Below are 137289 nucleotides of genomic sequence, written 5' to 3' on the forward strand. Positions count from 1 at the left end.
AGGGGCCTGGGGAGCCTTTAGCTGGGACCCTCGGCCTGGGGACATCATCTCCTGCTTGGACAGAGCCCCAGAAGTTTGAGGTCATAGCTGGTGAGGATGGAGTCAGGTGAAAGAAGCAACTGCGTTTTCTCAGCCGCCTGCACAGAGCTGCGGACACTTTGGGCCAGTAGCTCTTTGCGATGGGGATCTGTCCCCGGCCCCCATGCCCTAGATGCCACCGGAGTCGTGGCCCTCCTCAGAAGTGGCCTCCGGACACTGCTGGAACACAGGGCGGTGTTGGGCACAGAGGTTTTGCTGCCGCCTGGGACGCTGGCATCCCATCTTCGAGTGCCAGGGTTTGAATCCCAGCTCCCGACTCCAGTGCCCTGCTGATGCGCACCCTGGGAGGCACCAGGAGATGGCAGGTGCACGGGGCTCCTAACACCTCTGGGGGAGACCTGGAGGGAGCTCCTGGCTCCTGGTTTTGGTCTGGTCCAGTGTTGGATGTTGTAGGCATTTGGGGAGGGAACCAGCGCATGGGAGATCTCTGTCTTTCAAATAAATAAAATCAATTATTAAGTTAAAAATATGCCTACCATAGGATTCATCAATCCTACAACAGGCACGCCCCTGTCACCCACGAGGGAGACTCGGATGGAGTTCCCAGCTCTTGGCTTCTGCCTGGCCCAGCCCTGGCTGCTGCAGGTATCTGGGAAGTGAATCAGCAGATGGAAGACCTCTGTAATAATAATTTTTTTTTTTTTGGCATTCCTCTCGGGGGTATGGTGACCCTCCCGTAGAGTTGAAGCCATCTCTAGCTGACTTACAAGACTTGATACAATGTAAGTGCTCTGTAGTTGTTACACTGTATTGTTACTAGAATACCCACAAGGAAGAATCCTCTATTTGTTCAATACAGATACAATCTTTCCCTCCAAACTTGCAGCTGGGCAGGAAGAGAAACGACCCTGCCACCAGGGTCATAGCCTCCCCTCTATGAGTTCCACTCGAGTTCTTGTCATTGTCCCCGCCTGGGCAGACCAGGCTTGTTTGCACGGTGGCATGAGCATTACCACATCGTATCCTTTATTTCCATTTATTTTTAAATTTGTACTTATTTGAAAGGCAGAGAGACAGAAACAGGGAAAGAGAGAGGGAGAGAGAGATCTTCCATTTGCTGGGTCACTCCCCAAATGCCTGCATGAGCCGGGGCTGAGCCAGTTCAGAGCCAGGAGTCGGGAACTCCATCTGGGGCTCCTGCGTGGGTGGCAGGGGGCCCAGGGACTCTGGCCATCACTGCCGCCTCCCAGGGCGTGCACCTGCAGGAAGCTGGAGTCAGGAGTGCATGCCTGATACAGGGTGCAGGCAGCCCATGTGGTGTCTGGATGCTGCGCCAAGTGCCCGCCCATCCACATTTTTATAAAAAATTGTGCAAAATGAGGAAATGCATGTGCTGAGAAGAGTGATAAGAAGGGAAGCCTGGGGCCGGCGCTGTGGCGTAGTGGGTAAAGTCGCCACTTGCGGTGCCGTCATCCCATATGGGCGCCGGTTCGAGACCTGGCTGCTCCACTTTCAATCCAGCTCTCTGCTGTGGCCTGGGAAAGCAATGTAAGATGGTCCAAGTCCTTGGGCCCCTGCACCCATGTGGGAGACCCGGAAGAAGCACCTGGCTCCTGGCTCCAGATTGGTGCAGCTCCGGCCGCTGCTGCCATTTGGGGAGTGAACCAGCGGATGGAAGACCTCTCTCTCTCTGCCTCTGCCTCTCTGTAACTCTGCCTTTCAAATAAATCTTAGAAGGAGAAGAAGAGAAGAAGAAAAAGGGAAGCCTGTGGCACGTTAGTATAATTGAGTCAAAGATGCAACTCATGAGAGCCATTCATTCATGAATTTGTCAGACAGGCCCCTAGTCCCTGCTGTACACCAGGCCTGGTGCTGGGTGCATCCCCACATTGGACACCATTTCTGCTCTTCTGCAGCTCATGGTCTTGATGGAAAAGAGAAACAGGAAGGTGATATCACAAATAATTTTTAAAAATAACTGAGAGATCCATGAGAAAGCAGCACACAGGGGGACGTGATCCTGGAAGGCTTCCTGAAGGAGGTGCCCTTGAGCTACAACTGTAACACCTGGAAGTGCTGCAGGTGCTTTAACTGTGTATCTCACTTAATCCTCACAGCCAGCCTCAGAAGCCGGAGGTAATATTGCCAATGGGAAAAGAGGTTTAAGAGCCCACTCCAAGTCACTGCAAAGGATAGAGAGAAGTAACCCAGGTGACAAAGGAAAAAGCCGTATGGCTGCAGGTCACGTTGTGTGTGGATCAGCCTGACGCAGCCCATCTTAAGTGGGACACTCCCACGTGGGACCCAAGCCCTCGAGCTGCCTCCCAGGACGTGTGTTAGCAGGAAGCTGGGATTGGGAGCGGAGCTGGGACTGAAACCCAGGCACTGTGATATGGGACGCCCTAAACTTATCTTTTAATTCCATGCTCTTCACGCACTTTGGGAGCCCATTTGTTGATGGAATTTATCCTGGTGCGTACATAGGAAGAAGTCTGCAGACACAGCCCAAATGCGTGCATTTCTGCAGGTGCCCCTCCTCAGCACCGTCATTTCCCATAGTTCACATTTCTGGAACAACTGAGTTGCTTTTGCAATAAGCATCTACCATTTTACAATCAGAAAACACAGACCCAAAGAGCTAAATGCAATTATTTAAAAAAAAATCACAGGTATAAAACCCTGGAAATAGATCTTTGACAACGGCACCTAGGAGGTGAGAATTAACACAGGGTTTGATGGGGTGGGTGGTGCCTATGGAATGGACGTTATAGCCCAGAAAATCTTTTGTGCAGGTTTGAGAAGTCAGCTCCCAGTGCAGGCTCGGGTTCTGCGCAAAAGTTGAGTAACCTGTTTGGGGGCTCTGCTCAAGTGAACTTGGCCAGTAAGGAATTTGCTGTCAGCTGAAATAAATACCAGGATGGTACAGGAGGTAGGTCGGTCACTCGCTGGGTGCCAGGTTCTCTGTGCGGTGTGCCCTGGTACCCTGGGCCTTAAGTGTCCTTTGTCCCTGTTGTGGCTGGAGCAGCTCAGTGTCTGGGTGTGAATAGCTTTGTCCCTGCCCCTTTTTAAAAGGTTTTATTTATTGGGGCCAGCACTGTGGTGTAGAAGGTTAAGCCTCTGCCTGCAGTGCCGGCATCCTATATGGGTGCTGGTTTGAGTCCTAGCTGTTCCACTTCCAATCCAGCTCCCTTGGAAAGCAGGAAAAAAAAAAAAAACCCTCAGGTCCTTGGGCCCCTGCATCCACCTGGGAGACCTGGAAGAAGCTCCTGGCTCCTGACTTCAGCCTGGCCCAGCTCTGGTCATTGCAGCCATTTGGAGAGTGAATGAGTAGATGGAAGATCTTGCTCTGTCTCTGTATCTCTGCCTTTCAAATTCAATAAATAAATAAATATTTGAGGTGGGGGTGGGAATCTTCCATTTGCTCCCCAAATGGCCACAACAGCTGAAACTGGGCTGGTCCAAAGCCAGGAGCTTCTTCCAGGTCTCCCACATGAGTGCAGGGGGCCAAGCACGTGGGCCATCTTCCAGTGCTTTCCCAGGTGCGTTAGCTGGGTGCTGGGTCAGAAGTGGAGCAGCTGGGACTCGAACTAGAGCCCCACCCCCACCCCCAGCAAGAGGTGACCTCTCAGCAGACCCCACACAGGGAAGGGTTCAGTCCAGGCAGATATGGGGGGAGGGTGCATTGGCAGAGGGACAGTGTGTGCAAAGGTCCTGAGGCAGCAATGCATTTGGTTGTTGTCAGGACACAGAGGTGGCCCGTGTGGTTGGGATACAGGAAGAGAGGAAGAAGAGATGCAAGCCAGGTTAGGGCAGCCTGGTGGGGGGAGGAGCCCCCTCACACTTGGAGCAGGAACAGACGTCTGGAGTTGGGTGTGAGATTCCATGTCCTTTATTTGGGGTTAAGCCCAGTGGCCCAGACCTCCTTGGAGACACATCACCGAGAGCGTCACCAAGGACAGCCGAGGCCTCTCGGTCTCAGGACTGGCAGCCGTGGGTGGTCAAATATTCGGAGAATTCCTCCAGCTCGTCCAGCAGTTTTCTCCTCCTCACGTCCCCGTCTGCCGGCCAAAGCATGAGGAATGTATCCTTGCCCAGGACGTAGGTGTAACTGAGCGTGGGAGAGAGGAAGAGTGAGGAGGGCCTGGTGGCCCTGGGAGCTTGGGGACCTCCCCGCCTTGCCCCTCTGCCCTCCTCGTCCTCCAGCCCCCATCCCGCACTACTGGGATGAAGCCCTGCCTCAGGCTCTTTACTCCTCTCTGCTGGAAAACTGAAATTCCCAGGAGGAGTCCCTGGAGTTGTGCCGTGCACAACCTGCACCTCCACACAGGGCAGCCCCGAAACTCCCTGCTGACAAGTCCAGCAGAGCTGCGGGCTGGGCTGGGGAAAGGGAGAACACCCAGGTCTGAGCCCAGGGCAGTCAGAGCCCTGCTACGCACTCGGATTTGACTTTCCATAAGTCTGACGTTTGGCCCATGACCAAGTACGACTCCTGTTCTTGCAAATCCAGGGAGTCGTGGCAGGTGGCGTGGGAGACAAATTTCTTCAGGGTATTGGGGATGACAGGGTCAGTGCCTGGAAGAGACCCCGGGGCAGGTGAGGGGGTGTGCACAGGCCCGAGACCCGCCAGGGTAGGATTCCACACTGCCCCCTGTCGCCCGGCACATACCACTCTTGATGACGGCTTGCAGCCGCATGTTGTAGTACACGTAGGGGGTGGTGGCCGAGGCCTCCACACCTTCCAGCTTTATCTTGTACACTGGGGAAGGCAGAGGGCAGGAGGGCGTGGGGTTGGCACCTGACCAGCAGGGAGGGCTCTTCTGGCTGTCGCGCCCACACTCACCGAAGTCCACGCCAGCCTCGCACGCCGCCTCCTGTAGCTCTTCCTTGCTCAGCCGGCTGCTGTCGGTCCTCAGGGCCGTGCACTGTCCTGGGGTGGAGGTCGGGGGGCAGGCCACTGCTCTGACTGCTCGTGGGGAAGGGGCAACTTTCCCTGCGCTCCCCGCCACCCCGCACCGGCAACCCTGGGTCTGAGTGTAGACCAGAAGGCGGCCAGAAGGTGGAGGGGGGCGCCTGGACCCCCGGCCACCCTCGGCCCGGACCTCACCCTCGGCACATCTGCAGACGTCTTTGTGGCAGATCTTCCGCAGGGACGAGCGCTCCGTGGGCAGGTTGTAGAAAGCGCTGCACCTGTGGGCTGCGGGGGGGCCAGGCTGGCCGGAAGTCTCCGCCCACTCCAGGTCCCGTCCCTGCCCTTGGCCCTGGAAACTCCGTCCCATTGGGCCGTCCCCTCCAGACCGGCTCCTCTTCCTGGCCCTGCCCCCTGCAAGCCTCACGCTGCCAATCTCTCGGAAAGCTCCGCCCCCTTGACACCATTCCCTTCTCGCTCTACCCCATTCCCCCACCCCCACCCTTTCGTTTCTGCCCAATCAGCGTCTTGACCACTCCCACTTGGCAGCAGGAAGACCACGCCCCTTATAACCACTCGTGGGCTGGCCTCTCTTGGCAACGCCCCAGTCCTCTTCCACGCCCCGCCCCCGCGCTGCTGCGCCCCGCCCTCGCTGGACACCAGTCTCCCCCAGCCCCCTGCTCACAGGGCTCGTAGTAGTCGTACACGGTGACCATGGCGGCCTGCAGGAAGTCGGCTTGCAGCATCTGGTGGATGCGGAAGCCCAGCACCGTGTTTTCCTGGTGGGAGAGCTGGGGGAGGGGATTTCTCTCTGAGCCGACCAGGGGGCACTGACCTCGTGGCACTGGCCACAGGGCCTTGGCCAAGACTACTGGTGGTGACCTCTGACCAGGCGAGATTGCCAACACACATCCAGATCAGAGGAGCCGACCTCAGAGGACGCGGTTCAAGTGCAAACAAGGCGCGGGGGCCGGGGGCCAGAAGTGGATCCTCCGCCCACTGGGCTGCCCACTGGCCTTCCGCGGAGGGCGCCAGGCCTCCCTCACCTTCTCCAGGTACAGGACAACGGAGCTGTCGCTGGAGCTTGTCTTGGTCTCGTATTGGAAGGCGTACGGCTCCACGTTGTTGGTCAGCTGGGGCACAGGGGGCGATTGGGGCTGGTGGAGACCCTCCAAGGCCCCCGGCCCCTCAGGGGCAGCATCTCCCACAGCTCCCAACCTCTGTCCGATCAGCCCCACTGAGCCTGCCTCAGACCGTGCAAGGCGTCCTCGGGAAGTGACCATGGCCATGGACCATGGGGCATTACCCCAAGGGGCTAGCGCTGGGTAGATGGCCCCTGCACCCACGCAGGGACGGGGAGACGCAGCCAGCAGCAGGCAGATGGGGTCTGTGTTACCTGTTTGAGGTCTTCCTGGTTAGGGTAGAAGCCGGTGAGCAGGGACACCTCCATGATGGTCATGGTGGCGTCTTGAGCGCCCAGGTACCTGGGGATTTCACAGCATCAGTCTCGCTCCCCACTGCCCCTCCCTTCCTCCACGCTCCCCTCTGCCGGCCTGTCTGGCCCTCTCCCAGACCTCCCGGCCTCCGCCCTGCCCCTGACCGTATGGGGCCTCTTCCACTTCACCCCCTCACACCCCGCCTCCATCTGATTGCTCTGAAGCCCCAGTCCCTCTCCTGCCACTGGACCTTTGCACAGGCTGTTTCCCAGCCAGGAGTCCTCGCTTCTCCCTTTCCGTCCTGCGATGCTCCTCATTTTTTTTTTTTAATTAAGACTTTAGGGGCCGGTACTGTGGCGTAGCTGGTAAAGCTGCCACCTGCAGTGCCAGCATCCCATGTGGGCACCAGTTCAAGTCCTGGCTGCTCTACTTCTGATCCAGCTCCTTGCTGATGACATGGGAAAACAGTAGAAGATGACCCGAGTGCTTGGGCCCTTGCACCTGCTTGGGAGGCCCAGAAGAAGCTCTTGGCTCTGGATCGGCTCAGCTCTGGCCTTTGCAGCCACTTGGGGAGTGAACCAGCAGATGGGAGACCACTCTCTCTCAGTCTCTCCCTCTCTCTATCTGTAACTCTACCTCTCAAATAAATATGTTTTTTTAAAGAAAGTTGCTATTTCATTTCATGTCTAGTGGTTCCTTGGCTACTGTCTGTCTCCCCTAGCAGACGGCAAGCTTCCCCAGGGCAGGGAGTCTGCCTTGCTTGTGGCTGTGCCTGGAGCATCCACAACAGAGCTGGGCACACAGCAGGTGCTCATTACAAGTTTATATCTGGGGCAGACCTGAACAAGGGAGGTTGGGGTCAGGGCAAGACTGAGGTGTGTGGAGGAGATGAGAACCAGGCGGTATATAGGGCGTACAACCAGCTCGGGACACCTGGGTCATGGCACAGGCAGGCTGGCCATGGTAGGCAGAGCCCAGATGCCACAGCAGGAGTTTGGACCCTGAAGTTTTATGTTGTTGGCACTGAGAGAGTGGCAACTCAACCCAGTTATGGTGTCTCAGCGTGGGGGCTTTGGGAAGTGAGGAGATGGGATCGGATCCTCGGCATGGAGTCCCCACGTTTGAATCCTGCTGGCTTCAAATGGAGACAGACAGGCAGGTGCACTTTCGTCTCTTGCCACATGATGTCCTGCAGCCTGGAACTCTGCCAGCCAGCAAAAAGGCCACAGCCAGAGGCCAAACCATGGAGGGTCCACCCGACCCCTCTGACTCTGAACCTCCAGACAAGCTGGTAACACCCTGGGGCCCGTGGAGAAGGCAGGATGGAGACAGAACGGAGGACAAGCAGGGGGAGGCAGGGTGGAGATGCTGGCCTGACGGGTTCCCATTCTCCGTGCAGCACACGGGAGGGCAGCTATGGAACAGGGGTCCAGGAGGTGGGGCTGCCCTCCCACCCAGCCCTCAGGACACCAGCCCTGACCTTGTTTCCATTCGGAGCCGGAAGGTCTCCTCTCCCTTTTTATTTGCTGTAGACAAAAAGTAGGAGGTTAGTGGCTGGGTAGCCTGGTGGTTACAATCATGGACTTAAAAATTATTCATTTACTTGAAAGGCAGAGAGATAAAGAGAGAGGGAGAGAGGGAGGGAGGGAGGAAGGGTGAGGGAGGGAGGAAGGGAAAGAGAGAGAGAGAGAGAGAGAGAGAGAGAGAGAGAGAGAGAGGTCTTCCATCTGCTGGTTCACTCCCCAGATGGCCACAATGGCTAGGGCTGGGCCACGCCAAATCCAGGAGACTGGAACTCCATCTGGGTCTCCCACATGGGTGTCAGGGACCCAAGTATTTGAGCCATCACCTGCTTCCTTGCCAGGGGCATTAACAAGAAACTGAATTGGAAGTGGAGCAGCTGGGACTTGAACCAGCACTTTGACACGGGATGCCAACATTGCATGAAGCGGCTTAACCCACTGCACCATGTCAGCCTCTTTAGTTCGATTTTCCACAAACTTTCTGAAGCACCTTCCTATATTGTTATTTGTATATCATTGACCCCTCCCCTCATGTCCAGGAGCAGCAGGGATAGTTTTTTTTTTTTAATTTATTTATTTATTTGAAAGACAGAGATGGGGGGGGAGGCAGAGAGAGAGAGAGAGAGAGAAAGAGACAGAGAGAGTCTTCCATCTGCTGGTTCACTCCCCAAATTGCTGCACTGGCCAGAGCTGGGCTGATCCAAAGCCAGGAACCAGGAGCCTCTTCTGGGTCTCCCACGCGGGTGCAGGGGCCCAAGCACTTGGGCCATCTTCTACTGCTCTCCCAGGCCACAGCAGAGAGCTGGATGGGAAAGTGGAGCAGCCAGGACTTGAACCGGTGCCCATATGGGATGCCGGCACTGCAGGGGGGTGGCTTTACCCGCTATTCCACAGCACTGGCCCCAGGATAGGTTTTTTTTTTTGTTCATGCCAGTGTTCCCAGGTCAAGAAATGGCCTTGCAGGCAGTAAATGTTTACTAAACATATGCTGATTGACCGAATAAAGCAATAAATGTGTTTAGTGAATGATTGTTTAAATGAAATAAAGAAACCCTCAGCTCAATAGGCTAATCCTCCGCCTGCAGTGCCGGCACCCCGGGTTCTAGTCCCAGTCAGGGCGCCAGATTCTGTCCTGGTTGCCCCTCTTCCAGTCCAGCTCTCTGCTGTGGCCTGGGAGTGCAGTGGAGGATGGCCCAAGTGCTTGGGCCCTGAACCCCATGGGAGACCAGGAGGAAGCACCTGGCTCCTGGCTTCAGATCAGTGCGGTGCGCCGGCCGCAGCGGCTATTGGGGGATGACCCAATGGAAAAGGAAGACCTTTCTCTCTGTCTCTCTCTCTCTCACTGTTCACTGCCTTTAAAAAAAAAAAAAGAAAAAAAAAAAAAAAAGAAACCCTCAATTCTGCTCCTGACTCCAGCTCCCTGCTAATGCAGACCCTGGGAGGCAGCAGGTGACAGCTCAGGTACTTGGGTCCCTGCCACCCATGTGGGAGACCTGGGTGGAGTTACTGGCTCCTGGCTTCAGTCTGGCCCCATCTTGGCTGTTGTAGGCACATGGGGGAGTGACCCAGAGGATGCAAGATCTCTGCCATTCAAATAAACAAGATAAGTGACAACATTAACCAAAAAATATGGAGACGGTGCACCGTGGGTCCAAGCTCACCTTCTGGGGTGCTGTGGAGAGTCACGTTCAGGTGGTACCTGGTGCAGGGGCTCTCCCAGGACTCTGGGGACTTGTAGTACGTGGTGAGGATCTAACAGGGCAAGAAAGCGCGGTGTCAGAGCCCATCCCCCCTCCTCCCTTTCCTCCGCCCAGATCTCTGGCCATGTGGGGGATCTACTGCCAAGCTGTGTTCTTGGTGCCTCAGGGGCGGGGGCAGCACCATCTCTAGGATCCAGCCGTGTGGGGCAGAACCTTCTGCAGTGATAGAAGTGAAAACTGGCCCTCAGCAGACGCCAAGCCTGTTGGTGCCTGGGTCGTGGACTCCCCCAGCCTCCAGAACTTTGTGAGAAATGCATGCGTGTTGGTTCTAAGTCCCCCAGCACGTGGTGTTTTGTTGTGGACGGAGAGAGTGAAGATTCCCGACCTACCGAGATGGTGCCTGTTCCGTGGCCGCTGGCTGTGATCACGAGGTCGTCCTGGCTGAAGAACTGGAGGGAAGGGAGAGAAGGGTCTGAGGGCGGAGGGAGCAGTTAGAGGTGGTCAGGTGCCACGTGGGCTGGGAGACAGGGACGCCCGAGTGCTGGGAGCCTGGTTCTTTCCCCAGCTTGGAGCTGGTGGGTCATTCATTCCCCAGGGGAATGATCCTGCTTTTCCTTCTTCGTTGAGTGTTGGTGGTGTCTACACTGGCACGGATCTGCCAGATCTGTGAGCTCAGTCTTAGCATCACATGCTTCTCTTGAATCTGCCCAACTTGTGGGCGGCCCCGTGGATGCCTCCCCTGGACTGTCTGCATCCACTCTTGCCTTACTCGTTATATGCTCCTTACATCGCTCAGAGTGAGAGTTTAAAAGTCACAGTCAGCCATATCACCCTTGCTTGAACCCCACTGTCTGTAGAATCAATTCCTGAAAGCTTGCCGTGGCCTCCAAGTGCTCACTGCTGAGCCGTGCCATCCCCTCGACTGGGCTCTATTCAGGCATCTTCCCTTCAAACCATGCCTGTGCCTGCCTCGGGGTCTCCGCTGTATCCTTTTTCCTACATAAGGAACACTCTTTCCCTACCTGTGCTCCCGGGATCTCAAAAACGCCCATTCTTCTCGATGGAACACATGTGTGATTTAGCCAAGTTATTTGACTTCTCCGTTTCTCCTTCCCCCATTTGTAAACCCAGGTCAATAACAGCACCCACTTCATAGCGTCGTTTTAAGGAATAGTTCAACATATATATGAATCATGCCTAGTGCCATATTGTAACTATTATGAATATATGAAATAAATGAATGCTTCCCTGTACCAGACCCTCCACTTGGGGTAAAAGCTACCATCCCCACCGAGCTTGACAAAACCTCGCCTTACATAGTTCCCCCATCATGTCCCTGCCCTCGCCTCCCTTCATCCCTTTCAGACTCCCTGGCCTCCTTGCCATGCTCCTGCCTCGAGGCCTTTGCCCCGATGGTTCCTCTGCCTAGATACCCACGAACCTGGCACCTTAAGGTCTTTGCTCAGCTGGTTCCTCCTCGGTGAGATCTTCCTAGCTTACTTTGTCTAAAATTGTAAGTCACCGATGCCCCCAATTCCTCTCGCACTCACTTTTCCACAGCACATGCCACAGTCGAACACACTAAATGGTCTCTTTCTCACATCTCTTCACTCTGTCTCCCCTACTAAAATATAAACTTTGAGAGGCAGGAATTGTGCTGAGTGGTAAAACTGCTGGTTGGGGTGCCTGCATCCCACATCAAGAAGCTGAGTTCAGTTCTTGGCTCTGGGTCTTGACTCCAGTTCCCCACTAATACAGACCCAGGAAGTAGCAGTGATGGCTCAAGTAATTGGGTTTCTGCCAATCACATGGAGGACCTGGACTGAGTTCCTGGCTCCTGGCTTTGCCCACCCCCCGTCCATAGCAGGCATTTGGGGGAGTGGATCAACAGTTTGGGATGTTTGCTGAAGTAAAATAACAAAATTTAAGAATTCCAGGAGCCAGTGCAGTGGCGTAGAGAGTAAACCCGCTGCTTGCAGTGCCAACATTCCCTATAGGCACTGGTTAGAGTCCCTGCTACTCCACTCCTGATCCAGCTCTCTGCTGTGGCCTGAGAAAGTAGCAGGTGATGGCGCAAGTCCTTGGGCCCCTGCACTCACTTGGGAGACCTGGAGGAAGCTCCTGGATCCTGGCTTTGGATCAGCACAACTCTGGCTATTGAGGCCATCTGGGGAGTGACCCAGCAGAGGAAAACACCTCTCTCTCTCTCTCTCTCTCTCTCTCTCTGTAACTCTGCCTTTCAAATACATAACTAAATCTTTTTTTAAAAAAGAATTCTATAGAGGCAGAATCTCTGTGGTAAATGATTAAAGCTTGATACCCCTTCCATACAGTTATGTCAGGAAGATTACTCCCCAAACCCAAGTAATTCTTCCCTTTCACATTTATTTATCTTTTCCTATGTTCAGAATGCTTTGAATAGATATATATATACATATGTATATATATGTATAATATATATACATATATATATATATAGTCACATATCTTTATTGTCCTGCTCAGGAACCCCTTACAAAGGGACCCATGGAGCAGAGGAGGTGGGCAGCACAGGGCCCTTTGACAACTTGAGAAAACAGACTCTCTTACTGATGTGCCACCCATATTTTGGGTCTAAGGGATGCCACCGCTGTATAGAATATATCTGGTATCTTAATTTCTTCCTAAGTTGTAGAGGTCTTTGATAGTGTACACCAAAGCTTAGGAGACAGATTGGCTCATAGTAGATGATTAGGAAATGCTTATGGAATAGATGAATGACTACATTGACAATATAGCCAGATCTCCAATGGTTATGAGATCAACTAAGGAGGAAGACTGGCAGGGGCATGGCCTCACTCCCACTGCCACCTCTGCACAGACTTCCTGTCTGCCCCGCAGCTGCCCCTACCTTTGCCGATCGCTGCTGGTAGGCATTGTTATGATTGATGAGCCAGTTGACATGCACAGCTCTCTTGGGGACACTGATCTGGACATCCAGATTCTGTTCTCCCTCGAAGGGCACGTTTTTGCGGAAGGAGGTCAAGGCTTCGATGGCCACCACCGTCGTCTGGGTGTTGGGATGTCGGTGCCACAGATCAGCACCACAGACAGCGCCCAGGCCCACAGTCAGCACCGCGGACAGCTCCTTCCGGTTCTCCCCTTGCACCGGCACCTCTGCAGTCGCCCCCAACCCCCACCTCCCAGGGGCCCCATCACCTGGGTGGACTTGAAGCCTCCTCCTAGCTCCCGCTTCTCCAGTAGCCAGTTGGCGATGGCGTGCGTCTCATTGAATCGACCCAACTGCAGCTTCTGCATCAGCGCGTAGGCTGTGGCCTCAATGGTATACAGGGAGTCCTCGTCCGGCTCACCCACGGGCCAGTAGGTTTTGTCTAGAAGTGGGATGCCCACTTGGTCACCCCAAGCCGGGCCCATCCACCTCACTTTGCCTTCTCTTTGCATCATCTGAACCCTCCTCTCTCCTCTGCTGCTCTGTTGAGTGCCTACTTTACAGGAAGTCCCTTGCCGAGGAAATGAATGGCTGTCAGGTTTTTAGAACCACCTAGGAGATGGGACTCTAACTTTTTTGATATGGGGAAACTGAGGTTCAAAGAAGGTCTTCCGAGGACTGGCACTGTGGCACAGGAGGTTAAGCAGCCACCTGCAAGGCCAGCATGTCATGTGAGCACCGGCTCGAGTCCTGGTGGCCCCACTTCTGATCCAGCTTTCTGCTAAGGCACCTGGGAAAGCAGCTGAGGATGGCTCAAGTGCTTAGGCTTCTGCCACCCATGTGGGAGACCTGGATGGAGTTGCCAGCTCCTGGCTTTCTCTGCCCAGCCCTGGCCGCTGCTGCCATTTGTGGAGCGAAACAGCAGATGGACAATCTCTCCCCGTCTCTCCCCTTCTTTAACTGCAATCAATCAAACAATAGATCTTTTAAAAAAACCAACTCCTCCAATCCATTTGCAGCAAGTTCTCTAACTTCACACCCCTTGACTTGGGAGCAGGCAGGATATAGACCTGTGGGGCTGACAGAGGATTTGCCACAGGAGGTAGGTCCCTCTCGGTAACCCATGGTTTGTGATCCCCAGGCATTCTTTTCCACTTGAAGGTGTTTGGTTGCATCATTCCCTTTGCCTGGAATGCTTTGGTCCTTCACACAGGTGTGTCTTTTCATCATCCACCCAGCCCTCCAACCTGGACTGTGTTCTTGCCATAACTCTGGCACCCCTAGTATGTTGTAACCCCAGCGCTTATCTCAATCACATATTGACCTGATTGTCTTCTACTGCCTGCCCTGGGGAATGGTGGACCCCTGAGGGCAGGGACCGCATCATTCTTGTTCACAATGACTTCTCAGGATCTGAGTTCGAGAATAGGTTCGCCCTTCGTGGGCACTCCGGAAATAAGCGATGAGTTGCAGATGGCTGGGTTTGAGGTCATTCCCTTACCTGCTGCCCCTTCCCCACAGTCTCCACAGTGACTGTAGTTGGCAAAGCTGTCCAGGCGGTCATTGGCTTTGGGGCTGTTGGCCAGGGCTAGTGCGTAGGAGACTATGGCTATGGCAAAGGTCGTCTGGATGGTGGGGAGCTTTGTCTCCAGGAAGTTACTGGCTCGCTTGATGCTGGCATCCAAATTCTGGAGGGTCAGAGGGAGGAGGCCAGAAGGAGATAATCAGAGGAACCAGCTCTGGACATTAGGAGGGAGGGCTTCAGAGGGAAAGGAGGGTGGGTGGGAGAGCTCCCTGGGGGCAGGGAGCCTCCTGCACATCCCATGCCCCCCGCCGGAGTCCTACCTGCATGGTTGGACTGCACAGTTCTTGGCCTGAGTGCAGGGCTATCAGGACGAGGGCTGTGAGGGATATGTCCGCCTCGGAACCTTTGTAGCCACCCTGTGGGTGACAGCAACACCTGCAATCCTCTGAGAATCTTGGAGAATGCCTTCCCCAACCTTTCTTGCCTGACTTTGCTTGTTTAAAAAAGATTTATTCACTTTGAAAGGTAGAGTGTCAGAGAGACAGGAAGACAGACAGATGATGATGATAGATAGATAGATAGATAGATAGACAGACAGATAGATAAAGTAGTGAAGGCCTGTCTGCTGGTTCTCTCTGCAAATGGCTTCAACAACTGGCACTGAGTTAGGCTGAAGCCAGGAGTCTGGAGCTCCATCCAGGTCTCCCACATGGGTGGCAGGGGCCCAGGCACTTCAGCAGGGAGCTAGGTCAGAAGTCAAACAGTCAAGACTTGAACTGGTGCTCCGATGTGAGTCGCTGGTGTAACACTGTGGACCACTGTGCCACATGGAGCATCTGCCCTACTAACTAAAGCAAACAGCCCCGACTCCAAGCTCCTTGTGCCATCTCAGAGCATGCTCGTGATGGCCCCATTCTACTGATAAGAAAACTGAGGGTCAGGGGAAATGTCACCCCATTGGCTAGTAAATGATCAATGGGGGCTTCAAACTTCTCCTTCACCTCCCAGCTTCCACCCTCACCCCCTGTACTGAGTTGAATAGTGTCCCCAAGTTCAAGTTCACATTCACCCTGAACATTTCCTTTTGAAGGTTTCCCAGAGCCAGGCATAGCCTCTGCCAACTACTCTCTTCTGGCGTTTCTCTCCCAGGGAGCTTAGAACGATTGTGACTTACACAATTCCTAGTGACAATCTGTCTCCCTTCACCCCTGCCAGCTTGTGAGTCCCACGGGACTGCCGCTCTTTTGTTGACCTTAGCATCTCCCTAAGTGTCCAGCACAAAGCATGGTACACAGGAGTCCCTGGATAAATGTTTGTTGAATGAATGAATGAATGAATGAGTCAAGAACATGACAGGTGCAATGATAGAGACAGGTGCAGGGCTGGTCTTCACGGGGGGAGACTTCCAGAAAGGAGCTGGCATCCGAGCTAAACCTCAAGAGAAAATGTGATTTGGCCAAGTGTGGGAAAAGGAAGAGCTGGAGGGAAGATCCTGTGTGCACTGAAGGAAGTGCAGGCATAAGCAGATACACGCAGGTGGATCTGAGGGACCAGTGAGCAGGTGAGTGTGAGGCTTGGGGTGGCACATAGACAAAGGCAAGAGTGAGCCATAGCAGGTGTTTGAGGAGGGGAATGACTTGCTGGGCTGCATTTGAGAAATGTTTCTGGAGGCTGGTGTGGAGGAAGGGTTGATGGCAAGGGATGAGGACAGGGAGGACCTGGGCCCAGAGGGAGGAGGGCCAGGGCTAGCTCCTGATGGATGTGGGGGTGAGGGAGAGACTGGACTCCAGAAGTACCAGCTGCATCCACATAGTGACAGAGCGCAAGTGGTCCAGGCCCAGGGTGTGGCACGTGAGCCGGAGCCTTAACTCTTTCCTGTTCTGAGTCTACCCGAGGGTTTCCTGTTCTGAGGGCGCAGCAGGCACCTGCATGGACTTCATGACCACCGGGCCATTCTCCAGGAAGTGCCCGTCCTCCGCCTGCCTCTGGGTGATGACCCACTTGGCCATGGCACAGAGTTCCGACAGCCTGGGCAGCTTGTCTGTCATGATGGGATAGGCCAGGGCGAAGATCCGGAACATGTAGCTCGTGAACCTACCGGCGGGGAGAGAGGAACGGGCGTCAATGAGAATGGCAGCCGAAGGGGGCTCTGCGACAGGGGCGTCTACGCTGCGTGGGAATCCACATCGAAGACCAGCCTGCTCCAGACCGATCCCTTCCACTCACCACTCCCCAGGTCCACCAGCATGGAAGCCCACCCTCGTGTCAGCGAAACGCCTTCCCACCCTGAGACCCTACAGTGTGGAAACTCTCGGGGGTCATCCCAGCCCCCTGGGGCTTCCAAAGAGGGTGATGGCAAAAGGGACAGGGTCACCCTCACCAGGTGCTTCCTGGAGAGTTCTGTATGAGACGGTAGATACCATCTGCACTCCGGTACCTTAGCATCTGCGTGTGACCTGGGGAGACACGGAACACAGCTTGTGGGGGAGACTGGGTGTTGGGTGACTTGGGCGTGTGTCACATAACTTGGAGGAGGCAACCGATCGTCCAGGTGTATTGAGGTGGGGGCTTTGGGACTCAGGTGGACTCAGCCTGGGTCCCCCACATGCGTGGCAAGAGCCCACTTACTCCAGCCATCACCGCTGCCTCCCACAGGGCACAGCAGCAAGGGGCTGGGGCCAGGAATCGAACCCAGGACTCCGATGCAGGACGTGGATGTATTAATCGCTAGGCTGAGTGCCCATTCTTGTGTTACTGTTACCCGTGTGGTGTGCTGGAGTCTGAGTGTAACCTGGGAGAGGGGTCAGCACCTGACCTGTTGGATGATGGCTCAGGTGTAGCTGCTGGGCACTGACGATGTGGTTCTACTGTCTAGGACTAAGCCGGGACCTGGCCACCTCGGAGGCCCCGGGCCAGGGTGTAACTTGGGAGCTGCTGCCTGGAGCAATCGTGGGAGGGGTTCTTATCCAGGTGCCACCTGGAAGAAGGGGGCAGCCTGTGGGGTCCTACCTGGGATTTTCCTTGGGGGTGTTAGTTAGATGTAAACCTAGGGAGCCAGCATGATCATGTCACACAGGGGCAGCCACGTGAGGATGTCATATCAGGTGGGGCTGGCCCCGTGGCACAGTGGGTAAAGCCGCCCTCTGCAATGCCGGCATCCCATAGGGGCACCGGTTCAAGTCCTGGCTGCTCCACTTCCAATCCAGTGGCCTGCTAATATGCCTGGGAAAGCAGCAGAGGATGGTCCAAGTCCTTGGGCCCCTGCACCTGCGTGGGAGAGCTGGGAAAAGCTCCTGGCTCCTGGCTTTGGATCGGCCCAGCTCTGGCCATTGTGGCCATCTGGGGAATGAACCAGCAGATGGAAGACCTCTCTCTCTCTCTCTCTCTCTCTCTCTGTAGCTCTGCCTTTCAAATAAATAAATAAATCTTAAATATATATATATATATATATATATATATATTGAAGTGGCCCCTCCTGGGTGCACAAAAGTTCCATTGGGAGTTTCTATGTGGGTGTGGTATTGGGGGTTGCAGTGTCTAGGTGTTCCTGGGTGGGGTTACTGTCTGCTAAAATTAACTTGAGAATAAGAGAGCTGAGAGAGTCACAGAAGTGAGGAGAGGGAGGGGAGGGAGGGGAACACACTCTCATCTGCTGGTTCACTCCCTCAAAGGCCCACAGCAGCTGGGGCGAAAGCTGAGAGCCAGGAACTCAACCACTCAAGCCAGCACCGCTGTGTCCCAGGGTCTGCATCAGCAGGAAGCTGGAGCCCCGAGCTGGAGCCGGGCATCGACCCCAGATGTGGGCCCCGGGCTTTGTAACCCCCAGGCTAAATGAGCACTCCTGGGATGCTACTGCAAAGAACCCGAGTGGTGTGTTGGCGGCTGAGTGGTCAGAGGCGGGTCTCTGAGTGTAGCCAGGGGCTTCCTTCTGGGGTTTGGTTGTGCCCTGGGGAGGTGTTAGTGTCCTGATGCAACAGGGAAGCCACTCCCGGGGTGATTCTGGCATTCACCTGGGGGTGGCCCTGAGGGGGTGTAACCTGGGATAGTGATTAGGGGGTTGCTGTCTGGGGGAAGCAGGGGGCAGAGTGAGTGACCGGAGGTCACTGTTGGGGAATTGGGAGTCACCTGGGGGCAGCGGCATCAGGTCGGGAATAATCAGAGCTGGGTGTTTTTCCTGGGTGTGTCCTATGGGGACCCTCCCCACCCCCAGGGTTATCCCAACCGCTCGCGAGAGGCCCCTGGAGCCCCGTCTCACCGATGACGAGGTTCTTCAGCACCTGCTCCCTGTGCTCAACCCCGACCTTGCTCCACTGGCCCGTGGAGTCCAGGTACTTGGTCAGGATGATCACGGGCGCCAGCTTGCTCAGCGTCTGCTCGGGGCAGCCGGTGGGGACCGTCAGCAGCTTCCGGGTTTCTTTGGGGGTCAGGCTCCCCACGATCGTCTCACCCAGGATGTCGCCTGTCAGGTGGGCAAGTCGGGTTACCTCCGAGGTGGTCTAAGCTCCCCGATCGCCTCCCGCAGAGCCCCCAGCCTTCGCTGCCCTCGTGTTCCGGTAGGCTCTGGAGGGGCCACAGCTGCAGAGCCCCACCCGCAGCACCTGTGCCCTCCAGCACCTTGGACGCTGACAAACACTTCTGCCTCCGTGTCGGGCACCTTGTTCAACAACTCCCGCCGCGGCACCAGCTCCGTCTGGGTCCGACCTGAGGAGGCACAGCTCTCGGTGACAAGCGGGCTCCTCTGAGCCCCCTCTCTCCTCCCCAGCACGGCCCCAGGACTCTGGATCCACGCTGTGGATACGACCAACCTTGCGGATTTAGGAGGAAGCTGTGCGATAATCTCTGTACTTGACCTCCTGCCTGGAGGATGAAACCAGGAACCAAGGTTAAAAACCCCAGTGATGGTAGTCACGGCAACGCTAGGGACAGTCGGAGGCAGTCTCGGCTGACTTAGAAGCACAGAATCCCAGCTCTTCCTAGCTGCGTGTCCTTGGGCAAAGTATTCACCCTCTCTGGGGCTCAGTTTTTTAGTCTGCGAAAAGCAGATCATCATAGTCCCTAGGGATGTGCTGTGGGCTCAGTGAGTTAACTTTTGTCTTTTTTTTTTTGTTTTTTTGACAGGCAGAGTGGACAGTGAGAGAGAGACAGAGAGAAAGGTCTTCCTTTGCCGTTGGTTCACCCTCCAATGGCCCCTGCGGCCGGTGCACCACGCTGATCCGATGGCAGGAGCCAGGTGCTTCTCCTGGTCTCCCATGCAGGTGCAGGGCCCAAGCACTTGGGCCATCCTCCACTGCACTCCCGGGCCACAGCAGAGAGCTGGCCTAGAAGAGGAGCAACCGGGACAGAATCTGGCATCCCGACCGGGACTAGAACCTGGTGTGCTGGCACTGCAAGGCGGAGGATTAGCCTATTGAGCCACGCGCCAGCCAACATTTTTAATTTTTAAAAGGTTTTATGTATTTGAAAGGCGGGGAGGGGAGGGGACAGGGAGAGAGACTGACTGATTGAATGAATCTTCCATCTGCTGGTTCACTCCCCAAATGACCACAGCAGTCAGGACTGAGCCCTGCCAACTCAGGGGCCTGGAGCTCCATCCGGCTCTCCCACATGGGCGGCAGGGGCCCAGACACTTGAGCCATCTTCCGCTGCTTTCCCAGGTGCATTAGCAAGGAGCTGGATCAGAAGCGGGGCAGATGGGACTCGAACAAGCATTCTGATCTGGGATGCCTGCCCCAATATTAAAACACTTAGATCGTAGGGGCTGACTTTGTGTTTGTTACATACAAAAAAAAATTCTTTAAAAAAATTCTAAAAAAAAAAATCCTTAATCATCTGGGAACATAATTTAGCTCGATGGGTCTTAAGCTAGTTGTGGGCAGTCCTCACAGCTCTCTGACTATTCCTGGGTATGATGATCGTCTGTGAGGTAGAGGAGGAATAGAAGACCAGACCAGTTCATAAGCTGCCTGAAGTCACACAGCAGAGACAAGAATGAGCCTAGGGCCGGTGCCGTGGCTCACTAGGTTAATCCTCTGCCTGTGGTGCCGGAACCCCATATGGCACTGGGTTCTAGTCCCGGTTGGGGTGCCAGATTCTGTCCCAGTTGCTCCTCTTCCAGTCCAGCTCTCTGCTGTGGCCTGGGAGTGCAGTGGAGGATGGCCCAGGTCCTTGGGCCCTGACCTGCATGGGAGACCAGGAGAAGCACCTGGCTCCTGGCTTCGGATCAGTGTAGCTCCGGCCATAGTGGCCATTTTGGGGGTGAACCAACAGAAGGAAGACCTTTCTGTCTCTCTGTCGCTCTGTCTCTCTCTCTCATTGTCTAACTCTATCTGTCAAATAAATTAAAAAAACATATGAGCCTATACCTGACTCCAAAACATTGGGGTTCCCCCAGGCCTGTCCATGGACTGTACCTTGAACCCCATTCTCTGGCCCCTCACTCCCATCCGGGAGGCCTGTTTGTCCACCCGGGGTTCACCTGCACCTCCCATGATCACCTGGCCTAGGACCCAGGGGCAAGGGGTTGAGGTTCCCATTACCCGGACCAACAGGGTCTTCTTCACGTGGTCCCGGGCCTCGGGGCCCACGGCCTTGACCTCCACCTCCACTTCGCCTAGCTCCAGAGGGAGAAGCACAAACGGTACTATCTTGGAGGAAGTGGGGGGCACAGTCACCACCTGGCGGGACGGGGCTCCCGGCTTCGAAGCACTGCAGAGCGGCTCCTTGTAGGGGAACTCCACACGGACCTAGGAGAGGACAGACTGGTAGGGGTTCCTGATGCGGGGGGTGACCCAGGACCCTCAGATCACAACCCCTCCCTCCACCCAGCCCTGGGCTGCCCGAGTGGGTGACAGCACAGGCCAGTGGATGAGAGCAAAGAGCCTGCTCAGGTCAGAAGTCCCTCTGCCACCAGGTAGTGTGTGACCTCAGATAACCCCCTTTAATCTCTCCAAGCCCTAGTGTCCTCCTTCCCTTTGTCGCCTTTTTATTGATTAATTTTTTATCAATTTGAAAGTCAGAGTGTGTGTGGAGGGGGAGGGAAGGATATCTTCCACCTGCTGGCTCATTCCTGACTGGGTCAGGCTGAAGCCAGGAGCTCCATCTGTGTCTCTCTTGTGGGTGGCAGGGACCCAAGACCTTGAGCCATCGCTGCCACCTCCCAGGGTGTGCATTAGCAGGGAGCTGGAGCCAGGAGCAGGGCAGGGACTTGAACCCAGGCACCCTGAGATGGAATGCTGGCCTCCCAAAGGGTGTCTTTTGCTTTTTTTTTTTTTTTTAAGATTTATTTGTTTACAGAGTTACAGAAAGAGAGAGAGAGAGAGGTCTTCTATCACTGGTTCACTCCCCAAATGGCAGCAACAGCTGAAGCTGGGCTGATCGGAAGCCAGGAGCCAGGAGATTATTCTGGGACTTGGGCCATCTTCCACTGCTTTCCCAGGCCATAGCAGAGAGCTGGGTTGGAAGTGGAGCAGCCTGGACTAGAACCGGCGCCCATATGGGATGCCGGCACTGTAGGCAGTGGCTTTACCTACTACACCACTGCTCCAGCCCCCTAAGTTTTGTCTGAATGGCGTTGCCAAACACCCACCCACCTCTCTTCATTTTCTTCATTTCTAAATTTTTTTTGACAGGCAGAATGGACAGTGAGAGAGAGAGACAGAGAGAAAGGTCTTCCTTTGCCGTTGGTTCACCCCCCAGTGGCCACTGTGGCTGGCGCACTGCGGCCGGTGCACTGCGCTGATCCAAAGTCAGGAGCCAGGTGCTTCTCCTGGTCTCCCATGGGGTGCAGGGCCCAAGCACTTGGGCCATCCTCCACTGCACTCCCGGGCCACAGCAGAGAGCTGGCCTGGAAGAGGAGCAACCGGGACAGAATCCGGTGCCCCGACCGGGACTAGAACCCAGTGTGCCGGTGCCGCAGGCGGAGTATTAGCCTATTGAGCCACGGCACTGGCCTACCTCTCTTCATTTCTAAACCAAGGATTATGACAATCCTCAGATGAGGGTTTCATGAGGCTTCGATGAGAAAATATTTCAGAAGATTTCCTAAAGGCTGCGACTGGGGCTGGCTTTGTGGTGCAGCAAACATCACATAATGGAGCCCTGGTTCAAGTCCCAGCTGCTCCACTCCTGAAGCAGCTTCCTGCCAATGAGCCTGGGAGAGGAGCAGGAGAGAAGCTCCAGTGCCTGGGTCACTGACACCCATGCGGGGAGACCAGGAAGCTCCTGGCTTCCAACTCAGCCTGGCCCAGTCGTGGCTGTTGCGGCCATTTGGGAAGTAAAGCAGCAGATGGAAGATCCCTCTCCCTCTCCCTCTCCCTTTCCCTCTCCTCCCCTCCTCCTCCCCCAGAACCACCCCCTCCCCTTCCCCCTGTAACCTCCCCCTCCCTGTAACTACTCCCTCCCCCTTTCCTCCCCCTTCCCCTCCCCCTCCCCCATAACCTGACACTCTGCCTTTCAAATACATACATACATAGATCTCCCCCCCTTTTATAAAACACACAGACAGGGCTCTGTTGGAGAGGGGCGGCTTCACCTTGACCTGCCGGCTCCTGAAATTGTACAGCACGGCCTGGATCTGGATCTGCTCATTCCTGACCACGGACGAGGGCAACTTCAGGTCCACAAAGAACGACTTCATCACAGTCAGCTCAAAGGGGTCCGAGACGCAGAGACCTGGGGCCAGGAGGGCGCGTTGGGTTGGGACAGAGGTCAGTCTCCTGGGGCAGGGCGGGGCTACCCTCCTCCCGTCTCCTTGACATGGGGATGGTTGCGCTTACCTCGTCCAGCCTTGAGGCTGACGGCCACGAATTCCCACGTGGTGATGGAATCTGGCATGCTCACCAAGGTGAGGAGGTGGGAGGTCCTGCCGGAAGTTGGGGGTGGGGGCATCCCTTTTCTGCTGCTTGGCCAGGCCTCTGGGTTGGGAAGTTAGGGGAGGGGGCAGGTCCCTGTCTGGGGCATATTATGGGATGCCACTAAGGACATCCTCACTGCAGGGGCACCAGTCTGCGGGATCCACTTTATCCCCACCCACGTGGATCCTATCTTGGGTCTGCCCTGAGGTTTCATGCCCTGCTGGTGTCCTTGGCTGCGGTGAGCAGATGTGCAAAGCTGGAAGGGCTGGGGGCCAGGCGCTGGCGTGTGGGGCTGCGGGGGCCCTACCCTGATGCACTCTCTGGCAGAGTAACCGATCTCCAGAGCCAGCTCTCCGGGAACAGGGTCCGGACGGGCAAATCATCCAGGAAGATGTCATCCAAGAACTCGTCATCGTCATCGGCTGCAGGGAGCGGATTGCAGTGGTCTCCCCCATTCGGACCCCTCCGGGAGGGCCCCCGCCCCACCCCACGTCTCCTGCCGTGACCCCCCTCCCTCACTTGTGCCCAGGAGCAGCCTCTCCTCCCTGGCCTCCCGAGTCAGGGTCTCAGACAGTTGGCAGCAGTCCAGGAAAGCGGCCATGCACGAGGGGCCGTGGAGGACGTGCCGTGTCCGCTCCTCACACGCCAGCCCCGCCGGGTTCTCCTTGAGCCCAGCCTCGCAGCACTTCCGCTCCAGCTCTGTCTTGAACTTGTTCACTGTGGACCGGAATCAGAGGGAGACAGGAGGGTTTGGGCGGGCCCGAGCAGGCAGGACTCCGGCCACCTTAAATGCCAGGCACACCTCGCCTCTTAGCCCTCACTCTGTGGCAGAGGCTGGTCCTCATGCCTGTAGCTTTTCTTTGCAACTTCACATTGAGCCCATGGGGCGAGTGGAGCTACAGAGAAGTGAATTCACTTGCCCAGGGTCACACAGCTACCAAGTGGCAGGAATGGGACTAGAATCCATGCTTCTAACACCACGCACTGCTGCCTCCCCTCTTCCATGGTCTCCACACTCAGGGCTTCCTCTTCCAGTCTGCACCCTGGCCTTGGGAATGGCACATGAGCTAGGCATCTCACACACTTGACTTTGGTCTGCAGTCCCTCTGGATGCAGATGCAAGGCATCTAAAAACTACATTTCCCAGAATCCTTTGCTGCTAGGGTTCTAGCTGAGATTGGATGCACTACGCTTCCCAGACTGCCTTGCTGCTAGGGGTCTAGCTGGGGTTGGATGCACTACGCTTCCCAGACTGCCTTGCTGCTAGGGGTCTAGCTGGGATTGGATGCACCACACTTCCCAGACTGCCTTGCCGCTAGGGTTCTAGCTGGGATTGGATGCACTACACTTCCCAGACTGCCTTGCCGCTAGGGTTCTAGCTGGGGTTGGATGCACTACATTTCCCAGACTGCCTTGCTGCTAGGGTTCTAGCTGGGGTTGGATGCACTACATTTCCCAGACTGCCTTGCTGCTAGGGTTCTAGCTGGGACTGGATGCATCACACTTCCCAGACTGCCTTGCTGCTAGGGTTCTAGCTGGGATGAGACGCTGTTGTGTAGGAGCCAGAAGGCAACGAGAAGCCAAACTCATTTGCCTGTATCCATGGTAGCTGATGAGTGGGCTCCAGCCTATGTGTCTTTTTGGAACAGGTGCAATTCTACCAGCCACGTGAGAGAACGGGCAGCAGCTGTCCTGAGATTTTAAGGTCTTGACCATAAGAGCTGAAGTGGGGTGCACCTTATACTCCTCCAACTGCCTGCCAGCTCCCACCCTCACAGCCCTTCCAACGAGTGTGTAAGTGCCAGTCTCCCGCTAGTAACCCTTCCTGCCTGAAACACCTACAGGGACTCGGCTTCCTGTTCTAAGGCCTGATGGGGGCAGTAGTCTGGGGAGCTGGGAGGGGCACGTCCAGTTTGGGTTCTGACCTGCATCCCTTTTTGCTTCCAGCCTCCTCAGGGAGCGGCGTCGGCGGCTGGGAGGGGGGCTCTGGGGGCACCGCCAGTCTGGGGATGAGAGGGAAGAATACGAGGATAATTGTCAAGATCATTGTCAACGCCTCTGATGGTATTTGTTGGGTGCTTGCTGTGTGCCCAGTGCTTTAGATGCATTACCTGTCAGCTCATAGCCTCATATACTCGAGATTCAACACTTAAAGCCTGGGTGACCTTCATCAAATCTCCTAACCTTTCTGGGTATTGATCTCCCTAGTGATGTAACTTGGACACGATCCTATTTCTATTAATGAGCTCATGCATATAAAACTACTTAGCACCAGGTCCAGCAAGTGGTAAACAGAAACAGCCATTAACATCACTGCTTACGGCAGAGAGAAGACACTTCTAGTATTCTCCAAAATCCATTCTCGCCTTGTCTGTGACAACTACATCTCCATCACTAAGAAGTCACTCAGAAGAGAGACTACATTTCCCGACCTTCCCTGCACTTAGATGGGGCCATCTGCCTGAGTTCTGGCCAATGAGATGCAAAAGAAATGTCCTCCCCTCTCCCTTCCTTCCACCCTACTGCCTGGCATGAGGTCATGGCGATTGAGATTTGAGAGAGAACAGACTGGCGCATGGTAGGATCTTAGCCTTTGCCTGTCTGACATCAAACTCCAGTGGCAGCCTTGCCCCATTCCCGCCCTGCTCCTCCTCCAGCACCTGAGCTTGCCAGGGTGTCCATTCCCGTGCTGATCTTCAAGTCCAGTCCAGCATCCTTGAACACAGCAAAATTATTTTTCCCGCTTCCTGCTGTGCAGCCAATGTCATGTTCTTCCACCACATCCCAGACCTGGAGGTCGAGAGAGGGACCTGGGTCTGGGACTTGTCTCATCCGTCCAGGGAGGCAGCCAATGGTGCAGCGGAAATTCAGGCTCAAACAATATAAAAATTCTCACACCCTCTTCTGTTTACTGAACCCTTACCACCTTTCCTGCATTATCTCCTCGAATCCCCTCACCCAGGGATGCTGCCCCTTATACAAGTAAAGAAGCTGAGGGGCCAGTTAGCACCCTGGACCGTGGCCCCTACGTTCTCACCTTCTTCTGAGTGAGCTTGTGTTTGCTGTTCAAGGCGTACACAGCTTTGTCCACAGCCAACAGCCACACCCTGGCCTCCGCATCACCTGTCACTTTCAGCTCCACTTGGCTCTGGGGCTCCAAGGGCTGGATGACCCCATCACGCTTTAAACCAACCTTAAGCTGAGTCAAAGAGAAGAAAGACGTCAGGAAAAGGGACTCGTGGGTGACCCAACCCTGCTTCCAGGTTTGTGGTCCCTCATTTCCTGGTGAACCCTCTGGGAACTCCACCAGGACAATCCCTAGTGCACGGGTTTATGGATTTGCCCTGTGTTGAGTTCCTAAGGCCACACCTCGTCCTCTCCCTCTCTCCTGCCCCCCCCCCCGAGAGGTAACTTCTGAACTTGTACAGACCCCCTCTGATGATGATGACGTACAACGACAAGGGGTTTGGCTCACCGTGCCCATGCACCTGTCATTCACGTCAATCCATATGGAATCAGCTACCAGTTCGGGGTTCTGGCTCATTCCTCTGGGCAGTAAGTAAAAGGCCACGATGCGGAAGGAGGGCAGCATCTCCGGGGTCACGTCGATGATAGCCGACGTGTAGACGCTCCCCGAGCTCTTTAGCTGCTGCCTGGCACTCACCACCCTGCCCTTGCTGAGGACCTGAGAGGGAGGTTGGAGATGAGAAGTCGGCCCACAAGGGGGCGCCATGAACACGGGCCGTTAGCCTCTGGGCGTGAGCCCGCCCGGTTCAGTTGCCACCTTCGCAGCTTTGTTCACAGTTGCCGCCACCCAGCAAGCCAGGCCCTGAGCCCCAGCCCCTCACCATGATGGTGAAGTGAGTGATCTCGTCCTTGGTCGCAGGATTCGCATGCCGTGTGTTGAGGCTTAGCTGGAGGCTGTTCCCGACGTCCGTACCCATCGTGTTCACCTCGACGTGCAGGAAGTTCCCCGAGTTTTCTTGCGTTGAGTAGGGCCAAGCCGTCATCCTGGCAGAAACCTGCTGCTCTGGGTGAGGAGACTCGGTTTCCACCTGGAGGAGGGGGCCGGTCAGGGAAGCCCCAGTCCCTCCCGCTCCTACACCCCCAGTCCCACCGTCCTTTCCCTGTCGAGTTGGTACCAGGACGGTGAGCTCGCTGGAAGCCGCGTCGGTGTTGATGGCCAGAGCGGCTATCCCGTTGTCCGAGGTGTACACTTTGTGGTTCTGGCAGCGGACAAGGACTCTGGCGGCTGGGGACCCATCAGGATTGGAGACGAAGACCTGGGGGTGGAACCTGGGCTGAGCCGAAGGGCAGGCCTGGGCGTGGCCTGGCGCGAGACGTGGGAACGGGGCAGGTGCCCTGGGTAGGACTGCACAGCTGCGTAAGGGGCACACCGAAAGGCCACAAGGGGGCGCTGTCTTGACCTCATGGGGGAGGGTGTGGGCTGTGCAATCTCACAGGAGTGAGTTCAGCCTGGGTTTTTAGTTCCCAGGGGGTCCGTTTTGGGGGCGGGGCTTTGAGTCCCTGTCTGGAGCAAGCTCAGGCCCTGACCCTAAAGTGGAAAGGCATCCCGGGCTTGAAATACTGCGGTGTCTTGGTGAACTTGATGTTGAAGGCCTTCCGGGTGATCTTCACCCCCGAGGTCTCCGCCTGGACCATCTCGCCTCCTGTGGAGACAGGCGGACCGTGGGGTGTGGGAGGGTGACGACAGCTGTATTGGCGTGGGGAAGGCAGAGAAAGCCTCTGGTGAGATTTCAGCTCCCTCCCACCCGCCATTCTAGGGTTTTCCTCGAAGACTGAGGCTAGGACGCGGCCCGGGATCACGCGCGCAGAGTCCCCGGGGGCTGGGATAAGGGACTGTGTCGGGACTTGAGCCAGCGGCCTGGGGGAGGGTGGCACCTGAGGAGAACACGGTGACGTTGACAAAGATGGAGGCCCCGCTGAAGTCCCCCTCAGGGTCTTGGAACGCAGCCAGCAGCGTGTCTTTTTGGAGGGACACGTGGCCCTGCCCTTCAGAGACCTGTTCTTAGACGGGGGATGGGGAAGATGGTTTCTTGGGGGACTAATCGGGGGAGGGGGCCCCGGGGTGGGGGAGGGGCTGGGAGTCAGTCACCTCCACCCTCTGCAGAGACCCTTGGATGGTGGTCCGGATGTTGTCCACCTTCAGCCCAAAGATGGCCAGAGCGTGTCCGTCCACCGGCTTGTTGAATATGTACCTGGGGGGTGCAGGGTCGTCTCGCTGGCTCCAGGGATGGCCTGGGCGAGCTCACGGGCTCCAGCAGTAGCTGAGCCACTTTGGGAGTTCCGGGGAAGGGGTGGTTTCTTTGTTGACCCACACAACCCTGGCAGGTGACAAGTTATGTCCCGTGCAACCTTGATGGCTGGCAGGTGTGGCTGTGCCACCTCAGAAGGTGGTAGAGAGAGCTTATGCAGGCCTGCAGAGCCACACAGGATCTGAGGCACCTACGAGCTGGCAGAGGTGGCCGGGACAACCTCGTGAGGGGGGCAAGGTGGCCCCTATCACCCGCTGGGCCCGCAGGAGCCATCCGTGCAGCACCCAGAAGTGGCAGGCAGCGCCCACGTGACCTCAGGTGGCCAGCACGGAGCTTGGAGGTGGTCATCAGCTCCCCAGGGGCAGCCCATGTGGCGTTCACCATCCCATGGGGTAACAGAGATGACCGGGACAACCTCCAAGGGCAGCGGTGGCCTGTGCCACCTCGGGGACTCTCGGAGATGGTTTGGACCACGTGGTGCCAGATGAGACGAGACGTGGTTCAACTCCGTTAGGGAAACAGGGCGGCCTGGGTAGCCTTGTCAACTTGAAGGGAGGGCCTTTACAACCTCAAGGGGGAAGGCGTGGTCTGTACAACCTCACGGGAGACCTGGGATGCCTCGTACATAGCAGAAAAGGGCTACAGAAGTGGCCTGCTCCTCTCCACCCATTCCAGTTCTCGGTGTCACTGGCCCTCCAGCAGGGCCTGGGTGGGAGGGGGAGAGGGTTAGGGACTCACCTTGCTTGGATGTCAACGCCCAGAGCCTCATCATTGAGGGTGAAAAAAGTCTTGTTGGGGGTGAGTTGGACTTCAAAAGACGGCAGCACTGGGAAGAGAGCAGGCGGCGGGCATCCTCAGCCTTCCACCCGTCCCCTTCTGCCCCTCCCTGTCCACAGCCTTCAGCTCCCACCCTGCTGCTCAGAGCCAGCCCCACAGCCCCGTGAGTGCCCACCACCCACACCCCTCCTCACCGTATTCCTTCACATCAAAGGTGGCCTTGAACTTCTGCTTGCCTGCACTTTGGTAACTGGCTTCGATGGTCCAGGTCCCCAGACTGAAACACCGCAAGTTAGGAGAGGTGGGGCTGCACGGGGCACAGCCCCCCCCCCCGGTTCCTCCTCCCGGGCTTGCGACGGGCACCTGACGAGCTCTGGGAGGTGGAAGGAGCTATCAAAAAGACCATTGATGACCTGCCGGCTGTGGCTGATCACGGTGACTCCATCTGGGTTCTGCAGGGACAGAGGGTGGGGCTGGTGGCTGCCCTGGGGGAGGGCTCTGGCCGTCCAGCCTCCCAGAAGCCACACTCCCTCCCCCTCCTCGGCAGTAGAGGCCACCTTGATGTCCAGGAGGATGGCTCTGTTCACAGGATCCATCTTGTGGTTGACAGCGAAGACTCGGTACTGAACTGCAGGAGACAGGTGGGCTCTGGGCATCGGACAGAGGCAGGGAGGGCGAGGGGGTCTGGAGAGAGGGTGGGGGCCTTTAGGGTTGTGGATGGTGGGGATATTTGGAAAGAGGGAGGCCTTGGAAGATTTTTAGCATGCTGGACCATGGCGGAGGCCCAGGACAAGTCAGCGTGTGCCACAGACCAGATACCCTGGGACCATACCCATGTGGTCGGGGGTGTAGATGGTCTTGTCCGTCTGGATAAAGATGTAGCCAGCATGGGGAGCCACCAGGACTATCTTCTCCATGAACGAGGAGACGGAGGTGGGCTTCCAGTCTGCCCGGATGATGACGTAGTGCTGGCCTGGCTTTTCGTGTCGGGGGAACAGCAGGCTCTCAGGAACCTGGGGGAGAGATGCCCACAGCCCTCAGGCTCATCTAGGGTCTCCCTCCTTGGGCCGGATCTTAGAAGAAGTAGCTGAGCATGGCCCCTCTGGGAGCAGCTGCGCAGGTAACTCACTGTACAATGGCACTCAGCCAAGACAAGGAGAAAAATCTAGTGCATGTGCAGTTCTGCAAGAGACCAGCAGAGGGCGCCCTATGTCATTTGCACAGAGGCATCAGATGGGCTAGTGGTGGGATCCTCTGGGGTCCCGGCTTCGGGAACACTGGATTTCCCAATGCACAGGACGGGAGAAGAGCTGGAAGTACAGCCAGGCCCTCTACCTGCTGAACGGTAGTTGCAGTACTTCCTGGGATCTCTCCCCAGGGTCAGCCTTTCTCCCTCCTGCTGACCCGCGGCCTCCCCTCGGGGTCGCCCATCCTGGCCTGCCACTCACCGTCACGGGTGTCTGCTCCATGAAGTCATTTGTTGCCGAGAGGACGACCCGGCTGCTGGCCAACAGCGTCTTCCTCAGGGGGAAGTCCCACACCGTCAAGTTCACCTCGAGGCTCCCCTGGAGGCGCTCCCTGGACTCAGAGTGCGCCTGGACATGGATGTTCTCCGGGCTGCCCAGCCGCAGCACCCGGGGGGTGACCAGGATGTACCTGCCAGCAGAGGAATGCAAGGGCACCTGTGCAGACGCCGGCTCTGCAGGAGCCCCCCCCCCCAGCCCCGCCCTCCCGCCCCCAGACTCACAGAGGCTCAGCGCGGTACAAGGGGCTCCCACACAGCAACAACATCAAGGCCAGTGGCCAGGGCTCGGCCATCGCGGTGGAAGGGTGTGGCGGGGCCACAGCCTGGAGGCGTCTGTCCCCTTGGCCGTCCCAGCCCTAGCCTGTTTGCTTCCCCTGGTCCTGGCTGAGTTAATATCTAAACGGCTATGGGAGGGAATTCCCATAAACCCAGCGGGGGTGGGGTAGGGGGCTCACTTTTTAGCCCAGACACCAGGGGAGCCACAGTCCCCTCCTTGGGGACCTGGAGCCTGGGTGGGGGGGTGTCTCATCCTGCAGCCCCCACTGCAGTGAGGAGTCGGGGCTTGTTTGGGGTTGGTGGGGAGGGGGGGCAGGAGGGAGCACCTGTCCCAGCTCTGGGGAGTTGATCCACACCTCCGCTCTTGTGAAACTGGCCAGAGTTTTGGGAGGCAGCTCCTCAAACAAGGGCCGTGCAGGCACCCAGGGACTTCATCCCATTTCGCAATCGCAAGCCTGGACAAGCCGGGACTCATCCTAACTGGACCTTCTGAGAGCTCCATGGCTCAAAGTCCTCTCACTGGACTCTGGGGTTGCCTTTAAAAAAGCAAATTATTTGATTGAAGCTGGGCCTGTGGCGTGGTGGGTAAAGTCACTGCCTGCACTGCTGGCATCCCGTATAGGTGCTGGTTCGAGCCCAGGCTGCTCCACTTCCGATCCAGCTCCCCGCTGATGCACCTGGGAAAGCAGTGGAGGATGAGCCAAGTGCTTGGGCCCCTGCACCCAACTGGGAGACCTGGAAGGAGCTCCTGGCTCCTGGCTTTGGCCTGTCCCAACCCTGGCCATTGCAGGCATTTGGGGAGCGAACCATCGGATGGAAGATTCTCTCTCTCTCTGCCTCTCCTCCTCCTTCTGTTGCTCTGCCTTTCAAGTAAATAAAAAGAAAAAAAAAAGATTTGAACGGTAGAGACAGAGAGAAATAGAGAGACAGAGTTCCCCATCCGCTGGTCCACTCCCCAAATGCCCACAGCGGCCAGGGCTGGGCCAGGCTGAAGCCAGGAGCTGGCATTGTAACCGGCATCTCCCCGTGCAGGTGTCAGGACCCGGCTACCTGCCCCACTGCCATTGGCAGGGAGCTGGGATCGGCAGCAAGCCTGGAACTTGAACCCGAGCACCTCATGCAGGAAGCGAGTGCCCGCCCCAGCTGTGGCTCCCCCGTCTCTCTTGGAGGGACCGTGCTTGGTCAATCGTGCCCATTGTGCATTGTCCCCGAGTCACGCCAGGCCCCTGGTGCAGAAGGCAGATTGCACGTCCTGAGCTGGAAGAGGAAGACACGTCATGGCTGAGGCACTCCTGGAAGAAGGCGCTCTCTGTCTGAAAGCAATTCTCGCTGGCGGCTGAACGCGCCTGCTAAGGAGAATCCTGAGCCGGCTTTCGCTTAGGAACAGTCGGGGTAGCAGGCAATTGACGCTGAAATCAAGCCTTCCAGTGCGGGATGCCTGGCCTCTTGGAATGCCTCCTGCTCCCCCACACTCCAAATAGCAACACATGTTTCTCCAACAAAGATTCATTAAGCATTTGCTGTGGGCCTGGCCTCTGCTGGGGAGCCAGCCACACACTCTCCAGACACAATTCCCGCCTGTGCGGCGTGGACAGTCGCTAAGGAGCCTGGGGTGCGCTTGAATCTCACAGCCCCTCCCCCCCCAGAACAGAGGCTCGGGGCGCCCCTGCCTTCCAGTCCCCATAGGCTGGGAAGCAAGTGTGTTAGGAGCAAAGGCAGTGGGCGGGGTCTACCTCTTTAGTCCTGTTTGCTGAGCACCTACTATGCGCAGTGTGCCTGCTGCCCACTCGTGGGCAGCACGCTGATGTAAGAATTAGCACTGTGGTGCAGCGGTTAAGGTGGCCTTGGGGGCAGACCCACGACCCATACTGCAGGACCTGGGTTTGAGTCCCAGTTCCGCTCCCGACTCCAGCTCCCTGTTAAGGCGCACCCTGGCGGGCAGCAGGTGCTGGCTCAGGTCCCTGTTACCCATGAGGGAGACCCGGATGGAGCTCTGGGCTCCTGGCTTTGGTCCGGCCCAGCCCCTGGCTGTCGTGGGCATTTGCGGAGTGAGCCAGTGGGTGGGAGCACTGTCTACCTCTCAAATATGTTTTCTGTACAGCAGAAGGGCTAGCGCCCATTGTACAGATCTGGAAACTGAGGCCCCACACGGCTGCAGAGTGTGCCAGGTCAGGAGGCTGGGGAGCAGCGAGGTTCTGGATTATGCTTTAAGTTCAAGCAAGCAGTGAAGAAAATCAAAGAGAGACCTCGGCTTGGGGGGTGGGGGCATTGTGGTGCAGCTGGCTAAGCCGCCTCTTGTGACACCCACATCCTTGTCAGAGTGCCATTCGGAGTGCCGGCTGCTCCACTTCCCATCCAGCTCTGGGAAAGCAGTGGAAGACGGCCTGAGTGCCCCCCCCCCCCCCCCCCGCGTTGGCGTCTCTGTCTCGCATCTCCCGCCCTCTCTCTCTCCAGGTGGGAACGCCTCCTCAGGTGGAGAACAGCTGAGCTTCCTGCAGCAGGCCCAGGCCTGCAGCGCCCATGAGCTCGTGTTTTGAAGTTTGGGGTGGGGCCCAGGAAGGGAAAAACATGCCCTTAGGCACCAAGGATCAGTGGAAGAGAAGGAAAAACAAAACCCAGAGCAGCCGCGGGTGGACCAGAGCGGCTCTGTGGGCTGATTTTGCCTTTCAGATAAATGAAGCCGTAAAAACAAGCAAACAAGGGTTGGTGTTTGTTGCAAGCGGTTATCCAAGTGCCTGGGACCGGCAGCAGGTGCTGGGTGGTTCCTAGCGGCTGGGTCCCTGCTACCCAGGTGGGACACTTGGATCGAGGTCCTGGTTCCGCAGGCATTTTTGGGAGAAACGGTCCAGCCAAAAGGAGGCTTTGTCTGTTTGCTGTGCTTCTCAAATAAACAAAATTAAATAAATACAAAATTGTGGGGAAAAAAATTAAAAAAAAAAAACAAAACCCGATGCACTGCCCCAAACTGTGCAGTTAAGAAACGGAGGCACAGAGAAGTCGAGTGAGGTGCCCAGGGTCACACAGCAGGGTTGCTGAGGCACCCGGGCTCGGGACCCCGGATTGGAAGGGGAGTCCACGCGTTCTGGCTCACCGGTGAGCGGCGAAGTCCACGTGGCCTCGCGCGCTTGGCCACCAGACGGCGCCAGAGAGCCTCGGGCCCCGCCCGCAGGAATGCCTGGAGCCGAGGGCGAGGACCGGGCCGCCCGCCCGCCTTCCCCGCCCTGGGCCCCGCACGGAGGAGGCGCGGGCGGGAGCGGCCTCTGGTTTTACCCTGTCCTCTGGGGCTTCCAGCTCAGGGCTTCCTAGGAAAGGCAGGGCGGGACCCAAGAGACCCAGCCATGCTGCTGCTACCAATCTAACAACCAAGGGCTGGGGTTGCTTGAGCACCTACTGTGTGCCGGCACATAGTAGGGACTTTTCCCCGCGGGGTGGGGCGGGGGGTACTTCTCCAGTTTACTACGGATAGGAGACAGGCTCGGTCCAGGCGTGTGTGTGTGTGTGTGTGTGGGGGGGTGCCTGCAGGGACTGGACCTCCAGGGTGAGCCCAGCCCCAGCCCAGCCCCAGCCCAGCCTGCTGGGCTCCTGGGCTCCTGGGCTCCTCAAGGCCTCACAAACCGTCAGTGAGAATTTTCTGGCCAAGCGTCGTTGCCGAGAGGGAGGAAGGATTAAGTCAGCACACACATTTGGGGTTGATTACTGGGTGTTTGTCACTTCTGGGATGGAAAGAGTAGCGGAATGAGGGAGATCCTCCCCAGCAGAGCTCGTGGCTTGGTTAGGGAGACCTTGAATAAGAGGCTGAGGAGGGCTTCCTGGAGGAAGCGGTACGGATGCTGAGACCAGAAAACCTCAGTGAAATGAGAGGGAAGGGTTGGGGCCGGCGCAGTGGGTTAACGCCCTGGCCTGAAGCGCCGCCATCCCACATGGGTGCTGGTTCGAGTCCCGGCTGCTCCACTGCTGATCCAGCTCTCTGCTGTGGCCTGGGAAAGCAGTGGAGGAGGGTCCAAGTGCTTGGATCCCAGCACCCACGTGGGAGACCCGGATGGAGTTGTGGGCTCTTGGCTTCAGCTTGGCCCAGCCCTGGCTGTTGCGGGTATTTGAGGAGTGAACTAAGTCCCTTTCAAGGGGGGAAAGGCATTTGGCCCCCTGCGTGGAAAGAGGAGTAGAAGTTCCTCGGGGTGACCCAGTCGCTGCTTGGGACATCTACATCCCACACAGGAGTGCCTGGTTTGATGGAAGCTCTCGCTCACTCTGCTTGTCTCTGTGTGCCTTTCGAAAAGAAGAAAGGATGGAAGAGAGAGAGAGAGAGAGAGAGAGAGAGAGAGAGAGAGAGAGAGAGGAGTCAGAGTTCCTGGAGCGAGTGAGTGACAGGAAGAGAGGACGAGATAAGTTGGGATGTTCGGGGGTCCGATCACGTAGCTGTGGGTTTGAATCCAGGTGACGGGAGACTGCCGGAGAGTTTTAAAAAGATAATTTATGTTATCTCTCAGTTTGAGCACAGAAACCGATGTGGGTGTGTTCTAACTACAGCTTGAGATGCACAAGTTGAAAAAAAAATCTTAAAAGATAGGGAATTTTACAGTATAAAAAAACAAAGCCAAAACCCCAACAGGAAAGTTTCAAGAACAAAAAGCAAACTGGGACTTTGCACTTCATACCTCAGACTCCCCTTAATATATAAAGAGTTACTAGGAATGAATAATAAAACCCAAGAATCCAATTGAAAACAAATGGAGGGGGGAAGCCATTGTAACACATGAGTCGTACTTTGGAAATTTATATTCATTAAATAAAAGATAAAAAAAAAAAAGAAAACAAATGGACAAAGGTATAATCAGAATGTGCAAAAAAAAAAAAAAAGTGAAATGCAATTGGTCCTTTCACGTAAGATATCAGCCTCACACATAATAAGAGAAATACAAGTGAAAACCACGCTGAAGGGGGCAGGCATTGTGGGTAGCAGGTTACGCCCCTGCCTGGGTCACCTGCTTCCCAAATTGGAGTGCCTGGTTTGGGTTCTGATCCAGCTCCCTGCTAATGCACTTGGGAAGGCAGCAGAAGATGGCCCAAGTCCTTGGGCCCCCGCCAGCCACGTGGGAGACCTGGAAGAGGGGTTCCTGGCTCCTGGCGTTGGCCTGGCCCAGCCCCTGCTGTTGTGGGCATTTGGCGAACAAACCAGCAGATGGAAGGTCTCTCTCTCTCTCCTGCTTTCTCTGTCACCCTCACCCTGCCTTTAAATAAATAAGACTTTTGAAAAACCCACACAGACACTCGTTTTTACCTGCTAGATTAGCACAAACTCCAAGGAGTGATGACACACTATATGGCGAGGCCGTGGGGAAGGCAGAGAGAGAGCACGCAGACGACGGTCCAGCAGGACGGACGTGACTTCGCGAACGTTCAGAACAATTGCAAACGCATGCATTCTTTGGCCAAGCAGCGTCATGACAGAAGCACTTGCATATGTGCGAGCTGATGGATGCACAGAGGATTATTCATTGCAGTTCTTTGTGTAATAGCGAGATGGGAGCGAGCCCAGGGATCCACCCGCCCGGGACCGGTTACATAAGTGACTGCTCATCTACATCCTGGAAGGCCTTGCAGATCTGCAGAAGCGCGGGGACTGTGGAGGGGGACGAGAGCCGCCCTCCGCCCTCTGGCCGGCATTCCTCAGGCAGGAAGGACAGTTCATGACAGTGTCTGCCCGTGGCCCTTCTCCACGTTGGCTTTTTGATCATGGCAAACTATTCACATCAGAAAAGCGATCATTTTGCACCACTGGTCAGTGCACAGTTGGGTGGCATTAAACACCTTTCTCATGATTGTGCAACCATGGCCATCATCCGTCTCCAGCCTCGCTCGCCTGCCCAGCCTGGACTGGGCTCCTGGCTTCCCCAGGGAGTGCTCACCCTCCGTCCTCCTGCCCCAGCTGCTGGCGCCTGCATATTTTCCGTGTCTGTGGATTATTGGCTCTGGAGACCCCCTGTGAAGGGACTCCCACAGTGTTTGTCCTGTGATTGGCTTATTTTGCTGCACGTCATGTCCCCAAGGTTCATTCATGTTGTCAAATATGTATACTTGGGAGGCACAGACAGAGAAAGAGAGCTCTCACTTGCTGGCGCACTCCCCAAACACCTCTGCCAGAGCCGGGGCGGGGCCAGGCTGAAGCCAGGAGCCTGGGACTCCTTTCAAATCTCCCTTGTAGGCGGCAGGGACCCAGGTGCTCGACCATCACCTGCTGCCTCCCAAGGCGCGCGTGAGCAAGGAACCACATGGGAAGCAGAGCCGGGACTCGAACCCGGGCACTCTGACACGGGGCGCAGGCGTCTTAGGAGGTATCTTAGCTGCTGCGTCAATCACTGCCCCCAGGATCTCTTAGTAGATGAACTTCGAGGACAGGATGAGATTCTGAGCAGCGGGAAGGGCGGGCACACTTATCTCTGCTGAGCCTGGCACAGACTGGGGTGAGGGACGTGGGAGGTGAGCGTGCAATCGGAGGACGGGGGTAGGCGTGCCAGCGCCTTGTGCACGTTGGGCAATCTCTGCTGGCCCGCACACGACATTCAGCAGTGCTTTAATCACAGCCTTTCTTCCCCCCTCGCTGCGTTGGTTGCCGTAGTTACCGTTTGGGGTTGTGCTGCTCCTTCCAGACATGGGACAGAAAGCTGACTCGGTGATTTAAGCAACGAAGGAATTTATGGGGTGGCTTCTGGGGGCCTGGGGACATAGCAACGAGGTGGGGGGTACGAGGCAGCTGTGAAGCCCCCGCCCACCTCCCACTCTAAGCCCCACCTGCAAAAAAAAAAAAAATTGGAGTACAGTTTGAAACAAAAATGATTTATTAAAAGGAGTTTTTGAAAAAAAAAAAACAGGGAATGTTGGACACAGAATTCGAGGCCGTGGACACTTTGGGGATGAGGTCAGTGGTGGATTAACAGCGCGCAAGTTGATAGATGTTGCTTAGGTTTGAAACACTGCTTTCAGCTGGAATGGGGAGCGGAGCTGGGACCTGCACCCAGGCCCCCTGACACGGGACCCCTGTACCAAATGCTATCTGTGATGTTTCCACGGTGGAGTCAGCCGATGGGCTCCCAGACATGCATTTTGCTCCCCTGCGTTATAACATGCGGGTATTGCGTCATGCAGAGTCCTGGATGCACGGACCCAACACACTCAAACTGGGTGATCTGGGGACACAGAGGCGATCACAAAGGGAACAGTGGGGTGTCTGGAGCTCCCTAGGATCAGCGACTGTGCAGCTGGCGCACATGGGGCCCCATCACCTTATCCAAGCCTCAGCTGGCAAAAGGGAGTGGTCCTCAGACACCAGAGCCAATGTCTTGTTCAAGGGTACGGGGACCGCGAAACAGACTGTGTCATTCCAGTGGTGTTGTCAGTAGCCCTGCCTTGCAGGCCATGGCCAGGGTCACTGTGCTGTGAGTATAAGGAATCACCTTCTTCTCCTGTAACCGCCCCCTCGACAGAACTCGCTCAGGGGTCCCGGGAGAGAACTACTTGATCCCTTCTGAGAGCAGCAACCCGCAGTGAGCTAAGGGTGTCCTGCTCGGTTGCAGCTCTGAGGTTGCAGCTCCTCAAGGCCGCCACGCTGGGATGCACTGAAGCTGTGTCCAGACCACGGCCGTCACCCCGCGAGCCGCCTGTGCAGGGTCACCCATGGAGGAAGCACAGAGCCAGCATTTCAGCCCAGAGTCTGGGGGCCGGCGGTTGGTGCAGTGGTTAGGACGTGGGTTGGGACCCTCATGCCCGGGTTTGAGTCCTGGCTCTGTTCTGATTCCAACTTCCTGCTCGTGTGCACCCTGGGAGGCAGCAGGGGACGACTGAGGTACTGCCCGCGTGGGGACCCGGATGGAGCTCCTGGCTCCTGGTTTCAGCTGGGCCGGCCCTGGCTGATGCGGGCATTTGGGGAGTGAACCAGCACATAAAGCGCTCGCTCGCTCGCTCGCTCTCTCTTCCCCTCTGTATTCAAATAAATAAAAATTAAACTCGGAGTCCGTGTGCTTTCACTGTCTCTAGGGGAGGGTCTCAGGCAGGGGGACTCCTATTTTCAATTTTTTATTTAAATTTAAGACCTTGAGCTTTGTTAAATACTCGATAGAAACACAGCTTTGCTCGTTAGTACACATTTAATGAAAAAATATACATCCGTTGCAGGCATGCGCAAACTCACGTTGCTGGGGGAGTTGTGTGATGAGGCGTGTGGGACCCTCGGCCCACCCAGCTTGGGGTGTGTGTGTGGGAGGGCATCCCTGGGCTCTCAGGCCCAGAGCCATGAATTCGAAAGGCTGAAGGGGACAGTCTGTCTTGTCCTTCAAGGTCCCTGACAACACCTCCTCCTCCAGGAAGTCTCCCTTGCTTTCCCAGCCATGACTCTGGGCTCCTCACCCTGAGGTTTTAGGGTCCTTCTCTCTACCCTTGTCATGGCCACAGAGGGGTCTGTGCCTCCAGCCTAAGACCCTTCTTGGATCCAGCAATGCACAGACACAAGGATGATGGGGAAGAGAGTGTGGAATGAATGAATGAGTGCCAAGTCCGTACAGTTCCTGAGTCGGGGGTGGAGTGAAGAGGCTTGAGTGTGGAGGGCTGGGAGGGTGAGGCGGGCTGTGCTCACTGGGGCCTCACCCGGGTGGGCAGGCAGCCACAAGCCAGGCACCGGAGGCCCAGGTTGAGGAGGCGTGGCCAGCGGAAGAGCAGGCCGTGGGTGACCCTCACATACAGATGCCCCGAGGGGGCCACAACTTTGAGCGCGGTCAGCGGGACGTAGCGGGCGTTGGTCTGTCTGCGCAGGGGCGGTCGGGATGAATTGATGACCTTGACAATGGCCTGTAGGGTGGAGCCCTGAGATCTGGGACCCAGGGAACCCCCTGTCCCACCCCCACCCCCACCTGCCCGAGCCACGTCTCCCTGGCTACTCACTCACCCGGGCCACGTCCTGTGGGCTCTGCCCCACAGACCGGAACAGCTCCCTGGAGGCTGGCAGGTAGATGTCCCGGAAGTAGTGCAGGGTGTCGGGGTCGGTGCCCGGGAACTCCTGGGAAGAAACCTGCGCCAGGAGCTTCCCTTCAAAGTCCGTGATCACCGGGCCCGGCTCCACCAGGGAGACACTGAGGACAGGAGCCAGGCGGTGGGTCTGCTGCCCCCATTTCACGGCCTCCTACCACCCCTTTTCTCTCATCGTCCATCCCCCCTCCCCTGCCTCAGTTTCCCCATCAATGCTCCCATCCCACTGCTCTATTCTCTTCCAACATCTCCATATCCTTTCTGATTCCATTTTCCCACCTCTGCCTCTGTTTGCTGCCCACCACTCCCCATCATCAGGTCCCTCTCCCACCCTGCTCCCCCCTCATCACCAGCTCCCTCTCCCCACCCACTCACCCCATCGCCAGCTCTCTCTCCCCACCCCATCCCCGCCCCGCTGTCTCCCACGGCCCCCTCTCCTCACTGGATGTTGAACTGGAGCAGCTGGATCGCAAGGCTCTCGAAGAAGCCCTCCACGGCAAACTTGGAGGCTGCATAGACATCGTTGAACATGACACCTGGGGGTGGGGTGGGAGGGAGATGGCTCTTTAGGGGGGCGGGCTGTGAGTGAGGGGTTTTGGGGGTCCTCCGGTAAGGAGGGAGGGTTTGGGATCAGAGTGAGGGGAGATGGGGTGGTAGCGGTGTGCGGCACTGTGAGCGGGAAGCGTATGGGGTCAGATCGGGGTGTTCCTGGTACTGGGGGGCCTAATCTCTTCCAAGCTTAGCTCCGGGGGACTCTCCATTCACTCCCTTTCTCTAACCCCTGCCCCCGGGGCCACAGGGGCGTGAGATTTCCAGGGTCCCTGGTGGCCAGTTCTGTTCAGTAGGGTCCTTGTAGACGCAGCTCCTCTAGGGCAGGTTGGACTCCTCAGGGGAACTGCTGAGGAGGGGGGACAGTCCCAGAAAATGTCCAGAGGGAACAAGTAGGTGGCCCGTGGAAGACATCCTTAATCAATCACTGAGCTCCTTTCCACTGAGCCTGGGTCCTCAATCCAGACATCACCAATTGATCACTGCCCTTTTTTCTGCTGACCCCCAGAGACCTAAATCCAGACGTCTCCTGGGCCTGGTGGGGAGCACCTGGCAAGGAAGAGACGCAGGAAGAAACGCCAGGCTCATCCGGAATCTGAGCTCAAACCTGTTTGCCATCTTCCAGCCTGAGAGGGCCCGTCCCTAGGGCTCACCCTGCAGTCCCATGACACTGCTGACCACCACGATGTGGCCCTGCCGCCTCCTCTTCATGCCTGGGAGCACAGCCTTGACCAGACGGACGGCCCCAAAGAAATTGGTGTCAAGGATGCTCTTCATGGTGGCAATGCTGAGTCCCTCTACCGGCCCCACCAGGCCCAGGCCAGCGTTGTTCACTGAGGGTGGGGTGATGAGTGTTAGCTTGAGATCTCCCCAGCCCTTGCGGAGCCCCTCCTCTGGGGACATGCCCCTGAGTCAGCCCATCCCCCACTCCAAGGCCAGGGCGAGCACCGGGGCTGTTGGGTGGACAATTGCTAGGAGGCCCCGAGTCCTGGGTGTGGGGAACGGCTGCTGGGAAGATCATTCCTTCGCATGACTGAGCAATTCACCTCTGGCCCCAAATTGCATCAGTGCAGCCACACCCACCCTCCCCCAAAGACCATTTGGGGACTGCGAATTGCTTCTTTAACACAGTCTCTTCCCAAGTGACTCACCCAAGTCATTCCTCCAACCGCATATGGTTTTTCCATATGTGAGAATCCACCTCCCACCTCCACGTCTAAGTTTATTTCTAGTGTCCCGGATAAACAGATGGGTAGTCTGGGTTTTTGGTCAATGGATCCTCCCCTTCTATCCAAGGCCATGGGCTGCTGGTCAAGCAAGAGGGCGGGTGCTCAGATCTGGCCACGTTGAGGGGTCTCTGCTTAGACGAGGAAGGGGGCGAGTGGCCCCAGGGGCCCCACAGTCTCACCCAGTACGTCCACTTCGCCTCCTTGGATGCAGCTCAGACACTGGGCCACCGACTCATCACTGCACACGTCCAGCTGGGCCACGGTGAGAGTCTTCCCCAGGGCTTCGCCGGCGGCCTCCTCCAGGGCTCCCTTCTTTCTCAGATCCCTCATGGTAGCGACCACTGGGGGGCAGACAGCAGGGCTGCAACAGCTGGTGGGTTCCTCCCCAGTGCGTGTGCCTCTGCCTGAGCAGTCACAGAGGAATGCTCACACATCCAGCGAACCCACACCTACGTGCACACGTTTACATGTTCCCACATCTGTCCATCTCTCTGTCTCCATCCGTCCATCTGGCCATGTATCCGTCCATCCATTCCTTCTTCTCCCCTTCCTTCCTTCATCCATCTGTCTATCATCTGTCCACCCACCCATCCACCTTTCCTTCCTTGGTTCAGTCAACTGTCAGTCCGTCCATCCATCCGTCCGTCCGTCCATCCGTCTGTCCATCCATTCTTCCTCCCTTCTCTCCGTCCATCCATTAAACATTTACTGGAGATCCACCACACACACCATCCCCAGTGCTGAGACTATGGCATCAAATATGATAGACAAAGGGGCCGGAGCTGTGGCACAATAGGTTAATCTTCTGCCCACAGTGCCAGCATCCCATACGGGCGCTGGTTCTAGTCCTGGCTGCTCCTCTTCTCATCCAGCTCTCTGCCATGGCCTGGGAAAGCAGTAGAAGATGGCCCAAATGCTTGGATCCCTGCACCTGCGTGGGAGACCCGGAAGGAGCTCCTGGCTCCTAGCTTTGGATCAGCACAGCTCTGGCCGCTGTGGCCATTTGGGGAGTGAATCAGTGGGTGGAAAACCTTTCTCTCTGCCTCTCCCTCTCCCTCTCTGTAACTCTACCTCTCGAATAAATAAATAAAATCTTTCAAAAAAGGACAAAACTTTCCATCTTCATGGAATTCATGGCCTAGAGAGGAAGACAAACAAGTAAGTAAATAAATACATATAGAACTAATTTCCAGGGGGAAAGAATCCTATTCACCTAGAGCCAAAATATGAGCAGTCTTCAAAAATTCATGGAAAATATATCATGAAAAAGTTATGCATTTCAAAATATTTTATGCTAAAAATAAAGATGTGCTTTAATTAGACTCCCCATGAGTTTTTGGAAGCACCCTTATATGTGCACACGCACATTCATCAAGTAGGAGCGGCCACATTGACATCATCTGTGGTTATGACGGTGCTAGTCCCAGCTTGGCCCCCACGTGGTGGTGTTGGGGGCCAGTGAAACTGTTCAGAGGTGGGGCCTAGTGGGGGGACCCTTAGGTCATCTGGGGAGCCCTTGGCAGGGAATTCTGATCTCCTGGCTTGGGTTCTCCACAGCAGGTTTTTTTGTTGTACCAGCTCGAGTCAGACCTCTGGGTCTCTCTCCAGCTTCCTGTTTGTTTGTTTGTTTGTTTGTTTGTTTTGAGATATGAATGTTTCCTCTCCCCTCTGCCCCTGTCATTTGCCGTGGGGCTCTTATCAGAGCCTGCACCATGCTCTTGGGGCTGGGCTCCAAAGCTGTGAGCTAAACGCACCTCTTTTCCTTCCTTAATAGCTTGCCTTGGGCATTTCGTTATAGCAATGAAAGACTGACCCTACACATCACAGCCATCGTAAGTTCCAGTTTATTGAGCACTTACTGTGTGCTAGGCATCGTGGTAAGCAGAATCTCTAACTCACAGAACTCTAGTCACTAGCTTATCTTCCAAAGATGGCCACGACCATATCTCCCTTCTAAAATCTTTCCACTCCTCATCAAGGCATGCAGTCGGATTTTCCTACCCACAAATTTGACAACCAGTTTGGAAGCCAGCGGAAGGGACACTGTGTGGGCTTTGAGGCTCATAGGAAAGACATTGCAGTTCCCGTGCTGGTCCTGGGACAGCCACTCCCAAAACCTTTGGCCGCCGCCGCGTAGCAGCCCAGCTGTCCCGAGGCCAGCTGGCTACAAGGAAGCCTCTTGCAGATGCCACATGGACAGCTGTGGGATTACCGGAAGGAAGATGGACAGATGCCTGCCCAGCCTGCTGGTGCTCTGGCCCCCAGTGTTCTAGCCAAAGCCTTTGACCTGGAGGCAGGGCCTCCCAGCTGAGCCCACGCTGCATTTAAGACCTATGTAAACCATGAGTGAAAAACACATGATGGGCTGGCGCCACGGCTCAATAGGCTAATCTTCCGCCTGTGGCACCGGCACACTGGGTTCTAGTCCCGGTCGGGGTGCCAGATTCTGTCCCGGTTGCCCCTCTTCCAGGCCAGCTCTCTGCTGTGGCCTGGGAGTGCAGTGGAGGATGGCCCAAGTCCATGGGCCCTGCACCTGCATGGGAGACCAGGAGAAGCACCTGGCTCCTGGGCTTCAGATCAGCGCGGTGCGCCAGCTGCAGCACGCCGGCCGCAGTGGCCATTCTAGAGAAGACCTTTCTCTCTGTCTCTCTCTCTCACTGTCCACTCTGCCTGTCAAAACACACACACACACACACACACACGTTGGCCATTGCTTTACACCATCACATTTGAGGCTATTTGTTACTTAGCAACAGTCACCAGGACTGGGAGACCGAGCTATTATGCCCATTATATAGATGCACAAACTGACACTCAGCAAGGCGAAATTCCTAGCCCATCCCACCACTGCCAAGAGTGAGAATGAGATTTGAGCTGGGGTTTGTGCTAAGCTCACACTCTTAAGTACACCCTCACCAGACAGCGTGTGAACGCGCACACAATCACACATGCACAAGTCTGGTTGCAGGATTCTTAGCTTTAGGAGGGGCATGTGCATATTATTTGCAGTCCTGTGTGGGTCGCAGGCGTGCCGCGGGTGAATGGGCCCCTTGCTGTACATGCACTAGAGCGACAAGCAGTCAGCCAGCATCTGGGCTGGCCAAGCTCAAAGCCAGCTCCGCTACTTTCTTGGGCAGGGAGCTTTGGCAGTCTGTGCATTTGTTTGTTTATTTGGAAAGGCAGAGAGAGGAGAGAGAGAGAGAGAGGAGAGAGGAGAGAGACAGAGAGGAGAGAAAGAAGAGAGAGGACAGAGAAGAGAGGAGAGAGGGGAGAGGGGAGAGGGGAGAGGGGAGAGGAGAGAGATCTTCCATCTCCTGATTCACTCCTCAACCTTAATGCCCTCAACCACCAGGTCTGGGCCAGCCTGAAGCCCAGAACTCCACCAGGGTGTCCCCACACTGGTGGCAGAGACTCGAGCACTGGCCATCATTGCCACCTCCCTACCAAAGGCTCACCCCAGGTTCCTCACTTGTACAATGATAGTGCCTCTCTCACAGTGGTTCTAGGAGGATTAAATGACTTACTAGATGTAAAACACTTGGTGAAGACTCGGTAAACACCACCCTTACTGCCGTCCACACCCCACCTCCTGCTCACAGGATCACAAGTCCTCCCTGGGGCACTGGCTGTCACACCCAGCGCGGTGCCGTCTCTAGGGAGCAGGCTTTGGTGCAGCAGTTAAGAGGTCCCTTGAGACAACCAGATCCCATCCTAGAGTGACTCCAGCTTCCTGCTAATCAGCAGGGGAGGGTTCAAGTGCTTGAGTCCCTGCCACCCATGTGGGAGACCTGGGTTGAGTTCCCGGCTCCCTGATGTGGCTGGCATTTGGGACATAAATCAGTGGATGGAAGACATCTCTTTCTCTTTCTGCCTTCCAACAAATGACAATAAGGCGGGCACCACGGCTCACTTGGCTAATCCTCCGCCTGCAGCCCCGGCACACGGGGTTCTGTCCCAGTTGCTCCTCTTCCAGTCCAGCTCTCTGCTGTGGCCCGGAAAGGCAGTGGAGGATGGCTCAAGTGCTTGGGCCCTGCACCCGCATGGGAGACCAGGAGGAAGCACCTGGCTCCTGGTTTCTGATCGGCGCAGCGCGCCGGCCGTAGTGGCCGTTTGGGTGGTGAACCAACAGAAAGGAAGACCTTTCTCTCTGTCTCTCTCTCTCACTGTCTAGCTCTGCCTGTCAAAAAAAAAAAAAAAAAAAAGACAATAAAAAAATAAGCTTTGCAGTCTAAATAGAGGGCAGAGGGCTGGGAGGCGTAGTTCTGCCCACTGGGCTGAGTCTCTGGGCCCCAACAGCCTCCCCTTACGTAACAACCCTTCGTCCACTTCTGCCCTGGCCCTGGCAGGCTCTGGGTCACAGGTCTGCGTGGCGGGGTGTGTGTGTGCATTTTGCTCCACGGCTCCAGGAGGGTGAGTGTCTAGAGCTAAAGGCCACTGTCTAAGCCCCCAAGGTCAGGAGTACTTAAAGAGGTTTAACTTGAAACCGTAATCTGGTAATCTGGGCGAGGGCTGGGGGAGGAAGCACTAAGGAAGCGAGGGTTCCATCCCAGGAAAGCAGAAAGCCACGACCCCGCCGCCCTGGGCTTTCTCTTTGCTTTTTAGCACTTGTCATCCCGAGCGGGGCAGCTTCTTTTGACCTGTGTCTCTCTGTCTTTGCTCCCCTTCTCCACGCGGCCACCACCCAGGGCCGCGAATTTTCTCTCTTCAGTTCACGCCTGTGTTTCTAGCAGCCCGTGGGTGCTCAGGGACTATCTCTTGAGCGGATTCATAGAGAGACAGGTGGAGAGGGGCGCTTCCTGCCCTGCGTCCCCCGCCCCCGTCCCCAAGCGCAGCCCCAAGGGAGCTGAGATCCTAGGAAGCCACGCCCCCGCTGCGGTCTCAAAGCCCCGCCCCGAGCCCCTTACCCTGGTAGCGCTGCCTGGGGTCCCGAGCCAGCTGCACCGCCAGCTCCAGGCCTATGCCCGAGGAGCAGCCGGACACCAGCACCGTCCGGGCTGAGGAGGCCATGTTGATCCCCTGCCTGGACACATGACCCCTGCCATCCACGCTCCACGCTCCCGCTCCGTCTTAAGCACCTCCTGTCTGATGGCCAGGAGCTTCCGGGACTCCCCTCCCACTCTGGCTGAGTCTGAATGGGCAGCCGAGGGTGTGGTGGGGGCGAAATCCTCACCCTCTCTACGCCTGCACCCTTCACGAAGGGTGTTTTTTTATTCTGATTTTTAAATATATTTTAAATTTTATTTTCACTTTATTTTTTATTTTGAAGGTAGAGAGGTGAGACAGAAAGACAGAAAGAGAGAGAGAATGAATCTTCCACTCGCTGGTTTCCGTAAAGGCCTGCAACAGCTAAGGCTGGGCCAGGTGAAAGCCAGGCGTTCCATCCCAGTCTCCCATGTGGGTGGCAGGGAGCCAAGTACTTGAACCATGGCCATGCCTCCCAGGATGCACGTTAGCAGGGAGCTGGAGCCAGGACGAGAACCAGGCACTGCAGTAAGGGATGTGAGTGTCCCAAGTGGTGTCTTAAACTCCGCGCCGATCACCTGCCCCTTCAATCCCGATTTTGATGATGATCGTACTTTGTCCAAGGCCGAGAGAGTTTCACAGAGCGTGAGGAACAAGTGGGGCCATCATTCTCTTCTTGTGTCCTCTCTGGTTGGAGGGAGAGAGACAGAAGGTGACGGACAGGGTAGTCCCAGAAGGATCCTTTCAGAAAGAGAATTCTTATAGAACCATAGAAGGCTACAGCTAGACCACAGCAGGTTAGACTACAGGGGGGACTTCTCAGCAAGGCAGGGCAGGGTGGAAATTTTGGGGGAGCCTTTTAATTGGAGAAGTCTCAGCCCAGCCTCCAGGGCCGTGGAAGGGAGGAGGAGGTGGCGCTTAGAGACATTGCCTCCCCTGGGGGGGGGCATTCTTTCTCAGGCTAGATGGGTCCCTACCCCCCCCCCCCCGCCTGCTGTTCGGGGACACAGAGACCCTTTGTCTGAAGGGTCAGAGACTGGGAGGCAGACACTGCCTCCGTCTCCCTCTTCCCCGTGGGCCTCGGAGCCGCCCCTGTGGTTGCTCCCAGGGGAACCTCCCTGACATCCTGCCTGTGTGTGCTTGCCCTGCCTGCACCCTGGGGCCTCCTCACACTGGGGAGAGGGCAGTGGGGGTGACCCAGGGACAGCAGGAATCTGCCTCTCCCCTCCAGCAGCAGTGCCCGACTGCAAGGCACGGCCAGGCTCCCCCGTCTCATGGGATTGCGTGCCAGGATTCGGGACTGGGGCTGGAGCATTCATCTGGACCCTGGATTGGAGGTGGGTGGAGACAAGGAGAGGGGTGGGGAGGGGGAGGAGACCTTTTATTTGAGGATAGGAGCTTGGTGGGGGGGAGTGAGATCTATGTTTTGGAGTCAGTGGTAAGGGTTTGCAGGTGGGGCCCGGATACCCAGTTCTAGAAGTTAGGTAGAGAGGTGAAGGTTTGGGGCCAAGTTGGGAGCTCCTGCTGTTGTGGGATGTGGGGCGAGGGCCCTTTACTTAACGACCTGAGAAGGCCTGGGGGTGAGGCTGGGGCCCTTATTTGAAGCTATACCGCTCCCAGATTCCAGGGTGTGGATGGAGCTGACGCTAAGCTCTCCTTTGAGGGCATCTTAGCTAAGAAGAAAGGGTTTAGGGTCCGGCTGGGACCCCGGATTCTAGGACCCGGTAGAAGTGACCCTTCTGCTCCACTGTGGGGTGGGGCAGGAAAAGCCCAGCTCCCGCCCCGGGCTCCACCCCCGTCGGCCAATCAGCGCCCGGCACAAACTTTTGCCGCCCCCAGCTGTCACCACCCTCCCCCCCACCCCAGCGTGCCCCGCCTGGCCAGGCGCTGGAGCGCAGGGCGCGGCCAGGGCGGGGTGTCGGGCAGTCTCCCGCGGATGCCGAGTGCAGCCGACCGCCGCGAGCCACTGCACCGAGCTAGCCGAGGCGCCGCGCCCTGAAGCCGCCCCGTCCGGTCCCCCGCCTTGCGCAAGGGCGCCGCGGGGATGGGGAGTCGCCGGGGCCTGGGCCAGCCGCCGGCCGGCCTCTGTGTGCTCCTAGGCGCGCTGCAGCTCCTGACTCGGACGCAAGCCGGTGAGCCGGGAGGGAGGACATGGGACCCCCACGAAGTGCAGGAGTGAGCGAGACCCCCAAAGACAGAGTGGAGTCGGGAACGATGGGGCGTGCACAGGAGGGGGACGCGTGCGTGTTGCATGTGGCTGCGGTGTGATCTGGGGACACGAGTGTCCGACCCTGGGCAATTTATGGGGATGACAGCTGAGGAGGGCTGCAGAAACGTGTAATCCAGGTTCCGGGCGTGGGAGAGGGAATCCGGCTTGTGGGAGTGCGTGCGTGTGCACAGACATCTGGAGTGAACTCGCTCGCATGTGAGGGTTGACAGTGATTCTTGCATCTGGGTGACAAGGAGGCTGTATCTGCCCGTGTCTGGGGCTGAAGTTGAGACTAATTTTGTGCAATGTGTTACAGGTGTGGTCGTCTCTGGGTGACCCTGGGAGGGGTGTGGTTGTGATCTTGGGGTTGATGAGCGGGGAAGTGATGGTGATTGCAAGTGGGCATGGAAGGGGGCTCTTCGAGGGTCCACAATCCTCTCTGTGTCTCCCCAAAATCTTCCCTTCATTCTCCCTCTTCCTCTTGTGCCCCAAATTGGTGCACGTTCACTTCCTGTGTCCCCCATCTCCCTCCCCTCCCCCACCCCGCGCTCCTCAGAGCCGGCGTCAGCACCATGGACAGGGCCTCCGGGAGGGCGGTGGCGAGGGGCGCGGCGGGGCGGGGCGCGGGGCGGGGGGGCGGGGCGCGGGGGGCGTGGGAGTGGAGGTGGCTTCCTCCTCCCCAGCCCCCAGCTGCGGAGAGTTCTGAATGTTTTTCCCCAGGAATTTCTCAGGGGGCCCCCAGGGGTCCCGGGGGCCGCCGGGGTGGTGAGTCAGCGCTGACGCACGCCCAGCTGTGCACAACTGGCAGGGCGCCCCGTCCCGCCCGGCAGGGCTCCGGGTAGGGGTGCCCCAGGAGTGCAGGGGACGAGGTGGACTGAGGGGGCCTCTCTGGGCTGAAGGATCCCAGGTTAGAGAGTCCAGGAAGTCCATCCCTAAGGTGAGCCTAGTTCCCCCGACACACCCGCCCCGCACTCTCTCATTTTTTCCGCTTCCGTGGGAATAATCCCAATTTGGACTACGCCGGTTCCCACGCTCCCACATCCACGTGGTGGTGCAGTCCCAGGCATCCATTCAGAATATACGCCTCCAGGGACTGCAAGAATGTGAAACACCTTGCCCACGCCCTGAAGCCACCTGCCACACCACCAGGCTTCTGTCACCCTCCCACGCTTTCAAATTCTCACATATGTTCTGCCTGGCTGCCGGACAAAGTCTGCTCAACACTCCCATCACCCACCCACGGACCTGGTCACCCTCTCATGTGCAGTAAGCTCCCCGGTTATGAGTCTGCGCTGTTACAGTCCCAGGTTCACCTGCACCACCTGCAGGTGGGCAAGCTCACTGCCAGGGTCCCCACTCATCTGCACGCACACACACCTGTCAATCTGCCGCACTGAGCCCCCTGCCATCACCGGCCAAGTACTTGCACACACCGACGCCTCTACAAGTGACACACCCAGCTGCTTCCTGGTCCATTCAGAATCTCACTTGCACAGTCTCACACATGTATATGCAGGTGCACCCATCTAGGGGCATCCCAGCCATGCCCCACCAGCCCAGTCCTTGCTCCGTCCCCAGCATCTCCCTGGGGGCCCCTGGCTGGTGCAGAGGAGACTGTGTGTGTGGCAGGAAAGGGTGGGCTGGGTCCCTGTCAGACGCCCCCCCCCCCAACCTCCTGGTTCTGCAGGCAGGACTCAATGCCTCTTGTGTGTGTGTCCTTGTCACGAAGCCAGCCATGAAAAGAAAGGGAAGTCAGTTTCTGAAATGTCATTTACAGAGAGGCACAAGATGGAAGCAGGAGTCTTTGGTATTAGATGCAGGGAAGGACTTTTAAAGAGTGGTTGGGAGGAGCGGGGGCTGCTGGGTCGAGGCTGGGGTCTGGGTCTGGGTGGTGGTGCCTCCCTGTGGGGGTGAGAACTGGACCTCAGTCCTTCTCTGAGCCCCAGCCCTGGAGAGGGGGCAGCTGGGGTGATTGTTCTACAGGGAAGTGACCTTTGTGGTCAGTGGGGCCTGGGAGCTCAGATCTCTACCCCAGGGGGCTGTAACCCAAATACCTCTTAATGACAGCTCAGCCCCAGAATACGCAATTACAGACGGGGGCTGGGGGCAGTGGGGGTGGGGGCAAGTGTTGAGAGGTGGGAGGGAGAGACACAGATGAGAGAGAGAAAGAGAGAGAGAGAGAGAGAGAGAGATGTGCAAAGAGGCAGAGATGGGAGAACAAATCAAATACAGAGAGGGAGAGAGAGATTGATTCAGAGTTGGACACAGGGAGATGTGCAAAGAGGCACAGAAAGTGGGACAGGGAGAGGGTGGGAGGGGAGAGAGAGCAGAAGGAATTCTGGGCAAGAGGGGACACAGAGGCTGGAGCAGGGCCCTGTGCAGTTTGGAAAGTGAGGGCTCTGACCCAGGAGGAGCTGGGATGGGGTCCCTCATCCAAGCCCCCACCCCCACCCCAGCTCCCAGTGGTGAGTTTAGCACACCCACCCCCAGGGTGAGGTCATCGGCAGCATCTGGCTCCTGCCAAGGGGCAGGGTCAGGGGGTTAGTGGGCCAGTCTGGCCAGGGTCGGGGGATGGGCTCCGTCAGGGGATGGACGCTGAGAAGTCCCTCCACCGCTGGCCCTCACTTGAAGCATGTGGTTCCACTTAACACTGGCCTGGCTGCTTGGGGTGGGGCTGGTGGATGGCCTGGATTCAGATCTGTTGGGGCCGGACCAGTCCCTTCCCGTACTGGGATGAGAGAGAGGGAGAGGGTCCGAGGGAGGGGGTTATCAGAAAGAGGTGGTCAGAATGAGTGGTAAAGCGGGGAGGTCACCGGTCAGAAGGAGGAGACTGGGAGAGGCAGATGGAGGAGGTCAGAAGGGAAGTCAGAGGGAGGAGGCTGGGGGTCAGGCGGAGGAGATCAGAATGGGGGAAGCCAGAAAGAGCAGTTAATGAGGATGGTCAGAGAAAGAGTAATCAGGTCGAAGTCACCAGCGACAGAGAGCAAGGTAGAAGTCAGAAAGAAGAGGTGAGGGGTGGTGCTAGTCAGAGGGAGGAGGCAAGGGGTGATGGTGGTCAGAGAGAGGAGGTGGGGGAAGGACACCCCCCCCCCCGGAGCCCCTCCTCGCCACGCCACGCGGGTTTCCCCTGGCAAGGGGGCGGGGTGCGGGAAGCAGCCCCAGGGAGCTGGTGCGGGGGAGGTGGGGAGAGGGGGACAGTTTGATTCTGGGGCTCAGGCCAGGAGGCTTTGATTCATCCTAGAACTGGGTCAGCTTTTTTCTCACCAAAAACCAAGGGGGAAAAAAAACCAGAGAAGTCAACAGGCTGATGTGGCCCAGCCGGAACATCTGTGGGATGGCGCGGGGGGGAGGGGGGAGATGCTGATCCCAGGCCGGTTCCTTTGTCATAAACACAGTGGCTGAGCCCCCCACAAACCCCAAACAGCGGCCGCACGTCCCAGGCCTGTTCTCACGGCCCCTCTGTGCCCCGGCTTCTCTCCGCAGCTGACCCTGTGGATGTGCTGGAGGCCCTGGGGGTGCGCGGAGGTCAGGCTGGGATCCCCGAGGGGCCTGGCTTTTGCCCCCAGAGGGCACCCGACGGCGACCGGGCCTTTAGAGTGGACAGGGCCAGCGTGCTGGGTGCCCCCACGTTGCAGCTCTTCCCAGGTGAGTTGGGGCAAGAGGGGCTGCGGGCTACCCCAGAGGAAGCGCGGGTCCTGAGTGGCCGTCCCCTCTGCCCATCCAGACGGGCACTTTCCTGAGAACTTCTCCATGCTGATGACCCTGCGGGCCCAGCCGGCCAACCAGTCTGTGCTTCTGTCCATTTACGACGAGAAGGGGGCCCGGCAGCTGGGCCTGGCGCTGGGGCCGGCTCTGGGCCTCCTAGGTGGTTCCTTCAGTTCCCTCCCTCAGCAGGTGCAGCTCACCGATGGCAGGTGAGCCTGGAGCCCCATGGGCGGGGGTGGGGTGAGCCGGTGAGAAGCACCCATGCTAACATTGACCCCTTCCTTGCAGGTGGCACCGCGTGGCAGTCAGTGTAGATGGCGGGACGGTAACCCTGGTGGCTGACTGCAAACCTTGGCCCCCCGTGTTGGGTCAGGGGCCTCGATTCATCAGCACGGCTGGACTCACTGTGCTGGGGACCCAGGACCCCGGGGAGGATGCTTTTGAGGTAGGGGCTCAGTGACGGGGGAAGCAGAGGCAGGGGCGGGGTGGGAAGTTTTGTCTGCTCTAGGTTGGACCTTCAGAGGGGATTAGATGAGGAGGATGATCCAAGCTTCTGATGGGGCAGCTGGGGGAAGGAAACACCGTGTGTCCTTGTGGCCTGGGCTTATGACACAGCAGAGCCTTTAGACCGTACAGGGTGCTGAGGGGAGGATGTGGCTGTGATAGTGTGCAGGGCTGTTGAGACATCGGGGGCTGGCGAGGCATGATGTCATCCGACTAATGTGTTTGTGGTGTGATGGCCGACACTGGTGACTGCTGGGTCACCTCCCAGAGGCCAGAGACCCTCATCTGTCCAGTGTCCCTCCTGGTCCCCACTACTACCAGGAGGGGCACCTGGCACAAAAGGGGGGGTGCTTCAACAAGTTTGTGGAAAATAGAAGGGGGAGATAAGTTAATCTTGATGCCAAAAGATAAATGTTTCCTAATTTAAGTTTGTTTGAGGGGCTGAGGAATGAGGAGAGAGAGGAAGAGAGACCAAGAGGCAGAGTTCTCTCATTTGCTGTTTTACTTCCCAAATGCCCACGATGGCTGGGGCTGGGTCAGGCCAAAGCTGAGAGCTGGGAACCCCATCCAGGCCTCCCACGTGGGTGACAGGGACACAACCACTTGAGCCATTACCTGCTGCCTCCCAGGGTGTGCTTTAGCAGAAAACTGGAGTCAGAAGCAAGAACCTAGACTCAAACCCAGGCACTCTGATACAGGATGTGGGTATGTTAAAAAAAAATGCCCCAAATTGTAATCTATTTTATTTGAAAGGCAAAGAGGAGAGAGAGTGAGTGAGTGAGCAAGAAAGAGAGGAGAGAGAGAGAGAGGCTGACTCAGACAAAAAGAGAGAGATTGCCCATCTGTTAGTTCACTTCTCAAATATTTACAACAGCCAAAGCTGCGCCAGACTGAAGCCAGGAGCTTGGAATTCCATCCTGGTCTCCCATGTGGATGGCAGGGGCCCAAGCACTTGAGATATCCCTGTTGCCTGCCAGGGTGTGAATTAGCAGGAAGCTGGAATTGGAAGCAGAGCCAGGGCTCAAACCCAGGCATTCTGAATAAGCAATGCTGGTGTCCCAAGTGATATCTTCAGCGCTGTGCCAAACGCCCAGCCCGATTTGAACATCTTATTAGTTGGGCCAAACATCCACCCCAAGGCTCACTAGTGATAGTGAGGATAAAATGTGCTACTGTGAGAATCACTGGGCAAGTGTGGCTGGAGTGACACAGGCGGAGAAGCCACGGGCACCGTGGGAGGCAAAACCCCCTTTTCCACAGACTTCTTGGTGTCCGTTCACGGCGACTGCTCACTGCACACCTGTCAGTGTGGAAACAGGTGCACCTGGAGTAGGGCAGTTTTGCGGGGTGTGGTTTGTGTCACGATGGTAGCATCTGCCCCGATCTTCGTGGCAGGGAGTAGAGACGTCATTGGGGCTGTGATGGGGTCACCTTCTCCCTATAGGAGGCGATTTCAGAAAGCTTATAGAAAGTAGAATGAAATGGTAAGTTTATCTTGGTGTCAGACAATCGAAATTCATGCATAGGATGGGTCTTCAAGGCCGGCGCCGTGGCTCACTTGGCTAATCCTTCACTTGCGGTGCCGGCACCCCAGGTTCTAGTCCCGGTTGGGGCACCGGGTATTAGTCCCGGTTGCTCCTCTTCCAGTTCAGCTCTCTGCTGTGGCCAGGGAGTGCAGTGGAAGATGGCCCAAGTGCTTGGGCCCTGCACCCCATGGGAGACCAGGAGGAAGCACCTGGCTCCTGGCTTCGGATTGGCGCAGCGCCAGCCATAGCGGCCATTTGGGGAGTGAACCAATGGAAGGAAGACCTTTCTCTCTGTCTCCTCTCTCTCACTGTCTAACCCTGCCTGGCCAAAAAAAAAAAAAAAAAAAAAAAAAAAAGGGTCTTCAAAAAGTTCATGAGCAACACATATGATGAAAAAACTATGCATGGATTTCAAAATGTTCGGCACCAAATAAGCTTACCTTTTACGTCCCTTTTTCCACCAAATCTCTGTGGTTCTGTCATATACTCAGGGGCCTCTGGGTGGGGTGCCAAGGAGGGAGGAGGGGGGCAGGGCTATGCTGGGAAATGCAGGCCAGAAGCAGCCCCCAGCCTCTTCCCCCACTCCCTCCCTCTCCCAGGGAGACATCCAGGAGCTTCTCATAAGTCCAGATCCCCAGGCTGCCTTCCGGGCCTGTGAGCAGTACCTCCCCGGCTGTGACAACCTGGATCCCACAACCACAGGGGTGAGTGAGCGTCTGGCTGCATTCCTCCCGACCTGAGGTCACAGGCTGAGTCACCCCTGGCTCCAGGTCCCGGGAGGGAGTGGATTCTGACTCTTATACATGGGACTGTGCAACCTCCGACCCCAGATTCAAGGCAGAGTGACCCCTCACTTCAAATACATCCCAGGCGGGAGTGGCCTTGACATCCAGGTCAGGTGGTTGTGGTTGTCCTTGATCCCCAAAGACACCCCCTGCTGGACCACATGTCACTGTGGCTGCTGCTGGCCCGGGCAGTGGGGCTGCACTGGGCAGATGCTCTTGGCCTGAGCGGGACCCTCTTCCCAGGCCCCCCAGGGTGAGCCGGAAACTCCTCCTCCTCGACGCAAGGGGAAGGGGAAAGGCAGGAAGAAGGGGCGAGGTCGCAAGGGAAAGGGCAGAAAGAAGAAGAATCAGGAGACCTTGACCATGAGTCCACCTCCTGGCTCCCTGGAGAACCAGGTAAGGCACCTGCACCTCTCTCTTCCGGCCTCCGGTTCCCACTGATCTTGGCCCCTCGTCCATGGTCTTTGCTCTGGTTGCCAATCCTTGAACTCTGGCTTATCTCAGCTGATGGACGACCATGGTGGTGGTAGCGGGTGGTCCTGTCTTATGAGATCTTCCATCTCTGTGCCCCCAACCCCCAGTCTTAGAGAGAATGCAAGGAGGTACCCAGTTGAGTACCTTCTTAGTAGGGCATTCTTGGTAAGGGCTACTATTTAAGGGGACATCCCTGGCTGGAGTGAATGGTGGGAATCATTGGTTAGTATGGGGAGCACTGGTTGGGGCCATTGGTCAGGGTTTTTCATTGGGGGAGTCACAAATTGAGGGCCCTATTTGACCTTGCTGGTATGCATTGCTGATTGGAGATCACTGAGGGAGTTATTAACTGGGGTCAATATTGGGGGAATTGCTTGTTGGGGTTCACTGTTGGAGGTCATTGATGGAGCCCCTTGGTGGTGCCCCTCATTTAGGGTTAATGGTTGAGGGCCATTAGGTGGGGAGTTGTTTGGAGAATCATCAATTGCAAGGACTATTGGGATTATAACTTGGAGTCAGTACAGGGTGATTTTTGGGTGGTCACGGATGGGTTCATTAGTTTGAGTCCCTGATGGGTTATCAGTTAGAAAGCCACTGGTTCGCGGATTACTGTTTGTGGGGTCTTTGGTTGGTGAGCATTTGTTGGGCTCAGTTTTGGGGATTTTTTGCAGGAGGATCATTGGTTGGGGAGTAACTGAGTAGTGTTTATTGGTTGGGCTTATTCATTGAAGGATCACTAGTTAGTGCTTTTGGTAAGAGGGTTGTCACGGGTTGGGGTCATTGGCTAGAAGTTAATTGGTTGGGGCCGTTGGTAGGAGTCACTGGTTGTAGGAATAACAGATTCACTGGTGGGAGTCATTTGTTGGTGGGTCGCTGGGTGAGGGTCCTTGGTATGGGTCTTGGGGTCCTTGATTGGAGAGATCACTGGCCGCAACGTATACCTTGTGGGTCTAGAACGCGGACACCAGGAATAGTGTGTTCTTCCGCAGCTGCTCTCTCGGTCCCTGACCCTCACCTGGGCCCCCACCCTCTTCCTCCGCCTTGACCCAGTTCCTCTGCAGCTGTCCAGCCCAGAAGGAACTGCCCCTCCCTCTCTGACTGTGGCCTGGCTGGCTGACCACTGAACTCTGTTTTGGCACAGGACATGTGGGTCAGGCTCTGGGAGTCTGACCTTGACTTTGACCCCTGGGCTCTGGGGCCAGCCTTGCTAGCTGCCTTCCAGGCCTTCTGGGCTGGCCCAGCTCTGCGCCTCCTCCATATACAATAGCGCCCCCTGCTGGCGTCCATGGTCCAAGACCACTCCTAGGTCTCCATGGGCCTCAGATGTCTTTGGGAATCCTTCTCTGTCCCTCTCCCCAGAGTGGGGGTGAGAGGGCAAGGCCTGTGTCCTCCTCTGCCTCCTGTTTGTCTTAATCGGCCCGGTCCCAGATCTGATACCCCCTCCATCCTGGCTCCAGACGTCCACGGCAGTTCCTAAGACAGAGACACCAGCTCCGAATCTGCTTCCAACGCCCACACCTTTGGCCACCGCTGCCACCACCATTGTGACTGTCAGTCACAACGTCACCATCGTAGAGGTCAGCAGGAAGTGGATGGAGCTGCAGGAGGGAGGCCCAGGGGTGAGGGGCTGCAGGCAATGTGGAGGAAACGTCCGTGTGCCCCAATGCCTACAGGAGACCCTGGACCCTGACAGTGGAAATGAGCTGGGGACCCCAGAGACTGAGGCAGACGAAGATGAAGATGACAAAGAGGAAGGAGGTGGCCCCACCATGGGCCCTGACTTCAAGGCAGCAGAGCAGCCATCTCTGACCGAGTTCCAGATCTTCCCTGTAAGTCTTGGGGGGCTGCCCTAGGTGCAGAAGAAGGGACTCCTACCTGGAGCCACATGGGACCCCCATTCTCTTTCTTGACTTCTATTGGCCTTGAACGCTCTTGCATCACCCAGTACAGTTGAAAAATGCAATCGTGACAATGTGACAGGCTCTGTGGATAGGGTGATGTGTTTGGCTTTTAGTCTAAGCGGGAAGAAGCCACGCGAAAGGGATCTGAGTTGGCGCTTTCAAAACTCCCTCTGCCTGCTCAGTGGTATATGGACAGTAGGGGGAGCCAGAGAGACAGCAGGGAATCCCACAGTCCAGATTGGAGAGGGGCCAGGGAATCCATATTTGGGAGTCTTAGAGCTGGAGCTGGGGAAGACAGATGCCTTGGTGGCACCACTGAGTAAGATGGGGGGGGGGCGCCCTAGAGAACCAGGTGTGAGTCCACGCTCTCATTGTGGGAGGGTTAAATTAGCAACACCTGTTGGGCGTCCACATTGGAGATACCAAGCCAGTCCGCTTAGAAGATTCTGGAGTTCATTGGAGGTAATAAAAGCTGGAAATAAAGACTTGAGACGTATCAGTGGAGAGATGGTGTCTCTGGCCAAGGCATTGCATAGAATTCCCTAGGGGAGGAACGCGGTCAGAGACGGGGTCTGGGGTTCAAGCCTTGGTGTTGGACAGGGTGAGCGGTTGTAACTCACTGATTCTGATCGCCTGTTCTATACGAAGCATTGTCTGAACTCATTCCTCTTCATGTGAAAACCCTTTGTGAAGGGCTTTCAAAAAGTTCGTGGAAAATGTACGTTATGAAAACACTACGCATGGACTTCAAGAATGTTTGCCCCAAAATACACCCAGCTTTTAGTTTCATTTCCACAAACTTTCCAAAGTCCCTATTTAAAAAAAAAAATTTAGTTATTTATCTATTTGAAAGGCAGAGTGACAGAGGGAGGGAGAGAGAGACAGAGAGGTTTTCCATCCATGGGTTCACTCCCCCAAGTGGCTGCCATGGCTGAGGCTATGGTGTGGCTCCTCCAAAGCCAGGAGGAGCCCAGAATTCCACCCAGGTCTCCCACGTGGGGGAAAGGGGCCCAAGCTCTTGGACTGCTTTCCCCAGCACGTTAGCAGGGAGCTGAATTGGAAGTGGAGCAGCTGGACTCAAACTGGCCCTCGGCTAGAGGATGCCGGTGTTGCAGGCCATGGTTTAACCGACTGCCCCAGACACTGGCCCCTGAAGTCCCCTCTTACAGTTGTCATTTGCCCACCCGCTTCATAGCTGACCCTATAACTGGCCTTAAGAATTAAGCCAGTTGGGGTGGGCGTTGAGGCCGGTTAAGCAGCTGCTGGGGTTGGTCCTGGTTTAAGCGGATGCTGCTTCACTTCTAAAGCAGCTTCCAATCCTGCTGATGCTTATCCTGGGAACAAGCAAGGGATGACTCAAACACTTGGGCATCTGCCACTCACGTGGGAGACCAGAATAGAGCTCTGGGCTCCTGGCTTTGGCTTGGCCCAGCCCAAGCTTTTGTGGGGGAGTGAACCAGCAGATGGAAGACCTCCCTCTCTCTCTCTCTCTCTCTCTCTGCCTTTCAATAAATAAAAGAACCAGTTAAAAAGGAGTCCAGTGTGTTGCTCAACACCGAGCAGTAAGAGGCACATCGCATCCAGGGGGGAGGGGCTGTCTGGGGTTTCTGGCCTCGTCCTGCGGGGCATTGCTGGGCTGATGCGGGGGACTTGCTCAAGGGCAGCAGAGGACCCTGTGTGCGTGAGTGGGGGTGGTGGGCTCACATCTCTCTTCTCTCCCACCCCAGGGCACTGGAGAGAAAGGAGCCAAAGGAGAACCCGCGGTGATCGAGCAGGTGAGGGGGGCGCTGCCAGGGGCTTGTGGGGTCTGGCTGGGGCACGGCTCACCCTCTCTTCTCCCTGCAGGGACAGCAGTTCGAGGGACCCCCCGGCGCCGCAGGACCCCAGGTGAGCACTGGCTGAGTTCCCCTCTTCCCACCTTGCCCTTGGTCAGGGTTAAGCCCCTGGGGTCCTGGAGGTCACTGGACATCTGAGGCTCAAGGGATAACTCAGCAGGGGGTGGGGTAGAAGGTCAGGGGTTGATGTGGGTCAAGACCGCATTGTGGGGGGGTTGGGGGCTGGGGGGCGGAGCAGGAATGCTCAGAGGCAGGGAAGGGCGGTCTGTCTGGGGTCAGAAGTCCACGTGGCTCAGACTCTCCCACTTCCTGTAACTTCCGTCGCTCTGTCCATAACAGGGGGTGGTTGGCCCCAGAGGCCCTCCTGGACCCCCTGGATTCCCGGGGGACCGTGGCTTACCGGTAAGAGACGCCCCCTGGATCCTTCTGGAGGGAGCAGGGTTTGTTTTGGGGGCGCGGAGGTCTCATTGTGGGGGCAGCACTGCCTCCTGGTGTCTGGGAACAGCCCGTTGGCTCCTCTTCCTCTTCCGTCTTGGGCACGCTTGTTCCCTGTCTGGTCCTCTTCCTGGCTCTTTCTCGAACCCCGGTCTTCCCATGTTGTGGTGTCTGCCTCTGAGACCTCTGAGACCGCCATGAACCTCCCTCTTCCCATCTCCTTGTCTTTCCCTGCCTCTCTCCTTGCCTCCATCTTTCTCTGTTTCTTCCCGCCTCCATGCATCTGTGTTGCCCCCCCCCCCCAGGGCCCTGCTGGCCTCCCAGGGATCCCTGGCATGGATGGGATCCGGGGTCCCCCAGGCACCGTGATCATGATGCCGGTAAGGAGGGGGAGGGTGGCGCAGCGTGAGGGGCGGCTGGCGGCTGACCCAGGAGGGGGTTTCCCCTTGGAGCGTCCCTCACCACAAGTTGTTCCCTAGTTCCAGTTTGCGGGCAGCTCCCTCAAAGGCCCTCCAGTCTCCTTCCAGCAGGCCCAGGCCCAGGCAGTGCTGCAGCAGGCTCAGGTGAGGGGGCTGGGGAGGTGGCAGAGGAGCAAACCAAGACAGAGACGGGGCTGGGGCACATTCGGTTGGGGGATCTTGTAGGAGACTCAAGCTCTGTTCCCCTCTGTTTTTCCAGCTGTCCATGAAAGGTCCACCCGGCCCTGTGGGGCTCACCGGGCGTCCAGGCCCCGTGGTGAGTGAGGAGCCTGCCCAGAGGAGGGGGTACACCGTGGAGAAGGGGCACTTCCCTCCAACTGCACCCTCTTCTCTCCTCCTCCAAGGGTCTCCCTGGATATCCGGGTATGAAAGGAGAGATGGGAGAAATGGGGCCACAGGTGAGCCTGGGGCCATGAGCGGGGGTGGGGGGACAGGACTGGGTGGGAGGGGTCTTCTCTCTGGGCCATGGGAAAACGTGCTGGCTGGGAACACCCCTGCCCTTCCTCAGGGGTGATCCTGTCTTCTTCCCTTCCTCTTTTTCTCACTCTTCTAGGGTCCTCGAGGCCTGCAGGGCCCCCCTGGGCCCCCTGGCAGAGAGGGCAAGATGGTGAGTGTCTCCTGGTCACCCTGCACGCATCCCTCGGTACCTGGGCTCGGCGTCAGGGGGATCAGAACACTGAGAGCAGGCAGCGGCGGGCAGTTCCCGTGTGTGACGGCGAATCGGGCCAGGGGGTAGCATCGGGGAGGTCTTGCCAGTGGGAGTGAGGCTTGTGAACAGGTGAGGAAGAGCCTATGTGCCCGAGACAAGTTCGGCTCATCGGAGGGAATGCTGGACAGGACAGCCCCAGACGGCGGTCAATGGCAGGAGGACCACGCTATGGCGGCCGCAGGGCAGCGAGCGGAGGCTGGAGCTAGGGACTCTGGGAGTCGGTGACGGGGCTGACTTGAACTAGACAAAGAGCATTGAGGATAAAGAGGAAGGGGCGGGTCTGAGGTGTACTTGGGAGGTTAAGATGGGACACGGAAGACTCTACCTAAGGAAGGTGCTCTCGAGTGGCGGTAGAGGTCCTGATGATGTGACGGTGACGAAGCTGACGTGCTAAGCTGAGAGACAGGCACAGGGCAGGTCTGTCCCTGACCCCTGGGCTTGCTTTCTCCCTAGGGCCGCTCTGGAGCAGATGGAGCTCGGGGCCTCCCAGGGGACACAGGCCCTAAGGTAGGTGATGTGGCCAGGACTGGGACCCGGGTTGGTGGGGTTGGGGGGTGGCTCACCAGGGTCAAGGGTTCGGGGCTGAGCTGGTGTCTCTCTGGATAGGGTGACCGGGGCTTTGATGGCCTTCCGGGGCTGCCTGGTGAGAAGGGCCAAAGGGTGAGTGTGTTGACCTGCTTTCAGACCCAAGGCCCCTTCCCAAGATGCACGCTTCCACCTCAGGGTGAGCCCTGAGCCCCGTGTCTGAGCCCTCACCCCTCACCCCATCTCCTTTTCTGGGGGGGGCTGGTCTTCACCAGTGCCACTCTGCTCTGAACTGCCCTCTGTCCCCTACTCCAGGGCGACTTTGGCCATGTGGGACAACCTGGCCCCCCGGGAGAGGATGGTGAGAAGGTGAGTTTGGAAGGAAGTTAGGGGTGATATGGAGACCGTGAGTGAGGCTTGGAGAGCGCTCAGGGGCTGGGTGCAGGGCGAGGGTTTGCACTGGATGGCCAGGGCACCCAGGTGCAGAGGGCGGGCTCAGGCAGACAGCTCAAGGGGTGTGTGGGGGGGTGTTCTCTTCACAGTGAAACCATCAGAGGGGGCGCCCATGTCCCTCATCAGAGAGCCTGGGTTTGAATCCTGGCTCCAGCTCCCTGCACTCTGCAACCCGGGAGGCAGCAGCTGATGGCTCAAATGCTTGGTCCCTGATGCACACATGGGGGACCTTCGTTGAGTTCCAGGCTCCTGGCTGTGGCCTGGCCCAGCGCTGGCCATTGTGGGCATTTGGGGAGTGAACTGGCCGAGGAGAGCCCTCTGTCTTCCAAATAAAGGATTAAACAGATTTTTTTAAAAAAGATTTATTTATTTATTTAAAAGAGTTACACAGAGAGAGGAGAGGCAGAGAGAGAGAGAGAGAGGTCTTCCATCCGCTGATCCAGTCCCCAGTTGGCTGCAAAGGCTGCAACTGTGCCGATCTGAAGCCAGGAGCCAGGAGCTTCTTCCAGGTCTCCCATGCGAGTGTAGGGGCCCAAGCACTGGGGCCATCTTCTACTGCTTTCCCAGGCTATAGCAGAGAGCTGGATCGGAAGTGGAGCAACCAGGTCTCGAACCAGTGCCCATATGGGATGCCGGCACTGCAGGCAGCAGCTTTACCCGCTATGCCACAACGCCGGCCTCAGGGTTAAAAAATTTTAAAAAAGAGAGAGGACCAGGGGATACTTTGACGTTAGGAGGTAAGATTCGGGGCTGCAGATTTAGGATAGGAGTCAAGAGTGTGAACGGAACCCCTCGGGCTCGATTCCCAGAATCCTGGGGACCTCTGCTGCCCAGATGAGGGGAGTGAGTTCTCCAAGCCTTGTGTGTCCCCTCCCCAAGTAACGATGCCTTCCCGTAGGGAGCGGAGGGTCCTCCAGGGCCTACTGGCCAGGCTGGCGAGCCGGTGAGTATCCGGGTTGCTCAGGCCCGGCCTTGGTGCAGGGGAAGAACCTGGGCTGCAGTTCTCAGAGGCCCCGCAGCTCCTGGGCCTTGCCGAGGTGAGGCTGGGCGGCTGCACCTGCTGTTTCCCTTTCACAGGGGCCGCGAGGACTGATCGGCCCCAGAGGCTCCCCTGGCCCCCCCGGACGCCCGGTGAGAACACCCTGGGCTCTCTGCACCCCTGCCCATCTTTTCCTTGCCTGGGTCCCCGCTGCACGTCCATCTCTCTTGCTTGATTTCTCCGCCTGCTCGCTTCCCCAGCCGTGCCCCCTGGTGTCTCATACTCAGGCCCCTGTCCTGCTCTCACGCCCACCTGCTCTCCCCCCAGGGTGCCACAGGAAGCGACGGGGCTCCAGGTGCCAAAGGCAATGTGGTACGTGGCCCGCCCTCTGACCCCTGGCCCTTGGGACACGCTGACCCCTGCGGCCCTTCGTGCCCTTGTCCACTCCCACGTGCACCTGTGTCAGCTCCACTGACCGCCCCCGCCCCCACCCGATGCCATGAGCCCTTCTCTCTCTCTCTCTCTCTCTGCAGGGTCCTCCGGGAGAGCCAGGCCCTCCAGGACAGCAGGGAAACCCAGGGTCACAGGTTTGAACTCTCGTTCCCAAGGGCGGGGGTGGACGCTGTGGTCAGCGGAGGCTTTAGGTCCTTCCTGGCCTCTGCAGTCCTGGCGCCCACTGTTTCACTCTCATACCTCCCCCACCCTCTTTTCTTTATGTCCCCAGGGGATCCCCGGCCCCCAGGGACTCATCGGGACTCCTGGGGAGAAGGTGAGTGACAGCTCTGGCCGCCCTCACCTTCCTAGGTCTTCCTTCAGCCCTGTGGCCAGGAAGCGCCCTCCGCCCTGGGCCCCTTTAGTGATCTGTGGCTGGTGATAAACGGTCACATCACAGTCCCTGCTGCAAGAGGCAGACCCTCACCGAGGGCCACTCGTGACGGGGCTATCATCAGCGAGCAGAGAACCCCAGAGAAGCGCTGTCCGTGGTATCCCCAAGAGCCTGGGGGGCCTCCTTTCTCTGCGCCCAGTGGCCTGGGCTCTGTTCCTCTGCACGTCTGTCCCCGTCTCTCCTAGCAATCAGGCCCCTTCCTGCACAAACTTCAGCGTCCCCCCCCACCCCCCCGTTTCCACTTCTCTGTGATCCTGGGCTTTCTGTCACCATTTCTGGTCCCAACTCCCTATGATCTTACACTTTTTTTTTTTAAATGTATTTATTTGAGAGGCAGAGTTACAGACAGAGAGGGAGAGATGGGGAGAGAGGTCTTTATCCACTGGTTCACTCCCCAAATGTCCACAATGGCCAGAGCTGGACCAATCTGAAGCTAGGAGCTTCCTCCAGGTCTCCTATGTGGATGCAAGGACGCAAGGACTTGGGCCATCCTCCACTGCCTTCCCAGGCCATAGCAGAGAGCTGGATGGGAAGAGGAGCAGCCAGGACTTGAACCAGTGTCCAGCAGGCAGAGGCTTAGCCACAGCACCAGTTCCTGACCTTAGACTTTTAAAAATATACAGTTTCCTTTCTTTTTTCTTTCTGGGTCATTTTTTATGGGGATACAGTGTCATAATTCAATATATGAATACAATGTGTAATGATCAAATCGGAATAATCGGTATTTCATCTCCTTAAACAGTGATCATTTCTTCATGTTGGGAGACTTTGAACTCTTCTAGTTTTTCATAAAATACATAATAAATCATTAAAAACTAAAATAATATATTTGAGAGAGAGAGAGAGAGAGAGAGAGAGAGAGAGAGAGAAAGCGAGCAAGCACTGATTCACTCCCCACATGCCCACAGTAGGGTCAGACCAGGCTGAAGCCAGGAGTCAGGAGCTCCGTCCAGGCCTCCCATGTGGGTGGCAGGAACCCGAGGACTGGGCCGTCTTCTGCTGCCTGCCAGGGTGCGCAGGAGCAGGAAGCTGGAATCAGGAGTGAAGTGGGGACCCGAACCCAGGCCCTCAGATGAGAGAAGCAGGTGTCCTGGGTGCTAAGCAGGTGTCCTGACCACTGTGCCAAGTGCCCAGCCCATCTCACAACTGTTTTGCGTCCCTTCTCAGCCCTCCCAGAGGCAGAGGAGTTCTGAGACTCAGAGAAGGCAAGGGAGCTGCCCAGGGTCACACAGCAAGTCTGAGCCGAGCTGGGATAGATTTCCTGGGCAGTGCCATGGCTCCTTCTCTCTGAGCAGAGCTATTCCTGGGGGGAGCTCCAGGGTCCTGAGACCCCCGTCTCCCCCTATCTTTCATCTCCTTTCAGGGCCCTCCTGGAAATGCAGGCATTCAGGGCCCCCCAGGAGCTGACGGTCCTCCGGTGAGCACCTGGAGCCGGGGGGTGGGGCACAGGTGGCTAAGATTGATCACTTACAAGGCTTCTTTCCCAGGGTCACCCGGGCCAGGAGGGCCCCACGGGAGAGAAGGGGTCCCAGGTGAGTGACTAAGAGGGAGGCTGGGCCAGTGATGAGGGCAGAGCCTGGACTCTGAGTGTGGCGAGGACCCTGGGGGTGGGGAGGGGGAAGGCGGGGCTGGCACTGACCCTCTGTTCCTCTCAGGGCCCAGCGGGGTCGGCAGGTCCTCCCGGCTACCCGGGCCCTCGAGGCGTGAAGGTAGGTGACACTCAGGCAAGGTGATTCCTTGGCATTGGCTTTGAGGGTGCAGCTTTCTTACTGCACACAAGGGCAGGTGGAATCTTCATTATATCGTTGTGTGGAGCCCTTGCCCGTCTTCCTGCTGAACCAGGGTTGTTTTCTTTCCTGCTTGTTGCACTCTGTATTTAGGGGAGCGTTGACCGTGAGTAAATTAAACCCAGGTTAGCTCAAGAATTACGAGAGGAACAGGAAAAGAAAAGGCATTTCTGGATGTGTGGGGAGAGGAATCAGCCGGCCAGGCAAGCTGTAGGGGAGCGAGGATTGGGTCTTGGCGATGATTTGGCCCTTCCTCCAGCCCAGCGCCAGCCTTCTGATACCAAACTCCACTCAAGTTCCTCACCCAAGATACTGTAGGGTTTACACAGAAGCTGCACACGTCCCCCCGTATATTTTGGTATTATTATTATTATTTTTTTTAGGATTGAAATCTGAATTAAAAAAAAAGTATTTGAGGGAGAAAGAGAGACACAGAGCTTCCATCTGCTGGTTCACTCCCCAGATGCCTGCAAAGGCTAGGGTGGGGCCAGGGTGAAGCCAGGAGCCTGGAGCTCCATCCAGGGCTCCCACATGCATACGGGGCCTCAAGCACTTGGGCCATCCTCTGCTGCTTTCCCAGGTGCATTAGCAGGGAGCTGGATCGGAAGTCGGGCAGCTAGGGCTTGAACCAGTCCTCCGATAATGGGGTGTCGCAGGCAGTGGCTTAACCCACGGCACCGCAATGCCAAACCCAGACGAGATTTTTTGGAATGTTTCCAACCTGTGGTTGGTGCACTTTGTGGCCACAGAGCCTGCAGATACCAAGAGCTTACTGGACGAGAGTGCTTCAAAAAGTTCCTAGAAGTTTGAATTAAAAGATAAGCTCATTTTGATGCAAACAATCGAAATCCATGCAGTTTTTTCATAATATGCATTTTCCATACATTGAAAAATGCTTTATTTAATGAGATAGTGAGAAAAAGAGCTCCCATCCATAGATTCACCCCCAAAATGCCCACAAGGGCTGGGGCCTGGGCCAGGCTGAAGCTGGGAGCCTGGAGTTCAGTCCAGGAACTCAACTACTTGAGCCATCACCTGCTGCTTCTAGGGTGTGTGTCCCAGGAAGCCAGAATCTGGAGTGGAGCAAGGACTTGAACCCAGGTCCTCCAGGGTGGGGTGTGACCATCCCAAGTGGTGTCTTCTGTGCTGCCCCCATGCGTCTATTTGATTAGTAGCTATTGTCCATCTCTTACTGTGCCTAATTCAGAAGCTCATCTTTGGCATAGGCATTTGTGGGCAGGAAAAAGCCACCATACAGGTATTCCAGCACTAGGCAAGTGTCAGGTAGACATTGGGAGTCTTGTTCCCCGCATCCCTCAGGACAGGGTGGAATGGTTGTCGTCAGCACCTGTGTTGTTGGCAACCTAATAACATTGTAGTTGGAGCCTATGAACAACTGTGGATATGGACTCCCAGGCTGTAGCTGAGTCCACTTCCATCCGCCCCAAGGGCAGAGAACAATTGTAGCCAAGTTCAGAGACATCATCGTGGTCAAGTGAATGACCCCTAGCAGGAGCCGGCTGCGACAGTGGCCGAACACATTGCTACATTGTATCCAAGTGCACTTCCTTTGTGGCCGCTGAGCTCAGCTGGGTTGTGGCCAAGAGCAGTTTCCCGAGTTTGGTGTGAGTGGCATCCAAGCCCGCCCTGAGCAGGCTCCTTGTCACCAAGCACAGAGTTGCCTTGTTGCCAGGCTCAATGGGGACACATTTCTCTGCCTTCAGAAGGAGGTCTGTTCATCCTCTCTCTCTTGCCAGGAGGAACTGTGCACACAGTGTCCCCGGGAGATGGGAATGAATTACTTGGAAATTTGGCCTTCCCTTTACAACTCCCATTCTGAAGACCCTGGGAGGCTGCCAATCCGGGAGGGGGTGGGGGGAGGCGGGGAGGGGCGAGTGCATCCCACGCTGGCAGATTCCTGGGGAAGACCACTTCCTCTGAGGCTGCCCCCAGCCCGCTCTGCTCCAGCATCCTTTTGGGACTGTTCTGGCTGGTTTATTCATTATTTATTTTTTATTCTTTAGGGTACTTCTGGCAATCGGGGTGTCCAGGGAGAGAAAGGCGAGAAGGTGAGAAGGGAAGAGATTCCTTGGAGGGGCAGGGAGAGCCCCCCTCATGTGGCCCTTCCCTTCCCCGAGACCTTGACTTTGACCTTGATTTTGACCTGTCTCTGCTCCCCCCAACCCCCATCTTCCAGGGAGAGGACGGCTTCCCTGGCTTCAAGGGTGACGGGGGCCTCAAAGGCGATCGGGTAGGACAAGCTCTGGATGAGGGGTCGTGAGGTCTGGGGGGCTTGGGGACACAGGCAGGGGGTGGGCGAGGGCTCCAGGAAGCGGGAAGGACCAAGAACTGATACCAGGGCCTCTCTTCCCCATTCCAGGGGCAGCCTGGACCCCCAGGTCCTCGTGGAGAGGACGGTCCTGAGGGCCCAAAGGGGCCGGAGGGGCTGCCCGGTGAGGAAGGTCCCCCAGGTGCAGCTGGAGAGAAGGTGAATGAGCCTTGGTCGCCCCTCCCCCCTTCCTGGCTTGCAGCCCAGGTGTTCTCCAGCCATTTGCCTCTGCCCTCTGCCCTTTCACCTCTGACCCCAGGAGGTGGCCCCTCTCGCTGTCATCTTTCTCAGCTCAGCATTTCAGAGCCATCCCATGCAACAGGCATTTTAAAGAAAGATTGATTTACTTGGAAGGCAGAGGTAGAGAGAGACACAGAGAAAGAAATGTCAATCTTCCATCTGCTGGTTTACTCCCCAGATAGCCACAATGGCCTGAGCTGGGCCAAGCCGAAGCCAGCGACTCCATCCAGACCTCGCACGTGGGTGGCATGGGCAGCTTGGCCCATCCTCTGCTGCTTTCCCAGGCACATTAGCAGGGAGCTGGATCAGAGGTGGAGCAGCCGGGACTCAAACCGACCCTCCGATGTGGGATGCTGGCACCGCAAATGGCAGCTTAACCCACTGGCCCCATTTTCCAGATGAGAAAATAGGCCTGCAGGGGTTGAGTGCCGGCCCCAGGCTCACTCTGCTTCCCTCCTCCCCTCCCCCGCTGGCCTTCTTTCCAGACTTCTGGGTTGCAGTTTCTGACTTTGCCCCATAATCTCTCTGCAGGGCAAGCTGGGGGTGCCAGGTCTCCCCGGGTACCCCGGACGTCCGGGCCCTAAGGTAAGAGGCTGGGGGACTGGGGCTGGGCGGGGCAGGGGCCAGGGATGAACATCCAAGGCTCCTGGCTGTGACCTCAGGGGTGAGCTGCCCCCTCTGTGGTCACTGGGAGGATACGGGCTTTGGCATCAGGCAGGCTTGGGCTCAGACGTTCAGCTCTTACCTGCTCAGTGCACTTGGGCAAGTCATTCCTTTCTACTATGTCGCTTGAGATCCTTTTATTGTTACAAAGTTTATTTTTATTTATTTGAACGGAGGAGAGAGAGAGAGAGAGAGAGAGAGAGAGAGAGAGAGAAAATTGCCCATTTGCTGGTTCACTCCCTTCATGCCCCAAACAGCTGGGGCTGGGTCAGGCTGAAGGCAAGATCTGGGAGCTAGCTCCATCTGGGTCTCCCACCGGAGCCATCACGCCCACCCCCCGGGGTGTGCACCAACAGGGAGTCGGAACTTGCAGCAGAGCCGGGACTCGAACCCAGGTGCTGCAGTGTGGATGCAGGCGTCCCAAGCAGTGCATCCTCACCTGCCCCCTCCTTGGATCTCATTTTCTCACCCGCAAAATGGAGAGACCGGGAGGACCGACCCAATCAAGCTGATGATGATGGGGAAAATTTCGGATCCTTCTTATTGAGTATGACTGAGATGTGCTTATTAACCAAGTCAGTGAAGGGGGAGAATCATGAAAAACACTTATCTTCCATATCTTGGATTAATTATAGCTTGCGACAAAATGTTCTTAAACGAAACATACATTTGCTTGCCAGTGGTTTGATGGATGAGGACACCAACAAAATTCATCTTTCTCCCTAATCCACACCCACATTACCTCATGGGTAATTTCTCGGTTCTGTTTATGTCAAGGAGAGCAGCAACTTAAAGACATTTGGGAAGGGATTTGAGTTTTGTCCTGTTGAGCTACTGGTGTAGTTATCTCGTCCACATCTAATTTGATAGCAGTTTTCTAGTTACTTCTTAGATTTTTTTTGTCCACTTAATTTTGATATACATCTTTTATTATTATTCGAGAGGGGGAGGTCTCATGGGTTGGTTCGTTCCCCAAATGCCTGCAACAGGGGTGCAGTCCGGGTCTCCCATGTGAGTGACAGGGACCCAAGTACTTGGGCCATCGCCTGCTGCCTCCCAGGGTGCACATTAGCAGGGAGCTGGAACAGGGAGCAGAAAACCTGGGGGCTCTAACCCAGGCTTGGGTGTCCCAATGGACGACTTAACCACTAAGCCAAGTGCTCGATCCCATCACGACTTTTATAAATGCATGGAGTCCTTACTCGAGATGTGGATTGAGTTCCTGACTCCCAGCTCTGGCCCTGTGGACATGTGAGGAGAGAAGCAGCAGATGGGTGCTCACTCTGTCCCTCTGTCTCTCTGCCTACTCCTCATCCCCTCTCTTCTCTTGGATTCTTTCCATTTAGGGATCCATTGGATTTCCTGGGCCCCTGGGCCCACTAGGAGAGAAAGGGAAGCGGGTAAGTGGTGAGCCAGGAGGAGCAGTTGGCTCGAGGGGACCAGCGTGTGCTGTGCATGAAGGTGGCTGTGTATGTGCCTGGCAGCATTTGTGTGCACACATGCCCCTGTGTGCAGTGCAGGGTGCATGGCGGTGGTCACTGCTGCTGTGTGACTGCGTGTGCCATGAACACACATGAGCGAGGGGCGTTAAAAGTTTGTGGGCAATGGATGAAAAGATGTTTGCTTTGGTGCAGAGATTTTTTTGAAATCCATCCATAGTTTTCAAAATATGTTTTCCATGAACTTAAACATTTTTATTTATTTGAAAGTTGAGAGAGAGAGAGAGAGGGGGAGAGGGAGAGGGAGAGAGAGAGAGAGAGAGAGAGAGAGAGAGAGAGTCTTCCATCCACTGGCTCACTCCCCAAATGCCCACAACAACCAGGACCGAGCCCATCAGGAGCCAAGAGACAGGAGCTCCATCCGGGTCTCCCACATGGGTGGCAGGGACCCAAGTGCTTGAGCCCTCCCTGCTGGCTCTCGGGGTGCGCGTGAGCAGGGAGCTGGAATTGGAAGCAGATCTGGGACTCCAGCCCCAGGCACTCTGCTGTGCAATGCCTGCACCTCCATGAACATTTTGAAGAACTCTCCTGTGCGTGGATTTCAACACTTGTCTGCTTTTTTTACGTTGACCTCCGTTTTGCACGAGCATTTTCGAACACTCTCGTGTATGTCTGTCTCCTGTGCTTTTCCATGCAGAGCCCTCGGGCTGCAGCCTGGGGCTTCTGCCTGCTTGCGTGTTGCGTGGCCATACACAGGTGCCTACGTGTGTGTGGCACTCTCAGTGCTCTGTATCCATGGGCCCATGTGTGTGTTGCTTTGTATGTATTGTAGCCGGGCCAGTGGCCACTGTGACTGCACGGACAGTGGCATGTTGGTCAGGGCCTTCCTGTGAATCCACGCACGCACGTGTTTGCACCACGTGCAAGGCATGCATTGGCTGCGTGTCACCCTCGGGCTGCGGACCTCCAAAGGCGTGGCACAATGGCAGGCGGCGATGTGTGACGATCGTGTGTCCATGCGGGCGAGCAAGCTTGTGGGTTGGGCTTCTGTCGGTGTGCTCGATGTGCAAGGGTGCGTCTGTGACCTTTGCTGGCTGTGGGTGCCGGTGCTGGGCGTGTGCATGTGTGTGTGTGTGTGTGTGTGTGTGTGTGTGAATGAGTGAGACACAGGAAACTTCTGGCCTGCAGAGCAGAGCACCGCTGGGCTTGTGTCACCCCTCTGCACCCTAGCTCTCTTCCGCTTTCTCTCGCCCAATTCGTTTTGCAGGGCAAAGCAGGGCAGCCGGGGCTAGAAGGAGAGCGAGGACCACCAGTAAGAACATGCAGGGGGGCGGCGCGGGGAGACGGCGGGCGGGCAGGACAGTGGGTCTGGGTTATGTTGGTGTCCCTGGTGGGGGAAGCAGGAGGGGGCTGTGGAAGGAGAGGACTTGGGAGGTTGTGGCCCTACCCTCTAGGCTCCCCTCTCACTTCTGATCTTTTGTCTTCTTTCTGTTTCAGGGCTCCCGTGGGGAGCGGGGACAGCCAGGGGCTACGGGGCAGCCAGGTCCCAAGGTAAGGGGCCAGTGGCCAAGGCCCCCAGGCAGCTCCTTTGTCCCAGGCTCACCCAAGCCCCCTCTCTGCCCCGAGTCCCTCCCAGGTGAGTGTGTTCTGGGGCCTGAGTCACCTTCGCTCTGTCCTAGGGTGACGTGGGCCAGGATGGAGCCCCCGGTGTCCCTGGAGAAAAGGTGAGTGAGGGGCTGAGGGTGCACTTTGAAATTTATTATTTATTTACATTGCAGTTATTTTCTTAAAATGATTGATTTATATATTTGGAAGGCAGAGTTACAGAGAGAGAGGGCAAGAGAGAGAGGTCTTCCATCCACTGGTTCACTCCCCAGATGGCTGCCATGGCCAGGGCTGGGCCAGGCTAAAGCCAGGAGCCCAGGATTCCATCCAGGACCCCCACGTGGGTGGCAGGCACCCAAACACTTGGGCCATCCACTGCTGCTTCCCCACGTGCACCAGCAGGGAGCTGGGTCAGAAGTGGAGCAGCTGAGATCCAAGCCAGGCACTCGGATACGGGATATGGGCATCCCAAGAGCAAATGCCCGCCTCTCTCTCTGCACCCCCTTAATCTGAGAGGCAGAGAGAGCGAGCGGCAGCTCCCCAGATGCCTGCAACAGCCAGGCCAAAGCCAGGAGCTGGAACTCAGTCCAGATCGCCCATGAGGGTGGCCAGAACCCAGCGTGTGCATTGGCGGGAAGCTGGGGTCAGGGGCTGGAGCTAGGACTAGAACCTTGGCTCTCCAGCGTGGGATGAGAGTGCCTAACCGCCTGTCAGGCAGACACCTGCCCTGTGTGTGAGATTCTGAGTGGAGGACAAACCCAGGGCGGGGGCGACCTAGCACAGCTGAGAGAGCCCAGCTCTGACACGCGAGACCAACAAGTTCAAGTCCTAGCTCGCTGTGTGACGTTGGGCAAGTGGCTTAACCGCTCTGTGCCTCCGTTTCCTCCTCTGTAAAGTGAGCGTTACCACAGTCCTCACCCCAAAGGCAAATGACTGCTGGGGAGTCTCCACCCTCTGCCTGGTATGCAGTAGGTGCCTAATAGCTGCCAGCTCTCAGGGTCATTCTGTGGGGCTCTGGGGGCAGGGAGCAGGCCGGGGGGTGAAACAACACCTTCTGCCTCCATTTCAGGGCCTCCCTGGTCTGCAAGGCCCCCCGGGATTCCCTGGGCCTAAGGGCCCTCCCGTGAGTGACTGGGGAGCCCCTGGTTGGGGGGTTGGGTGGGAGGGGGACTGGGGAAGGGCAAGGCTTCATGCCTGTGCTTGCATGGTGTCCTCCAGGGTTCCCAGGGGAAAGACGGGCGACCGGGGCACCCCGGACAGAGAGGAGAATTGGTGAGTGACTGCTTGACCTTGAATCCCTGACCCTAGTAGGCCCCCACCTTCCCCCCCTCTGTGTGAAACCCTCTATTCATTAATTAATTTTCTCTCCAGGGCTTCCAAGGTCAGACAGGCCCGCCTGGACCAGCTGGTGTCCTAGGGCCCCAGGTCAGAGTGGACTCCTCCCTCTTTCCCCTCCCTCTCCCCCTCCCTCTTCTCCCTCTCCCTCCCTCTTCTCCCTCTCCATCCCTCTTCTCCCTCCCCCTCCCCGCCCTGTACTGCACCTGCTGGGAGAGAATTTGGTGGTAGTGGGGGAGCTGCATCTTTGACCATCCCCGCCCCCCCCATTCAAAATGAGCCCTTCCCCCCTCCACAGGGAAAGACAGGAGAAGCTGGGCCTCTGGGGGAGAGGGGCCCCCCAGGTCCTCCAGGGCCACCTGGAGAGCAAGGTCTTCCGGGCCTGGAAGGCAGAGAAGGCGCCAAGGTGAGACCCAGCCCATGGTGGGGGGTCTCACCATGAATGGCCCCAAATCCCCTCAATGGCCCTCGCACCACCTCGGGGCTCTGATCATCCCTGGGGGAGGGGGTCCCCTCACCAGATGCAGCGGCCTCCCATCTTCCTCCCTTTGTCGTCCTGCAGGGGGAGCTGGGCCCACCAGGGCCCCTGGGAAAAGAGGGGCCAGCTGGTCCCAGGGGCTTCCCTGGCCCCAAAGGAGCCCCCGGTGACCCAGTGAGTATCATCTGCAGCCCCACCCCCCAACCTCCCATGCCTGGCTGGGCTGTGAAAGAGAAGGGACATGGGGGGGGGTCATGGGGAGGGTCGTGACAGTGGCATCCTTGGATGGAGACCACGGTGAACATAAAGGCAGGGCAGGTGCAGGGGCCAGGGGGAGGCGGGCCTGGAACTGAGCCACAGTGCCCAGTCCCCAGAAGGAGGTGGGGACCGTGCCCCTGCTCCAAAGTGAAGACGGGACCTGCGCCTCCTTGGAGGCGTCTTGACTGTGGGTCATTTCCTTTCCCAGGGGCCTGTCGGCTTGAAGGGTGACAAGGGTCCCCCAGGCCCAGTTGGGGCCAATGTAAGTGTCAGCCCATCTACTGGGTGTGGGTCAGGGAGGAGGGGACTTGGGGTGTCCGGGAAGCTTGGGTTGGTCACGGTGAAGCCCCGGTCTTGGAACTACACAGGCCTGGGTGACCCCAGCTCTGCTACTCCCTGGCTGGGCCATTGGAGGGGGGGGCTCTGTTTCCTTGTCTGCCCGACATCTGATGGGTGATCTCATCTTCTCTATACGAAAGTCTTCAAAAACAGCAGGGAAAGCAGGTGCACCTGTAGAACAGAGTGGACGGGGGAGGAGCAACCTAAAGAGGCTGGTGGGGCAGGTCTCCCTGAGAGGTAGCATCAGAGCTGAGACCTGGACGGGGATGAGGGAGGAGCCAGGTGGAGACAACAGCCTGTGCAAAGGCCCTGTGGCCTGCTACCCTTCATGCTCCCTCCCTCCTTCTCAGGGCTCCCCAGGAGAGCGAGGTCCTTTGGGCCCAGCTGGCGGCATTGGGCTCCCTGGCCAAAGCGGAGGCCAAGGCCCTGTTGGCCCTGCAGGCGAGAAGGGGTCCCCGGTGAGTGACCTGCCCGCCCCCTACCCCCGCATCCTCAGGACCTGGCTCCTGCAGAACCTCCTAGCCCTGACACCCCCCACCCTTGTCCCCTGTCCCCCTCAGGGAGAGCGCGGCGCTGCTGGCCCCACTGGCAAGGATGGGATCCCAGGACCCCTGGGGCTCCCGGGCCCTTCTGGGGCTCCTGGGCCTTCCGGCGAGGAAGGGGACAAGGTGAGGGGTCCACAGAGAGGTGGGGGAGGGTCTGGGGCAGGAGGCGGCAGCTAGGTGCTCCTCATTCTGCTTCCTCTTCAGGGAGAAGTGGGTGCGCCCGGTCACAAGGGAAACAAAGGAGATAAAGGAGAAGCGGTGAGTGGGGGTCCCTGCACGTGTGCGTCGGGGGTGACCTTCAGGGGAGGGAGGAGGGGCCAGGGAAGTGGAGGATGGGCAGGTTAGGGCGACGCCTGCATCCCTGAGCCCTGTGTCGCCATCTCCATGCGAGAGGCGCTCCTTGGGCTCCCTGGAGTAGCTGGGCCCCCGGAAGGGCGGGTAGCAGGTGTTACTCCCACTCTCCGTTTGCGTGTTGGTATACGCATTTCCCTCTGTTGCAGCTTGGCATTGCTCTGAGCCATTCAAGCCCCAGCTTCCCCCCTCCCCGAGTTTCAGCTCCAGTGCTGGACAGCAGAGAGCCTGCCCCGTCCCAGTCTCAGCAGGACTTCTGGGAAAGTGCCTGTGTGTGCCGTGGGCTCTCGGTGGTCTCCAACCCCAACCCCGTCCACTGGCAGCGGGGGACGTTAGTGGCTGCGACTCCCTGGTGGTGGGGAGGGGGTGGCTGACATCGGTAGTGCTGCCCCCACCCCAGTCTGGAACCTGATAGAATGATAGATTCTTCTGTTCTGTTCCCTCTTCTAGGGCCCCCCTGGACCAACAGGGATCCGAGGTCCTGCAGGACACCCAGGCTCCCCTGTGAGTGCTCTCAGTGTTACGCCCCCGCGCCAGCCCCTGGCGGGAGCAGAGTATTCCCCACCCTCACTCAACCTCGGTCCACTTCTCAGCCCCAGAATCTGACCCCATCCCAGCCTCGCTCCGCCCCGTGGTGCTGACACCCACCCAGTCACCTGCAGATGACTCAGCCCCGTTTCAGTGTCAACCTTGAACCCCTCACCCCAGTGGGTTCTTTTGATTTTAAAGACTGATTTATTTGAAAGTCAGAGTTAGGCCGGCGCCGCGGCTCACTAGGCTAATCCTCCGCCTAGCGGCGCCGGCACACCGGGTTCTAGTCCCGGTCGGGGCGCCGGATTCTGTCCCGGTTGCCCCTCTTCCAGGCCAGCCCTCTGCTGTGGCCAGGGAGTGCAGTGGAGGATGGCCCAGGTGCTTGGGCCCTGCACCCCATGGGAGACCAGGAAAAGCACCTGGCTCCTGGCTCCTGCCATCGGATCAGCGCAGTGCGCCGGCCGCAGCGCGCCGGCCGCGGCGGCCATTGGAGGGTGAACCAACGGCAAAGGAAGACTTTCTGTCTCTCTCTCTCACTGTCCACTCTGCCTGTCAAAAAAAAAAAAAAAAAAAAAAGAAAGTCAGAGTTACAGAGGGAAGTGGAGAGAGAGAGAGAGAGAGAGAGAGAGAGAGAAGGGTCTTCCATCTGCTGGTTCACTCCCCAGATGGCTGCAATGGATGGGGCTGGGCCAGGCTGAAGCCAGGAGCCTGGAGCTCCATCCAGGTCTCCCACGTGGGTCTCCCCGCTGGGATCTTGACTCCACCCACGATCTTAACTTCAGTCCCAGCTTACCCCTTATCTTCGGCTCTCCTATGAAGCCCACCCTAGCCCAGTGCTATCACCAGTTCACCTGTGACCCACCCCCAAGGCGGACCCCAAATCTGACCTGGAATTCGGCTCTGACCCTTAGTCCCTTTGAGACTGATGGCTTCTACCCTCATGGCCTCATCTGATCTGCTGCCCAGTAAAGAGATCCGAATACCATTCAGTGGGAACTTGGGGATCACGTTTCCAGCACTAGAACTCTGGGGAGACACAGGCCCGGCACAGCAGGCCCCGACTGGACCCTAAATCCCCAACCCTAAATCCTGTCTCGGTTCGTTCTTGATTTCATCTCTGCACTCTGACCCTTTACCCAAATCCTTCCTGAACCTAAGCCCCAGCCCGACTCTTAACCTTTAACCCTTAACCTCCAACCCTAACCCTATGGCCAACCTTTGACCCTGTTCTCTCCCCAGGGAGCAGACGGAGCTCAGGGCCGCCGGGGACCCCCAGGCCTCTTTGGGCAGAAAGGAGATGACGGCCTCAGAGGCTTTGTGGGGGTCATTGGCCCCCCTGGCCTACAGGTGGGTGTAGGAGTGTATGGGGCGGCACCTCTGGTTCTTTGCTCTATATGCATACTTGTTTCTTTGTTTCACAGGGGCTGCCTGGCCCTCCTGGAGAGAAAGGGGAGGTTGGAGACGTAGGCTCCATGGTATGGACTCCCAGGGAAAGGCTACTGGGTAGGGGTGGCCCCATTTAGGGGATCACGGGGTGCAGGTCACTGTAAGGGTCATGCACCAAAGGTGACATCTGGGGACACTGCGGTCTTTGGGGGCCATGGAGTCATTGGCTACTACTCTGGCCCTCCCACAGGGTCCCCACGGAGCTCCAGGTCCCCGGGGTCCCCATGGGCCCAGTGGAGCAGAGGTGAGAACTCGGGGGCTCCGAGGTGGGGACTCCCGTTTCCCAGGAAGGATCGCACAGTCCCGCCTCTAACCCTTGCTGTCTCTCCAGGGCCCTCCAGGGCCGCCTGGAGGGGTTGGTCAGCCCGGAGCCGTGGGCGAGAAGGTGAGAGAGTGAGGGCAGGGGTGACAGCTGTCCTGACGGGTGCAGGGTGCTGATGTGCTGGGGCTCCTGCCTGCCAGGAGCGGACTTCACTCCGTTCGTTCCCGCTTTGCCCCCTGCAGGGTGAGCCAGGGGACGCTGGAGAGCCAGGACCCCCAGGATCCCCCGGCGTCCCGGTGAGTGACAGCACCATGTGGCCTTGCCCCTGTCTCGGGGGACGCCTGCCTTGGGGTGTCCTAGATCATGTGGCCCTCCGTGGGCAGCCCTGGGTCACCCACCAATGCAGTGCCCATGGGAAACTTGATTGTCCAGAGGAAAAACCCCAAGATTTGAGCTCTCAGAATGGGCTGCTGGGTGCACGGTGCACAAGGGTGACTCTCACCTCAGAGATGAGTTGCCCAGAGGGGACCGCTTTACTCATTCACCCAAGGATGGCACAGGGGCTCTACGACCCTGCCCCTGACCAGCGGACAGCTGGGCCATTCAGACCCCCAAACCTTCTAAGTCTGGGTCTCCTTTGGTAGCCTACGCTACTATGAACAGTAGCAGACCACCCTGATGTCTGAGCTTCGTGTGCTAACCCTTGGCCTCAGGAGAGCCCAGGCCACTCTGACCTCTGACCTCTGTCTCTGCAAAGGGGCCCAAGGGAGAAGTTGGTGAAAAGGGGGATTCGGGCCCATCTGGAGCTGCTGGACCCCCAGGCAAGAAGGGGCCCCCCGGAGAGGATGGCGCCAAAGGAAACATGGTGAGTGGGGGGGAGGTGGAGGCAGAGATGGGGGCGCCGAGTGTGCTTGCACCTGCTCCCAAGCTCCCACCCTCCAGCTGCCCGAGCCCTTGAGTAACCCAGAATGCAGCTGGATCAATGAATGAGTCAATGCGTGAACAAGTGAATGAGTGAATGAATGAAAAAAAATGCAGTGGTTATGTGTCCTCATACAGGCTGAGAGGTGACTTCACAGGGAAAGAAAGAACTCGCTGCCATCAGGTGCAAGGCCAGACTTGGGTGGGTGTAGGCTTTGGCATTGGGGTTTGGGGTGCGGCAGATCCTGGAGGGCTTGGATTTGCACCTCCCACCCCCACCCATCACTGGGTCCCTTCTCTGAGTGTCCATTCTGTCTGGGAGTCCCGCACTGGGAGAAGGAAGCGAGAGGATGCTGGCACCCATTAACCACGAGGGTATCCGCTCCAGCAGGCGGGGGACTTGGTGTCTTGTTCACTCATGTGTACCCAGCAACCAGAACTGGGACGCTTTATCTGTTCAGTAAATGCATGACTGCCCAATAACTCAGAGACGTGAATTTGGGTCATTCTGTCTTCCAGGGCCCCACGGGGCTCCCCGGAGACCTAGGACCCCCAGGAGACCCTGGAGTTTCGGTACGTGGGACCCCCCCCCCCACTTTCCCCACAATACAGCCTAGACCCCATCGCCCTGCCTCCATGAGCCTGGGCAAGGTCAGTGGAACATTTCCCCCAAGCCCTGTGACCCCTCCCAACTCTGCCTCCCCTCCTCTGCCAGGGTGCAGACGGTGCGCCAGGGGAGAAAGGAGACCCTGGAGATGTTGGGGGACCGGTGAGTTGGGGAGCAGAAGATGTGGTCTGGGAGGGGAGCATGGGGCTGGCAGGTGGGCGAAATGGGGAGGGGGCGGGGAGGTGGGTTTGTGGGGGCACCCAGGACCCCGGCAAATTCTCCTCCTCTGCCTCTCTGGGGCTCCCCATGGATGCAGCTTGGAGGGGGCGGGAAGTGGCTGGGGCCAGGGTGGTGTCTGGGGAAAGCTGTCACACACTCCTGGTGTTGTCGTCCCTCTACAGGGCCCGCCTGGCGCTTCTGGGGAGCCCGGTGCCCGTGGGCCTCCTGGCAAGAGGGTGAGCAATGCCTCCCATGGGCGACCTTGGCTCTGACCAGCCCGCCCCAACCCCCACGCCCACCCTGCAGGTGCACCACCTTTCACTGGCTTTCCTTTCCCAGGGTCCTCCGGGCCGCATGGGTCGAGAAGGCAGAGAAGGGGAGAAAGGTTCTAAGGTCAGTGCACCCCCACCCCGGGGAGGGCTCCATGCGCTGAGGTCCGGGCCATCAGAGGGAGGGGGCTTGTGGCCAGGGCAGAAGGGGCTCTGACTCCCTCCCCCTCCCTGCTGGCAACCTCTGACTCTCTTGGTCGCCCCCACCTCCACCGCTGTCCGTTTTAGGGGGAGCCGGGTCCTGATGGGCCTCCCGGGAGGACAGGCCCCGTTGGGGCTCGAGGGCCGCCCGGGCGTGTCGGGCCTGAGGGTCTTCCAGGGATCCCAGGCCCTGTGGTGAGTGATGTGGGGACAGGGGGTGTGGCAGGGGTAGGCCTGGCCCCTCCCTGTCTGCTCCCCCTCCTCGTGATCTCCTCCCACTGGCCCTGGTGGGTGGCGGGCATGTGCTGTGCGTTCTGGCGGGAGGCAGCCCTCACTCTCTGTTTCATCCTCAGGGTGAACCGGGCCTCCTGGGAGCCCCCGGACAGATGGGCCCCCCAGGCCCCCTGGTAAGAGACTTACTTCTTTGTCCCTGCGGTCCCAGCTCTCAGGAGCACACTGGTCACCCAGGGACCACATTGGGGCTGCTGGCACAGGCTGGCCCCTCTCCTCTAACCATCCATGTTGACTGCTCATCCTATTGGTCTACATTGACCACCCACATCGACCATCATCTTGATGGTCTACACTGACCACCCATGCTGGCTGTCCATCTTGACAGTCTACACTGACACTGATCCCGGCCGTTCACCCTCCATTTGGGCCATTATCCAACCAACTCTATTCTCCTCCATTGTTCCTTCTGTCTCTTGACGGCCCCCATGATCGCCTCCCCCCATCTGAAATGTGGGTAATTTTCCTGGAGATTTCTCATTGAGAATCGCTGACTGGCCCTTGCTCTCCTGTCAGGGGCCGTCTGGCCTCCCGGGGCTGAAGGGAGATGCCGGCCCCAAGGGGGAGAAGGTAAGGGCATCTCATCCCACGCTTCCCCTGCCTACCCCATCCCCTCCTTCCCTCCCTCCCTGGCCAGGAGCTGGGAGGTGGGGGTGTCCTGCTCCCAGACTCAGCACCCGAAGGTTGTAGAAGAAAAACCTCCCAGCACCCCCCACCCCACTTCATCCCCTGCACGTACCTCTTTCGTCCTCCAGGGCCACATCGGACTGATTGGCCTCATCGGCCCCCCTGGGGAGGCTGGAGAGAAGGGAGACCAGGGGTTGCCAGGTGTGCAAGGCCCCCCTGGCCCCCAGGGAGACCCTGTAAGTGTGTGTCCTGCTTTGGGCGGGAAGAATATGTTCAAAGGAGCGGTCTGGGGATGGGGGGAGGGGTGCAGCAAAGACTGGAGCCCCTGAGGACTGGGAAACCCAGCTGTGGGTTGTGTCTGGGCAAAATCGGGGGCTTGTGGCTGCGGCTGCGGGGCTGTGTCTGGGGCTGGGGGCCTCTCTCTTTGGAGGGACTGGATGCTTGTGTAGGGCTTGGGAACTTCCTCTGAGCAGATTGGGGTCTGGGCTGGGGACTCTGAGCAGTAGCATTGCACCCCACCTGTAGCGACACTGATGTCTCTTTCGCAGGGTCCCCCTGGTCCCATCGGCGCTGTGGGCCACCCTGGGCCCCCAGGCGTGGCGGTGAGTGTGGACGGGTTGGTGGGATGGGGCCACTGTGGTGGACCAGGCTAGGACCCCAGCTCTCCCTGTCTCTACCCCACAGGGTCCTCTGGGACAGAAGGGCTCAAAGGGGTCCCCGGTGAGTACACGGTGCTCCCCTGGGCTCCCATCCACCTCGGCTTGGCAAAGAACCTGCCATGCTTTTGCATTTAGTGTTTATTCAACACCTACGGTTGTGCCTCATCAACCCCTTGATGCCGTCTACGGTGCAACGCACCGTTATTTTATAAACCGCGCAGAAAGCAAACAGCTCTGCCAAGTCAACTTGCCAGAGGCGTGAAGACACTGATGTTAAATTACGGAAGGAAAAACTGTGGCTTCTGCTTAGCCCTGCACGTGTGTGTGTGTGTGTGTGTGTGTGTGTTGTGGGAAGGGGTCACCGCAGACAGAATCCAACCCCAGCAACTTCTCTCTATAGGGATCCCTTGGTCCCCGGGGAGACACTGGACCTGCAGGACCCCCTGGCCCCCCGGTGAGTACCCCCTGGAGGGAGGAGAGGACTGGGGACAGAGGGCAGGGGGTGGCCTCAATGGATCCCTAGAAGCACCGCAGTGGGCCAGGTGCTGAGAGGATGCAGATGGGGAAAGATGGTCCCTTACAGCTTGGGGTGGGCTGGGGGTGGGGACATCCACAGGGGCTGGGACCCGGGGCTTGTCTGTTTGGGCTCCCCTCCCCCTCCCCCATCTCTCCCTCCCTATCTCTCTTTGGGGCCTTGACTTTGTCCACCTGAGTTTTCCTTCCACTGTTTAATCTGTTTCTCTTCTCTTCCTCCTCCTCCTCTTCTTCCTCCCTTCCCCGCTTTGTCCCACCCCCTGCATCTCTGCCTCCTGTGTTTCTCCCCGCTGGCTTTTCCCTCCCTTTCTTTCCTGTTTTTCTCGCCTATGTCTCTCTGCCTCCCGTGTCTCCGTCTCCATCTCTGCCTTCCTCTCACCCTCTCTCTCCTCCTCGCCAGGGCCCCCCTGCGGAACTGCACGAGCTGCGCCAGCGCAGGCGGAGGCGTTCGGTCCCAGCGAAGCCAGAGACGCCGGATGGCGGCCTGGAGGAGGTGCTGGCGTCTCTCACGTCCCTGAGCTTGGAGCTGGAGCAGCTGCGGCGCCCTCCCGGCACGGCTGAGCACCCGGGCCTCGTGTGCCACGAGCTGCACCGCAACCACCCGCACCTGCCTGATGGTGAGGTCCGGCAGGTGTAGGGGGCGGGGAACATAGGAGCCCCTCCCGCTCACCTGCTCCGCGTGATTCTGCGGCAGGGGAGTACTGGATTGACCCCAATCAGGGCAGCACGCGGGATGCTCTCAGGGTTTTTTGCAACTTCACGGCGGGAGGCGAGACCTGTCTACATCCGGACAAGAAATTTGAGATGGTGAGTGATGGAAGCCACCAGGCTCCTCCCCTCGGCGGCGGGGCACCCAGCCTTGTGTGGGACTTTATCCTTCCGTCAACCAACACTTGCTGCACCTGCTGTATGCCAGGTCCTGTCTGGGGCTATGGCAGATGGCCCAAAAGAAAACAAACTGCTTTAAAAAAAAGATATATTTTATTTGAAAGGCAGAAAGGCGAAGAGAAGCAGAGGGATGGAGAGAGATCTCCCAATCATTGGTTCACTCCCTGCGAGCACAGTTTGGGCCAGGCAGAAGCCAGGAGCCAGCAACTCCATCCTGGCCTCCATGGGGGTGGCAGGGACCCAAGGACTTGAGCCATCAATCACTGCTGCCTCCCAGGGTGTGCATCAGCAGGAAGCTGGAGTCACAGGCAGAGCCTGGACTTGAACCCAGCACGTGCTTGTGTGGCACGTGAGCATCTTCATGCTGGCGTAGACGCCCACTTCTTGCACGTAGCTTTTAATTCCATTTTCCCTGCGGTCTTTGAAGCACACTGGGGCAGGTCTCTATGTTTTTCTGCCTCTCAAATAATTAAAATATAAACACAGGGGCTGCTGTTTTGGCATAGGGGATAGGGCTGCCACGTGTGATGCCAGCATACCACATGGGCACCGGTTCGAGTCTCAGCTGCTCCAGTTCTGATCCAGCTCCCTGCTGTGGCCTGGAAAAGCAGCAAAGGATGACCCAAGTGCTTGGGCCCCTGAACCCACACGGGAAACTTGGAAGAAGCTCCTAGCTCCTTGCTTTGGCCTGGCCATTGTGGCCACCTAGGGGAGTGAACCAGTGGATGGAAAAATTTGTCTCTCTTTCTCTCTGTCTCTGCCTGTCTCTGGGTAACTCTGACTTTCAAATAAATAAATACATCTTTAAAAAATTTTCCTCGGCCAGCGCCGTGGCTCAATAGGCTGATCCTCTGCCTAGCGGCGTCAGCACACCGGGTTCTAGTCCCGGTCGGGGCGCTGGATTCTGTCCCGGTTGCCCCTCTTCCAGGCCAGCTCTCTGCTGTGGCCCGGGAGTGCAGTGGAGGATGGCCCAAGTGCTTGGGCCCTGCACCCCATGGGAGACCAGGAGAAGCACCTGGCTCCTGCCTTCGGATAGGTGCGGTGCGCCAGCCGCAGCACGCTGGTCACGGCGGCCATTGCGGGGTGAACCAATGGCAAAAGGAAGACCTTTCTCTCTCTCTCTCTCTCTCTCACTGTCTACTGCCTGCAAAAAAAAATTTTTTTTTCCTAAGACTTCCAAGTTTGGTTCTCTCTCTCTCTCTATGTATATGTATATGTATATGTATATGTATATGTATATGTATATGCATATGCATATGTATATGTATATACATATATATATAAAGAAGTCTACTTCTTTTGATATGAAAAGTTTTTGAAATTCAGATATCATTTTCCTTCCATAAAGATATTCATGGAAATGCATGGATTTCAAAGTTTGCAACAAATAAAGTTATCTTTTAATTCATTTTTGATGCATATACATTATATATACATAAGATCTCTTTCCTTATTTGCAAGGCAGAGTGACAGAGGGGGAGAGAGAGAGAGAGAGAGAGAGAGAGAGCGCTCATCCATCTCCTGATTCACTTCCCAAATGGCCACCATAGTTGGGACTGGGCCACATGGAAGCCAGGAGCCAGGGGCTCCATCTGGGTCTCCCATGTGGCGGGCAGGGACCCAAGCACTTGGCCCATCATCTATGGCCTCCTGGATGCATTGGAAGCGCAATGTAGCAGCACCTCAAATGAGGCGCTCCCTTCTAGGGTACAGATGTCCCAAGCAGCAGTGGCTTAACCCATTGCACCTTCGTATCTCTGCTTGGGCAGAACCCTGATTCAGCGGGGTCTCAGGTGCCCAGTGGGTGGGAGTTTAGACAAGCTCAGATCTCCACACTTTAGGAAACCTGGAGAAAAGAATGTGATCTCTACATAGTCACTGACATCCGGGGGCCCTAGGTGGTCTGAAAGGAGGCCAGGAGTGGAGTAAGGGGCTTTCTGGGTTTGGATTCCCCAGACGTAGACCTGCAGCAAAGACTGGAGATATCCCTGGTCGACATGAGCCGAAATGCAGAGGGAGTAAGGGTGGGCACCCAGGGGGTCTGCTACCTTGTCCTCCCTCCCTCCTCCAGGTGAAGCTGGCCTCCTGGTCCAAGGAAAAGCCTGGGGGCTGGTACAGCACCTTCCGACGAGGGAAGAAGGTGGGTGCCCAGGGGCTGAGCCGGGGGTCGTCAGAAACTGCTGGGAACCATGCAGAGGGTGGGGGGCAGGGAGGCTGGAGCAGGAGAAGAGGCTGCCACACTGGGCAGAGTGCCTGCAGGGCTTTGGGAGGTAGTCGGGTCTGTAGTCCGTGTGGAGCTGGAGGCAGAGTTCAGAGTTCTGGGTAGAGGTGAGTACGTGAGAGTCCCGGATTTGGGAGACCGAGTGGCCGCGATGCAGGGGGAGTCAGCTGGGCCGGGCGTGGGGGAGGGGGAGGGGCAGAGGGCATGGGAGGATGGCTCTTAGGCGTCGAGCTTGGATCTCTAGCTGGGGACATGGGAGAGGTGGCAGGCCCGGATGACGGATGAGTGGAGGCTCTGGGAGGAGGTGCTGATGGGACAGCCCCCTCCCTCCCCAGTTCTCCTACGTGGACGCCGACGGGGCGCCGGTGAATGTGGTCCAGTTCACCTTTCTGAAGCTGCTGAGTGCCAGCGCCCGCCAGAGCTTCACCTACACCTGCCAGAACTCGGCTGCCTGGCTGGACGAGGCTGCGGGTGACCACAGCCGCTCCCTCCGCTTCCTCGGGGCCAACGGGGAGGAGCTGGCCTTCAACCAGACGGCAGCGGCCACTGTCAGTGTCCCTCATGATGGCTGCCGGGTAAGGGGGCATGGCAGGGGCTGGCCAGGAGGGGGGAGGCGAGGCCTCTGCTGCCCTCTCGCTCGCTCACCCCCTGTGTCTTCTCGCCACCAGCTCCGGAAGGGACAGGCGAAGACCCTCTTGGAGTTCAGCTCTTCCCGAGTGGGCTTCCTGCCCCTGTGGGATGTGGCGGCTGTGGACTTCGGCCAGACGAACCAGAAGTTTGGGTTTGAACTGGGCCCTGTCTGCTTTAGCAGCTGAGGGTGGGAGGGGCTCTGAAGGAGCCCCACGTGGGGCACAATGGTGCTGAGGCTTTGAAGCCACCATATTTATCGTCTCCTGGGAAGACCCCGGAGCCAGCAGGTGTGACTGGGCTCATCGTGGTCAAAACGGAGGTCCTACTCCCTTCCAGGAGGCCGAGGGTTGGACTCCCTGGCTCAGGGTCCAGCCTCCCCCACCGCACTCGAGGTGGTTTAACTGTAGTCTGGCTTTCTCGTCTCCATCTGCACCCAACATTCAACTTCCACCTGACCCCATAGGACCCTCGTACAATAACCGACTCAGACCCTCCGCTCAGCCAATGCCTGCCCTCCCCTCCGTGCCCTTGAACGCCCTTTGGTGCTACCTTTGCCCAGAGTTAAGCACTGGATTTCTCCTGATCCCAGGCTGGACCCCTTTGCTCATTCCTCTTCCCAGGCGGGTCTGTGGTGAACAGATTGAAGTCAGACTGCAGAGGGAAGCGGCCCTTCCCTTGGCCAGGCTGTGTGTTCCCTCTGCTGCCTTGGCCCAGCTCTGCAGACTCCCCTCCCCCACTGCCCGTTTCCCCAAGGTCACCTTGCCCTGCCAAATGGTTTGGGGACCAAGATGGTGGGGGTGAATCAGGATCCTAATGGTGCTGCCCTATTTATAGCCGGGTCTGTATTAAAAGGGAAAGAGCTCCTCTGTTGTGTATTGAATCTGCTTCCTCGGGAGAGAAGGCTAGAACATGATGGAAGAGATTCCAGCACAGCCCCCGGCCCTCGCCCCTTGGGCTGTAGGGCATAATTGGCATCTCAAGTCTGAGAATAAACCAACGAACTGTGTTCCTGTCTCTGTCTTTCATCTGGTGCTCGCCATCTCCCTCTAGGCTCTGGCTCTCGTCTCCCCTGTAAGGACTTGCCACTACCTATCTTCATGGACTTGGAGTGTCTTTGGGGAACTCAATTATGATGGCACTCAATGGGCCTATTCACTAACCCAAGAGCCTAGAGGAAACAGCCAGCTGTCTACATTGACTATGGTCAATCCTGGACTCTCCAGGCTGGATCAGGAGTGGGGAACATCCAGCCCATGGGCCAAACAAGACCTGCAAAGCCATTTGGTTCTGGCCCTGCCAACGCAACAGCAGATGGGACTCAAAACTCAATAAAATCCATAGCTGGCTGATTTTTAAGTTGACATTTTGTATGGCCCTTGAATGATGTTGTAAATATCCAAACGGTCCTTGGCAGAAAAAAGCTTCCACACCCCTGGAGTATTAAGAGACGACAGCGACGTAGTTATGGTGTGGGGTGACAGGACAACAGGTTATTGGTGTGGGTGGCGAGTTAGGGGGTGACTTGGAGGTAGAAGCGAGTTTGCAGTTGAGGACTGGGTTGAGTTGGAGGTTGGGTTGGTGAGTTCAATCTAGAACGAGGTAGGGATGAGTTGGAGATTGGCTCGAGACAGTGTGATGCTTGTCAGCTTTGTTCCTGTGGAGAAATATCTAAAGTAGCCAACTTCATCAGAGAAGAGGTCAGTTCAGGTCAGAGTTGTGGGAGTCTGAGGGCAGCAGCTTGGTCAATGGTGGGGGCCCTCCTGGTGACGTCACACATGTGGTGAATGACAATGGTGAGTGTGTGGGAGCAAGCACTTTCCAGCCGAGAAGCAGAGAGAGAGAGATAGACAGAGATAGAAATAGGGGAGGGACAGGTTTGATTTTTTTTTTTTTGACAGGCAGAGTGGACAGTGTGAGAGAGAGAGACAGGGAGAAATGTCTTCCTTTACCGTTGGTTCACCCTCCAATGGCTGCTGCGGCTGGTGCACTGCGCTGATCCAAAGCCTGGAGCCAGGTACTTCTCCTGGTCTCCCATGGGGTGCAGGGCCCAAGCACTTGGGCCATCCTCCACTGCACTCCCGGGCCACAGCAGAGAGCTGGACTGGAAGAGGGGCAACCGGGACAGAATCTGGTGCCCCAAATGGTACTAGAACCTGGGGTGGTGGTGCCACAGGCAGAGGATTAGTCTATTGAGCTGTGGCACTGGCCAGGTTTGATCTTTTTACAATAATCCTCTTGTGAGAATAGCTAAGGGGTTGCCTGAGAATCACCTTAATCCTTTCTGAGATCAGGATCTCCAGTGACCCAAAGCCCTAGCTCTTTTTATTATTTTTTAAAGACTTATTGATTTAGGGGCTGGCACAGTGGCACAGCAGGTTAATGCCCTGGCCTGAAGCACCCGCATCCCATATGGGTGCCGGTTTGAGATCCAGCTGCTCCTCTTCCGATCCAGCTCTCTGCTGTGGCCTGGGAAAACAGTAGAGGATGGCCCAAGTCCTTGGGCCTCTGCACCCATGTGGGCGACCTGGATGGAGCTCCTGACTCCTGGCTTTGGATCGGCACAAATCTGGCCGTTGCAGTCAATTGGGGAGTGAACCAGGGGATGGAAGACCCCTCTCTCTCTCTCTCTGTAACTCTTTCAAGTAAAAAATATTTTTTAAAAAGATTGATTGATTGATTCATTTATTTGAAAGGTGAAGTTACAGAGAGGAGCCCTACCTCTTAAAGGGTCCACCCTTGCCCATAGACCCGTGGGGGCCACCACACCACAGGAGAACCACAGCAAGTGAGTTGAGTGCGTTCACGGTTGTGGACTGCAGATGGGGTTGCTGGTTGGCTGATGGGGGTGTTGAGAGTTTAGAACTGGCTGTCAGCTTGAGTTCTGTTAGTGTTAACTTGAGAAGTTGGTTGTGGTGGATGAGGGTGGGGACTGGCAGTTCGGTAATTCAAGCTGAGATCAGTTATGACAAGAATTGGATTTAGGGTGACTTGAATTGAGGGTTCCATGTTGGGTTGAGGTTTTTTTTTCAAAGAAACAGATTCATTGAGGTATAATCCACATAACATATAATTCACCCATTCAAAGTGAATAATAGAGTGGTTTTTCATATTTTCACAGACTACTATAACCATCGCCACAATCAACTTTAGAATATTTTCATCATCCCTTCCAGGAAAAAAAAATATCCTGCATCGTTAGTAGTGACTCCTCATTTCTTCTGAACCAGTAACCCGCGTGCTGTCTGTGTGGAACTGCCTGTAGTCCTGCACAGTGCGGCTCTTTCTTCACAGTGGTCCCTGGGTTCCTGTTGTCGCATCAGTGCTCAGTCCTGTGCATTGTGGAACAGTGTCCCGTTGAATGGACTCACCCCATCTTGCTTAACCATTCATCAGCTGGCGGACGCTGTTGGGTTGGCTTTAGCTCCAAGTGATGCGGGACTGTTGCGAGTTGAGTTGGATCCAGTGGGAGGGGGTGAATAGAGGTTGGAGATGGGGGTGAATTTTCTTCCCAGAACCCAGGACTCGCTTACCCTAGTGCTGCCTCCAGGGCCTCCTTAGACCATCTGGGTCCTTGGCCTGGCACCTGTCATTCACTCAGTCCCTGCTGCCACGGGTCCTGTCCTCACTTACCCTTCTGCGTCTCTCGAGTATTTTCGCAATGCCAGGTGCTGTTTGTAGATGCTGGGGAGAGAAGGAAGATGTGGCAAAGAGGTAACACCCAAGTCAGCAGCTCTAGAGTGCAATTTCGTGGCTGTGAGGGAGAATCAAGCCAAGTACAGAGCAGAGAATGGAGGGGGGAGGGGCGGTCAGAGCAGGTGTCCCCAAGGTGACTTTTGTGTAGAAGCCTGAGAGAGGCTGGGGACAACCCAGGGGGAATCCTGAGGAGATGCAGTGGGACCTGAGAAAGCTTGTGGAGTGGCCGGCATTTGGGCTCACGGTCATGATCCGTGTCCTGTAGGCAGTGCCTGGGGTGGACGCCTTACCCTGGCTGCCGGCTCCGGCTTCTTCCGGTGCAGACCCTGGAACACAGCAGTGGCTGCTCAGGTCACTGTGTCTCTACCACCTTACCTGGGAGACCTGGACTGAGTTCCGGGCTGCTGGCTTCAGTCTTCAGCCAGCACTGGCCATTGTGGGCATTTTGCGGAGTGAACCAGCAGTTGGGAGTTCTCTGTGTGCCTCTCTCTCTCAAATAACGGTAACAACTCAAAAAGTTTATGGAAACATGGAATGAAAAGTCAAGTTTAGTTTGGTGTGAAAATATTTTTTTTGCAGTCCACGCATACTTTTTCTATGAACTTTCTGAAATCCCCTCTTATACCATAGCTGGTGAAGAACCAGACACCCCCAGACACAGATGAATGAACAAGTTGATCAACTTCTGGGGGCCAGCGCTTACCGGAGTCAGATCTCTTAGCAACACGGGATGGTGAGGGACTCTCAGACAAGGGATTGGTGTTCCCTTGGTCAATTGTTTTTTTAAAAAAGGCTTATTTACTTGAAAAGCAATTGCCCTTTCTCCTGAGGAACCACTCAGCCCGCCTTGCGCCCCCTGTGGACCACACCTCACGCCCATGTGACTGGTGATCACCAGCGGCATTCCTTGTGGCTGTTCACTGAGAATCCACGTGCCCAACCCTGCTCCTGAACTGTTTGCCTCATCGCAACCTGTACGGAGAGATTCTGTTCTTTTCCCCGCTATGGTTTCAATATGGAGTGTCCCCAAGGCTTCACGTGTTCAATTGTAGCCCCCGTGGGCAGGTGCTCAGAGGGTGGGAATTTGATCGGACCGTGGTGTGTAGAGGTGGGACTTCTAGAAGGTGATTAGGTCATCAGGTATCTTTGTAAGAAGCGAGAGCGCCCAGAAGAGACACACGTGCACACACACACACACACACATGCATGTGCCTGCTCCCTGTCTCTCACCATGGGAGGCTCCATGCTGCCCCGGGACTCTGCCACCACCGGATGCGGCCCCATGACCTTGAACCTGCAGAACCTTGAGCCCAAACAAACTCTTGTCTTCCCACCTCGCCTGGGCTGGGCTGTTGCGCTGTTGGCACCAGGGAATGGGTGAAGATGTCCCCACTGGTGCAGAGGCGGAAAACCTGGCCCAGAATTCACAGCTAGAAAGTTAGAAAAATCCATGAGCAAATTTCTCCGTAAGCCCCTTCTCTTAGAGGAATGCTCGCCACAGCGCCGGCCCCTCCTGTGAGCTTTCATGAAGACTCTCTCCTTGGCCAAAAGCTCATTAACGAATGAGAGACGCAGCCTTGGAAAGGAAGGGTTCCCTGGCAAAGGTGTAGAAGGGAATTCTGAGCTTCGTTCTGCTCGTGCTGTTTACTTAGCAGCATTGTCAGCGCCGGGGGAAGGCTGCTGGGAAAACCCCCAGCTGATTTGCATATTCAGCAGCCATAATTAATCACATCGCTCATGCTTCCTGAGCAATTACTGACACCCACTGTTCCGTGCTGGGGGTGGGGTGGGGCGGGCAGCCAGTGTGGGAGTCCTGGAGGGGAGCCTGGCAGGTGTTCGCCCGGGCACACTGACAGTGCTAATTACACGCGTGGACCACAGGCTGTTTAACCACAGCAGGTCACAACCCAAACCCACGGCATGCTCCTTCCTCCCAACCCCCGGCACCCTCAACCTTGCACCTTGCCTTCGCCCTCCAGAACCACAAGCCGAAACGAACCTCTTTTCTTTACATCTCGCCCGGGCTGTGCTATTGTGTTATGGGCACCAGAAACTGGACGGAGACAAACCCCATGGGTGCAGAGGTGGAAACCCTCACCCAGAATTCAGAACTATAGAAAGTTAGGAAAAAATCCATGAGCACATTTCACCATGAGCACATTCTCCTCTTTAGAGGAATGCTTGCCATCTTTTTAAAGAAAGGTTGATTTATCTGGAAAGCAGAGGGAGAGAGAGATCTTCCATCTGCTGGTTCGCTCTTCAGATGGCCACCATGGCTGGGGCTGGGTCAGGCTTCAGGCGCAGGAGCAGGGAGCTGGATGGGAAGTGGAGCCGCCAGGACTTGAACCAGCGCCCCTGCGGGATGCCGGCGTTGCAGGCGGTAGCTTAGCTGGCTGCGCTGCAACACGGGCCCCACCTCCATCTCCAGAGCTTTCCCATCTTTCCCGACTGAGACTCTGTCCTCACGAGACCCGCGCTCCTCTTGTGGGGATTTTCATCCCGAGAACCATGCTGCACACTCACGGCGCGTGGGGGCTGCAGTGCGCATGACACACGTGCTTTGGCAGGTTTCAAACTCTCTCCGAGTGCGACAGCGCTGCACACATTCCTTCTGCAGCTTGCATAGTTGGCGCGGCTGGAGATTTTTGCATCGTCTCCATCCTGTCTTTTTTCTTGCTTCAGAGGTTGGAGAAGGTAGGGGGGTGGGGGAGAAAGAGAGAGAGAGAGAACATTGGTTCACAACACAGGGATCCAAATACTGGAACCACCCCCTGCTGCTTTCCAGGAGGCACAGTGGTAGCACCTTGAACCTGGGCACTCCCACGTGGGACACTAGCACCTTTTTATTTTTATTTTTTTTTAGAGTGTAATTTTTTTTATCTTTTATTTAATGAATATAAATTTCCAAAGTACGACTCATGTGTTACAATGGCTTCCCCCCCCATACCGTCCCTCCCACCCACAACCCTCCCCTTTCCCACTCCCTCTCCCCTTCCATTCACATCAAGATTCATTTTCGATTATCTTAATATACAGAAGATCAGCTTAGTATACCTTAAGTAAGGATTTCAACAGTTTGCTCCCACACAGAAACATAAAGTGAAAAATAATAGATGATTTTTTTTAAATGATGATGAAATCAGATCAGACCTATTGTCATGTTTAATCCCAGTGAGAGTCAAGTTGGGAATTGATAATTTCTTTTTTTTTTTTTAACAGAAGATCAGTTTAGTATACATTAAGTAAAGATTTCAATCGTTTGCACCCCCATAGAAACACAAAGTGAAATATACTGTTTGAGTACTCGTTATAGCATTAAGCCTCAGTGTACAGCACATTAAGGACAGAGATCCTACATGAGGAGTAAGTGCACAGTGACTCCTGTTGTTGACTTTACAAATTGACACTCCTGTTTATGGCATCAGTAATCTCCCTATGCACCAGTCATGAGTTTCCAAGGCTATGGAAGCCCCTTGAGTTCTCCGACTCTTATCTTGTTTAGACAAGGTCATAGTCAAAGTGGAGGTTCTCTCCTCCCTTCAGAGAAAGGCACCTCCCTCTTTGAAGACCTGTTCTTTCCACTGGGATCTCACTCACAGAGATCTTTTTGCCAGAGTGTCTTGGCTTTCCATGCCTGAAATACTCTCATGGGCTTTTCAGCCAGATCCGAGTGCCTTTAGGGCTGATTCTGAGGCCAGAGCACTAGCACCTTTTTAAAAAAGAGTTATTTATTTCTTTGAAAAACAGAGTTAAAAAGAGAGAAGGGGAGACACAGAGAGAGAGGTCTTCCGTCCACTGCTTCGCTCCCCAGTTGGCTGCAGTGACCAGAGCTAGGCCGATCCAAAGCCAGGAGCTCCATTTGGGTCCCCCACACAGGTGCAGAGGCCCAAGCACTCGGGCCATCTTCCACTGCTTTCCCAGGCCACAGCAGAGAGCTGGATCGGAAGTGGAGCAGCCGGGACTCGAACCAGCACCCGTATAGGATGCTGGTGCCACAAGCGGCAGCTTTACCTGCTGCCCCAGAACACTGGCGCTTTGTTTGCTTTAATGGCCCTGCACATGTCTTTTGTGCACAGGTAGGTGGCTCTGGGGAGCACAGATCCCTAAGGACTGAAATTCCAGGTTATGGGGAAGGCATATTTTCAGCTGCCCTGGAAGTGGACTTCATGCTAGCCTCCCAAATCTTCCTACGTCCCCCTTTCCACTGCTTTTCTGAAGCTCCCTGTTTGGTCCCAAGATAAAACTTAAACCCTTCTCCCTGGCGGCTCCGGACTCGCCTGTCACAGGCGAGCTCAGCCCCGAACCTTGCAGCCTCAGGGCCTTTGCATGTGCTCTTGGGCTTACCCACAAAGCCCTGCCAGCTCCTGTTCAAACTTCAGGTTGCAGCTGGGAGGGGTAGGGGGAGGTCACTCCCTGGCGCCAGTCACCACAGGCTGGGTCAGCACCCCCCCCAATACGGGAACCCCACACAGTTGTACACACACCACACTCTCAGCTCTAAGCTATTTTAGGAGCTGCTGTGTTCGCCGTCACAGAGCCACTGCAGGCCTCACTTGGATTCAGCACTACTTGTGGCGACATCCTTGCACCTAGAGGCTAGGGTTGCGGAGAGAGAGAGAGATGGGCTGGGATTCCAGCTCAGCCATCGCTGGCCGTGTGGCTTCAGGCCAATCGGCTCACCTCTCCAAGCTGCCCAGGGTTGAACGGAGCAGGGACCCGGCCTGTCTCAGGGTTCACCACTCGGCGGCAAGAGCTGCCGCAGGTCTGGGCCAAGTTCCGGCCGCATAACCTTGGACTGGGGCCTCGCTCTTCCTGCCTTGGCAGTACTGGGAAGTGTTACTGGGTCTCCTTGTCCCGCCAATTCGGCCCTCAATTCCCAGGCCTGTGATGGGAACCACATGTGCTGGACGCCTGCCTGCCTGCCCTCCTTCCCTCCGCCTCCTCCCCCAGAGAGGCCTCCTGAGTCATCCCCCCGCGTCTCGCAGCCTCATTCCCACGCTGCCCTGGCCTGGGGCTCGTGTGTCTGAGTCCCCGCGGAGCTGTTTGTGTGTGAGTGAATCCTCTACCTGTACTGAGCGTGTGTGCGTCTGTGCGTGTGTCTGAGAACCGTTGGCCTGTGTGTGGTGGGTGTGTGCGTATGTTAATGATGCGAATTAATGCATTTGTTTTGTTTTTTAAAGAATCATTTATTTAGTTTTAAACAGTTACAGAGAGAGAGACAGAAAGAGAGAGAGAAAGATCTTCCATCTGCTGCTTCACTCCCCAGATGGCCACAACACTGGGCCAGGCTGAAACCAGGAGCCAGGAGCTTCATCCGGGTCTCCCACGCGGCTGCAGGGGCCCAAGCACTTGGGCCATCTTCTTCCACTGCTTTCCCAGGCCACAGCAGAGAGCTGGACTGGAAGTGGAGCAGCCAGGACTCAAGCAGTTGCCCAAATGGGAAGCCGGCACTGCAGGCGGCGGCTTTACTCGCTACACCGCAGTGCTGGTCCCTGGATTTGCTTTCTGAATCTGTGTGTGTGTGTGTGCCTGTGAATTGTGTGTTTGTGTGACTGTGGTCTCTCTTGTGAGTATATGGGGTGCTGCTGTGTGAACAGCACATCTCCGCTGGGGATGTGTGCATGAGCCGTGTGCATGGGTTGTGGGGGTTGTGTGTTTTGTGGAAGCGAAGCTGTTGGCCATGGATTGGTGGCGGTTGGTGTGACTGTACCCATGGGTGCCTGTGCTTGGCTGACACTTCTGACTGTGACTCCCCCTGCAGGTGGTGGGTGTATGTTTCTGTTGGCTGTGCACCTGGACCCTGCGTCTGAGGACCTGCACTATGTGTGTGTGTGTGTGAGTGTGTCCCCTGGAGGGCAGTCCCAGCACCCAAGAGAGGGAAAGAGTGGAGTTGAGCAGTAAAACAGAGGGGACAGTCTGTGGGGACTTGAAAGGTCAGGGGTCAGCACCCTTACAAAGCCACCAGGATGGGGCTGGCATCGCGGTGCGCGCCAGAGTACTGGTTCCTGTCCTGGCAGATCTACTTTCTTTCTTTTTTTTTTTTTCTTTTTGACAGGCAGAGTGGACAGAGAGAGAGAGAGAGACAGAGAGAAAGGTCTTCCTTTCCATTGGTTCACCCCCCAGTGGCCACTGCGGCTGGCGCACTGCGCTGATCTGAAGCCAGAAGCCAGGTGCTTCTCCTGGTCTCCCATGCAGGTGCAGGGCCCATGGACTTGGGCCATCCTCCACTGCACTCCCTGGCCACAGCAGAGAGCTGGCCTGGAAGAGGGGCAACCGGGACAGAATCTGGCGCCCTGACCGGGACTAGAACCCGGGGTGCCGGCGCCGCAGGCGGAGGATTAGCCTAGTGAGCCACGGCACCGGCCAGCTGGCTGATCTACTTTCAACCCAGCCACCGATGTCGGAGACCCAGATGGAGCTCCAGGCTCCTGGCTTTGGCCTGGCCCAGGCCCGGCTGTTGCAGCCACTTGGGAAGTGGACCAGCAGGTGGAAGATGTTTCTCTCTCTCTGCCTTTCAAATAAATAAATACGTATTTAAAAAAAAAAAAAAGGGAAATATTTCCAGAGCGATCTCGTTAGCAGTCTTAAGAGATACTGCCCTCATCTACTGATGGGTTAAACTCTTCCCCTACTCTTAAACCCTGTCTTTGTCAATTTTGACTCCATCCTGAGGAGAGAGACTGAGCTCTGGGAAGTGCCTGGGAGGTGGTCCAGTGTAGCCTGGTGCTCTGGGACTGCGGGGATGACATGGTTCTTTCCAGATAAATACTGGGAATGAGCATTATTCAGTCTTGGAAAAGGACCAAATTCTGACACCTGCTACAACACAGATGAACTCTGTGCCCAGTGTAAGAAGTCATTCGTGAAAGGGCAAATACCGCATGATTCCACTTCTAGAAGGTTTTGAGAGTAGTTAAATTAACAGAGACAGCAGAAGTGAGATATGAAGCAAGAAACAATCCTGAAGATGAGAACAGAATTCCTGGGGCTGGTACTGTGGTGTAGCGGGTAAAGCCGCCGCCTGCAGTACTGGCATCCCACATGGGCGCTGGTTCGAGTCCCGGCTGCTCCACTTCCTATCCAGCTCTCTGCTATGGCCTGGGAAAGCAGCAGAAGATGGACCAAGTCCTTGGGCCTCTGCACCCGCAAGGGAGACCTGGAGGAAGCTCCTGGCTCCTGGCTTCGGATCAGCGCAGCTCCGGCTATTGTGGCCAATTGGGGAGTGACCCAGCGGATGCAAGACCTCTCTTCCCCCCCCCACACCAACTCTCCTTCTCTCTCTGTGTAACTCTGACTTTCAAATAAATAAATAAATCTTAAAAAAAAAAAAAGAAAAAAATTCCTGGATCCAGCCATAGCTGAATTCCATTACCCATGGGTTTCTTTTCGGTGTGTTAAGCCAATATTCTTTTGTTTCCTTGTTTGTTTAATCCAGTTCAGGTTGAGTTTCTTCCAGTTGTTACCAAAGGAGCCCTGAATAAATGTTTAAAGGGGTCAGCAAGAGAAAGACTTGGGTAGACATAGTGCTATCCATAGATTCATTAATTCATTAACTCCTTCTTGGCCATTTGCTCTGTGCATGGGAAACAAATACCCAGGCCATGTCCGTCATCCTCTGGCTGCACACATGGAGGGTTCACAGGAAAGCAGAGCAAACGGCAAGGTGTAGTCCTTCCACCCCAACTCCCACATGTTGTGGGGGGCGACTGGTCCAGGGCCAGACTCCGAGACACCTGATTCATCAGTTCTGACATCCTTGAGAAGCCAGTGTGATCCCGTCAACGACGATCCACAATCCTGCCCACGACACTGTGGACATGTGGGCTCTTCCGAATACTGACCGCAGGGCTGAACTTGAAACTGATGGCTGGGTAGCCATAGGGCTGAGTGGGTCATAGCCACAGGATGACCTGGTCATCATTTAGACCAAAGGAAGCTCTGGACAGAGACCACAGCACCAGGGTTGGCCGTGGTTGTGATAAGCACAACACAGCCAGGAAACTGACCACAAGCATAGATCGCCACATATACCACAGCACAACCAGGAATGACCACTGGTGGCCACAAAAGTGACCACAATGCTAATCCCAGCAGAAGCAGGAGGTGCTGATGGCGCATAAATCACATTCAACAGGACACTGACCACAGCACGGTCATGACAATGAGCTTGCTACTGACCAATCGGAAGGATAGAGCCCATGCCAGGTGGTTCAGTAGAGGGTATTTAACATGGAGAATTTGTCACAGAGGTGCTAGGAAGGCTTAAAAGCAAGCAGAGGACGGTGAGCCAACTCTAGACGGCAAGTCGTCGTCTTCCCAAGGGCTGAAATGAACCAGGGAGGAGGTAGTGGCTGCAGCCCCCTGGCAAGACTTGATCCATACTGGGAACAACCTAGTAGCGCTGAGACCACAAAGGAGACACACGCCCACGGCTGGAGACACCCACAGTGGACAGAGAGGAGTACTCTGGCTTCTCCTCTCGTCTAGCCCGCCAGTCTCCTTTGTGACCTCCCATTGGCTTAGCCAGATCAGAAGCAAGGGAGCCTGGGAAATGCAATGTGTAGGGGCCAAGGGAGCTTGGGAAACAGGTTTGCAGGAGCTGTCCCCCTGATACAGAGGGGAGCGGATGAGAGCATGGGGAATGGGTCTGAGAACGTACTGATCAAATCCCAACCACACGAGGGCATTTCCAGAAGTCTGTGGCAACTGGAATTAAAAGATGAGTTTAGGGGTGGGAGTTTGGCTGGTGGTTGGGACGTCCACATTGGAATGCCTGGCTCCGGCTCCTGGTTCCAGCTTCCTTCCCATGTGCACCTGGGAGGCAAAAGGGATGGCTCAGGTGGCTGGATCCCTGCCACCCAACTGAGGATACCTGGATGAAGTCCCCAGTTTCCAGCTTTGGCCTTGGCTAGGACCATTGTGGGCATTTTGGGAGTGAGCCAGTGAGTGGGAGCTCTCTCTCTCTCTCTCTCTGTCTGCTTCTTGAATAAACAGACAATTTTTTTCTTAAAAAAAGTTTATTTTGGGCTGGTGCTGTGGTACAGCAGGTTAAACCACTGGCTGCTCTGCTTCTGATCCAGCATCCTTCTAATGAGCCTAGGAAGGCAGTGGATGATGGCACAAGTATGTGGATCCTTGCAGCCACCTGGGAGTCCCAGATGAGTTCCTGGCTTCTGGCTTCAGCCTGGCCCAGCCCCAACATGGCTGCCATTTGCAAGTGGACTAACAGATGGAAGATTTCTTTTTCTCTCTGTCTCTCCCTTTCTTCCTTTCCCTCTGCCTTTCAAATAAATTTTTTTTTAAATCCCTGTATTTTGGAGCAAATTTTTTTTTTGAAATCTATGCCTACAAAAGCCTTCAAAGTCTAGGAAAAGATCATATTATGAATAAACTATGCATGATTTTCATTCTTTAAGATCAAAGTAGATGCATGTTTCTGAAGTGTCTTCCTACAGGACAGCCACAGCTTGGCCCTGAGTGTGACCGTCCCAGCAGCCAGAGCCTGAGGAAGACGCTGTTCATGGTCCTGAAGCTCACGGGCACGCACAAGGGCGCCCACTCTTGGTCAAGACTTTGGGTTCCACCCGCCCTTCTCCTCCCACCCCATCTTACTGCAGCCTTGGCCTGCGAACCTAGCAAAGGATTGCCTTTGGGGGAGAGGGGGAAGAGGTAAAAGAGTGGATGAGATACCTCCCCAGGCTCAGATTCTGTTATTTAAAAAAAATTATTTATTTATTTGAAAGCCAGAGAGACAGAGACAGAAAAAAAGACAGACAGAGATCTCTCATCTGCTGGTTCACTCTCCAAATACTTCCACAAGCTGGGGCTGGGCTGGGCCTAAGCTGGATGCCAGGAACTCAACCCAGGCCTCCCTGTGGGTTGCAGGAGCCCAGGGGCTGGAGCCAGCGACCTGTGGCCTCCCAGGGTGTGTGTTAGCAGGAAGCTGGAATCAGGACCATGGCCAGAACTCAAACACAGGCACTCCGAAATGGGATTATGGGCGTCCCAACCAGCACCCTAACCGCTATGACAGATGCCCACCCCCCACATTCTGCTTGGTGCCCATATTCCATGTCCAGAGTCCCCGACCCCAAAGCTCTGAGCGCTGGCTGCTTGTCTTATTCCCTTCCAACAACGCTCTGAGAACATGGCTCTTCCAGGAGACGGACAGCTTTTTGTCTCGTGTCCCCTGGTGAGCGAGTGAGACCAACCTGGACAAAACCATGCACAGCGTGTGCTATTTGGGTGCACATAGTAGGGTCTCAAACCTGCCAGCCTGCCCTGCACCCTAAGTTTCCTAGGCGCTTTCTCCAACACCTGACTTATTATCCCCTGCACGGGCAAAGCCATCGAGCAGTGGTGGGGAGGGGAGACCATGGAGGGAGGCTGATGGAGGCTCAGAGGCAGGTGGGCAAGCCAAGGGCGCCTTTCAGCATGCAAACAGCTTCCCGTGGAGGCAGAACAGGCCTTCTCATTCTCTTGGGATCTGGTCAGTAGACCAGGAGCCCAGATCAGGTGTGGCGGGGGAGGGCCCGTGGGGAGTGGGTGCCCAGGAAGAGAGAAACTCAAACACCCCCCCTACACACACACACACACACACACACACACACACACACGTTGGCAGGCCAGGCCCCGCAGTCTCCACCTCCGCCCTGGCGTGGACCCTTTCCCCAACTTCCGATTTTACACGCCCTGCCTCAGTTTCTCTGTTGGTTCCGGAGGGAAGGGGGTCTCCTCATTTCTCCCCTTTGCACGGAGCCACTCCTTCCTCTTCCCCCATCACCTGCGTGGGTCCCCCTCCCACGTCCACTTTGACACGGGGAGGGTCTGGGGAGGGTGAGATGGCAAGCACGCGACGGACACCCCTCCCCCAGCCCCGTGCCCCGCTCCCACGGCGGGTGGGGAGGTTAAGGGATCTGGCGCCCAGGCCCCCTCGCCAGCGCCAGCTCCCCCTCTCATCCCCGCTCTCAGCGGACCACCCCCCCTCCTCGCTTGGTTGGAGCCCAAAGACGAGCTGGGGGCGGGGCGGGGGGCGGAGCCCGCCACAAAGGCTCGGCGCGGCCGAGGGGGCGGGGGTGGGGCGGAATCCCGGCCGCGGGCGAGGCGGGGAGGCGGCGGCGCAGGGTGGCCCCGGCCGGCCGGGCGGGGTCGCGCCGGGTGGCGGTCCCGGGCGCCGGGAGGGCGGGCGGGCGGAGAGCCGGGCCGGGGGCGCGTCATGTGGCCGCTCACGGTCCCGCCGCTGCCGCTGCCGCTGCTGCTGCTGCTATGCCCAGGCCTCGCCGGACAGGTAAGGGCCCGGCGGGCAGGTGCGGGCGCGGGGGGGCTCCAGGAGGGGCGGGGAGCCCCGAGGATTCCCAGGGGAACGGCAATTGGGGGTGGTCCAGCAGCACCCCACCCCCCACGGAGCTTCAGGGGTGGTGAAGGGCTGGGGGTCGCCGCGGGGAAGGGGCTGCCGGGCCGTTCACCCCGGCTTGGGGGAGAAGGAGAGGCGCTTCATATCCTTTCTGGGGCTGGGACGGTTTGGGGGTGCAGCGGGACGCCGGCTTGGCGGTTGTCATTCCCTGGGCGACCCGGAGCCCACACCCCACCTCCTGGCTGGCACGAAGTGGGGTGAAGGGGAAAACTTCGGGGGGCCTTTGCCTTTCCCCTGCACGGCTGGGAGACTTGGGGTGAAGACCCTCCCCCATCACGCACACACACTCCTCGCCTGCACCCCCAGTGTGGGAAGGGGGCGGGACTCACGTGTGAGTGACTGACAGGGACGTGTGTGGGGTGCAGGGTGAACGTGTCTTTGTGTCCAGGCTTGGGTGTGACCGAGGGGAGTTTGTGTGTGGGGGCGTCCACTTGGGAGTGAGTTGGGGTGTGTGTACGATGGGGAGATCCTGATGGGTGACAGTGCCTGGCTGCCACCCGTGTTGGGGTGGTGGTGCCAGGCGGGCGAGCCAGCCGTGGGAGTTGTGTGCCTGGCAGCTAGGACTGATCCCAGCGCTGTGGGTGACAGTGTCCCCATGGGCATGTGTGGCCAGGTGTGTGGCTGTGTGAGCGCACCGAGGTGACCCAGCGCATGCGGTTCTGGGCCTTAAGTGCTTGGGAAGGGGCCTTGGGGGGCGAGTGACTGCGTGCAGGCGTGTGTGTGTGTGTGTGTGTGTGTTAGTGCCTCGCACACACTGCTTCTCCCTCCCCATCCTTCCGCAAGGTTTGCAAAATGTGGGGGTCCAGGCATCTTCAGCTCTTGGGGAACCTCTCCTGTACTCTATCCTGGGGATAGGAGCACCCCCAAATTCCCAGCTCTAGATGAGCTCAAAGGGAAGCTGGAATCGAAAATAAGGATAGAAATAGCAGTGAGCATGCATTAAGTGGCTGCTGTAGCAGACACTTGCTCAAGCCCACAGGGTGAGGTGAGGCATTTCAGCCCCTCAGCCCCTCCCTGGGGATGCTGTCTGTACCCTTGCTCTGTAGATGGGGAAACTGAGGCGCGGGGAGAAGAAAAAACTTCTGCTGAAAGACTCACAGCTCAAGAGTGGCAGAGAGAGCATTGGGATGGGAGGCAGTCAGGCTCCCGTGTCCACATGGTCAGCTTTTTGTTAAGTAGCCCACTCCATGGATGGGGAAAGGGCTTGTGGAGATGTTGCAAGGTGGGGTTTTCAGCTCGAAATTCAGATTAAAAACCCTCTGGGCACCTTCCCTCTCCTGTACTGCACGCTGTACCCACCCCAGGAGGGCACTGGGAGAGATGGAGGTTTGCATCTAGATGCAAGAATTTCTGAGGGACCACGGGAGAGGTTGGGGGGGTGGGGCCCCTCTTTCCAGGGTCTGCATCTCAGCACCTGCCCGCTGGGTGGGAGAGGGGCCGTGTCCAGCACCTGGCACCAGGCTTCACACAGTAGGAGCTTAATGGATCCCTGATCCAGAGAGAAACACACACACACACAGAGGCATGGATTTGCAAAACGACTGGGGAAAATGGCCAGAAATGGAGCTGAATTTGGATTCCCAAAGGATCCTTGGCACCAGTACCTGGGGATCGCCCCTACCCGTGCTAGCCCCTCGGGAACGCCAGGCTTCCTGTCGTGTCACCCACATTGGCTGGGTACACAGTTTGCTGTGAGAGGTAGTTGGGGGGGTGGGTGAGCGCTACAAACTGCAAGGCCCAGAGTTCCCTGGGGGCGGGGCTAACCTGGGTCCTCCAAGGGGAGGGGCTTAGCAGGGCGGTGTGGGGCGGGGCTAAACGCAGGCAAGGGGCGGGGCTACCATCAGTTGGGGCGGGGCTGCCGGAGTTCTGCTGTAGGCTGCAGTGCCTCCCAGTGGCCAGCACAGGTATGGCGCCCCGGGGAGCCCCAGGGAGGTTCTGTCCTCTCCATGGCTTCCCAGAGACCCGTCCCGGGTCCCTGATGGGCTGTGGGCTCCACCAGGGCTCTTTCCTGGAAAGAAATTTATTCATTCATTCATCCATCCATTCATTAAGCACAAGGGATACAGCTGTGGCCCAAGTGGTCAAATCCCTTCTCTTTCACACTGACCTTTTGGCAGAGGAAACATACACAAACCCAATAAATATGATACAAAGTCAACAGCGAGGTCCATGTATAAGAACATCAGGTAAATGTCGAGACGAGCAGACTGGCAAAGGAGATTACAGAGAGACCAGGGTGGGAAGTAGGAGCGGCCAGGTGTCTCTAAGGAGCTGATATTTTTACTTCTTATTTATTTTCTAAAGACAGGCAGAGACATCTTCCATCAGCTGATTCACTCCCCTGTGCACGCAACAGCTGGGCCGGGCAGAAGCCAGGAGCCTGGAATTCCATCCGGGTCTCCCACGTGGGTGGCAGGGGTCCAAGCTCTTGGACCATCACCTGTGCATTGATGGGAAGCTGGCTAGGGAGCAGAGGTGGGACTCGAACTTAAGCACTCAGATATGGGACGTGGTCAAATGCCTGCCCCAGGAAGTGTCGTTTGATGCGACAGCTGGAGGAGGTGAGAGAGAGAGAGCCCTGTGGGTATCCCAGAGGGAAAGCATGCAAGGAGGGAGGAACCGCAGGTGCAAAGGCCCTGGGGTAGGGACGAGTCTGGCATGTTTGAGAGCCGTGAGGAGGCTGGTGTGGGCGAGGGGGATTGGGGATTTGGGTGAGGCCAGGGCACCTAGGAACTTGGGTGCTGTGAGATTGAGTCTGGGTTTGAGTTGGAAAGTAGGACCTGTCGGAGTCATTGTCCCTCCATCCAGGGTCCGTCTCGGGTGTTCTGGGTTCTGGTCTGTGAGTGATTTGGAGCTCCCAGACATCCTGAAGCCCCAAGCCCCCCCCCCCTTCCCTGTGGGAAAGGTACCACCTTCCTAACTACTGGGAAGATCCCCCCCCCAGATCTGGCTATATCCTTGGCACTATTTGGGTTTGGGGGCCACTTGTTCCTGGAACCCCTCATCCCCCACAGGATAAGGGGAGGAGGATTGTTCAGTTTGGATCATGCACCTCAGGGCTTTTGCATTTAACGTTCCCTCCGCCAGGGGGTGCTGCCCCCTAAGTAACTCCTTGCTGTCCTTTCTGCTTAAATGTCACCTCCTCTGAGAAGCCCACCCTAAGCAGCCATCTGAGACGGCCGCCCTCTGCTGCTCTCTGCGCACTTCTCTGTGTTATTTTTCTTTGTCATCCTGCTTTTCACAGCTTGTCTGTTTATCCTTCAGTTGGCTCCTCATCAGAGCAGAAACCCGTCAGGGCCCAGGGGTCTTTCCAGTGCCTAGGACAGAGCTGGGCCCACAGCAGGTGCTCAACGAATTTCTAAAAATGTATTTACCGATTTGAGAGGCAGAGAGCGCGCACACAGACACACACACACACACACACACACACACACACACACACATATATGAGACAGCGCCATCTGCTGGTGCACACCCCAAATGCCTGCAGTGGCTGGGGCTGGGCCAGGGCGGGGCTGAAGCTGAAGTCTCCCACGGGGGTGGCAGGAGCTCAGTGGCTTGAGCCCCTCCCCCAGTCTGCATTAGCAGGAAGCTGGAGCTGTGGTGGTGGTGGGGGTGGCTCCCGGACCGCAGCGTGGGATGTGGGAACTGCAGGCTGGATCCCGCCTCGGGACATTCCTGTGCAGGGCCAGGCGCGCATCCAGCCTGGCTTTCTTTTGGAAATCATGACTCCCGTTCCGTTGGCCCCTCTTTCCCACGAGGGATATGTGTCAAGGCCCCCCCCCCACCCAGTGAATGCCCAAAACGGCACACAGCCCTGACGCCTAAACAGGCACGAGGGGAACTTGGAAAGCTCCTGGAAAATGGGCGTAAGTGCTGAGTTTAGGGGTGGGCGTTTAACCTAGCGGTTCAGACGCCCACACCCCATGTCGCAGTGCCTGGGGTGGGTTCCCCACTCTAGCTCCTGACTCCAGCTCCCTGGGAGGAAATGGTGATGGCTCACGTGACTGGGTTCCAGCCCCCGACGTGGGAGACTGGTGACACTCCCAGCTCCTGGCTCTGGTCCCAGCCAGTGTGGGCATTTGGGGAGTGAACTAGTGCATGGAAGCTCGCTCTCTCTCTCTCTCTCTCTCTCTCTCTCTCTCCTGCCCCTTTGTCTGTCTCTCTGCTTCTCAAATCAATAAATACAGAATTTGAAAAAATTTTTAAAAATATTCATTTGAAAGGCAGAGTTATGGGAGTGTAGGGGGGGATTAAAAAGAGTTCTTCCAGCCTCTGGTTCACTCTCTAGATGGCCACGTGGCAGGGGTCAGGCCAGGCTAAAGCCGGCAGCCTGGAACTCCATCCGGGTCTCCTACGCAGGTGCCGGGGCCCAAGCACTTGGGCCATCTTCTGCTGCTGCATTCCCAGGCCATAGCAGAGAGCTGGGTCAGAAATGGAGCAGGGGCTGGCGCTGTGGCATAGCGGGTAAAGCCGCCAGCTACAGTGCCAGCATCCCATATGGGCGCTGGTTCGAGTCCCGGCTGCTCCACTTCCGATCCAGCTCTCTGCTGTGGCCTGGGAAAGCAGTGGAAGATGGCCCAAGTCCTTGAGCCCCAGTATCCACATGGGAGACCTGGAATAAGCTCCTGGCTTTGGCTCAGCTCTGGCTGTTGTGGCCATCTGGGGAGTAAACCAGCAGATGCAAGACCTCTCTCTCCCTCTCTCTCTTTCTCTCTGCCTCTCAGATAAGATACATAAATAAATAAAAAAAAGTGGAGCAGCCAGGACTCGAACCTGCACTCACAGGGGATGCCAGCACTGCAGGTGGCAGCTTTACCTACTGCACCACAGCACCAGCCCGAGATGTTGATTTTAGTTGCACAAAGGTTTGAAACCCAGGCACAACTTTCCACACATGTTTCCCACAAACTGAGGGCAGCTCGTGTGTGTGGCTTGCATCCAAATGTACATCTTCTCATTCCGCTTTTGAGAACACCTGAGGTCCTCTGGTGCTGTGTGCTCTCCCGTGGGCCCTGCAGTGTTGCTACCCGGTGCTGGAGTTCATCAGTCCCCCCATGTTTTATGCCCCAGCCCCTGCTTTGTGCCACTGCTCTTGCACTTTGGGGCTGTTACTAAGTAATACAAGGCTTCCTTGAACACGAGCAGGGTAACCAGGATGTGACAGTGTGGTGCCTGCAGCGTGGATACGCTGGACCACGGGGCCATTTGCCTCCCGGGCAGGGTGGAGTGTGGAGGGATGAGATTTCATTGCCCAGAGCAGCCCACAACTTCAAAGTTACCAAGTACTTGCTTCTGAAATTTTCCATGTACTCTTTTGGGAAGGTTGACCGTGCCTTTGGTGGGAGACACCGTGGCAGGAGGGGTCCCAGGAACCACGTGCTCCTGGACCAGAGGCACCAAGAAAACCCGTCTTCTTACCTAGTGCCTGAGGCCCCACCGGCCCGGGGCACCACTGTTTAGGGCTAAGACCCTGTTCTTGGGGTGGGCAATTAACAGCCCGCATCCTGTATTGGAGTGCTTGGAGCCCCGGCTCTGCTTCTGATTCAGCTCCCTGGGAGGCAGCAGGTGGTGGCTCAAATACCCGGGTATTTGACATTGACCTGGGCTGGAACCCGATCCACGCAGGAGCTATAGATTGAGTTCAGAGTTCCTGGCTTTCGCCTTGGCCCAGCCCCCACTGTGGCAGGTGTTTGGGGCATGAACCAGTGGATGGAAGACCTCTCTCTGCCTTTCAAATAACACCTTCTTTTTTATTTTAAAGAGATCCTGTCTTCCCCAGGCTCCTGTAGAAAGTGTAAAAGCCCAAAGTGGGAGGAAATGAAAGGAAACCTTTAAAAGGGCTAAGAGAGTAAGGGCAGGGCAGAGCTGAGGCGGGGCTAGGTCTTTAATTAAAGAGCGGGAGCGCCACCTGCTGGTGGAATGAAGTTTGTGCAGGGGCTGTGTGTGCGTGACCATGGTGAAGGTATGTGGGTGTGTGCCTGTGTTTGCAGGTGTATACCAGTGTGTGTGTGTGTGCGCGTGTGCACGCAGGTGTGTGTGTGCTTGTAGCCCCCTGCCAGAGGAGAGCAAGTGAGACCCTTGCTTCAAGTGCAAAATTTAAGGGAACTCCAAAAACCTCATTAACCAAGATACTTTAATACATTTAAAATTTTTTAATTTAAAAATATTTTTAAAAGATTTATTTGAAAGACAGAGTTATAGAGAAACAGAGAGAGATCTTAAATCTGCTGGTTTATTCCCTAAATGGCCACAACAGTCAAGGCTGGGCCAGGCTGAAGCCAGGAGCCAGGAGCTTCATCCGGGTCTCCCATGTGGGTGGCAGGGGCCCAAGGACTTGGGCCATCTGCTGCTTCTTTTCCAGGCATATTAGCAGGGAGCTGGATCGGAAGTGGAGTAGCCGGGACTCGAACCAGTGCTCAAATGGAGTGCCAGCATTGCAGGCGGCTGCTTTACCCTCTACACCACAACGCTGGCCCTTGAATGCAATATTTTAAAGAAATGAAAATTCATGCAAAGAAATCTATAATGAGCACAATATCAAAATTTTACTTATAGATGAGGTCCAGGTCTGCACCTGACTTTAATGCTGGCCCCGTGGGAGCAGGTCTGTGGTGTCCCTGTGGGACGGTTCAGGGACGATGCACAGCGGTCCCTTGGTGTCATCGGGGGATTGGTCCCAGGACCTCTGCAGGTACCCAAATCCCCAAATCTCAAGTCCCCCCTTTAAAAGCAGTGCGGTATTTGCAGAGCGCCCAAGCCCATTGCCCCGTAAGCTTTGTTTTGCATCATCCATCTCTGGCTGAGAGATGCCTGCTACGGTCTAAGTGCTGTGTCCAGAGCCGTTAGGCCAGGGAAGCGTCTCTTAGGTGCTCAGGAGGGTAGGGGTCTCTTCCTGACCGTTTTCCACCTGCACTGGGCTGACGTTGTGGGTTCGGAGCGAGGACTGCATGTACTTGGCGTTGGTCAAGCTGTTTAACTTCATCGTCGGACCTGCTGCCTTCCCAGATTCATTTACGTACGGAGCGCCTCTCAGGCTGGGACCCCCACGCCTCACACCGGCGCTGGGTGACCTGGCGCGCTCTGCAGCGCCTGGCTGTGTTGGGACAAAGGCTGTGGTGACGGGAACAGGAGACTTCGCTCCTACTTTCTTTAGAGAACAGCTCAGTGTCTTCACCCCTGGGTGGGGGCCCGCCCGGCTCACGACTTCACCCCCCGCCCCCAGGGTTCAGGCACCAACCAAGCAGAAGCCGGAAGAGAGCAGAGAAGGCTCAGGGACACAGCCCCTACCCTCTGCAGGCTGCCGCGGCTCCCGGGAACCCGGGCGGCTCTCCCAGGCCCGTCTGCATGGCCCTAACAGTCCTGAGTCTCCTGCATTTGTGGTTGCGATGGCCGGGACTGGGTTGCACCAAACTCGGCTGCTGAGTCGGGAGCTCCGTCCGGGTCTCCCACGTGGGTGGCAGGGACCCAAGTATTTGAGCCATCGCCACTGCTTCCCAGAGCGCGCGTGCGCAGAGAGCTGGCGTGAGGCGCAGAGCCTGGGACGAGGGCGTCCCAGGGGGCGGCTTACCCGCTTGGCTCAATGCCTGCCCCTCTGAGCCCCTCATAGCAGATGAGAAGGCCGGTGTCACTGCACAAGAAGGAAGGAAACAGAAGGCACAGCCAGTTGAATGCAATCCAAAAACGAGGGTGCTTTAAAAAGTAAATAGAAAACGGAAAGAAGCGGCTGGCTTTGTGTGGCCAAGTAGGGTAAAGCCACCACCTGCAGTGCCGGCATCCCATAGGGGTGCCAGTTCAAGTCCCGGCTGCTCCACTTCCAATCCAGCTCCCTGCTCATGCACCTGGGAAGGCAGCAGTGATGGGCCAAGTACCTGGGTCCCTGCCACCCCCGTGGGAGACCCAGATGGAGCTCCTGGCTCCTGGTTTCAGCCTGGCCCAGAAGTGAAATAAATCTTTAAAAAAACAAAATGAGATGAGAAGAGAACATTGCTTTAGTCCCACAATTTTGAAAATCCATGCATTTGAGGGATATTCAAAAAATTCACAAAAGTGTGTATTATGAGAGAATCTATGGATAGATTTAAAAAAAATTTGCACTAACATGATGTTTGATTCCACTCTTCCATGGACCTCTTGAGGCCTCCCCTAGCCACTCAGCTTTCAAGCCCTGAAATGGTCTCCGTTATTCTCGTAAAAAATACATAGCCAGCAAAGGTGAGCTAGAGTCTTCGTATTTGTAACTTCTGCACTGATCCCCATGAAAAAGGACCCACAGCGAGGCACTGGGGACATGGAGAGATGTGGCAGCCTGCTGTGGAGTGGCTCCTGTTCTCCAAGTCCAGAAAGGCGCAGCAGGCACAGGGTACACAGTGCAAAGCGTCAAGTCAAAAGGGCTTCCTGGAGGAGGTGGCATTGGCGTTGAGTCTTGCAGGATGAGTGATTGAAGGTGAGAGGGTGGATATTCCAGGTAGAAGGCGGTCCCTGGCTGTGCTAACAAGCCTTGGAGGCCCATGGTGGGTTGTGGAAGCGGGCGGCAGGGTGGAGTATGGATGGTGCATGTGGGGAGGCCAGAAAGGAGGTGAAGTTGGGGACGGAGAGACCGTGATCTGATGGCCTTGCAAGTGGGTTTGGGACTTGGAAATTTACGGAGCTGGCAGTGGGGAGTCATAGAAGAGGGGTGTGTGTGTGTGCATGTGTGTGTGTGTTTAAGGGGAGACAGCTTTTTTTTAAAGATTTATTTATTTATTTGAAATTCAGAGTTACACAGAGAGAGAAGGAGAGGCAGAGAGAGAGAAAGAGAGAGGTCTTCCATCCACTGATTCACTCCCCAATTGACTGCAATGGCTGGAGCTGTGCCAATCTGAAGCCAGGAGCCAGGAGCTTCTTCTGGGTCCCCACGTGGGTGCAGGGGTCCAAGCACTTGGGCCATTTTCTGCTGCTTCCCCAGGCCACAGCAGAGAGCTGGATGGGAAGTGGAGCAGCCAGGACTCAAACCGGCATCCATATGGGATGCTGGCACTGCAGGCGGTGGCTTTCCCGCTATGCCACAGCACTGGCCCCGAGTATTTCTGTTTGTGACTGGCTTATTTCACCCAGCAGAACGCCCTCAAGGTGCACCCATACTTCGGCAGGGAACTTCCTCCCTTTGAAGGCTGAGTCCTGTCCCATTGCATGGCCAGACCACACTCTGTCTTCCATCCCCCCCCCATCCATCCGTGCACTGACACTGGGTCGTGTCCACCTTTGGAGTATCACGGACAGTGCTGGTGCGCACACACGTCTGTGCACACAGCTCCTGGAGACCTTGCTCCCCAATCTTTAGTGCATACGCCCAGCAAGGGAGTTGCTGGGTCACGTGGGATTCTGCACGTAGGTTGTTGAGGGCTCTCAAAACCCAGGAGTTCCAGGGCTTCTACATCCTTGCCAACACTGGTTGATTTCTTTTTTAAAATATGCCTATTTATTTATTTGAAAGGCTGAGTGACAGAGAGAGGGGGGGACAGAGAGAGAGATCTTCCATTTGCCAATTCATTCCACAAATACTCGCAATAACCTGGGCTGGGCCAGGCTGAAGCCAGGAGCCAGGAACTGCAGGCAGGTCTCCCACGTGAGTGGCAGGACCTCAACTCCTGGAGCCGCCACCTGCTGCCTCTCAGGGCAGCAAGAAGCCGGAATCCGGAGTGGAGCTGGAACTTGAATCCAGGCGCTGCACTAATGGGATGCAGGCATTCCCAAGCCTGCCCAAATGCCCAACCCTCCTTATTTGACAAGCAGGAAGGACAGTCCTGCCCACTGCATAGGTTATTCTGCGGGTCCAGTGAGTTAGCAGGTGCACTTCCACCAGGGTTTGAGGAGGGCTTGTTCTCGCTGAGGCGCATGTTCAAGAAGATAGCTGTGGTGGAGGTGCTGGGAGATGGTGACATCATTAAGAGGGATCAGTGCTTTTCTTTGTAAGAAACATTTCTTTTTATCTACTGAAAGGCCCAGTGACTGGGGACATGGAGAGAGACAGAGAGGGAGGGAGGGGGAGAGAGCAAGCGAGCGCCTATCTGCTGGTTCACTTCCTAAATGCCCACAAATGGCCCCAGGCTGGGCCCAAGTCAGGGGTAGAAACTAAAGCCAAGTCTTCCACATGGGCTGCAGCAATGCAGTCACTTCAGGTTGAGGGCATTTCTATCTACTTCCTGTCTGTTGGTTTGCCTTTTTCTGGATGTTTTGTGTACATGGAGCCTGGCTTCTTTTACTGAGCGAATATCTGGAGCTTCATCCACAAACAGTGGGTATCAATAGCTCCCTCCTTCTTATTGATGAATTAGACGCATGACGTTGGTGGATCACTGCTTGTCTGTTGGCCAGATGATAGGCAACGGGTTGTTTCATTCATTTTGAAAAATGCTGCTGTGGGCTGGCGCCGTGGCTCACTAGGCTAATCCTCCACCTGCGGCACCGGCACCCGGGTTCTAGTCCCGGTCGGGGCACCGGATTCTGTTCCGGTTGCTCCTCTTCCAGTCCAGCTCTCTGCTGTGGCCCGGGAGTGCAGCGGAGGATGGCCCAAGTGCTTTGGCCCTGCACCTGCATGGGATACCAGGAGGAAGCACCTGGCTCCTGGCTTCAGATCGGCGCAGCGCGCCGGCCGTAGCAACCATCTTGGGGGGGAACCAATGGAAGGAAGACCTTTCTCTCTGTCTCTCTCTCACTGTCTAACTCTGCCTATCAAAAACAAAATAAAAATAAAAATGCTGCTATGAAAATTTACATTCACGTAGGTCCATGTTCATAGGAAACGTGGGGTTCAAAGATGTTTATGTCGGTGCAACAATTTGTAAAAATCCATACATAGTTTTTTAAAAAAGGTTTATTTATTTATTTGAAAGCAGAGTTACAGAGAGGCAGAGGGAGAGAGAGAGAGGGAGAGAGAGAGAGAGAGAGTCTTTCATCTGCTGGTTCACTCCCCAGATGGCTGCATTGGCCAGGGCTGGGCCAGGCTGAAGCCAGGAGCCTGGCCCTTTATCCAGGTCTCCCACATGGGTGGCAGGGATCTGAGCACTTGGACTGTCTTCTACTGCTTTCCCAGGCACATTAGCAGGGAGCCAAAGTCAGGGGCTGGAGCTGGGACTCAAACCCCAGCCACTCTGACGTGGAATATGGATGCCTCAACTGCTAAGGCAAACAAGCACTCCTGCAAAGCTTCTTACAGCAAAACACGCCTCACACAAGGACTCAGTTGGTGGAGAATTCCCTAGAGAGTCATCCCAGTGTTTCTCTTTCTTTTTGTAAAAGTTATTTTAAAGGCAGGGTTGCAGAGAGAAGAGAAAGAGAGACACAGAGAGAGGGAGGGATGGGAAGTGCACTCTCAGGTGCACAGCAGGGAGCTGGATCAGAAGTGGAGCAGCTGAGATTCAAACTGGTGCTCATATGGGATACTGGTGCCAGGTAGCGGCTCAACCCCCTCTGTCACAACACAGGTCAGGGCCCGTCAGAGAGACAAACCACTGTAGGTGCTTCTGAGACAGGAATTTAATAAAGGGCATTGGTGAAGTGGGAGGTGGAAGATTGAGGAGCCAAGATTTGGGAGCCCAGCCACAAACCACAGCAGAAAGCTGTGGGGGGTGCTAGTGGTGGGGGGGAGCAGACCTGGGGTGGGGTGCCCGGGGAGGAACTCTTTCATCTTCGCTGGGAGCGCAGTCAGAAACCAGTTAAGCAAACAGAGAAGGGAGAGATACCCTGGATCTCCCTCCATGCCTCTCTATTGGATGCGCTTCGCAGAAACCAGTGTGCAAAGGATTCTGGGAAATGTAGTTTTCTGGCGGGAAGGGGCAAGGCACAGAAGCAGGGGAACGCTGGGTGTGCATCTGTGGTGGTGGCCGTTGTGGGCAGAGGGCACAGCGAGTGCCAAGCCCCTGAGGCAGGCGTGTGTCTGACTGACGGAGCCGAAGCCTTGGGAGTGGGTGCCCAGGCCCAGGCGCGGAGGGGGCGTGCAGAAAGAATGGGGAGGGACCTGGGACAAAGTCCTGGGAGTGAAGGTGTTTAGGGAGTGGGAGCAGGGAGGTGGGGACAGAACTAGGAAAGAGGGAGTGAGCCCTGCAGACTGGGAGGTCGGCAGTGCCTCTGCTGAGTGCAGTTTGGGATCAAGGAGGCAGGGCGTGGGGAAGTGAACCCACCGTTAGGGTGTAGACGGCTCCTTGGAGTGCAGACTCAGTCTCCCACAGAGCCCACGGTGAGACCAGGAGCCCAGTGGCCCCGGGTGGGGCTCAGCAGTTTTGGGGTCCGAAAACATCTTTGGGTTCAAATCCTGGGCTCCCACTTAGCTTGCCGGGTCACCCCAAGCGGGTCCCATCTCCTCTCTGAGCTGTAGGTGGGCGGCTGCGCCAAGTTCTAGGAAGCTTCTGTGCAGAGCTGAGCATTTCCTACAAAAAAGCAAGACCCTCCCCCTTTATATATCTTAGGGTCATTTATCAGCTGCAAACAGTAACCACCAGGCTGGCAGCTGCAAAGTCCGCGGGGTGTTTCACACTCACCGGCTCCCCCTACTCCGCACCCCTACCCCAGGACCTTGGCACCTGCTGTTCCACTGTCTGGAAGCCTTTCTCTGGGCCATTCACAGGTTGTCCATCCACCCACCCACCTACCCACTTCACGGATGAAGACGGGGCAGAGAGAAGTCGTAGGTCCCACGGAGGCAAAGCAATCTCTCTGGGGTTGTCCAGCTCAAGGGGAAAAAAAAAAAGGCGGCTGAAGACCCCCCCACATCCCCCACCCTTCCCCAACCTCGACCCCCGCCCTGTGCGCCTCTCCCCCGGCCCGGCCGCTGCGGGAAACGCCTGAGTCATCGCCGCCTCCAGACGGCGGCGGCGAGAGGTGATGCGGGGACGCCGGGAGGGGGCGTGGGTGCAGCCAAAACAGAGGGATGGAAACCCGCCCCGCGCCGCTCGGGACGCGGGTGGGCGAGGGCCTGGGGCCGGGGCCGAGTCGCGGGCAGGAGGCCGCGTGCCGGGTCTCTGCGGTCCCCGGCGGCGCGAAGACCGGGAACCCCGCGCTGCCCAAGTGACCCCCAGGACCGGGGAGGGGGCGGCGGCTGCGGGCTCCTCTCGTCCCGAAACGGCAGGGGGATCCCCACCCCGCCTTCCCCCCCACCAGAGTGGGCTTCAACCGAGGGGAAGCCCCTTCCCCCAGCCCGCGGAGACCCTGGGCTGCCCGACCCGAGGGAGCGCACAGGTGTCTGGCCCCCGGCGCGCCGCCCCTGCCTGGGCTCCCAGGGGGTCTGGCGAGCCGCGGTCACAGTCCCGACCGTAGTAGGTGGCCGGGGGTGGGGGGCGGCTGCTCGTTTAAACGCCGGGCCCAAGCGGCCGGGGGTTCCGCGAGGGGCGGTGCGGGGAGGGCAGCCCGGGAATACCGCCGGGGGTGGGGGCGGGGGCGGGAACACCGGCTGGGGGCGGGGTTGGGGATGCCGCCGCCGCGGTGGGGGTGGGGTGGGGGGGCGGGCGGGAGTGCCTCCAGCAGCCGGGGGGTGGGTCCCCTACCCCAGGGGGCGGTCCCCGGCACGGGGGCGGCGCGGCGGCGGCGAGGGGGCGGGGGCTGTCTGGGTGCCCCCCGCCCCCCGCCGGGCTCCGGGCCGGAGCCGTGACGTCACGGCGGCTGGAAGTGCCCGGCGCGGAGGCGCGGGAGGGGGTTGGGGGGGGCCCGAGCCGGCGCTTTATAAAGCGGAGCCCGCGAGGCGCGCCGAGCCGCAGCCCGCGTCCCCGAGCCCCCCCCCGGGCCCGCCCCCTGCCCCAGCTCGCGCTCGCGACCCCCCCTTCCTCCGGGGGTGGGTGGGTGGGTGGGTGTGCCTGGGTGGCTTAGGGACCGTGCGCCCGGCGGCCCCGGGGCATGAGGCGGGGGCGCGATGTCGGTGCCGCTGCTCAAGATCGGGGCGGTGCTGAGCACCATGGCCATGGTCACCAACTGGATGTCGCAGACGCTGCCCTCGCTCGTGGGGCTCAACGGCACCGTGTCCCGCGCGGGCGCTTCCGAGAAAATCGTGAGTGGCCGCCGCGCGGGGGGCGCTCCCTTGGGGGGGGCGTGGTGCCCGCGCCGCAGCCGCAGCCCCCGGGGGGACCTCGGACCACCAGCGCCTGGCGCGCCGGGGGGGGCGGGGGGCGGGCGGGCGGTTCTCCCGGGACCCGCTCAGCCTCTCTCCCGGCGCTGGTATTATTATTGATTGCTGTTACTATTATTAATGAGCAGGGTGGCCCGAACGCCGGCAAACGCGCCAGGCTCGCAGGGGCCCTGCCCGGCCCCGGGGCGGAGGCCACAAGGGCTGCGGAATGGAGCCTGGTCCCGGCCGGCCGAGCGGGGCGAGCGGGGAGGGCGGGATCTGGGGGGCTGGGAGGGACCCTGCGCCGGATGGGGGAGAGGGAGAGGCTCGGGGTCTCCCAGTGGCACCTCCACCTGCAGGGGCTCTGAGTAGTTCTGAGTGTCTCTCTTCCCTCTGCTTCTCGGGATGTCTCTCTATTTCTGTCTCTCCCTGTCTGTATCTCTTTGCATCTCTCTTTTTTACTGCCCCCAGAACACCCCCTCCCCACCAAGTGCTGAATATTTGTCCGCAGCTGCCTCACTTGCCCTCCCAGGGCTCCCAGGGAGCCACACAGGGGCCACCACCTCCAGAAACTCCAGGATTGCTCCCTCCTGCCCCATCCACCCCCCCATCGCCTACATCCTCCTGCTTCCCCCCGGGTTAATAACGGTGGTCCTGGGGAGACAGAAGGGGGCTTCCTGCCTTGTGACGTCCCTCAGTCTCCTCCAGCTCAGCCCCTGTGGGAGCCTCTCCCATCTTCTGTCTCCAGGATCCCTCCCCTTAGGTGCTTCTGGGATGCCTGGGCTCCCTCTCCCCTCCCTGTTGCCCCAACTTCAGTCCCCTCTGTTTGGTTCCTGGTAGCCACCACACCACACCACCTCTTTCTCTCCCCTTGCTGGAAGGCAAGACTTGGGTTCCAAGGGTTGCAGGCAAATGGTGCTGGTGGTGTGGGTGTGTGTGTGGGGGGGGCACATCCACTGGGACCAAGCTTTGTCTGGTCCCTGGGCGCAGTTGGAATTAGGCTTGGCACAGGTGACACCCTTAAGTCCAGATTCCCACTGGCAACCCGTGTGTGAGGCAGTGTCTGTCACACCAAGTGGCATTGTCGGGTTTGTTGTGGTGTGTCTGTTGGGGGGGGAGCAGGTAAGAGTGGGGGCATCAGGACAAAGTTTGTGTGCAAGTGTGTCTTCCTGGGTGTGAGAGTGAGTGTGAGTGTTGAGACGCTGTGCTGTGTCCCTGCCTGTAGGTTGGTGTGTGTGTGTGTGTGTGTGTGTGTGTTTGCAGGTGTGCCTGCGAGTTTGTGGACGTGAGTATGACACAGCCTTCTTGTTGTTGACATCCCAGTGGGGAGGGAGCAGCCCCACACCTCCCTCCTTGCCGCCTGAGTGTACACATGCATGCATGTGTTGTGTGCAGGTGTGTGTGTGTGAAGGCAAGCAAGTGGTGTGTCCGAGGGATGCTTGCACAAGCGTGCATCTCTGCCTTGGGTGTGTGTGTCTGCAGAGGCGGATGTGTTTGCCTATATGGGCAAGTGTGCATCTAGGAGTGTGTGTGTGCCTGTGTTGTATGGATGTGGGTGAATCCCTGGGCGTCCACGCAGACCTGGTCCCCACTCTAGCCCTTTCATAGCTAATAGCCCTTTGATCCAGTATTGTGTGAGAAATCAGTGGCTGAAAGCTAATGGTTCGCCCCTCCCCCTCCCCCCAGGCTCACCATTGCCTTTCCAGTAGGGCTTTCCATAGAATGAGATGCAGAGGGGCTGGGAGAGAACAGTGACTTGAGGATGCCCAGGTAAGAGGCTTGGGGAGTCTGAGAGACCTAGATTGGAATCTAGATTTTTCTCCATCTTGCTGTGTGGCCCCAGGCCAGTAACTTCACTACCCCAAGCTATAGTTTCCTTGTCTATAAAAAAAACCTGAAATGCTAATTTCCAACTCAGCTGTTGTGGGTAACAGAGACTCTACTGTCCTGATGCTTGCCCATTCCTTCTGTCGCTCCACCCAACTCTCCATCCACTCATCTGTCCATCCATCTTTATATCTGTCCTTCCATTATCCATCTTGACATCTGTCTGTTCATTCCTCCATATATCCATCTCTCCACCCACTCTCCATCTGCTCATCCGTCCATCCATCTTTATATCTGTCCTTGCATCAATCCATCCATCTATGCACCCACCACTCCTTCCACCCATCCATTATCCACCATCTAACCATCTCTATCCTCTGTGTGTCACTCCCTCAACCCATCCGTGTCTCCATCCATCCATCTGTTCATCCTTCCTCCCTTTTATTTCTTCACTGAACCTACTGAGTGCGTCCACTGTTTGGAGCATGTGTATTCTGGAAAGCCCCCAGTTCCGTGCCGTTCATAACGCATGCTGAGGTGGTGTTAGGACTTGGAGTTGAGCTCATCTGGGCTTGAATTCTGGCCCTACAATTAACTAGTTGTATGACCTTGGGGAAATCATTCCGTCTTTCTAAGCTCCAACCTCCTTATTAGTCAAGGATTCTGAGTCTCCATTAGACCATAAGGTCTGCATCTTGTTTAGAACTGAACGCTAAGGCCGGCTGCATAGCAGGCCTACGAAAATAATTGTCAATTGGCTGAATCAACAACTGCACCTTTGGACAGGTCCTCGGATTCCACTTTTAAATGGAAACAAATGACTGGGCGCAAAGTAGGTACTTGTCCTGTCAGGGGGCTTTTGTGTATCCTTGTAGCCAAGCACGTAGTAGGCCTGCAATAAACAGTTGTCAAACATCAAGGTCAGCTTCAGCTTGCTCAGGATTGGGGAGAACGGCCAGAAGTGCCCAGGCACGTAGCAGGTGCTGCGTTGAGAGGAACTGTAGGACTAGGTGAGCACCGGTGTGGGAGGGAGACCGGGAGGGGTTCTGGAATTGAAGCAGTGGGAATTCCCAGGTTCCGGGGCAGGAGGTTGGGTGCTGCTGTTTGCCTTAATAAAGAACCTCATTGGTGGGTGGGGTTGAGCCCAGACCCTTGGGTCATACTCCTTTCTGCCCCTTCCCCAATCTGGAGAAGCAGTGTGGCATTCTTGTGGGAGGAGGCAGGAGGAAGTTGCCTCTTCCACTACCTTTGGCCGACTCCCAGCGTAGAGCATCCCTGTGGGATGGGAGCCTTCCCCAGAATGGCTGCTCACCTGGGGATCGTAAATCCAGGACCAGACTAAGAGCTGTCAGCCCCATTGCCAGCAGCTGCGTCCTCATGGGGCCTGATGCGAGCTCGTCCTTCACCTCCCCCACTTAGGGAAAAGGAGGCAGGAGATGTGTTCTCCGCTGGGGGAAGTGGGGAGGGTGGGGGCAGGTGTCAGAAGACCCTCTTTGAGGACTTCCCCGTGAGAAACTGAAGCTTGGGCATCCGTGTCTCTTCTTGACAGTTCTCTGGAAAGCCCTGGAAATCCCATGTCTGGTCCAGAGAGGCAACACTATACAACCTCAAGTTCCAACACTGTTTCTTGAGTGCTCTGTCCATGGTAGCCGTTGTCCATTGAGGAACCTGAGATGATGGAGGCTCTCTTGGGATCCGATCGTCGGGGCAAGCAATAAGGGGGCAGAGCAGATCCTTTTCCTGCTCCTAAAACTTTGCCTGTTATTTATTTCTCACTCGCAGTTCATTGGTCAAAGCAAGCCACGTGACCACGTCTAACTTCAAAGAGTGACAGGTGTAACCAAATGTTCGTGAATGCCTCCCCTACTCTTGGTGGTCCCTCCTTCTCTTACCTGAACAATGAGAACTCTGGCTTCTGCTAACACTTCTGCCCCTATGGCTGAACCCCGGTGGCTTTGTAAGAAAGAGAGGAGCCTGCACTGTGGTGCAGCGGGCTCAGCTGCCACCTGTGACCCTGGCATCCCATATTGGAGTGTTCAAGTTGTAGCTGCTCCGCTTCTGGTCCAGCTCCCTGATGATGCGCCTGGCAAGGCGGAGGAAGATGGACTAAGTATGTGGGTCCCTGCCACCCATGTGGGAGACCAGCATGGGGTTTGACAATTTGCCATCCACTGGTTCACTCCCCAAATGGCCTCAACAGCCAGGTCTGGGCCAGGTCAAAGTCAGGACTCAGGAACTCCACCCAGGTTTCCCATGTGAGTGCAGAGAGTTTGCTAGGTGCTGAAAACAGTGGAAAGGCATGGACTTATATGGATCTGCTCATACTCGGTGCGTTCTTCCAAGTGCTCGTTCTCTACTACCTGTAGTAATTATGTGCTCAATTCACAATACGTAGATCATAGGAGGAGAAGTGGCAGAAGGCTTGTAGCATCGCTGGTTGGGCAGATTGTTGAATTGGGTGACCAATCACGGCACAACGATGAGATTTTCAAAAACATGCCCAGAATTCTGTTTGCGTGAGTTCTTCGTCAAGTGCCTGTTAAATCATGGATGTCACTCAAAGTGTAACACCTGCGTTACATCATTGAAGGTGCCTTCTGTCAGAGCCGAAAGGCCTTGTGGGTGGGGAATTTGAAACCTACTTCCTTTTCACTTTTCCCTACATCTCTGGGCCAGGAAGGAAAGGAAGGCAGCTTTCTCTGAAAGCTTTTTAAGAAGTTATTTGAGCGGCAGAGAGACAGGAAGAGCCAGAGAGTGAGAGATTAGATAGACGGATAGATAGCGAGATGACAGATAATCTTCCATCCACTGATTCTCCAGGTGCCCAGAGCTGGGCTGGACCAAAGCCAGGAGCTTGGAACTCAATCCAGGTCTCCCACATGGGCAGCAGGGACCCAAGAACTTGGGCTGTTAGCACTGCCCCCAGGGTCCGCCTTAGCAGGAAGCGGGAATGGGGAGCCAGAGCTGGGACTTGAACCAGAACTTTGATACTGGGCGTGGATGTCTAAGTGAGATGCTGTCCCTGAAGGATTGGATGGGGTTGGATGTGTTTGTGCGTGGGCGGGAAGAGGCCACCACTGGGCAACTGAGGCAGAGACGCAGAGCGGGTAGGGACAGGGTCTGCCCATGGCTGCTTCTGTCCTGTTTGTCTTTGTCTCAAGCCCTATGTTTAAACTGCCCTTCTATGCCCAGCCCCCATCTCTGTCTCATTAACCGTCTTGATTTCTCTCTGTGTGTCTTAACTGTGTATTAAAACACAGAGTAGATATTCACTCTATAAATGTTTGTGGAGTGGCTCATTGATCATAACCTCTGTCTGTTCTTTGATGTCTGCCTGTCTCCGTCTTGTCTCATTCTGTCTTGTACCTGCTGTCTCTGCATCTCGGTTCCTCTCTCTTTGGTCTCTGATTATCTCTGTCACGCGTGCCTCTTGGTGTCTGTGTGTGTACCTTTTTTATGTCTGCCTGTCTGCGGCTGTCTGTCTCTCTCTGGGCTCCTTTTCACCCTAGGACCCCGGTGGGGACCATGGAACGCACTGGAATTCTTGGACCTGAGTGACCTCCTGACCAGGAGTGCTGTTGGGTGTTAGGAAGAGCCCAGTGAGGGTGGCGACATCAGCCCGACCCACACAATCCCTCAAAGGCCCCCCGGAGAGTGCTGGGGCTTGGGGTAGAGGTGGGCACCCAGCCCTCATCCCCGCTCCCCCGCTGCCGCCCTGCCAGGCGTCATCCCTCTAGGACCCAGCCACCAGGCCCCCGGTGCTGGCTCCAGGATGGAGCAGCTGCCTGGGCTGCAGCTGCAAGAGCTCATTTTGAACAAGGGAGATGATTGCAGGGAGGACTGCAGGAGGGCGAAGAAGGGGAGAGTGGGGAGGGCCCAAAAGGAATCAGGCTCCATTGTCACCGCAGGCCCGCTGGGCTGCCCAGGGGCCGGGAGGCTGGGTGAGGCAGGAAGAGGCAGAGGCGCGTTTGTCTGTCCAGCCGTGGGTCCATCTGTCCCTGCTTTGGTCCCTCTGTGGTGCAAACTTTCTCTGCCTCTCACTGCCTGTGTCTTCCTCTCGTGCCCTGTGTCTCCGGCCCCGCCTGGGTCGGTCCCTGTTCTGCCTCCCGCCTGGTGTTGCGTCTCCCCCATCCCTCGCCGCCCGGGTCTCTGTGCCTTGCTGAGGCTTCCCGCACGTCATAACCAGCGGCACAGCCAAGGTTCAAGCAGTCCTTGGAGAGCTCTTTCTTTTCTTGTCATTTCTGCGACACTCAGGGACCAGAGACAAACAAGAGGCCGCAAATTCCCAGGAAACGGATGGAATCGTGTCCTTCAATAAAGAGATATTTGCGAAGATATCTCAATTAGGACTAATTCATTAAGCGAGCCACTTCTCCTGCCCTCTCCCCCACCCCGCGGTCCCGCGGCCTCCTGGGAGCCCACCAGCCAATGGATGGCAGAGCCGGGTGCTCAGCCGGCCACGATGTTTAATTTATAACAGCCTTCTCCCTGCTGCCCTGTCAATCGTCTGGAAGGGCAAGGTGGCTGTGGGCAGAGGCTGGAGACCTGCACGCCCCACAGCCTGCTGGGCCGTGTGCGTGTGTGTTGGAGCCTGTCCCTGCATGGTGGGGCGTGTCATGGTGTCAGATTGAGTCTTACTGGCAGACGAGCCCCTTCGCGTAGGGAATCAGATGGCCGCCCGGCGTGTCTGAGCCAGGGGACATGCTGGAGTCGGTCTCCTTGTCCCATGGGGAATGTTTGAGCCGCACCAGGCGTGCCTGAGTGTGTGGAGGTGCAGTGGGGTGTGTGGAGCACAGCTGAGGACGTGACCCGTGTCGGCACCTGTCACGGGGTGGCTCCTGGGGCAGGCTGCGAAGACCCGTGCTTGCAGGGACAGCATCAAGGGCGTGTATGGGAAGAAATGGCTTGGTAAGGGCCCCCAAAGGGATAGCAAGGACATAACAGGAGCTTCCAGCTTCCAGGAGGAGCCCCAAGCTGCACATTCTGAGTCTCCCCGGCCCCTCCCCTGCAGCACGGCTGGATCAAGGGGACTGATTTCTAGCTCTTTATGTGCTGTGTGCACCTCTGTCCACTGTGGCTTCCCTGCCTCCCTGTGGCGTGAGTTCAGGGCCCCCAGTTCCCCTGCTGCTGTAGTCCTTTAGGGTCATTTCTGAACCCCACCTCTGCCCGCCCCTTTGCACCCCACACTGAGGGAATAGCAGTGCAAAAGGCAAACTGTCACTTCTCAGTTTGGGCTTCCTAGTTATGAAGACTTCAGGATAATGCCTAGCTTGGGATTGGGGCCCTCAGAGGTATGGACAAAAAGAGTGATTCATTATATGTCTTAGGATGTAATCCTCACTGTAATACCCAACAAGGTAAGGCAGTCTTCAGCATAATGACAGTCCTGTTGATGCAGCCTTCAGTGTAGTACTCATCGGGGATGCAGCCCTCAGTGTAGTGCCCATTAGGGATGCAGCCCTCAGTGTAGTACCCACTAGGGATGCAGCCCTCAGTGTAGTGCCCATCAGATATTTAGCCTTCAATAGGACAAGTTTATTAATGTAGCCCTCAGAATAATGACAGTGATGCGGCCTTCAGTGTAATGACAAGTCTGCTCTTGCAGCTCTTAGTGTGATGCCAGTAGCCATAAATATATCTTGAAATCTGACTTAGTTCTGTAGCAGACATTGGCTGGGACATTGTATTAAGTGTAGGAAGGGGAATTCGCTCATTCTTGGGGGGAGTGCCTTCTCTGCTACTCCAGGCGTCCAGGATTCCCTAACCCTGCTGGCCGGGGCGGGCTCCATTAGCCCTGGTCAGTGCCACGTGACCTCAGCGGGAAGCTGGGCTTATTAGTCAAGCATAAGTTCTGCGGGGATATTTCAGGAGCGGCTGCAACGCTAATGAGTTAGCTGAGGGGCCCTGGGAGGGCAGCTGATGGAACAATACAGATGTCGCTTCCTACCGAGAGGAGCACAGGCCGTGTTCGCGGACACTCACGGATGTAGAGGATTAGGCCTGGAAGGGCCCAGGTGTTCTCCAGTGGACACACACGTGTGGCATGGCTGTGGCTTCTGCACGGCCGGGCAGAAGAGCACACAGAGGGCCGTGGGTGTTTACACGCATGCGTGTTGGCTCACTGTGGGAGGCAGCCGAGACTCTGGTGTGCCGTGCTGCCAAGCCCGGATGCCCCGAGCTCAGGTGGGTTAGATGCGTCTGTGACTTACGATATTTTCAGCATCCGTTGCGTTAAGGGGATGCAACTCCTGTAAGTTGAATGGCATCTGTGTAGGGAAATAAAAGTCTTTTTTTTTTTAATATTTACTTATTTACTCAAAAGGCAATTTACAGAGAAGGAGGAAGAGACGGAAATCTTCCATCTGCTGGTTCACTCCCCAAATGGCCACAACAGCTGATCTGAAGTCAGGAGCCAGGAGCTTCTTCCGGGTCTCCCACATGGGTGCAGGGGCCCAAGCACTTGGGCCATCTTCTACTGCTTTCCCAGGCACATTAGCAGGGAGCTGGGTTGGAAGTGGAGCAGCTGGGACTCCAACCTGCGCCCATATGGGATGCCAGTGCTGCAGGTGGTAGCTTTACCTGCTGTGCCACAGCACCAGCCCCTGAGATAAAAGGCATGAGGATGTGTGTGGATGACAGGAAGGTTCATGGCCATGGGCACCAGCTCACAGATGCACACGCGCGTGCACATGGCTAGCTGGGGCTGTGTCCAGATGTGTCCTGTACAGACACACCACCTGTGTACCCCATACCTCTAGGAGGGACACAAAGGACCACATCTCCAGAAAGCCCCAGAATTTGGCAAAGTGAGGTCTCAGAGCCAACAACAGTGGTCTTGGAAGGGCCCCAGGCCCATTCCAGAAGAGCATGGGGCGGGTGTCTGGGTGCGCAGCCACCCAGCTCCCCAGAAATCCAGAGCCCTGAGCCTGGCCTCACTCCCCCGGGTTTCTCTCTCCCACCCCAGCTAATTACTGGGCTCATGCACAAAAGGTGGGGCCTTTTGTGGAGCCTCGCAGAAAACCGAGACTACCAGCGTGATGCTGTCCTTGCAATGCAGAGGGACCTTAGCCCTCTGGCTAGGTTCCCAGCCTGATCTCCCACCGCCTGCCTGGCCTTGCACCTGCCGTGCTGTCCGTGGGCTCCCAACCTAACCAGTTGCCCCTTCTCTTCCTCCAGCCTGAGGGAGGGGAGGAAGGCAGTCTTCATGGCTACCCCCTCTCCTGCTCCCAGGCTCCCTGTCTCCTCGTTGGACATCTCTCTCTATTCTCATTTGCTTCCTGTCAGCCTGGGGGTGAGCGGGGGTGGGAGAGTCTGCTTGGTCTGGGAACACAGAAATCTCACAAAACCCGATGGCTGGGGCTCCAGGGCCTTGGAAAGCCAGCATTCAACAGCCAGTTCCGTTAACGAACATTTATGACTGTGCACCCTACAATGTGCTAGGTGAACACACTTGCTCCTGCGGAGCTGACGCTTTGGTGGAAAGAGAAACAAATACACAAAGGAGGCGTGACCGCCTGGTGGGAAGATGCGCAGTGCAGAGTTGGGCAGGGCGGAGGTGGTGGGGGAGGGGTGCTCTTTGGTGTTCAGGAGCCTGGTGAGAGGTCTCTCCACAGGCCAGTGCAGTGTGTCTCCCCCTGGCTTGCGCCCCACCTCTGTTTTGGAGGTCCCTCTTTTCTTTCTTTTTTAAAGATTTACTTACTTGAAAGGCAGAGTGATGGAGGAGAGACAGAGAGAAAGAGATCTCACATCCCCAGATGGCCGCAACAGACCCAAGCCAGGAGCCAGAACTCCATCTGGGTCTCCCATAGGGGTGGCAGGGGCCGAAGCACTCGGGCCATCTTCCGCTGCTTTCCCAGGTGTGTTAGCAGGGAGCTGGTTCAGAAGTGGATCAGCCAGGACTCAAACCAGCATACGGGATGCTGGTGTGGCAGGCGGAGCTCAACCCGCTGCACCACCATGCTGGCTCCATAAACTTGTCTTCTAATGCATTTTTCCCCCAAAACGTTTTGAAGTGTCCCTGTATTCTGTTGGTCACCTCCGCTCCCGAATTCCTGCTTCTGCTGAATTGCTGTTCTCCACTTGTGCCCTTCCGAGTTCCCTCTGATCTTTACCAAGTCTCAGAGCTCAGCCCCTGAGGGCGTGGAGAGCCTCGGCGCTGGCCGGGATCCCCCAGACTTGATCCTGAAAGCAGTCAGGCCACTTTCCCATCCCTGGACTTATTCAACAAGTGTTTCTCTGAGCATTTCTTCTTTGTGCATTGTGGGAGGAAAGGTGGTGAGCCAAGCAGACATGCATGCCTGGAGTCCCCTTGCAAAATAGGAGGGGTCAGCGCTGTGGCGCAGCAGGTTAAGTGGTCGCCTGCACTACCTGCATCCCATATGGCCACCGGTTTGAGTCCCGACTTCTCTCTCTCTCTTTTTTTTTTTAAGATTTATTTTAGTTTTTGAAAGACAGAGAGAGAGAGAGAGAGAGAGAGAGAGAGGTCTTCCATCCTCTGGTTCACTCTCGCAGTGAGCGAGAACTGAGCTGATTCAAAGTCAGGAGCCAGGAGCTTCTTCCGGGTCTCCCATACAGGTGCAGGGACCCAAGGACTTGGGCCATCTTCCACTGCTTTCCCAGGCCACAGCAGAGAGCTGGATTGGAAGTGGAGCAGCCGGGACTCAAACCAGCACCCATATGGGATGCCAGCGCTGCAGACTGGGACTTTAACCTGCTGTGCCATGGCACCAGCCCCAAGTCCCAGCTTCTCTACTTCCCATCCAGATCCCTGCTAATGCACCTGGGGAAGCACGGAGGATGGGCCAAGTGCTTGGGCCCCTGCACCCGTGTGGGAGACCCAGAGGAAACTCTTGGCTCCTGGCTCTAGTCTGGCCCAGCCCTGGCCACTGTGGCCATTTGAGGAGTGAATCAGCAAATGGAAGATCTCTCCTTCTCTATGTCTTCCTCTCTCCGTAACTCTGCCTTTCAAATAAATAAATAAATCTTGTTTTTAACTGAGAGCAGAACTTAAAAAGATATAATAAATGGCAGTATGGTAAAAAGAAAAGCTTTGAGGGTAAAAAAGATCCCATAAGGGTTTGATCTAATTTGAAAGAGAGGAAGCATGATTGGAGAGCTGATGCAAGAGGACAGGGAGCTCAGGGCAGTGGGACTGGCGTGTGCAAAGGCCCTGGGGCGACAGGTATCACAGGAAGGGTGACCAACCCAAGCAGCCCCTGGAGTGGGAAGACCACACAGGATGGGAGCAATGAAGCAAGCAAATGACAGAAGCACAGGACCTTGTAGCCACAGGAAGAAGTTGCCTCTGTATCCTAAACCTAACGGGAATCCAGCTCTGGGGAGTTTGTGATGACAGGATCGCACGTGTGCCGTCAATGCTCCCTCAGGCTCCATGTATATAGAGTGGTGTGGCAAGACAAGAAAAAGGGGGGGGGGGGGCAGGGCTTGAGGTAGACCAGATGGATTTTCTGAGTTGCGAGCATGGCTTGGTTCACTGCTTAGACTGAGACCCATGCATGGATCCTAAGGACTCTAGGAATTAAAGTCGACCAGACTTGGTGAGGGACTGGGAATGGGGATGAGGGGAGTGCCTGGGTGTCTGACCCCCTGACCTGTGGGACTGGAGGAGAGCGAGGTTTGAGAGAGCACACCTTCCATTTTATTTTATTTTTTTAAAGATTGATTTATTTAATGGCAGTGAAAGAGGGAGGGAGCGGGGAGGGGAGGGAGAGAGAGAGAGAGAGCCTCCATTCACTGGTTCACTCCTCAAATGGCCACAATGGCTGGAGCTGGGCAAGGCTGAAGCCAGGAGCCCAGAACTCCCCTCGAGTCTCCCACGAGGGTGGCAGGGACTCAGCTACTTGAACCACCATCTGCTGCCTCCCCGGGTGCACACTGGCAGGGAGCTGGGAGTGGGAATGAAGCCAGGAGTTGAACCCGGACACTCTGCCACGGGAGGCAGGTGCGCTGAGAGACATCTTAACCAAACATCCGCACGTTGGGGAGCACTCAGTGGCCAGGTGGAGGAAGCTGAGCCCGCAAAGGAGATGAAGAATGGTAGGAGGGGAGTGTGTGAGCGTGCATCTTTCTTTCCCATCACTATAACCGAATGCACAGACTGGACAGGAGACAGACAATGAAGGTTTATTTAGCTGATGGTTCTGGAGCCTGGCCCAGCATGGCTCAGCATCTGGTGAGGGGTGGCTTGCTGCAGTGGATGACGGGCAAGGGTGTCAGATCACAAAACACAGCGAGGCTAACCAGAGAGAGCTTTTGTCACAGAGCCACCCCTGTGACAGCCTCTGGCTCCACTAATCCACCAGTGGCCCCATCCATTCTTAAGGGCAGAGCCTTCTGACCTAACACCCATTAAAAGGCTCTACTGCAAATACCATGAACTTTGGCTTTGGGAATTAAGTTTCTAAAACATGAGTTCTAGGGGGCATACCCAAGGCATTGCGGCGAGTGTTGTGGTGGCCAAGGGAAGGAAATGCAGAGAGAGAGAGATGGAGCCAGCAGGGGTAGGCATTTAGCCTAGCAGTTAAACACCTGTGCTGCATATCAAAGTACCCGGATTTGATTGCTGGCTTCAGCCCCTGGCTTCAGCTTCCTGCTAGTGCAGACTGTGGGAGGCAGCAGCGATGGCTCAGATCCTTGGGTTTCTGCCGCCCATGTGGGAGACCTGGATTGTGTTCCTGGCTCTTGGCTGTAGTCCAGCCCAGCCCCAGCCACGGTGGACATTTGTGGATGTCAGCAGATGGGCGAGCTAACTTATGCATATTCTCTCTTTGCTTCTCAAATAAATACATTAAAAATTTAAACATTAACATAAGTAAATTTTTTAAAAAAAGGAACAAGAGCAGTCAGTAGAATTGGATTGTATTAAGAGATCAAGAAAGATGGTGGTCTGAAAAGAAACTCGTGGGAGGCCACTGGTGGACTCTGCAGTGGTCAGAAGCTAGGTGGACTGGTGGAGGAACCAGTCTAGGAGGTGAAGAAGTTGAGGCAGTTAAGGCAGATGGGTAAGAACAGTAGGAGAGAAGCCGGAGGTCGAAGAGAGAGGTCAAGGAGGGTGTGTTTTGCTTGTTTGTCTTAATAGGAGGGCTTTGCGTCTACTTAAAAAGCAGTGAGAAAGTTATACTGGAGAGGAGGAGGAGTTGAGTCTGTAAGATGTCAGGTCTCAAGTGCGTAAATAAGTAAGATGCAGGATACTGAGTGTCTGAGACCCCAAGGAGGCAGGAGGTACCCAACGCAAGGATGGCGCCGTCAACCTTAGGATGACAGGTGGCTCCTCTGCTCTGACAAGCAGGGACCAGGAGGGTTGCCTGACTGTGGTTCAGAGAAAGATCAGCCCGTTTCACGGCTCTCGCTTCCTCTGGGAAGTCTGCAGGGGAGGCGGGACAGTGTGTGCTGCCCCCTAGCCGTGAGCTGGCTTTCCCCCTGCTGATGCACCCAGGAACAAAGCCCTCTCCAATGCTTCCGCTGGAGCTCCTGCTCTGAGGTTTGGCATCTGAGCCTGGGGAGATCTCAGGTGGTGGGGGGCTATGCCCCACTCCCGTATCTACGAGGTAAGACTCATGGTAGGCTCTCGTAAAGCCCCCCAGTCTTGAAGATTCATGCTGCTTATAATAGCTCATCAAGAAAGCCTTGCAATAATCCTGGAAAGAGACCCATAAATCCACTTTAATGAATTTTAGATCATGGCATTGGAAAAGTAAAATCCCCTTACCCTCATTAATCCTGGGACACAGCAGTCACTTGCCATGGGTATTCATCCAAGGGGCTGTGAGCTTTTGGGGGAAGGTTCTCCATGAGAGATAAGATACCTGAGGAGACCCTCACCTGGTTGTGAGAGCTCACCTGGGGTCGGGTAGACTCAGGAGCTGATGTAGATGGGGAGAGGGCGGTGCTGCCTTCTGAAATACACCAAATTCATCTCAGGTTCCGAGATGGGGAGTGAATTCAATCCTCAAGACTGAACAGGGACACACCTTGGAAGTCTTAAGATACTCGGTGGTTGACTCTGTATTGGACTAGGGTCAAGCCTAAACCCCGGATAGACAAGGGCAGAACGTGGGTGTAGGAACAGACCAAAGATAAGACTGGTCTGGTGAGACACAGAAGACCAAGTCCAAATCCAATCCCTGGGTAGATCAGGGTTACCCAGGGGCCTTGAGATAGACAAGGCCAAACAAGGTCCTGGGATAGACCAGGGTTGAACCTGAGTCTTCAGATGGACCAGGGGTGAAGCCACATCCTGAGATAGATCAGAGCAGAACCCAGGAGGACGGAACTTGGAGAAGAGGTTGAACCACTTCACCCTAACTGTCGAGTGCCCCTGGGATTAATGGCCATTGCGAATGACCTGCAATGTTCGAAGATTTAGGAGGGGAAAGAGACTTTTATTCTACAATTCCAGATTGTCCCAGGACCCAAGTTGGAGCCAGCTAGGACCTGTGAGCCTAGAACATTCTCAGGTTGACCGTCTTGTTGACCATGTCTGTTTGGAGAATGACACGCACACTGTCTGTTCCTGTACAGATCAGCCCTATCCTCCATCTCTGGGACGTAGCAGGAGGCCACATGTGCCTGGTTCATGGTTTCTCTGCAGGGCCCCCTTTTGCCTCATGGTGCATTCGAGGGTCTCCCCCTCCCTCCTGAGCTGGGGGTCCCAGGGCAATGAGTTTCCAAGCCGACATTAGCTCTGAAGCGGAGAAAACAGTAGACACCTAGTCTGCCCCTGGAGTGGGTGGTATTTTTCCACAGACGCTAGGGAAGAATACTGAGAGGTACTCATGGATCCCTGTATTGACCGAGAACCTTCCCTCCCTCCCCAGCTGTGGCATGACAGGGAGCCCAGAGAGGAGGAAGCAAATCCAGAGAGACCCCCGCGCCCCTCCCACCTGCACGCTCTCCCAGCACCACCGGGACCCTCTCCTTCCCCTCTCCCAGGCTGCCCCACTCCTGCTTCCGACTACTCAAATATTCCAAGGCAGGAAACTCATGAATATTTATAAGGGCCTGGCAGCGAGGGAGATAGGGGAAAAAAAAAAAAAACATTTGGAATTTATGAACCAGGATCCGTCTATAAATAACAAGTCTCTGGCTGATGGGGTTGTGTATTCACCCTCTGCTTTCCTTCCACTTCAGCTCCAGTTTCATCCAGGCCCCCCAGAGCGACCCCTACACACACACACACACATACGCACACACACACACAGACACACACACACGCACACACAGAGCTTCAGCGTGAATGCGGTTTTGCATCCTCTGATGCCCGGCCACACACAGGCATTCACACCCAGACACCTGCTCACACCTGCCTGGGGCCGGCCCACTGCCTCCCTCCCGTGCACGGGACGTGACCACGCAAAGCCAACCACTCACATGGTAGAGATCGCCTCCCCCTCTGGGCCTGTTTTCTTGTGTGCATTAAGAGGCAAGCTGTGAATCCTTAGCTCATACGGTTGTGGTATGGATTTTATATATATACCTTTTCTCCATGGATATTTCAAAAAAAGCTATTAACTGGAGAGACAAAAGGCTCCTGTCTACTGATTCACTCCCCAAATGCCCACAGTAGGCAGTTCTGGGCCAGACTGAAGCCGGGAGCTGGAAGCTCCAGCTGGGTGTCCCGCGTGGGTGGTAGGGACCCAAGTCCTTGGGCCATCATTGCTATCACCCAGGCCATGCATTAGCAGACAGCTGGATTGGAAGCAGAGGAACTGGGCCATGAACCAGGCAGTCCGACATGGGATGCAGGTGGCTCAACTGGTGTGTTAACTGCTTAGCCAAATGCCTGCTCGTGTTGTGCAGATTTTTAAAAATAACAAATAGACGCCACGTGCCCTTCTTGTGAGCAAAGTGCTCTGTTCTAGGTGCTGGCAGCGCTGCAGTGAACAAAAACCGGAAGCCACTGAACAACTTGGTGCAGGGGAAGAAAGATACTTTGTAAAATTAATGCATAAACAGGCAAGCTTTTGGCTTAGGAGTTAAGATACCACTTGGGACTCCCTCATTCCATATCAGAGCGCCTGGTTCCAAGTCCTGGTGCTGCCTCTAATCCTGCTCCCTGCTCACGTGCACCCCCGGGGAGGCAGCAGGTCGGGGCTCAAGCGCTTGGCACCCACGTAGGAGACCTGGATGGAGCTCCTGGCTCCTGGCTTTTGCCTGGTCCAGCCCTGGCTGTTGCAGGCATAATACAGGGTAAACCAGTAGATGGGAGTTTTCTGTCAGTTTCTCTGCCTTTCAGATATATTGAAATTTTAAAAATGAATGCATACGTGGTTTCTGGGAAACCGACAGAGTAGATGGAGGGTTGGGGAGTGCTAGGCACTTATAGCTCAAAAAAGTCATGATCACTGTTTCCAGGGTCTGCATTGAAGGGAAGCTGAGAGCAGGAGCCACAGTGAAGAATTGAACCCAGGTACTCCAATATGGGATGCTGGCATCTTAACTGCTAGGCCAAATGCCCACCCCCACCCCATGGATTACTGCAAAGAGAGGCGCTCTGGGCTCTGAGTCTTGTGTGCGGGTCATTCACTTAACATCTACTCCCTATCCTTCCCTGTTGTGTTGTGGGTTGTGGGGGGTGTTGAGCCATGAAAACTACATTTCCCAGGCTCCCTTGCTCATTGGCTTCTTGCTGGGTTCAGCCAATAGGAGGCTGATCTGGGAGTTTGGGGGTGGGGTAAAAGAGGGGTTGCCAGGAAATTGCTCCGTCCTCTCAGCTCCCTGGCTTGGGATCCCTCCTGTCCTGGGCAGCTGCTTCCCCAAGTTCCCTGCCTGGTGACCCCAACTCCAGGGCGCCATCACCACCACCTCCTCCTTTCGTCCTGCCCACCTTAAGTAGGGTGGCGATAGCTTCTCATAGTTGCTACTCTGGTTTCTCTCAGTGCTTCCAGGTCCTCTTATTAAGTTCCATCCATGGAACCTTCTAGAATTCCCCGACAGCCTCAGTCTCTGAGGGCACGTCAGCCCCTGCCGCTTCCTCACCTTCTTCTGCCTGTGACAGCCCCACGGCTGACAGCCCAGCACGGTTGGGAGGTGAACGGAGATGATGATCCCGGTAGCTGACCTTGCCTAGAGCTCCGAGCTCCGTGCACACAGCGTTCGTTTAAGCCCCAGAACAATGCTAAGAGGCCAGTGCTTCTGCTGGCTCCTGTGAAACTAAAACTCTCAGAGGCTGAGCATTCTTAGAGATAAAAGGGCTTATTGAGCTGTTACAGATACTAGCCAGATAAAAAGACCAGGTCTTGGCTTAAGTTCCCACAGCCAACAGCAGGTAGCAGTTGGAAATACGTCCACAGACCAGCACTAAGAGCTTTTCCATACAGAGAATTTGGGGATGGAGGGGACATTCCACGTTGGAGTGTCCGAGTTGGATGCCCAGCTCCAGCCCCTGACTCCAGCGCCCTGCTCATGCAGACCCTGGGAGGCAGTCCCTGCCACCCACATGGGAGACCCGGATTGAGTTCTCCTGGCTGGGGCTCCAGCTCAGCCCTGGCCATTGAGTGAACCAGTGGATGGAGTGCTACCTCTCCCTCTCTCTGCCACTCAAATGAAAAAAAAAAATTTTAAAAATTAGAAAAACTGGGGAAGGAAATCATAAATATAAATTGTCTGCAATGAAGCTACAGTGGCTGGATTTCATGATTACATGAGGGTTGGGTTACCCAAAGCAAGGAAAGGTTTGGGATAGGAGGCAGCCCATAAGACCCACCTGTTGTTTCAGTCGGTTGAGGTTGCAAGCAGGATGTGGTGTGGCCTAGGGGCTCCAGAGAGAATTTGAGTTAGGATTTTAACACATGAGGAGTCTTCCAAAAATTCATGGAAATGCATATTATGAAAAAAATGCATGAGTCTCAGAAGTGTTTTTGCCCTAAAATATACATGCATATTAAAGTTTTATTTATTTATTCAAACAGCAGAGTGATAGAGGAAGAGAGAGTTTTTAAAGCTCATTTATTTTCATCTAGTTGAAAGGCAGAGTGACACACACAGAGAGATTTTCCATCCACTGGCTCACTCCCCAAATGTCTGCAGTAGCTGGGGCTGGGTCAGGCCAAAGCCAGGAGCCAGGAGCTCCATCCAGGTCTCCCACGTCAGTGGAAGGGCCCCAAGGACTGGAGCTGCCACCTGCTGCCTCCCAGGGGTATTAGCTAGGAACCTGGATCAAAAGCCGAGCCATTTCCTGCGCCGTGGCTCACTAGGCTAATCCTCCGCCTTGCGCTGCCGGCACACCGGGTTCTAGTCCCAGTCGGGGTGCCGGATTCTGTCCCGGTTGTCCCTCTTCCAGGCCAGCTCTCTGCTGTGGCCAGGGAGTGCAGTGGAGGATGGCCCAAGTGCTTGGGCCCTGCACCCCATGGGAGACCAGGAGAAGTACCTGGCTCCAGACTTCGGATCAGCACAGTGCGCCGGCCGCGGCGGCCATTGGAGGGTGAACCAATGGCAAAAGGAAGACCTTTCTCTCTGTCTCTCTCTCTCTCACTGTCCACTCTGCCTGTCAAAAAAAAAAAAAAAAAAAAAATGCCGAGCCGGGACCCCAGCCAGGCACTCTGATATGGGATGTGCGCATCCCAAGCAACAGCTTAACTCATTTTAATCCAACTTTTCCATGAACTTTTTGAAGTACCTTTAGGCAGTCAAGACTGTGCAATGGTCTTTTGTTCTCACCAGGAGCTTGTTAACAAGTTAACCTTCCCCTACTCCTCTTCCTCTCCATCCCCCAACCCTGGCAATTCAATTTAGCACATCTCAGAAATGAAAATCCCATCATCCCATTCTGCGGACGGGAAAGTTGAGATGCGGTGAAGGTTCAAGTCACTTGCCTGAGGTAGCATGGCCGGGAGGTGACACCACAAGGTCCCTCGTGCCCGCATTGTGCACAGAAAGTGCCTGGCACACGGGCAGTGCCTGGCCGGCGGTAATGATCAGTGTGCCACGTGGGCTGGTCTCTGCTGCATGCTGGGGTCAGAGGCGAAGTTCAAGCTCCCCCGTGGCGGAGGAGGAGGATGGGTGCGGGCGCTTGTGACCACAATGCGGGCTGATTGAGGGCCTTTCTGGGCCTGCCACCTGGCAGAACAAGCCCCTGGTTCCTGCTGGCTCTCATCCCGGCCCTGGAGGGGAGGGGGCGGCTTTGGCTGGGAGCAGCTGCTCCCGCTAAGCCAGGATCAATTTCCCTTCAAGTGGCCCACTCTCCATCATAAAGGGCTCGGGCGACCCAGGTGGCTGCGACTGTCCTCACCCCTCGGAGCAGAGGATGTGCCTCGCCTCTGGGGCTGTGTTCTGTCTTTGAGATTCGTTCCTTTGAAAGACCAGGAGAACTCAAAAGGCTGGGCCGAGGCAACCCCTGATGCGCGCGCCTGGAGCTCACTGGCGGCTTTCATCGCCTCTTTCAGCCAGTCCACCTCCCACCATCCGATCTTCCATCTTTGCCAGCTCTCCCACGGCTGTGGGCTGACTTCTGTCTCCCTGAAATTCTTACGTGGAACTCTTAACTCCCAGTACCCCGGGATGTGAGTGAATTTGAAGATAAGCTCTTTAAAGCGCTATGGGGGCAGGTGTGTGGTGTGGCAGTTATGTCACCGCTTGGGATTCCCACGTGCCGGTTCAAGTCCCGGCTCCCTTGTTTCTGGTCCAGCTCCCTGCTGATGCACACCCTGGGAGGCAGCAGGTGACGGCTCCAGTACTTGGGGGGTCTCCCACTCTCTTGGGAGACCTGGATGGAATTCCCCTGCTCCCAGCATCAGCCTGGCCCAGCCCCAGCTGTTGCAGATGTTTGGGGAGTGGCCCTGTGGGTGGGAGGTCTCTCTACCTTTCAAACAAATCAATAAAAATGTTTAAAACGAGGTCTTTAGGGCAAGCTGCAATCCATTAGTGTGGTTAGAGGAAGAGATAGGACCAAGAGGAAGCAGCCCTCCCTCCCCGAGGCCAGGAAATCTTTTTAAAAATTTTAAATGTGTTTATTTTATTTGAAAGACAAAGATTTCCTGTCCACTGGTTCCCTCCCGAGTTGTGCAAAAGCCAGGCTGAAGCGGGGAGCTGGGATTTCAATTCCATGTGGGTGGCAGGGACCCAGGCACCTGAGCCGGCACTGCTGCCTCCTGCAGTCGCACACCCCAGGAAGCTGGAGTCTGGAGCTGGGAGTTCCACACAGCAGGACAGGAACCCAGCTACCGCCTGGAAGGAGGGGAGTGAGGACGTGCAGACCCCAGCCTCCCCCTGGTCTGCCCTCTGATCTCTGTCCTGGGCAGGACTTGCTGTGGGAGGTGCAGGCTGCAGGGTGTGTCCCCGGGAGCCCAGAGCTGAGGAACTAACAAAAAACGCCGCCTCATTTCCCAATCTCTCTCTTTCAGCCTCAACTCCTCCTTGAGCCGCTCCCACATCCCTTGGAGCACTGTCTTTTCCCCCTACTAGACAGGAAGCTTGCTGAGGGTGGGGAGGGCTGCCTGGCCCCTGGGTGCCTGGGACACAGTAGATGCTCAATAAATAGTGCGTGGGCCCAGCAGATGCTCTCAGCCCTCCAGGCACTGCTCCCATGTCCCCCCCCCCCCATCCTGCTGACTCCTGCTCAGCCCCCTCCCCGGCCGTGCAGACCCGGTGCTGCCTCCAGGCTCAGCAGTCAGCCCTGCTCCCGCAGCACCGCCTGCTTCCCCGCCACACCCCTCTGGATCGCCTCTGGACTCCTAGTCCAGCTGAGAATCCTATGGCGCTGCAGGGGAAACAGCCGCTGACATTTCTCCGGCACTCGCTCTGACCCCAGGTGGTAAGCGCCGTGGAGAGAGCAGCTCCTAAGGCTCCTTCCCGCCCTCTCCTGCCTGAGGTCCTGTTTGATAAACGAGGAAGCCTGGATTTCGACGTCTTCGCCCCGCTTTCTGTCTGTTGGCTTCTTTGTGTTCCATAGGCAGTTGCATCATGCTGGCTGGTGTGTTTCCTCGCACGGCTTCAGCCGTTTTAATATGCGAACAGCAACCTCGCTACGTCAGCACTGTTCTTTGGCTGCTGTGACGACTGGCCAGACTGAGGCACAGGATGGTTCAGGGACTGGCCTGACGTCACACAGCACAGCTGGATTTGAACCCAGGAGCTCTGGCTCCCATATCAATCGTAACAGGATGCCTGGGGTGGGGGCGGGTATGGAGGTACAGTGGGTTAGGCCGCCGCGTGGCGTGGGACAGCTGCCTTCCATATTAGGGTGCCAGTTCAAGTTCTGGCTGCTCCACTTCTTTGTTTGTTTGTTTTTTAATACAAATTTATTCATTTATTTGAAAGGCAGAGTTCTATAGAGAGAGGAAGAGGCACAGAGAGAGAGAGAGAGAGGTCTTCCATTTGCTGGTTCACTTTCCCACATGGCCGCAACATCTGGGGCTGGACCAGTCCAAACCTGGAGCTTATTTCGGGTCTCCCACGTGGGTACAGGGGCCTGAGCCCTTGGGCCATCTTCCACTGCTTTCCCAGGTGCATTAGCAGGGAGCTGGATCAGAAGCAGAGCAGCCGGGACTCGAACCAGGATTCCGATGTGAGATGCTGGCATTGCAGGCAGTGGCACAACACCTGCCCCCTCCTCCCAGGCAGCATTGTAACTGCTCACAAACACCTGCCCTGGCCCTGCTTTCTTTGAAACCTTAGCTCGCAGCTTTCTTGTCCCTGCCTGCGGCTCTCCCTACCCCCTAGCTCATAGCTGACGCTTCTGTTCTCAGCACGGGTGTCCCTGACCCGTCGCACCCGTGTGCTCCGCAGATAAATCCCCCCCACCTTTCCCCCCTCCTCCCTCGAGCCGCCGGATTGGATTCCGCAGCCGGCCCCCGGCCCCCACCCCCGACCCTGGGCGCTGATTGCTGCAGATTTATGCCCAGGCCAGAAATTGAATTCCTGTAAGTCACGGGAAGTGTCTCCCGAGCTCCCCGCGGCTCATTTTTACTTCTGACAAACTTCGGATGAGAGATGAAGCCTGGGCCCGTGTCTTTCCAGCGGCAGGGACCGCGGCGGCTGGGAAGTGACCTTGCAGGGGGGCGTTTGGCTCCTGGCCCCTTGCTTTTAGCACAGCCTGCGGGGGGCTGTGATGGATACAGCAGGCCTGCTCTGCGGGGCTGCGCGGGGCTGCGCGTGGCCCCGCCCCAGCTCCGAGGCCGAGTCAGTGCCAGCAGCCCGGTGAGGCTCTAATTAACTTCCCGTGGCCATGGCTGTGGCCGTGGCCGAGAGAACCTCCGCATCCATGGATGATTCCAGCACCTTGCCTCTCACCCCCTGCCCAAGGCCCGAAGGCTGGGGAGCGCGAAGCAGAGAAAGCAAGTGACAGATCTGAAAAGGGAAAAAACCCGTGTCGCCAGGAAGTTCTCTCTTGCTTGCCTTAAAGAAGAGACATCTGATGCAAATGTGGCTGCTTCCCTCGGTTCAAAAGCCCCTAAATATTAAAGACATGAACCCTTGATGTCTACAAAGAAAGGATCAAACAGGAATCTTTTTGAAAAGAGAAGGGCTCTTATGTGGCTGTGAACTTGTAGATCCCGCCTGTGGCAGGAATGCCGACAGAACACGGGATGTGGGAAGATGAAGAAGGAAGGCGTCCATTCATGTATTCACTCATTCAGGAAGTGTCCCTGGGGCCGCGGCTCTGGGCCAGGCCAGCCACCCGGCCTCGGGCTGGGGAAACGGGCTTCCACTTCCTACCCTTCAAAGC

At 56.5% G+C, this 137289-nt stretch overlaps 4 protein-coding genes across 9 annotated transcripts in view; 2 read left to right on the forward strand and 2 right to left on the reverse strand.

The window, feature by feature from the left end:
* Window positions 1-3912: 3912 nt before the first annotated feature.
* LOC100346672 (complement C3) lies at window positions 3913-30867 on the reverse strand. 2 transcript variants are annotated; one of them, XM_008250749.4, is made up of 41 exons: window positions 30711-30867; window positions 30412-30619; window positions 29796-29976; window positions 29521-29591; window positions 29327-29415; window positions 29158-29240; window positions 28925-29012; window positions 28027-28129; window positions 27813-27933; window positions 27465-27580; window positions 27053-27193; window positions 26759-26965; window positions 26386-26595; window positions 25948-26109; window positions 25571-25700; window positions 24836-24913; window positions 23430-23627; window positions 23218-23332; window positions 22833-22918; window positions 22589-22728; window positions 20595-20801; window positions 18864-18915; window positions 18673-18759; window positions 18314-18517; window positions 16439-16514; window positions 15984-16152; window positions 14379-14474; window positions 14035-14221; window positions 12803-12975; window positions 12495-12653; window positions 9994-10053; window positions 9566-9656; window positions 7862-7907; window positions 6342-6429; window positions 5992-6078; window positions 5631-5736; window positions 5144-5233; window positions 4880-4966; window positions 4706-4795; window positions 4476-4611; window positions 3913-4147 (listed from the first exon to the last, which is right to left on the reverse strand). In XM_008250749.4, the coding sequence occupies exons 1-41, from the start codon at window positions 30779-30781 to the stop codon at window positions 4015-4017; spliced, it is 5022 nt and encodes a 1673-aa protein (XP_008248971.2). In that variant the 5' UTR covers window positions 30782-30867; the 3' UTR covers window positions 3913-4014. The 2 variants fall into 2 exon arrangements, with proteins under 2 accessions (XP_008248971.2, XP_008248972.2); XM_008250750.4 differs by lacking the exons at window positions 4476-4611; window positions 4706-4795.
* A 7347-nt stretch (window positions 30868-38214) lies between these two features.
* Window positions 38215-46736, reverse strand: RDH8 (retinol dehydrogenase 8). 4 transcript variants are annotated; one of them, XM_070059208.1, is made up of 6 exons: window positions 46462-46627; window positions 41737-41961; window positions 40982-41161; window positions 40222-40315; window positions 39700-39883; window positions 38215-38578 (listed from the first exon to the last, which is right to left on the reverse strand). In XM_070059208.1, the coding sequence occupies exons 1-6, from the start codon at window positions 46562-46564 to the stop codon at window positions 38354-38356; spliced, it is 1011 nt and encodes a 336-aa protein (XP_069915309.1). In that variant the 5' UTR covers window positions 46565-46627; the 3' UTR covers window positions 38215-38353. The 4 variants fall into 4 exon arrangements, with proteins under 4 accessions (XP_069915309.1, XP_069915311.1, XP_008248973.2 ...); XM_070059210.1 differs by having other exon boundaries at window positions 38222-38578; window positions 41737-41898; window positions 46462-46641; XM_008250751.4 differs by lacking the exon at window positions 38215-38578 and adding an exon at window positions 38887-39602 and having other exon boundaries at window positions 41737-41898; window positions 46462-46736.
* Window positions 46737-48413: 1677 nt separating this feature from the next.
* On the forward strand, window positions 48414-86605 carry COL5A3 (collagen type V alpha 3 chain). Its single transcript, XM_002722844.5, has 67 exons — window positions 48414-48651; window positions 52212-52373; window positions 52453-52642; window positions 52722-52878; window positions 55063-55167; window positions 55492-55644; window positions 57180-57299; window positions 57396-57551; window positions 59351-59398; window positions 59469-59510; window positions 59798-59860; window positions 60199-60273; window positions 60373-60456; window positions 60572-60628; window positions 60717-60770; window positions 60926-60979; window positions 61535-61588; window positions 61688-61741; window positions 61922-61975; window positions 62958-63002; window positions 63137-63190; window positions 63366-63410; window positions 63572-63625; window positions 63763-63807; window positions 65288-65341; window positions 65412-65456; window positions 65580-65633; window positions 67736-67780; window positions 67909-67962; window positions 68092-68199; window positions 68812-68865; window positions 70290-70343; window positions 71650-71694; window positions 71880-71933; window positions 72062-72106; window positions 73057-73110; window positions 73206-73259; window positions 73359-73412; window positions 73621-73728; window positions 73885-73974; window positions 74267-74320; window positions 74748-74855; window positions 74958-75065; window positions 75147-75200; window positions 75744-75797; window positions 77064-77171; window positions 77246-77299; window positions 77461-77514; window positions 77602-77655; window positions 77775-77828; window positions 78290-78397; window positions 78973-79026; window positions 79169-79222; window positions 79462-79515; window positions 79619-79672; window positions 79837-79944; window positions 80103-80156; window positions 80557-80610; window positions 80796-80903; window positions 81216-81269; window positions 81352-81387; window positions 81727-81780; window positions 82261-82477; window positions 82555-82667; window positions 84820-84888; window positions 85305-85544; window positions 85638-86605. Exons 1-67 carry the CDS (start codon window positions 48564-48566, stop codon window positions 85782-85784), a joined length of 5265 nt encoding a protein of 1754 aa, XP_002722890.3. The 5' UTR covers window positions 48414-48563; the 3' UTR covers window positions 85785-86605.
* Window positions 86606-100425: 13820 nt separating this feature from the next.
* The window catches only part of OLFM2 (olfactomedin 2), a 56853-nt gene continuing 19989 nt past the window's right edge, over window positions 100426-137289 (forward strand). Inside the window, exon 1 of one of the 2 annotated variants that reach the window (XM_017338787.3) lies at window positions 100426-100579. In XM_017338787.3, coding sequence (XP_017194276.3) covers window positions 100508-100579 — 72 coding nt within the window. In that variant the 5' untranslated portion in view covers window positions 100426-100507. Of the gene's footprint in view, window positions 100580-114460; window positions 114723-137289 lie in introns of those variants that run through there. The other variant, XM_017338786.3, reaches the window with a different exon arrangement.

Source organism: Oryctolagus cuniculus, chromosome 16, assembly GCF_964237555.1.
Source record: "Oryctolagus cuniculus chromosome 16, mOryCun1.1, whole genome shotgun sequence".
Lineage (NCBI taxonomy): Eukaryota > Metazoa > Chordata > Mammalia > Lagomorpha > Leporidae > Oryctolagus > Oryctolagus cuniculus.

Bases quoted from the DNA above. Each gene is read 5' to 3' on its own strand.
- LOC100346672 (XM_008250749.4), bottom strand. From the start codon at position 30,781: ATGGCCGAGCCCTGGCCACTGGCCTTGATGTTGTTGCTGTGTGGGAGC. The intron at 27,934-28,026 runs GTGACTGACTCC...GTCTAAGAACAG, and splicing joins GGTCTCTGCAGAGGGTGGAG to GTCTCTGAAGGGCAGGGCCA. The intron at 12,654-12,802 runs GTGATGGGGCCC...CCCAACACCCAG, and splicing joins GAGGCTTCAAGTCCACCCAG to ACGACGGTGGTGGCCATCGA.
- RDH8 (XM_070059208.1), bottom strand. From the start codon at position 46,564: ATGGCCTCCTCAGCCCGGACGGTGCTGGTGTCCGGCTGCTCCTCGGGC. The intron at 40,316-40,981 runs GTGAGCCCTAGG...CCCCACCCCCAG, and splicing joins CAGTGTCATGGGACTGCAGG to GTGTCATGTTCAACGATGTC. The intron at 38,579-39,699 runs GTGAGTGAGTAG...GCTGCCTCCCAG, and splicing joins GCCCACAGGACGTGGCCCGG to GGTGCACACGAGCAGGAAGT.
- COL5A3 (XM_002722844.5), top strand. From the start codon at position 48,564: ATGGGGAGTCGCCGGGGCCTGGGCCAGCCGCCGGCCGGCCTCTGTGTG. The intron at 61,976-62,957 runs GTGAGTTTGGAA...GCCTTCCCGTAG, and splicing joins CGGGAGAGGATGGTGAGAAG to GGAGCGGAGGGTCCTCCAGG. The intron at 75,201-75,743 runs GTGAGTGGGGGT...TCCCTCTTCTAG, and splicing joins AAGGAGATAAAGGAGAAGCG to GGCCCCCCTGGACCAACAGG.